At 45.2% G+C, this 140,000-nt stretch overlaps 1 protein-coding gene across 2 annotated transcripts; it reads left to right on the top strand.

Moving 5' to 3' along the window:
* The first annotated feature begins 18,528 nt into the window (after positions 1-18,528).
* On the top strand, positions 18,529-102,664 carry MRPS31 (mitochondrial ribosomal protein S31). Of its 2 annotated transcripts, XM_073583275.1 has the most exons (8): positions 18,529-18,726; positions 19,533-19,850; positions 23,551-23,709; positions 33,537-33,635; positions 64,791-64,861; positions 90,924-91,067; positions 91,451-91,530; positions 102,275-102,396. In XM_073583275.1, the coding sequence occupies exons 1-7, from the start codon at positions 18,659-18,661 to the stop codon at positions 91,513-91,515; spliced, it is 924 nt and encodes a 307-aa protein (XP_073439376.1). In that variant the 5' UTR covers positions 18,529-18,658; the 3' UTR covers positions 91,516-91,530; positions 102,275-102,396. The 2 variants fall into 2 exon arrangements, with proteins under 2 accessions (XP_073439376.1, XP_073439375.1); XM_073583274.1 differs by lacking the exon at positions 91,451-91,530 and having other exon boundaries at positions 18,537-18,726; positions 102,275-102,664.
* Positions 102,665-140,000: the final 37,336 nt, after the last annotated feature.

Here is a 140,000-nt window from a genome sequence, read left to right as displayed (position 1 = left end):
CTGGGTTCAAATTCCACTAAGGACAACGTCTGCAAGAAGTTTGTATGTTTTCACTGTGTTCTCCTGAGTTTCCTCCCACACTCCAAAGACATACTGATAGGGAATTTAGATTGTGAGCCACAGTGGGGACAGTAATGATGTCTGTAAAGCGCTGTGGAATATGATGGCGTTATATAAGAAAAGCATAATAGTAATAATAACACCTATGACCAGCATGATAACTACTAGAGCCATGCAAATATAGTGGATATCTGAATTTCCCCTAAAGTAATGTCATATAGTCTTCAGTAACGGAGAGAGGCGCACATTTACAGGGTAGAATGCAGTATCAAAAGAATATAAAAGGTGCAAGCAGTAAAGTGCAGAGTCATCCGGGTGACGTGGCTTATAGACAAAGCATCATCCGGAAATGAGGACACCACATGAATTCCTCAGTGATTGCATCCTTATGCCAGATTTTGGCCAAGCAAATAGGTTCTGGTGCAAGCTGGACAATTCTAAATGTTTGTATTTGTCCTGACTAGGCTTTTGTGTGAGCCATATAATAAAGATTTATATAGTTAAAATTTATGGAGAGATGATGAGTTCAGCTCTTATCAATGAACCCCTTAATAACAGCTAAAGCGCATTAAAATGGCGGTCATTAAGGGGCCTTATTCCTCATCGCCGTTTTAAAATGGAATAAGTGAATAATTTGGCCTGTTCCACCGGGGAATACAGGCACAGGCAGTGAATCATTGACAGATCTCAGACACTGCAGTACACGAGTACTGCAATGTATGAAATCAATGTAAAAATTATACATGTCCCACAGTGGGACTTAGTGAAAAGGTAAAAATAAAAAAAACCACAAAAAAAGCTCGCAAAAATCAGGAAAATCTGTTTTGTAACCAAACCAAAAACTCAGCTTTTGGGATAAAGCAAAGATAAACAACCAATAAAACTGTCATGTTATTTATGCCACATGGCGCACACCGTAAAATAAAAAAAAAGCATGCCAAAAATGTTTTTGTGACGCTAGTCATTGCTTTCGGACTAGCCGTGAAGCAGAGTTGTCATGAGGCCCAAAGTCAAAAGCCAGGAAGGTACGTCAAAGACAGAGGGATAAGACAAACGGATAGTCAGGGGCAAAGTCTTGGATCTAGTAACTAAAGTTAGAATATGTCAAAGGCAAAAGTGGTTAGAGAAACACATAGTTGACAGGCAAATCCAGGGTCCAGCAACAAATGATCAGAATATCAAAATATAGAGCACAGTAGCTCAATACCGGTATGTGACCTCATAGCTAAAGGGCTGCATGTTACCGCACCTCCATGGAAGTACGTGACGAATCAAGTGATGATCTCAATGAAGACGCCAGTCAATAGCGCTTGCTATAGAAATCAGACACTCTAGCTGATGGGTATGACTGAATGCCAATAACACGGGCCCCGAATCCTAAATGCTCACAGGGGTGTGTAAAGATAGGGCAATAGGGGGCATATGATGTAAATTCCGTGACAGCATAGGCTGGTTCTGCAATCGTCTCTGCATGTCTGAAACCCTGATCATGTGACCTTTCCTAGGATCCTGCACTGTCCAGTTCTGCAGTCGTTTCTGCATGTCTGAAACCCTGCTCATGTGACCTTTCCTAGGAGCCTGCTCTGTCCCTATTCCTGGCATGTCTGTCTACACGTGCAGGTCTCTGCTCTGTACCCTGTCTAGTCCCAAGGTTCTCCCTTGGCCCGGCTCTGGGCTTCAGCCTACGCTCCGCTGCTAGACTCTGTCCCTGTTCCTGGCGTGTCTCCCTACACGTGCAGGTCTCCGCTCTGTACCCTGTCTAGTCCCAAGGTTCTCCCTTGGCCCGGCTCTGGGCTTCGGCCTACGCTCCGCTGCTAGTCTCTGTCCCTGTCCCTGACGTGTCTGTCTATACGTGCAGGTGTCCGTTCTCTGTCTCTGTCCTTGACGTGTCTGTCTACACGTGCAGGCCTCCGTCTCTATCCCTGTCCCTGACATGTCTTTCTACACGTGTAGGCCTCCGTTCTGTCCCTGTTCCTGGCCTGTCTCCTACACGTGCAGGCTCCGCTCTGTACCCGTATACAAGGATGTTTGCCTTGTGGGAGATGTGTTGCGTGTCCGAATATTTGTAAATCTACATCTTTTACTACGTCTGATGGGAAAAAGACTTTCTCTATAAAGAGTTATATTACATGCAACACATCAAATGTGGCATATTATGCCACTTGTCCTTGTAACAAAATCTATATTGGTCTTACGTCCCGAGAGTTTAAAGTTCGGGTACGCGAACATGTTAGGGACATAATGGCATCTAGAGATATTCAGGATATTTCCGGTCTAAAAACCCTTCCGAAGCATTTTAAATTGTTTCACAGTGCTAATCCTAGGGGTTTAATAGTCCGTGGGATTGACAGGATTGATTGTGGCATTCGTGGGGGCAATGTTAAGAAGATTCTTGCACAACATGAGTGCAGGTGGATTGTGACGTTAGATACTTTAGCCCCTGTCGGCCTGAATGAAACCAATACCTTCGTTCCCTTCCTTAATTAGGGATTGGCCTATTAGACCTTAATTCGGGTTTCAAAATACCACTGCAATTCTCCAAGTTCTATTGGGATTATAGCAATTTTGGTGATGATTCAGTCTATCCTTTTTTCTGTCGTGGCCTGATTATTTATATGTCTGTGTCCATGTTGTGTTTTTAATTTGGTTTTAATTTTTTGTGTCTGTTTTTTCTAGTTTATTTCACAGTTGTATTGTTTCTGGCGCCCATGTCTGAATGCGGAAGAGTTGGTTCCACAGCATTTTTCACAACTATTTGGATCAGCAGTTGTCCTCTTTGGGAAATCATATTGCTTGTAATTTTGTGAAACATGGATGATTCAGATACCCAGAGGATAAACAAAGCTAAATGTCTTTTGACTTCTCCAATTTTCCATGTCTGAATGCGGAAGAGTTGGTTCCACAGCATTTTTCACAACTATTTGGATCAGCAGTTGTCCTCTTTGGGAAATCATATTGCTTGTAATTTTGTGAAACATGGATGATTCAGATACCCAGAGGATAAACAAAGCTAAATGTCTTTTGACTTCTCCAATTTTCCATGTTTTATTGAAGAGCTGCCATTATTAGGGGGGCTATGTGTGTGGGGGGGTATTTTTTCAGATATTGTTGATCCCAGTGTGTCCAGACATCAAAGAGAGATCTTTACTCTTGTATTACTATTCAATGGCGATTGCATGATGCTTTGTAGTATTATATATCATGATATCTATTGTATTTTAATTGTAATACTTAATTACATGTATCATAATGCCATTTATATTTATGATCTGGGGTATATTCTGTTTCTACTTTAGATATATTCAGAACGTTTTTCTCCCCTTAGAGTGTATTTTATGTTGGCGGAATTTCCCTGTGATCCATGCACAATACCACCTTTTTAGCGAGCTTACCCAGACTATTGTCCCTCTTTAACATGGCGTCATACTATGGTATTCAATATTTTTTTGATTGGTTGTATATTATTATAATTATATATTGGGGGCTTTTTTGGACCCTTTTGCTCTAGTAATTATGGATTTTTATCCTAATATGACGTTCCCCTCTCTCCCTCTTTTATCTTGCCCGTGAGTAGCCTGACGATTCGTTCAGACCCAACCATTATGGCCGCCTGCAGTGTGTCTCTGAGAATATGGCGCTGATCCTGTGCGCATGCGCGGTGTGCCGGTCACTGGTCACGATGCTCCGGCCATCATACTGTGGGCCGCGCGCGTGTTGATGACGTCTAGTGGTGTCCTTTCACCACACACGCGTGCTGCTCACTGATGGCGGCGGGTCATCGCGCGGTTACCATGCGGCTACACTGGGCATGCGCCGCCTCTGATTAGCAACACCTGGAACGCTGCATTTATATATGGGTGCTTGAGGATAGATAGGCACCTCCCCTTGAGAAAGCCGAGGCGAAACGCGCGTCGGGGTTGAGCGCGGTATCCTCCCTGCATTATTATTCCCCCATGGGTAAGTGGCATGAGCATTATGGATATTGGGTATGATCCCAGAACTGATTGATATGTTTCCTTGAGCCAGAAATTGCTTACATTATCTTGGCATTATGTTATATATAGCACCTGGATGTTTTTAGGCATATAGAGACATTGTCTCTGGATAAGTTGCACAGTACACTTTGGTGTCTAGATTAAGCCCTAATTATATTTGTAGCACATGGCTCTTCTGTTTGCTGCCACCTCATATGTAGGGATGTTTACCTTGCGTTACACTGGGATTATTCCTGTTATATCTACCTCTACTATGTGTTTATAAATGTCTGATATTGTTTTAATATGTGTTAATAAAGATTTATTTTTTATCTTTTCTACATTCTATTGTGGTTTATAGTTACTTCATTTTCTTCTTTAATTGTCCGCTCTGTACCCTGTCTAGTCCCAAGGTTCTCCCTTGGCCCGGCTCTGGGCTTCGGCCTATGCTCCGCTGCTAAACTGTCCCTGTCCCTGACGTGTCTGTCTACACGTGCAGGGCTCTGTTCTGTGCTCTGTCCCTGGCGTGCCCCTCGGTACGCGCAGGTCTCGCCCTGTACCTTGGCCCTGGCATGTCCTTTGCATGCGCAGGGTCCTGTCTTCTACTCTATGCCTTGTCTCTGATACTTCGTGCGCTCTTGCACTTTTCGTACTAGGCTTTGCCGTGCTGTCTGCACGCGTCTCTGTCCTGTATCTTTGCCTAGCCCTGCCTTGTGGCTCCGTGCCTCCATGCACGTGCCTGGTCGCCTGTGCATGTCTGTTGTGCCTCAATCGTGCCCGCCTGCAAATGCCGTCGTTGGTACCACCTGCCGGTGCCCCCAGTCGTGGTCTCCGTGCTCTCTTGCATGCACGCTGGTTCTCACACTGTGCCTTTTCGTGTTACTCTTGCACAAACTCTTTTGCTCTCTCTTTTGCTCTGCTCTGAACCCTAGTTTGTCTGCCGGATTCCGTAACCTGCCGACCGCTGCCAGAGGTCCGGACCTAGATGACTGCGGCCTGATGTCCGGAGCTGATGTCAGTAGCCTGATTCCTGGACCCTGTCGGTCGATGCCAGCACCCCGGATTCCGATGCCATTGAACCTGTCCCTGGCGTGCCCACGCACGCGCAGGCCTCCGTCCTTGTACCCATCCCTGGCATGCCCCTTGGCATGCGCAGGTCTCCGTTCTGTGAATCTGATCCTGGCGTGTCTCCTTCCATGCACCCTGTTTTGTCTCCTAGTTTGTTTGCCGGATTCCTGAAGCCAGCTGACTACTGCCGGAGGTCTGGAGTCAGATGTCTACACTCTGTTGCCTGGACCCTGTCAGCCCTTGCCAGCCTTTCGGAGTCCGATGCCTCGCACCTTGCCTTGGACTTTGGCGTGCCCTAGCACGCACCTCGTTATATGGATTCCGTGTGTTCACGTGTTGCACCTGTTTTGCCTAGAAGAGTTCCTCATGCCTTGGACCTCGGCGTGCCCTTACACGCATCTTGCTTTATGGTTTTTGTGTGTTCACCTTTGCACCTATTGTACCCTGAAGTGTTCCTGAATAAGTTTACTTGAACTAATGCCTTGTCTCGTCTTGTCTTGCTTCCTGAGCCGGCCGTCTGGTCCAGCAGCCGTGGTGGCTCACTCCCTTGGTCTTGCCCCTGACACTCCCTGTATAGGGGGTGGTTCCTCACTAGGTCAGCTCGCCCTAGGTGGGTGGGTGCCACGGCCCAGAGGGTCCACTCATTCAAAGAAAAACGACTCAGCGTAAGCTGACGCTCGTCACAAGCTTCATGAGTATAGGTCAGGGTGTCAAACTCAAATACACAGAGAGCCAAAAAGTAAAATCTCAGACAAAGTCGTGGGCCAACCTTGATATTTAGTAAAAAAATATCTCTACAATTGAGGAAGTATTGAACTTTTTCAAGTGGAAATAAGCTTAAAGGGGTTGTCCCATGAATAAAGTACATTTTAATTAATAGATCTTAGAATAAAATATGGGAATAATATAATGTTATGTAAGAGTAGTAAAGAACATATGGCCCAATGGCCTAATTTAAATATGTAATAACAATGAATAAAACCTTGAATAATACAGATAATAAAGTATGAAGTATAAAGTTTGTCCCCAAACAAAGTATGATATGGTACCTCCACAGTTACCTCCACATGCACGGTATGATGACCTACTGCACCCCTCTCAATCCCCCTGACAAAGAATGGTGACCCATCAAAGTATGATTCTCCAACTGTAATCCCCACACAGCCCTCTATAAAATAAAGTGTCCACAAAAAATGTTGCATACAGTATAATGGGCCCCACATAGTTCTCCATACAGTACAGTATAACGGGGCTCCGCATTGCTTTCCATGCAGTATAATGGCCATAAAAAGTGCTTCATACACTATAATGGCCACAAAAAGTGCTCCATACAATATAAGGGCCCCAATAGTGCTCCATACAGCATAATGGCCCTAAATAGTACTCCATACAGTATAATGGCCACACATAGTGCTCCATACAGTATATTTGTGGCGCCCCTGAGGCTCAGTCGCCACAGAGGTACTGCACCTTCTCCTGAGGTGTAGTGCCCCACCATCCAGGTAAGGTGGGAACTCCTTTCCACACTCCAACACCTGCATCCCACACACAGGATAGTTCAGCACTGATCACATTGCAGCTCATGCTTAGAGGGTAGCAGAGCACCTCTGGTGGTTCCTTGCTTCGTAACACGAGATGTGCTGGGAGGTTGGTGGAGTTAGATATAAAAGAGTGGGAAATTAGAGAATTGCAGGTCAGTTTCACAGGAGAATGAGAGGGAAGGAAGTCACTCCGGCAGGAGTGAGGATCCCTGGAAGAAGGGATGGAGGAAGGAGTGCTGCAGCTGCCTCAGTGACCTGAGCCAGCTGGCACAGGAAAGAGAACAGAAGGAGAGAGACGTAGAACTGTATCCTGCACTTCCATAAGAGAGAGAAAGACAAGTACGGAACGAAGGAGGAGTGAGAATAGAGAGGAGTTGTGGGTTGGAAGAGGAACCCTGCCTATAGGTTCTCAGAGCAAGGCCGGGGCCCGGTCCCCGAGGTTGTATGGACACTTATGGTTCTGCAGCAGACACCGGTGGAGTAGTTGGCTGTAAATGCACTACTCCCATCCAAGACTTGGGACACAACAGCAACACGGATAGAGAGCCGGGATCCAGGAGCATCCCCGAGCAGGCTACAGCTGTCTGTAATACAAGTAGAGTTCTAGGAACATCTGTAAGGAGGCATTCCAGGGTAACTAAGTACTGGAGTGCTTCACCATTAAAGGCACATTGGCAGAGTCGTTCAGAAAGGCACATGTTGGCGGGATGTTGGCAGGGAATGTCCTATCTTGCCTGGAGGTTGGCTGGGCCTCTGCCCCGGAGGACAAGGTACTGAAGCAGGCACCTGTGTGCACTACGAACTGTGAGTAAAGCTTTGAAACTGCAAGCCCTGGTGTCCTCCATTCATTCGTTGCTAGCACCTTCAGCACCGCTACTTCTGGGTACCAGCATCCCAACCATTCTGCGCCTTCCCGCTAATCCTACATCTACACTGCCCTGGGACTACAGCTCCACCTGTGGGGAGCTACACCATCTTAGCTGCACCACATCATCAGTCCCAGTGGATCTGCATGCAGTGTTGGCTTAACATCTTACTTGCTAAACACCACAGGTGGCGTCACAAACTATCCATATAAACGACATCACAAACCACCATTGATTTGGGCGCCCAAGGCCATGGACCGGGTCACCGCCGCCACGACTCATCCCCCTGACACCGGCCCGGTACCGAGTACCCCACAGCCCTGGGACAGGGCGACCCAACCTTGGCGTCACGAACAGGATGATGAGACCCGATGCCATCGGGTTCTGTGCGCCTGAGATTTATTGGACTTTGCATTTTTGAAAATGTGTAGAAGACCTGATTTGATAGACTGTGAAATGGACATTAGAAATGGCCGCTGGCGCGGAGAAGAAGGGCGTGAAGAGATGGGAGGTCCTAGGAAAAGACTGCGAAGAGTATTGGGCCTTTCCTGCCTGAATTACTATGTGACAGCGACACAGGGGTTCGTATACTGGCTTGGTATGGAGGCACGAGAAGAAGGCGCCGCCCCCCGGAAGGAGGGGCAGAAGAAGCCAGTGGAGGGAAAGGGGCCGAGGCAGGAGGAAGGACGCGAGAACGCCATTTTGGAAGGAGAGGGAAGGAGGCCTGGAGAGCGTGCGGAGGTGGAAACGGATCTCCCTGGCGCCATGGCTGAAGGCTCCAACCCGATCTCTGAGATGAACTGCCAGCAGCTGGAGGACGAGATTATCCAGCTGACGCGCCGCCTGCAACTGAGGCGAGAAGCGCTATGGACATTGAACCTGCAGCGCGCCCAGGAGGGGCCTACACCTGCGGTACCCGCAACACCGGTACCCGCTGCTGCTGCACCGGACCTCTTCCAGGCAAGCCTTGTGGAACCTGTGGCCGCTGCCATGTCACCGGCAGCGTGCTTTGTTTCCTTGCTGCCGCCACTACCGGAGGAGTTGTACACAGCCCAGGGACCTGAAGCGGAGGAAGAGAAGCTCCCGTCTGGACCTGACGTGGCTGCGCAGGTCCCGCCAGTGACCCCCGCAGATCCAGAGCCACCCTTAGCTCCACCGCCATCCCCGGTATTCCACCGAGCGGTGTCTGCAGCCATCTACCACCCAGCACCGGAGCAGGATCCGCGGCTGGCAACGTCAGGTACGATTACTGCCCCGGGGGAGACCCTAGGGTTGGGAGCGGAACCTACGGATGGGAATGGGCCCATTGACCTCGCCGGCAACCCCCGACTGTTACGTTGTTAGCTGAGGTCCCGATGGATACGGCGGAGTCAGACCCCGAGGAACCAGCGACAACACCGGTTGAGCCACCAGCAGCAGATGCGCCATCCCCGCAGGCAGTGGACATTTCAATGGCCCTTTCTATTACCCCGACCAGTCCCTATCTCACCCTGTGGGAGGCAGAATATATGCGGTTAGCAAGAAACCAGAATCAAGATGAAGACATTACATCTGGTAGCAGTTCCAGTTCAGCTTCCAGAACCCCAGGAGGGGACCATCAGCACTAAAAGAACATTTACAAATCTTGTACCCAGGAGGGTTAGTTGCACCAGTTGTGCCCCTATTTTTGTTTATCATGCTTTGTTTTCCTGGTAGCACTTTTTGTTGCCTAGTTTTGATTGGCAGCGTTGTTTTCTGATTGGAACTGAGGAGATCATGCACTCTGAGTGATCCAAAACTTTATTGTAAATAGTTTGCACCTCTTGGTTTTACATAAGGACACTTTGTGAAGATGATGTCTACCTCAAAGGACACTGCAAGAAATCCCGGCTGGGAACGGTGTCCAGCACTTACAAGAATCTTTGAAATGTTATAAAGTATTTGATAATGTGTTTTATAAGAATATTAGTAACTGAGAAATAGCTTTTATAGTGAGAATTAGGAATGTCTGATATAGAGATGAGCGAATTGAATAAAGAATTGAAAGAGACAGGTGACGGACTAGGTATATGCGGTCAACGTCTTCCGTCTAGAAGAGAAAATTGACAGAATAAGAGAAAACTGATAAAGAAAATGTGTTGCAGAGAATAGCACTTTGAATTGAGAATTGCACTTAGAATTAAAAATTTTAGATAGTTAAATAAGAATTGTTGGTAATGTTCAAGATGAGTACCTCCTATACTAGGAAGATTAGTATAAGAAAAGTTTGTCATGCATTACAAAATTTTTGTATGTTTCTTTGCTGTTTGCTTTGTTTACCTTGCAGCCCGCGGTCGTGCTGTGTTTAACAGGGGGGTATGTGGCGCCCCTGAGGCTCAGTCACCACAGAGGTACTGCACCTTCTCCTGAGGTGTAGTGCCCCACTATCCAGGTAAGGTGGGAACTCCTTGCCACACTCCAACACCTGCATCCCACACACAGGATAGTTCAGCATAGGACCAGATTGCGGCTTCATGCTTAGAGGGTAGCAGAGCACCTTTCGTGGGTCCTTGCTTCGTAACACGAGATGTGCTGGGAGGTGGGTGGAGTTAGATATAAAAGCATGGGAAAGTAGAGAATTACAGGTCAGTCTCACAGGAGAGTGAGAGGGATGGAAGTCACTCCGACAGGAGTGAGGATCCCTGGAAGAAGGGATGGAGGAAGGAGTGCTGCAGCTGCCTCAGTGACCTGAGCCAGCTGGCACGGGAAAGAGAACAGAAGGAGAGAGACGTAGAACTGTAACCTGCACTTCCATAAGAGAGAGAAAGACAAGTACGGAACGAAGGAGGAGTGAGAATAGAGAGGAGTTGTGGGTTGGAAGAGGAACCCTGCCTATAGGTTCTCAGCGCAAGGCCGGGGCCCGGTCCCCGAGGTTGTATGGACACTTATGGTTCTGCAGCAGACACCGGTGGAGTAGTTTAGTTGGCTGTAAATGCACTACTCCCATCCAAGACTTGGGACACAACAGCAACACGGATAGAGAGCCGGGATCCAGGAGCATCCCCGAGCAGGCTACAGCTGTCTGTCATACAAGTAGAGTTCTAGGAACATCTGTAAGGAGGCATTCCAGGGTAACTAAGTACTGGAGTGCTTCACCACTAAAGGCGCATTGGCAGAGTCGTTCAGAAAGGCACATGTTGGCGGGGTGTTGGCAGGGAAAGTCCTATCTTGCCTGGAGGTTGGCTGGGCCTCTGCCCCGGAGGACAAGGTACTGAAGCAGGCACCTGTGTGCACTACGAACTGTGAGTAAATCTTTGAAACTGCAAGCCCTGGTGTTCTCCATTCATTCGTCGCTAGCACCTTCAGCACCGCTACATCTGGGTACCAGCATCCCCACCATTCTGCGCCTCCCCGCTAATTCTACATCTACACTGCCCTGGGACTACAGCTCCACCTGTGGGGAGCTACAACATCTTAGCTGCACCACATCATCAGTCCCAGTGGATCTGTATGCAGCGTTGGCTTAACATCTTACTTGCCAAACACCACAGGTGGCGTCACGAACTATCCATATAAACTACATCACAAACCACCATTGATTTGGGCGCCCAGGGCCACGGACCGGGTCACCGCCGCTGCGACTCATCCCCCTGACACCGGCCCGGTACTGAGTACCCCACAGCCCTGGGACGGGGCAACCCGTATTGGTCACAAAAAGTGTTGCATTAAGAATAAGGTGCCCCGCATAGTGCTCCATACAGTATATTGGCCACAAAGTGTTCCATTAAGAATAAGGTGACCTACATAGTGCTCCATACAGTATAATGGCCCCCCATAGTGATTCATACAATACAATGAGCCCCAGATAGTGCTCCATACAGTAAAACGAGCCCTAGATAGTGCTCCATACATTATAATGGCCCCACATAGTGCTCCATACAATACAATGAGCCCCAGATAGTGCTCCATACTGTATAATGGCCCCACATAGTGCTCCATACAGTACAATGAGCCCCACATACGTACAGTATAATAGACCCCACATTTAAAAAAAAAAAAATACTCCCCTCTGTGTTAGGGCCTGCGGAACGCACCAAATAATATAAAAGGAGATATGAGGTGCGGTCGCAGCCTGGGGTCCACCGTGCAGAGATGGAACCTGCTGCTGAGTAATGGCGGAACAAGACGGTGGATCAACGCTTGCTCACACGTGGGTTAACTTCAGTGTGAATGGAAGTGAACTCTGTTGCTCCACAGAGCCGCTAAAACAAACGCTGGAGCCTGTTGAACTCACAGAGCTCGTCCCAGAGGCACAGGACTAGAGCTCCTCTAGACCATCAGCGCTCTGTGCCACAGCTGCGGTGCCAGCAAAAGTAGAGAATATATACAATCGCGCCAAGTGTGTACAGTCCCGCTTCGGCGGACGCCACTAACGGGGTGGGGAGGAAAGCGCTAGAGGTGTACTCGACGTCGCACTTGCGGTTACTGCTACCTGGCGCGGTACGACAGTGCCCTGAGCAGGGAGGCACAGTCAGACACTAGATAGTGCAGAGGACTGGGATGCACTGTGGCGTATAGCATAGCCACTGACAGGTGCTGACTCTAATCAATAAGCCCTAACAACAGTCACAACCAAGGGTAGGGGTTTCATAATGAGTCATTTGCAGTCACAAACATCCGTCATTATACACACCGTAAGCCACAAGAGTCTATGCTAGCACATGGCCGAGCAGCCATGCCACTCTTTTATAGCGTCGTCCTTCCGGGACCTTCCCAGTGGACCAATCAGAGCAGGAACGGGACCTGTGCATGTGACCTTCGACCTCCAATGAGAGGTCGTCCCACGGGCATGCACGGTAGGCAAAATACAGGACTTAGTCCCTGGAGCATTTGCTTGCTGCTGACTCAAACATGGTGTTACAGCAGAGCCTGAAGGAGCAACCAGACGCCTAGCATTGGCCTGGGCAAGATGCCTGGACCGACGTCTCTGCTGAGCAGGAATCTCTGCGGCTGCAGAGGAATGGGAGACCACAGAGGACATGGCTTGAGATTCCCCCTGTGCAGTGGGGGAAACTTGATGCCTAACATAGCCCCCCTCCCCCCTGAGCCTCATTATGCTCAAAGGCCGCAATGAGTAGTGGAGCATGGATGTTTTTCACTGGCTCCCAGGTCCAATCCTCTGGGCCATGAATCCACCAGATAATGCTTTTTTTCCACGTACCACCTTGCAGCCCACAATGGCATTCACCTCAAACTCATCCGAGGACAAGCTTGATGTCCCGGCAGATGACTCGGAGAACCGGGACATGTGAACGGGCTTAAGGAGAGAAACGTGGAAGCTATCAGTGATACCCAGGTGTGGGGGAAGGGCCAATCGGTAGACTACAGGATTGACCTGTTCGAGGACCTTGAAAGGACCAATGTAGTGAGGTGCGAACTTAGTGGACTTGACCCACAGCCTGATGTTACGGGCGGAGAGCCACACTAAGTCGCCAGGGGAGAAGGTCGGAGCAGTGTGCCGGTGTGCGTCGGCGGAGACCCTCATTCTCTCCTTGGAGGCCCGGATGGCATCCTGAGTGCGGTCCCAAATGTCACGTGCCTCCACCGCCCAGTCTGCCACCCTAGAATCGGTGGAAGACACGGGCATGGGAACAGGGACGTGAGGATGCTGGCCGTAATTGAGGAGAAATGGGGTCTGACCGATGGAATCGGCCACAGCGTTGATCAATGCAAACTACGCCCATAGTAGCAGGGATGCCCAGTCACCCTGCCTTGCTGAGACAAAGTGTTGTAGGTATGTGACCAGGGTCTGGCTGTCCCATTCTACCAACCCACTCGTCTCGGGATGATAGGCCGAGGAGAGATTTAGCTCAATGCTGAGCAGACTACATAGTTCTCTCCAGAACTGAGACGCAAACTGGGGACCCGGGTCACTGACTACCTTGTCTGGCATAGCATGCAGGCGAAAGACATGTTTAATGAAGAGCACTGCCAGGCCCCGAGCAGAAGGTAACCTCGAGAAAGGCACCAGATGCACCATTTTGGAGAAATGGTCAGTGACAACCCAGATAACCGTGCTGCCACTGGACTTGGGCAGTCCCACCACAAAATCCATGCCGACCATCTCCCAGGGCCTGTCCGCCACCGGCAGGGGGTAAAGTAGCCCAGCGGGCCGTTGCCGAGGATCTATTCTGGGCACTAGAGACGCATGCCAAAATGTAGTCTCCGACATCCTGGGACATATGTGGCCACCAATATGTTCTCGCCAGGAGGTCGATTGTCCGCTTCGTCCCAAAGTGTCCACCCACCCTGGACACGTGAGCCCAAGAGAGGACCTCCGCTCACAAACGGGCAGGGACAAAAATCTTGCCTGGGGGGAACTGAATCTAGAGCGACTGGAGATACAGTCTTCAGGCTCTCAGATGGGACGATCAATCGAGGCCCTGTCTCCTCCTCCTCCGATGACACCACGGAGCGAGAGAGAGCGACGGCCTGGATGTTCTTCTCACCGGACAAAAAATAAAGGGTAAAATGGAACCAGGAGAAAATGAGCGACCATCTGGCCTGGCGAGAATTTATCTGCTGGGCTGTCTGTAGGTAGACCAAGTTTTTGTGGTCAGTGAACACCTGGAAGGGAAAGCGAGCCCCCTCCAAGAGATGTCTCCACTCCGAGAAGGCCAACTTCATTGCCAGCAACTCCCTGTCCCCGATGGAATAGTTCCTCTCCGCCGGTGAGAAGGTCTTGGAGAATAAGACGCATGGATGCTTCTGACCTTGAGCGTCTTTCTGGAAAAGAACCACTCCGGCACCGACGGAAGAGGCATCCACCTCAAAGATAAAAGGCTTATCAACATCGGGGCGGTGGAGAATGGGAGCGCCGGCAAAATGAGTCTTGATGGAGACGAAGGCCTTGGAGACCTGTTCTGACCACAACTTGGGGTTGGCTCCCTTCTTGGTGAGGACGACCAAGAGAGCTACAAAGGTGGAGAAGTGGGGAATGAACTGGCGGTAGTAGTTTATGAACCCCAAAAAGCGCTGCATCGCTTTGAGGGATTGGGGATCCTGCCAGTCCATTACCGCCTGCAATTTGGCAGGATCCATAGCAAAACCCTGGGCTGAGATGATATAGCCAAGGAAAGGCAAGGACTCCTGCTCAAACAGGCACTTCTCCAACTTGGCATAGAGGGAGTTAGCACGTAAGCGGGTGAAGACCTTGAAAACGTCTCTCCGGTGGGACTCCATATCTGGAGAGAAGATGAGATCATCCAGATAGACCACCACCGAAGAAGAAAGCATATCTCGGAAGGTATCATTTACAAAGTCTTGGAAGATGGCCGGGGCATTAGAGAGGCCAAAGGGCATGACTAGATGCTCATAATGGCCATCCCTGGTATTAAAAGCTGTCTTTCACTCGTCCCCCTCACGGATGTGTATCAGGTTGTAAGCCCCCTGCAGATCGAGTTTGGTAAACACTCTCGCTCCTCGCAACTTATCAAACAGTTCTGATATCAGGGGCAGTGGGTACTTATTCTTAACGGTGATGGCATTAAGACCCCTGTAATCGAAGCAAGGCTGCAATTCTCTATTCTTCTTCTGGACAAAGAAGAATCCCGCCCCCGCTGGTGACACCAGCTTCCTAATAAATCCTCTTGCCAGAATCTCCCTGACATACTGTGACATGGCCTCCAACTCCGGGAGAAACAGGGGATACACACGACCCCGGGGAGGCTCGGCACCAGGCAAGAGGTCTATAGGACAGTCATATGGGCGGTGCAGCGGAAGAGTTTCTGCCGCTTTCTTGGAGAACACGTCTGCGTACTGCTGGTAGTGTTTAGGGAGCGAGGAAAGATCAGATCTGCGGGGACCTCAGTGAAGGCAACCTGTATGCACTCCCTCTGACATCTACCCTCACAGGACTTACTCAAACCAAGAATCCTCCCCGAGGACCACTCTATATGGGGAGAGTGATACCGCAACCAGGGGACCCCTAGAAGAACCTGGTAGATACCCTCGGGCATGACGAGGAGGGATATCATCTCCTGATGAGATGGAGACACCGAGAGTAACAAGGGGGGCGGTCTGGTGGGTAATCTGTGAGGGTAGAGTTGCGTCGTTCACCACTTTGACGGTGACTGGTTTAGGTATCATAACCATGGGTATTGCGTGCCATTGAGCGAAGGCAGATAACATAAAATTGCCCCCCGCTCTGGCATCCACGCAAACCTCCACCGCCAGAGTGGAAGAACCAAACTCAAGTGTCCCCTTAAATGACAGCTTGGAGGAAAACGCCGGTGATTCTAGTGAGCTGCCTCCTACGGCCACTAGGCACGAGCATTTTCCCAGCCGCTGTGGGCACCGGTTGGCAAGGTGACTGGATTGCCGGCAAGCATGATAGATCGCAGGAGCTCGAGCGGGCCGTGGCCTGGATCCCTCACGGGAAGCCCCCTGATACTCGGACGGCCGATCTGGAGATTCCAGAGGTTTAGCAAAACTGGGTGCCAACCTAAACCTCTGCCTACACTGGGACCGCTCCAACCCTCGCTTGGCAAAGCGAAGATCTATACGGGTGGACAAGGTGATAAGCTTCTCCAGTGTGGCAGGAATCTCCCTGGTGGCCAGGGCGTCCTTCACATGGTCAGCCAAACCTCTCCAAAATGCCGGAATGAGGACCTTATCTGGCCACTCCAACTCAGAGGCCAGAGTCTGGAACCGGATGGCAAAGTGGCTGACCATGGACAAGCCCTGTGACAATGCCAGCAGCCAGAGCGCGGTGTTATGGGTGACTCGCGGTCCCAGGAAGACCTGCTTCAGAGTGCCCAAGAACTGCGAGGTACTCTGTACCACATGATCACCACGCTCCCACAGCGGTGTGGCCCACTCCAAAGCCCTGCCCGACAAAAGGGAAATAATAAATCCCACCTTAGCCCGCTCGGAGGGGAATCGTGCTGCCAGCAGCTCCAGCTGTATAGAGCACTGGCTCACGAAACCCCTACAAGAAGCACTATCGCCCAAGAACTTCTCTGGCAGCGGGAGGTGGGACAAAGTCGGGGCAGGAATGGCAGTGGGCACACGGGAGACAGCCTCCGTGGCTGCCTGAACAGCGACTGCGGTAAGATCCACAGCTGAGGTTGAGCGCTCAAAAGCCGCCAACCTGCCCTCCAGCTGCTGGATGTACCTGTGGAGTCGCTGCTCATCCGCCATTACTAGTCAGACCCTGGCGCTAGTATAATGTTAGGGCCTGTGGAACGCACCAAATAATATAAAAGGAGATATGAGGTGCGTTCGCAGCCCGGGGTTCACCGTGCAGAGATGGAACCTGCTGCTGAGTAATGGCGGAACAAGAAGGTGGATGAACGCTTGCTCATACGTGGGTTAACTTCACCCAGTGTGAATCGAAGCGAACTCTGTCGCTCCACAGAGCTGCTAAAACAAACCCCAGAGCCTGCTGAACTCACAGAGGTCGGCTGAATGAGCGCTAATTACAGGTCACAGAGCTCTGTCCTAGAGGCACAGGACTAGAGCTCCTCTAGACCATCAGTGCTCGGCGCTGCGGCTGCTGTGCCAGCAAAAGGAGAGAATATATACAATCGCGTCAAGTGCGCACAGTACCGCCACTAACCACCCGGGGTGGGGAGGAAAGCGCTAGAGGTGCGCACGGTGTCGCACTGGCGGTTACTGCTACCTGGCACGGTACGACAGTGCCCTGAGCAGGGAGGCACATTTGGACGCTAGATAGTGCAGAGGACTGGGATGCACTGTGGGGTATAGCTTAGCCACTGACAGGCGCTGACTCTAACCACTAAGCCCTAACAACAGTCATAACCAAGGGTAGGGGTTTCATAATGAGTCATTTGCAGTCACAAACATCCGTCATCATACACACCATAAGCCAAAAGAGTCTATACTAGCGCATGGCCGAGCGGCCATGCGACTCTTTTATAGCGTCGTCCTTCCGGGACCTTCCCAGTGGACCAATCAGAGCAGGAACGGGACCTGTGCATGTGTCCTCCGACCTCCAATGAGAGGTCGTTCTACGGGCATGCTCAGTAGGCAAAATACAGGACTTAGTCCCTGGAGCGTCTGCTTGCTGCTGACTCAAACATGGAGTTACAGCAGAGCCTGAAGGAGCAACCAGACGCCTAGCATCAGCCTGGGCAAGATGCCTGGACCGCTGTCTCTGCTGAGCAGGAATCTCTGTGGCTGCAGAAGAATGGGAGACTGCAGAGGACATGGCTTGAGATTCCCCCTGTGCAGAGGGGGAAACTCAACACCTACCACTCTGCCTGTTCCCTTTCTCTGGTCTCTTTATGGTGTCTTCAGATCGTATGTACAGTGAGTGTGTTGTAACAACATCATAGTGCCTGCTATGCTGAGGTGTCAGATGCAGAGGGGGAATGATGGGAGCGCCTGCTGATGCTTCCTCCTCCATCACTGCTTTCACCTGTCTTGCCATCTATGATGCTGATATAGTTGAATGTGTGATGTTGGGTGGAGGACCTGTCCGGTGTCGTGGACCAAATATATTTGGGGGACCTGTCCGGCGATCAGGAACGTATGTACTATAATTTGACATATGTGGTACAGGGAAAAGAAGCGCGCAAGCAGTAAGTTGGCTGAATGAGCATGGTGGACTGCGGCCTGTACACGTCAAGAGTCACAGGTGTAACCCCGCAATGGGGGTGTGATGCTTCAATAATAACTTGGGGGCATTCACAAAGCGTTGTCAAGGCAACGTATGTATCCAGCAGGTACCAAGACCTGGCTGAGGGGCATTACTGGTGGAGCAATGAAAGTGGTGGACAGACACATGGGATAAAATGAGGTAAAGAAGGAGAATTCTCATGAGGGTGAATACTTTGGCAGCCAGTGTACATCATGTGCTGTGTCAGTGAGGCTCTGTGGGCAGCATCCTGCCTCCTACCAGGCTGTCTATGGGGTCATGCTGCAGGACTATCCTGTACTTCTATCATTAACCCTTTATAGACAATTATCGTGAAGGGCTTGTATGAGCCTTTTTGTCGCCATCCTGAATTGAGGCGTCACTCGCCTGTGCCGGGAAAGTGTACGACTACGGGGGAACCTTTCACCGAGCGCCTGTTTCCAGCCGGGGCATTGATAGTGCAGGACGCGTGCGCTCTTGCTTTGTGTTCCCCCAGGTCAGGGTCACGCTGGTCTGCAGTGCGGGCTGGAGATGTATCGGCGGGCTATGCTGTCACTGTACGGAGGCGGCATCTCCTGTCGACGCCTCACAGGCCACAGGTAGGAGCCTCCATGATAGCAGCCCCGTGTGAGGACGGCGGGAGGGGCAGTAATGGCGGCAGCCTGCAGGGGGCTCCTCTGAACCCAGGGCTATGGGTCCTTGACAATGATTGTGTTGCATTGAATTATTCCCGGTCACTCCGTTTTCACATTCTCCATTGGCCGTGTGTCTCAAATCATCAGGCCATGATGGCGCTGTACTATTGTACTGAGAGGAGTGCAGTACACAGAGGGTTAACCCTGTATCCCCTCTGTGACCCCCATAATTTTCAATGAGTCCGCACTAGGAGTAAATGCTGCCCGCGGGCCAGTGCGGCGTGGACGCTGATGTTGGTATTAGGGCGCTGTAGAAGCTGGTGCCACTGGGACCGTAGCCTGATGCTGACTCTGGTGGGCGCTTCCAGTGCCATGTGGACACTGATGAGCGTGCAGCACAGTGGGATGCTTGCACAGGTCGGACCGTAGCGTGGGGGTTGCAGACTCCATTGGGCCCGCAGCACAGCGTGGGGGGTGCAGGCGCCGGTGGGCCCACAGCACAGCGTAGGGGGGTGCAGGCACCGGTGTGCCTGCAGCGTGGGGGGTGTTTCTGGCACCAGTGGGCCCACAGCACAGTGTGGGGGGGTGCAGGCACCGGTGTGCCCGCAGCGTGGGGGGTGTTTCTGGCACCAGTGGGCCCACAGCACAGTGTGGGGGGGTGCAGGCACCGGTGTGCCCGCAGCGTGGGGGGTGTTTCTGGCAGCAGTGGTCCCGCAGTGCAGTGTGGGTGTCAGCATCTGTTTTGACATATTCTGGTTTTGTTCCTGTAGATTTGCCGATCTGGTCTGTAGACGACTCTCTGTTGGCAATGTCCTCTGGTCTGAGAACTCTCCACCTGAAGACAAAGGCACAGGAAAGCCATCTGATGAAGCCGAGGACAAGACACCACACAAGGATGATTCATCCAAACCACCGGAGCCCGATACCCTCGCTGCCCTGCTGAGTGGCATGAAAGTTGAAGTGACCTCAAAGAAGAAATTCCAGGCGATAAAGAAGAAAAATCCAAAACTCCAAAGTCAAGAGAATCCAGACAACATAGAAAGTGCCAGCAGAATGTTCCAGATGGCGGCAGAAGAAAGTCACCCAGAGTAAGAGATTTGTCCTGATAACGCTTCTGTTCTAGAACTATGAAGCTTAAAGGGGAATTCCCATTTTCTTAAATTTATGTCATATGCACAGGATTTGCCATCAACTTCTGATAGATGTGGGTCTCACCAACTGGATCCACTTCTATCTAGAAAGGGGCTTTATTGTTGTATGAAGTAGCCGCACATGGGGGCTCCGAACTTTGCTGAGTATAGAAATTAATGGAGAGTGCTTTCCTTGTTCGACCACCTCTGCTCTGACAGTGGTGTGTGACGGGCCTCAGTTCTCCAGGTAGTCCTAGATCCCAGCTGTAGAATGCTCATCTTTCATGTATTTCTGGCATATCCTTTGGATATCCATCAGTGTTAGCCCTTTAAAGGCCTGAATTACATTCTGTTTTAGGGTATGTTCACAAGTTCTGGAATTGCCCATCTAAAAATGTAATTTCTTTGTGTGCCATTGTAGAGCTCCTAGGCAGTAGTGGACCAACGATTTCGAGACTTACTGCAGTTTTTATTTCATAGTAGATTGACATAACTGGTTCCCCATATCATGTTCTCACGCTTTATGCATTTAATAGCCCTCTGTGTCTGTACTGTTACATACTTAGGCTGAAAACTGGTTTATGCAGCATTACATGAACACCCGACTTCTTTCGTTATGGCTGGTCAGAACAATGAAAGCAATTGTTACCATCCACCTTTCGTGTTTCCCCTATTTCCTCATAGATTGTAAGCTTGCGAGCAGGGCCCTCATTCCTCTTGGTATCTGTTGATCTATGTGTTTATTGTTATGCTGTAATGTCTTTTCTCTGTTGCTTCATTGGCTAACACAGGAAAACATGGAGTGTATGCTGCTGCCTCTAGGAGGCTGACACTATGCAAATAAAAAAAAAGTCAGCTCCTCCTCTGCAGTGTACACCCCACCAACCGGAACTAGGATATTCAGTTTAGCTTAGTGTCAGTAGGAGGTGGACACGGGTCTTTCATTAGACCCATATCTACCTAAGTGTGCGTCGTTTCTTTTCAGATGGACCCCTTCCTTGGGAGGGATACAGTGTGAACAGTCACAACTGTACTCCCACATAGAGACTATGAGTATGGCGTGTACTGCCACCCTGTATCCTCATATGTCTAGTCGGCAGGACCCCAACCCCTAACACGGAAGAGTGTTCAGGTGATCCCACCCACTCGCCCACCACAGCCTATGGGTTTGAGGAGGCGTGGATGTCCCACAACAGGATTTTCGGACGTCTGATCATTCCGGATGGGAAGGTACTTCTCTCTTTTCCCCCAGGTCCCTTTCTATGATGAGGTGAAGATCCAAGCAAAGAAGAAGATAGCAAGACAGAAGTTAGAAGATAGAAAGAAGATGAGCTATAGAGTAATTCCTTCCTCTTATTTCGGGGTTTTTTGGTGTACTGTTCTTTCTAGGATCCCTTTATTTTCCTCTGGTTTGGGGCACCTCAGTTACCTTTTGCTGTGTTTTTGTGTTTATTTATTCCGGCTAATTCTTACTGAGCCTGATTAGAGTTATACCAGGACTCTCATGACTAGTCACCGTACGTTCCTAGAGGCCTTTGGGCTATCTCTATACCCGAGCTATCTGTTTGTCAGTACTTAATTCTTCTTTCTTACAGATACCGGATAAAACCTTGAGTAAAGGAGTCTATCAACTCTGGGATTTGATTTCCGAACATTGCGGGAACAAGTTCTCCCCCTCTGACAGGAATGGGATCTTACTCTGCGCAAGCTTCGACCAGTGTACGAAGACTACTCCAGGCCTGGATCCAATGAAGAGCATGGCGACAGCAGGTTTTTCTTCCTTTGGCAGGAAATCCTATCCTTTTCAGTATCTTCACAGTTACCTTTTTCCCATTATCTGCAGTTGTGTTGTGACTCATACCTTGGTAAATGGGTCCACACAGGAGAATCCTCGCCCCGTTGCAGATAGTCCAGAATCGACAAGGTCACTCAGGACGTCATAGTGATGTTTGTTCCTTTCGTCAGTCAAGTTTTCTTCTGGCTGCTTTGCATTCCTCCCCTTGGCCAACCTTCCAGGGATTGGTCTGGTCTCTCCCTACGTGTGCCATGGTATGCTTTAGTTTAGCCTTTTCATTGATCCGAGTCTGTAGAGTCGCTACGGCAGTCTACATTCTACCTACGTGGACATGCAAGGAGTTCTCTATTCAGATGGTTCTTGTTTTCAGAGCCGATTGTTGATGAAACAGAACCTGTGTCACTCGGAAGAGATCCTGAGTACTCCACGAGGTCTCCTTCAATACGGTCTCAGTGTTTGGCTCTCCCGTAGGTTCTCAGTAGTCTACTTTAAGTTTATCAAGTTTTTTCCTTGTTACATCATTTAACTGCCCCTGTTCTGTTTGTAATCTGCTAGAGAACCGCAACATCCAAACTTCAGTTCCTACAGTCAAGGTGTAAAGACGGTCTATGCAGGGAATCTCCCCTTTTTATATGCCTTTTCTTTCCTCCCTTGGTCGGTTCTGGAGTCTAGTTGTCAATCCACTCCCTTAGGGTTGTTTCCCCTTTTCCCTTGCAGGGAAACCAGTTTCTTCTTTTTGCTTCTTCCTGTGGTAAGTGCGCGGTTCCCAGCGGCTTCCTGGGTGTCTTTGGGATAGCACGCCTCTGGCGGTAATTTTTTTTCCCATGTTCCTTTTTGTTTTTTTCTAGCAATTTTCCCGGATCCTTAGTAATCGGACAAAGGACGTCTCAGCGTTCCTTCTGCCGGGAACAGCTTCTGCGGACTGTCAGGTTCTCTGTCATATTTTGTTTGCTTTTCCTTCTGCCTTGCTGTTGTATTTTGCCTGGGTAGTAAGGTCTTCGATGTATTACAGAGGCCGGTCTCCATCTTTCGATTCTCGGCTCTGCTCATTTTTTTTTTGACTGGTTCTTGTAGTCTTCCCACCCTTGGGTACTGCTTTGGGACTTCTCATGGTTTTCTGTGTCCCCCCAATGAAGTGATAGAGAAAAGTAGATTTTTAGTTCTTACTGTAAAATCTCTTTCTCTGAGCCTTCGTTGGGGGACACAGCACCCACCTAATCTTAATAGTTCTGTTTACTATATTGCTACAGTTTGAGTTTCTGTGTTTTTCTTTCTCTTTTACATGTTGCTTCTCCTACTGCTTTCTCACTAACTGAACATCCTAGTTCCTGTCGGAGGGGTGTACACTACGGAGGAGGAGCTAACGTTCTTTCTGCATAGTGTCAGCCTCCTAGTGGCAGCAGCGTACACCCCATGGTTTCCTGTGTCTCCCAATGAAGGCTCAGAGAAAGAGATTTTACAGTAAGAAATAAAAATCTACTTTTACTGTCTGTACAAGTCCCCTCTAAAATGTAAAGTGCTGCGGAATATGTTGGCGCTGTAGAAGTAAAGTTATTATTATTAATCATTGGCTTTTCTGTACAAAATTCAAAGTATTGAGGATCATGCTACTTATTTCTGCAGCATTTTTTTTTGTATCGGTGCACTCAAAAATCTATGTGGGAATTTTCAGAAATGTGTAAACGGGGATGCTGAAACCCCATCTACATGTGATGCAGACCGATGAGTGTGGACGCTGCACTGAAATCCATATTGTAAAGTCCTTTTGTTTTTACAAAAATTAGAACTTTACTTTTCTTTTTTTTCCATTTATATTTGTACAGACTTCAGTATGACCCCATGCTATTTACCTCTTTCTTGTAGGGAGAAGCCAGTGAACAAAGAACTGTTGGATGCAGCATCTGCAGTGGCATCAACCTATCCATCCCAGCAAAAACAAGTCGAGTCTGAACTACTGCAGCAGCTGCGCCTGCACAAGCAAATGGCTGAGGAAATCAGAAGGAAAGGAAGTGATAACATCAGGTTAGAAATTGATGTCTTTCTGACCTATGCACATTTTATGTGGGGTCATATGCAATGACGCAAAGCTGACATATGTAGATATGTTTGATAGTGAGCTGGTGATCATTGGTGACCTTGTCAGCTTCACACACCATTGTAGATGTGACACAGGGTTTGGGAATAATCGTATCTTGTGGATAACTTCAGTGAATGTAAGTCACCGATCCCAAATCATTCTTTGTGTTCCTTTTGTTGGTGTAAAAGTTTGCAGGCATTTTTATTTTTTGTTCTAATTTCATTATGGCTTTTGTGACATTTGTTTTTCCTAGCTTTCTTTCTGTTCTTGTAATTTTTGGGGTTTGCTTGACAATGTGAATATCTTTTTATTTGTGCCATTTTCCTCAAACATCAATGAAGATCTATGAATTTGGTGCAAATTTCACCAGCAAAAACAGAAAAGCTAGATAGAAAAACAACCTATGAAAAACAGCCCCCCCCCTGCTGATGAATTGGGGTCACAGTTTATACAAATCATATACTGTTGTAACCATTTAGTTATAGGGGTTCTCTTGTGCCACTCCCTTCCCTGCTGATCATTAGGTGAATGGCGCATACTATTATTAATTTATTGCACGCACAATCCCTTGAGATAAAGCCTCACCGCGAAACGCTCGTCAGGGGTGCCTCGGCCATCCAGGTACGATATCTGCCCAGCAGCAGCAACTCTTAACTCTTCCCTCTCCCTCTTTGGTTTACCTTATACTATACCGTTTGTAAGCCGCTTCTGGGCTTCTATGACTGCACTATGCCTTATCTTTTAGCCTGCTTGGTTACTGCATTATGCCCATGATTTAATGTTCTTACTTATTAGGGATTGAGGATCTGTTTTGTTGCTGTATGCCATTATTTTTGTAGGCAATTTAAATATAATCTTATTTTTTGATACACTCTATTTGTACTGTGTATTATATATTTTTTGAATAGTGTATATATATTATTGCCACTCTATGATTATGGCTTCTGCGGGCCTTTTATGTAAAGCTTTTCGGATATAGTCTTTGTGTCATTTGTACATTTATTTCGGAGTCATATTCCCTGGAAGCCTTTTTCTTAAAGCTCCATATATGGACTATTAGATTTGTATTCATGTATATATTCGCTTTATGAAATTCATTGTACCTGGTTTATAGGCCTTTCTCTTTTTGCATTAACTGCTCCCACATGTATTGCATTGCACTTCAATGCTTTTTAATAGTGTTTTATTATAAATCAATTGATTTAATGACATATGGTTTCCACTCCTTTTTTTTTTTTTGTATGATTTATGTATTATTAATTTATATAGCATCATTGATTCCATGGTGCTGTACACGAGAAGTGGTTACATGTAAAATACAAATATCACTTACAGTAGACAAAGTAACAATGATAGACTGAGGGGAGAGGACCCTGCCCTTGCCAGCTTACATTCTACAGGATGGTGGGGAAGGAGACAGTAGGTCGGGGGTGCAGCAGCTCCGATGGTGTTGAGGAGGCAGCGTGGTCATTGCAGGCTGTAAGCTTTCTTGAAGAGATGGGTTTTCAGATTCCATCTAAAGGATACGAGGGTGGTGGATAATTGGACGTATTGGGGCACAGAATTCCAAAGGATGGGTGATATTTATGAAAAGTCTTGGAGGTGATTGGGTAAGGGACGAATAAGTGTGGAGGAGAGAAGGAGATTATGTGAGGGCAGATGCCAGGATATGTGCAAAATCGGCAGGTATCATACAAATCTTTAATTCTAATGAAGAGGACGAGACTGATGCCTTGATACTGATGTCCTGAGAATGCAATGTCATCAGGGCTGCTGAATGCCGTGCAAGCCTAATAAAAGTCCATCAGAACTCCTGCTGAGGCTGGACTGCTCTCCCGCTCCTTTCTCTGTGTTAAGGCTCATTCACAAAACCGTATTTTCAGTCTGAGTGCTGTGTGTGAAAAATACAGATACTACTTGGATCAACTTTATGCAATGGGACAGTGCAGATGAGCCATTTATCTTTTTTTGCTTCCCCAAGCAGCATGTGATAAAAAATTGCAGCATGCACTAGTCTCTTTCGTAAATCGGATAATGTTCGTCTTTTCAATTCTATGGGTGTGCAAAAAAAAAAAAATTGTTATACATTTTAAACAGATGGTGTCATACTATGTCAGAAAATATCATCTTCATTTACAGTTAGTTTTGGGCAATGATCATGATATTTAATAGTTGGACATCCCTGTTGTGAGTTCATTTTTCCCTTCACCATTGAGGTCTGATGAATTCCCTCCTCTAGTGAAGGAAGGTAGTGAGACTGATTACCAAACACCTGGGCAGCTAGATGATGACTGGGTGGCTGGAATTGAGGACTGGATATAAGGCTGCCGACGCCCTTCTTCCTGGCTGGTGATTTTCCTGCTGGATTCTTGGAGACCAGTCTGATTCCTGCATCTCAAAGCTAAGTTTTTCTGCTCTGCTTTGTACTCTTCTGTTTTGTTTTTGTTTTGCCTTGTTTTTTGGGAGTTCTGCCATCCCCGGCCGGGGGTGAGCTGAATTCCATTTTTGTCTCTGATCTGTTGATATTTTGCTCTGTCTTCAGAATTTACCTGAGTGCTGTTATAGTCTTTTGAAGCCTAGCGACTTCAGGGTCTGTTTTTCCTATCAGTCGGTTGGCTCATTTTGATAGGGTTTTTGCGGATGGCAGACAGCAGCTTTCCTATCCTGTCCTATGTAGTTAGCTTGGGCCCCATCATTTGCTCAACCTATCTTTCTATCTGTGTTAGTGCTTTCATCTTGCTTCACTGTCATTATATGTTGGGGGCTGCCTATTGCTTTGGGGTCTGCTCTGGGGCAGTTTAGTTTTTCCCCTTTCTGTCTTTAGGCTATATAGTTCTCCGGCTGTGATCGAGGGGTCTAGGGCACCGTAGGAACCCCCCACGGCTACTGCTAGTTGTGGTGGATAGGTTCAGGCGTCTGCAATCCGATAGCTGCCAACCTCTCTGGTTTTCCTGGACTTAACTGGTATTTTGTTTTTTCCTCCTTCGGTGACTCATCATAACACATCCCCTTTAAACATGCTCATAAGGTAGCCATCAGCTTGATATGAGGCATATCCCCCAGGCTCCCAAACCTGCATATTCATTTAGTAAAGTTTGTCTGGGAATTTGTGCCTGGAGTAAATGGAGTTTGGTAGATCTGTATGGAGTGCACCTGCAGGACAATACACAGAGGTCATTAATCTGTAGGTGGTGCAATCGCCCCCATAATGCTTCTGGTATTGGTTACCACTCTGTGTTTGGGGATATAATACATTTTATGCTTCAGTTTCTTTGTGACTTTTTGTAGAAAGATGTGAACTAGCCCTAATCCATGTTAGAGACTAAATAATTCAGAGAATGGCCATCAGTAGGGATGAGCAAACATGCACGGTGATGCTCAGATATCACTCGAGTATCTGGGTGCTAGGGTGTGCTTGGCTATCATTAGCCAGAGTTCAAATTTGAAACTTGTGTCCTTGCCCCGCATGTTTGGCGCCTGTTACACAGCCAATAGGCAGGCAGAAATTGCCTGCGTGTCACTATAATGCCGTAGCCATCTTGGTTGTGGCAATACTGTGATTGGCTGGCATGTGATATCATCAGGGGTTATAAGAAGACAGACGTCGGCACACTGACACTATTGCACAGTTCTGATTGGAGGAAGAGAGTGCTTGTCTAGGTCTCTTTGTGCCCAGTATAACAAATCAGAGGCCTGCAGTGTTGATACTGAGGCTGAGCCATCATACTAACAGCTCTTCTAAGGGATAATCGTTTTGCTTTGCTGTTTGTATCAGAAACATTCTGCATTTAGCCTAGAGAGGGAAAGAGTTGCAGGAGCAGGGAGAGTAGCTGAATACAGTCGCTATTCAGGGATTAGGGCTTTGCAGGCTGTCGCTAAATATATAGCTGTGTCAGTTGACCACATTTTTATTTTTTAGGTGATAAATTTTACTCTATTGTCCTCCATAGATTATGCTTTGCTTTGTGGAACATTTCTGTGTTATATAACACTCCAAAAAAGCGTTGAAGATTTGTGGATTCTTTTACTCATCCATAGAGTAATACGTGATTTCTGTTAAACTATAGTGGTATTAAACTCCAAACAACCACTTTGACAGCTGCATGTGACCAATTTTTTTTAATTAAAAATAAACTTGGTTTCCAGAGACCTAGCAAGTAGAAAATGCTTGCAGTAAGGGATTGGGAAGTGGAAATGCTGATGATGGACACCGAGAACGTGTGGCTATGCCTGTTGCTTGAGTACAAGCAACACACCCATCCATAACACATAGTTCCCTGTCCCACTTTTCAGTGAGGCACGGCACACCACTTCTGAAGCCACACCAGTGCGAACAGGTGGTCGACTGGAAAGCAGATAATGCTTGCAACATGCTTGGCAGCACCACCCAGTCTTCCACGCCGTTCATTCTCACCTGCCAACAGTCTGGATCACTTAATCTTCACCCTGATCCTTCTTCATCCCACCATGTTGAGTCCCAGTAGACCAGTGATCCCACACTTGGACACTCCGAGGAGCTCTTTACAACATCAATTCTTGATTTTGGCCTCTCTCCCTGCATGTTTCAAGAGGGACAGGGAACATGCTGTTTAGAGATGCACAAAACTTAGAGCAGCCACAGCCACAGGAAAATGTTGGTGAGGAACGGCAAATTTTGTCTAAGGCGGTAGATAATGATGAGACACAGTTGCTGGTAAGTCAGGTTGTTAAGTCACCAAGTCAAGAGGACCGCGGTACGGCAGTGGAAGACGAGGTGGTGGATGACGAAGTCACCGGCCCAACCTGGAAATCTGGCATGCAGAGTGAGGCCAGCAGCACTAAGGGGGAGAGATCAGCAACACCAAAACAGGCAGGAATAGACAGTGGGCAACCAGAGAGAGAAGGTGGGCAACTGTTCCACAGAGCTCCGACACTCATGAATTACTCCGTCAAAGAGTTAAGTGTCCCCAGTCTGGGACTTTTTTTAAAGAGCTTTATTAGACAAAAAAAATGGTCATTTGCAACCTGTGCCATGCCACGGTCAGCAGGGACCTGACCACTAAGAACCTAAGCACCATCAGCATGATCAGGGGGCATGTCATCTGAGCACTGACTCTGTGGTACAAACGCTTGAGTCCATGATTGGTGTCAGAACTGCTAGCGGGTGGCACCACTGCCTCTTCCCCTGTGCTAGGTGCTTCTTCCCAGTCCCCTGTCTATGAAATTGGCCCAGATACCTCCTGCCCTGCACCTATCCTTGCATATTTTGACGCACCATCATCAGACACTTCCAAATCCTTGCCCCAGCACAGCTTTCAGCTGTCCCTACCACCAGGCCTTGGAGCAAAAGAGCAAGTTTCCAGCCACTGTCCTATAGGTCCAAAGCCGTTTAGGTTTGTTGACACTGAGAACTTCTGCCCACTCATGGTGGCAGCCATCCCCAGGTACTCAATCCCCCCCCCCCCACCCCGCTATCATTTTTTCTCCCAGTGTGGCGTCGCTGCCTTGTACCACCACGTGTCCAGGAACATCACCTTTGCCCTTACCAATGCAGTTACTGGCATTGCCCACTTAATGACCGACACGTGGACAAGCGCTTGTGGCCAGGCACGCTACAGGTCCCTGACGACACACTGGGTGAACATTGTGAAGGCTGGCGTTCATCCTTCCGTGGCACAGCACGTGCTACCGACGCTGAGGATTGCCTGCGCTACTTCTATCAGGGTTTCCTCCATCTCCAGCAGTAGTTCCTGTACCTCCTCCTGCTCCTCTTTACCCTCCATCTGCGGTTTGGTACCTCTGAGCACGTCGTCCACATCAGCTGGAAGCTCTGCAGCACTGTCTCAGCAAAGTGGCAGCAGGTTCTGCTGAAGCTCATTTGCCTAGGAGACAAACCTCACACCATGGCAGAGTTATTGAAAGGAATAACAGCAGACAGGTTTGTGGGTCGCTCCTCTGATCCTACAACCAGGCATGTCGTGTGTGATAATGGCCATAACCTGTTGGCAGCTGTGAAGCGATCAAGCTTCAAGCTCACTCACGTACCATTCTTGGCACACGTCCTTTATTTGGTAGGCTAGTGGCTTCTGAAAAATACCTAGATTTGCCAGAGCTTCTGGTCAAGGGACGTCGAATCAGCGCCCATTTCCGCAAGTCGTCTACAGCTGCTCCCCTTTTATGAGTGTAGGAGTACCACGGCTACACTATCTTCACAATAATTGAATGAGTCTCTACAGTTGGTGCCTTCAAGGCTGTATGGATGACCCTGCTTGTAATGTTTGGTAGGATTTGCACATAGTGCATAGCCTTTATGAGCCTTGGAGTACCTCTACATGACAATTTGAACAGACTGTGTATGAGGCCCCTCCTGTAGCTGAGTCCCTAATTTTTGGCAGCTCTTTTGCTTCCTTAAAATACACTATTTCCAATTTTTTAATAAAATGCAATTTTTGTTTACTTAAAATATATTTTTAAAATCCTTTTACAATTTTGCCTTCTATGCAAGTCATTATGTAGGAAAAATGTTTCTTAAAATTTTTTTTTCCTGTAAACTCAAATTTTTGAATGATTTATTGTCAGTCCTTAAAGTGGAGTGAAAGTGTGACCCCATTGTTCTCAGCAGCGATCTGGGAGTCAGAGATGCTTCCAGGAGTCTTCCTCATGCTGTTGTCCTTGCATTCTGCACGTTTTCCTTCCATTTCAACATTTTCACTGTTTCACAACGGTTTGAGTAGCGAGCAGCCAAGCGTTCTAGTGCTCGCTCATCTGTAGCGAGCAGAAAATGTATAGTCTTGTTTTCACCACTTGGGGGCAGTAGTGCTTCATAGCTATAAATATTTTTATTACTTTGAATTTTTGATATTGCCATTACTGGAGGTTTTGTGCTTGTAAATTATATATCAAGCTATTTCATGGCAGATTTCAGCGTTCAGTAACATTTTGTGTGGGTTTTGTGGTACCTTGCCATATAAGCGAATCCATATGGATGGCAAATAAGAAAAATGAGGAAAAAAAAAGTACTTGCAATATTGTCCAGATCTTTTCTATATGCTGCTCCCCGTAGACTGGTATATGTGTAAGCAGGTTGTGGTCTGTTCAAATAGATTTTTACCATTTTTCTTAATGATATTTTATTTAAATATCATCCAGTCTTCAATCAGCGGCTGAGTACACGTTACATGGCTCGTTTATATTATGTGGTGGTTCCTGGCAAAAAAAAAAAAAAAAATGTAGCAAGAAATTGAGCAATATTGTAGCAGTGTACTTATCTCTCACTCCCCACTTTTAGTCATACCCACCATCAGCCAATGCATCCAACAGCTGCAGCAACCCTTTGCAGAAAAATGTTCTTTCCAAGTAGGAGACAAACCCCCTCAGATTCTGCAGTCAGTATTGACTGTGGCACTTAAGTGGGTTAATAGATGAAGACGTTGCCTTATGTAATTCTCAATGTTTCTGTGAGGTGGTTGTGGTAATCATGGGTTGCCATCATAGCTGAGGGTCTAACACTGGTCCTTAGGTCACTGCAATACAGAAGTAAAGCAGTGTATTATCTAAGCCATCATAGTCCCATAGTGAGGAAAAATATCTACAGTCATGTTACTCGCCACAGGTGAGTTTGTACGAGCATCACATGCTTGAAACAAAGTTGTTTACACACAATTTAAGAAAGGTGCTAAAAAAAATTTCTGGACCGTTTTTGTATGAAATTCTGTCCAATTTGCCTTTTTTTCCCTCTTTTTTTTTTTTTTTCGTGTTGTTCCAGTACACCAGAGCTGTGGAGTCGGTAAGCCAAACCTGCGACTCCGACTCCTCAATTTCCCTTCCACCGACTCCCCACGACTCCGTCTCCCACATATATTGCTTATATTTAAGTGAAAAATTTATTGTAGTACAATGTGAATATCAGACATTTAATCATTTTTATGATACAATAATCAAGACATTTAGATAGAACATAATATCTATTTATTGGAATACAACTTTAGAACAAAAAAAACTGTAATAAATTGTAAATATGTAATACCCAATGTAATATCGATTACATATATATATATATATCACTATTTAATAACCTATGTAAGTGGCAAAAAACAGTTTTCAACAAAAACATACTAAATAACATTTGTGCAGTCTATGAATTTGTTCTAAGAAATAGAATTGCCTCCATCAGATCCTCCTTCATAGATGACCTACAATCTGACCTAATAATTTTAAGGCCAGAGAACAATCTCTCTACACTAACTTGGGTTGGAGGCAAAGCCGTAACCACATGGGCACAGTCAGTTTTGATGAACGGTTGAATTTTTCTTTTTCTTTGAGAGCAAGTGAAAACATTTTGCTGAAATCTGGTCAATCTGCTTGCTATAGGAGACGGAGTGAAATCTTTTTCCTTGCTGCACCGCTTTGCCTGCTCCATATCATCCAAATACTTGTCAAAGTCAAACTCCTCATCTGTTTAGGATGAAGATATGGCAGCAGTAGCACTGTCAGGACCCAAGTCCTCTTGCGCCTGGCAGTCCTCCTGTAGGCCACTCATCCTAACTGCTACCTCAGTCAGAGCTTCTTTTCCTTTAGTAATCTGTTGATCATCAAGCAGTACAAGATGACTTGGATCCACATAAACAGCTGCCAGAAAATTTTTATTTTCCAATAGCTGTGTCTCTCTCCGTTTCATTGAAGCAGAAATGCCATCTGCGATTAAATCTCCTCTTTGGGACAGGCAAAATAGCAAGTTCTTCCACTCCCTTATGAAAATGCCAGGAGTTAAATCCTCAGCTTGTAATTTTTTAGTCACGGTAAATAGGTGATTAAGCAATTCCTTCAATTCCAGCCACCTGTGTCCATTGACCTTCATTTAGGGTTACCTGAGGGTTTGCCATCGCCATATCTATAAGAAACGGTTTTAGCCAGGATCAAAACTGGGGGGGGGGGGCAGAACCTCATACTGTTCCGCAGAATCTCATACTGCACACCTCAGCTGCTGCAGAACCTTATACTGCACACCCCTACACTTGAAAATAAAGCCTGCACCTTAAGATGTGGTGAATGCAGTCTATTTATTCCAACTATCAATTGATGTTGATGTTACTGAAGACGAGCAATGCCTCTCCTGGGTGTCCTTTTGGGCAGCTATGAGGTGTACCTGACTGGTGCTAAAAAAAGGAGTGTTAGTCTGTGTGCTACCCGGCTTTCATTCTTTCTGGTACAGATAAGATATGGATAGAGCAGATTTCTAATCTGCTTTTGCTATTGAAAACATTAACTATGAGCTCAAAAACCTTTCAGGTGATGCGGTTTTTTAAAAAGCTGATCGGCTTTTGCAGCTGAAAAACGTATCCTCAAAAAACGCAGCAAAAGCGCTGTGTGTGAATGTAGCCTTAGATCAGGAATAGAACAGCCATTTATAGGACATTTCATAATTTTCCCAAATTCCTATGAAAAAATATTCAGCATATTCTGCATTGAACTACTGTACCCAATTTATTATCTATTTTAGGAGTAGGACCATTTTATACTGACTCCGACTCCACCAAAATGAGCTATGACTCCGACTCCACAGCCCTGCAGTACACACAAATGAAATAAACATGTCTATTACAAAGCATGTAATTACATTAATTTTCTGGAACAAATACTTTATTTTCTGGAACAATTTCAAGGAGTCCAAAACTTCTCAGCCTTTCAACGGTGGGGCAGATTCTGTAGGGGTAGTCATACTGGTATGTTTCATGGACGTTGTTGTCTGATTGTTCACTGTTGCTTATCGTCCGATTTATTATTTGTCTTGCAGTAAAGTCATCTCCGGGATGAAGGTGAAAAAACAATCGCTCAAAACCAGTAAACAAATGTCAGCTGAAGAGAGAGAGTTCATGAGGGATGCCTCCAAAAAGTAAGTGAGCCTTTATTGTCATCTGCCTTTCACGACGTTGTGGATTGCAACGACAAGGAACAAGTTATACATTTATTTATTTTACTCTTATACAGCACCATTCGCTCCACAGCACTTTTCAGGCATTATCATCTCTGACCCCCATTGGGGCTCACAAAACCTCTAGAAATTAAATTGTGCTCACACATTGAGTAGTTGGTCAGGATATACTGATGTACAGTACTGAACGTGTGAACATGGCCTTGTGTTGGTTTAAAAACGATGTTAAATCCTCCCTGCCTGTGGGTAACAGACTAGCCCGGGAACATGGGCGCTGGTATCGCCCACAGTGGAGTGATTAACATCCAAGGGTTGAGGGCAGAGGGACTTCTGTCTCTGGATATTCTGGAGGGTCAGGAACGCTGCTGCGGACAAGATCCCAGCAACCTGTAGCAATGATTGACTGCGGTTCCTGACTACACAAGGCAGGGAGGGGTTAATATCACTTTTCAGCACATATATGTAGCATTTCGGGTATAGCACAGTGATTATTAATAAAAGGTATGAGGAGGCTGATGGTTGTCTGCTCAATGGGTAAAATACGCTAGGGGCAGCCAAGGCGGTAAAGCAATATAAGATGGCATAGTCACCCTTGCATTTGGGTCCCGTGCTGTCAGCCTGGCTGGGAAGTGGTGACGTTGCCCACCACCAGTGAATAGAGCGCTGCCTCCACTGATTATCTGCAGGTTTGGAAATACTGCTATTTTCCCGTCTCCCATGACGGCACACATGATATACAGGTGCTATCATGGGCTCCGGAAAAAACGGCTACTGGTAAGTAACCTTGGTGTTTTCCCGTCTCCCATGACGGCACCTGTTTATCATGCATGCCGTCATGGGCTCCGGAAAAACCGGCTTCCGATAAGTAGCCTTGGTGTATTTCATGGATTTAACCCCATGACTGCCCATAGGGAAGTAGGAAGTATACGTATTGAGCGGAGAACAAATTTATACACATTTCCTCATTAATAATATTTATTCCCTTAAGGGATAGGTAAAACTGTTAGACACCTGAGGACTCTCCTATCTGCTATTACAGTGTATATTTGGTAGACGATCCCAGTGCATAAACCTGGGCCATTGTATATTTACGATGCTGCCGGTGCCATCAGGTCATTTAATGGGAAGTCTTGGTTGTCTGACAAACGAGTACACAGGAGAGAAGGCAGAAGAGTTGCTTTTTGATAACACGTCTGTCTTGTCTGATTCTTATAAGCGGCGCTCATCAGCTCTTCGTTATGAATGTAGCCAGTGTCTCTGAATCTGCAGTGCTGCCCCTGACCTGTTGGTGGCAGTCACACACCACACACCAGGGTAGGATCTGCCCGCGGCGGCGGCGTCTGTGGACTGAGACTAATTATTTACTCACGTTAAATGGAGATGACAGGATTCTCAGTGGAGGGTATGGTCTAATTTTTGGGTTTTCTCCCTTCTAACCTGTCGCAGCTAATTATAAGACACAGACAGCCTTGTCCTTCAGGCTCTTCTGTAGTGTGAGGCGCGAGATAGAGACAGAGATTACTGTGTTCACACGAGTTAGGAAAGTAAATAATTGCTAATGTGGCACAATAATACTCAAGGCTGATATGTAAGTCGCTGCAAAACTTCTCTGTCTGGATAAACAAAGAGGATCTGTGGCAGTGATAAGCGCGAAGCCTCCGTCGCTCCAGGATTATGGCCGCCGGACGATCAGCATAGTGTCGCTGTGCAGAGCCGAGTCTGCTCTTATGTAACACACAACAGGGATCTTAGTGCCGTCATTTGCATGAAAATTCATTTAACCTCTAATAATAAGAGGACGTCAATCCTATTTTATGCAGTCGGACATGTTGGTTTTAGTTCAAAGAGAAATCCGGTGATGCTTCTCCAGATACGGGGATTTACAGAATCTGGGTTTTATACGAAGCGTTCACCAATAATCTGATATGTGAATTTGCTTTTTCGCCATCTCTGAGAGAGAGGGATATCTAGTAACGTCTCCGTTACAGGTAGCGGCTCCATAGTGATGCCTTTACACTAACCGACCACAGGCATTAAAAGGCCGCCGGTTGGCTACATGCCAGCCTGTCAGCCGTCATTTAATAGCCCATGTGCGCATAGAGTATCGTTATTCTCTGCAGCACATCATGTTTACAACAGCACAATGTGCTGCCGAGAACAATGGTTTTTAACTCCTTTACATGGCCATTTTCCATCTTTTTTTCTTCCCCTTCCTCCAAGAGCCATAACTTTTTTTTTTTGCGTCCTTCCACCAAAATAGCCGTATTACGGCTTGTTATATTGCAGGATGGATTGTACTTTTGAATGACACCAATATTAAAGATGCCGCATGAATTACTGACAAGTACTGGTTGTATACTGCATGTGACACCCGTCTCCCATATTCTTCATATGTCTGGCCTGTGGGGAAGGGGGGGGCGACGTGGAATTTTTTTCTAAGACATTAGATACCATGGGAGACTGTGAAGACCTCATCATGAAGTGGCTTAAATGTGGCAGAATAATGGCTTTACCTAGAACTGAATGTCCCTCAAAGACCTGATGAAAAGATAAGAATATCTCACATTTACCTCAATGGCACCAAATAAAGCGGTATTCCTCACAAATCTCTATGAAGAAAGTGAAACAGTCACTGGTCTCAGAATATAATTGTCATGATCTCAGTGCGGGTTTGACTTGCACACGTGGGGTTAATGTCTGGAACTAGTGCTGATGACTGGCATTTCTGGGGTTAAAGGTTGTGATCCCAGTGCAGGCTTACCTGCACACCTGGGGCTTATGATTGTGGTCTCTCCCTGATTTTGGGAGAGGCTTCTTATAGCCTCAGGACGCTCCCATCCCCGTCAGTTATACTTTCGCCCTTGGCATAGTGTGGTGACCCCTGAGTGTGTTTGTGCTGTGTTCTTGTTTATCTGATACTCTGTGTATGACTCGGTCTGTTCTCTGGTTACTGCTTGTTGGATTCTGCTTGGTACCTTCTATGTCTGTTTGGCTTTGACCCCTGCTTGGCCCCGACTATCCGTTCTGTCTCATCCCTGGTACTTTATTGCTATCTCTGTGTATGACCTCCATTTTGCCTGACTGAATATTTCTGTATAGTGTCCTGCTGATCTCTGGAAGCAGGACGCTAAGCCCTGCCCCTTGCAGTCACATGACCGTAGGTCCTGCTCTGCTTGCTAAACTTCAGCGTCCCCAGGTCCTGTTTGTCAGTACTTTCCGGCCGTACCTGACCCCGGGCCCCCCTACAGTGCAGGTGAGTCCCTGCTCAGCGGAGACTGCATGCCGGCGCTGACAGAACCCTGAAAATAATGACTCCCGCCCCTTTCCCCCAACCCAGAAATTTGTTTTGAAAATTGATTTTCTTGTGCAAAATTTGTAAAAAGTACCACAAAATGCCACTAGTCAATACGACAGGCTGTCCTGCAAGAAAGAGAAGCCCTCACACTGATCCGTGTAGAAAAGTTATCAATCTCGTAATATGGGGATGACATGCACAAAAAAAAAATTATATTTGGTATTGTCGTATTAACGCGACACCATGGCCATTATACTGAATTGTGAACTTTGTTTTTAAGAAAATAGATATAATCCAGAATTGCGGATTTATTTTTTTTTTGTTTAGTACATTTTCTCTAAAAATGTTCAATTAAGAATGATGCAAAACAATTTTGCGCCACACAGTTTTACCATTGAAAAAAGTTAGAGTAACCATCAGTTTAATTTTTATTTAATAAATCAATAGTAGACATGAAAATAAGCAACTTTGTAATAAATCTGATTAGAGAATTCTGCTTCTATCTCTGCCAGAATTGATCAGTCATTATCAAAATTCTCAGCTCAGAGGTAGAATCTGTGTTCAGTGCAGAAAGTTTTCCATTACTGAAATAGGAGATGGCGGCTGGTGCTGATGAGATTCTATGTAGACGGGAGGAGGAGGAGCTCTGCCTCTAGCTTCTCCCTCTTCTCCGCTCTCCAGGGAGAGTATTATTAATCCGGAAATCCTATTGCTGGATATATAATAATACTTGTAGACCGTTTTCTCACTGCACAGACCTGTACAGATAAGTAGGAAGAAAGGAATTCAGTAGTCTGTCTATATAGAGGTCGAAAAAGCTTTGAAATGTTCCAAATGTTTGCACAGCGTGATGTTACACAAAAAATGTAGTAACTTTTTAAAGCTCTTACAGCAATTTTTGCCAATGTCTAAGATTCCACAAATGATACTCCAGTTTCAGACTTTTTGGCAGTTTGCCAAAGAAGAAAGACCTCATCAGGCTGTGTGCACACGTTGCAGATTTCATTGCGGATCCACAGCGTTTTTGGACACGCGAATTCGCATCAAATCCACAATGTAGTGCACAGCCAATGTTAATGGGAAATTAAGTTTTGTTGTGCACATGCTGTGGAAAAACGCACGGATTCGCATCGTTTTATTTTCCGCAGCATGTCAATTCTTTGTGCAGATCTGCAGCGTTTCTGCATCCATTGACTTGCATTGAGTCAGGCACATCCGCAGCAAAACCGCAGATGTAAAAAAGATCTGCGGTTTTGCTGCTGATGTGGGTGTGAGAAACGCTGCGGATCGGGAGGAGGGAAGTGTGTGGCCGGAGTTTGGGCAGAACTATGTGCGTGTCTGTGTGCGGGCTCTGCGTGTATGTGTGTGCGCGCCAGTGTTTGCCTGAATCTGTGTGTGTGGATCTGCGGGGCTGTGTGCGGTATCGACGGGGCTGTGTCAGTGTGTGTATATGTGTCGGTGTGTATGCAGGCATCGTCCGATGGGACTACTAGTCCCATCCGGCTATGCCTGCTACAGTGACACCATTAGCCAATGATAGAACAGTAGTTGTCCCATCATCCGGCTAATGTGTTGAATGTAAAAAAAACAAAACAAAACCACATACACACATACAGTTAAGTCCATATATATTTGGACAGAGACAACATTTTTCTAATTTTGGTTCTAGACATTAACACAATGAATTTTAAACAAAACAATTCAGATGCAGTTGAAGTTCAGACTTTCAGCTTTTAGTTGAGGGTATCCACATTAATATTGGATGAAGGGTTTAGGAGTTTCAGCTCCTTAACTTTTATTATACATGCTGCTCTGTGCGGCCTGGGCATCCATCAGATGCTCCTTTACTGTGGTCCGTACTGCTGCCATTCATTCTTGCGTGCTTGCCACATGCTCAATGACACTCTTATGTGGAGTGGGCTCCAGTTTCCACGTCTCCTTGGCTACATCCAGCAACCCCCTCGGATGCCTGCCATACAATAGCTCAAATGGAGAGAACCCTGTGGATGCATGCGGTACCTGGGCAGATAGCGAACATTAGATAGGGCAGTAACATGTCCCAATCCCTCCCATCCTTGGCGACCACCATTTTTAGCATGGACTTAAGGATCTTATTAAATCTCTCCACCAACCCGTCAGTTTGTGGATGGTACACCGACGTGCGTAGTTGTTTGATCTGAAGCAGCTTGCCTAGCTCCCTGGTCACCTTGGACATAAAAGGAGTCCCCTGATCGGTAAGGATCTCCTTTGGCAGCCCAAGGTGACAAAACATTGCAAACAGCTCGTGGGCGATTAGTTTTGCCGAGGTGTGGAAAAGTGGTATTACTTCTGGGTACCGCATGGTGTAATCCACTACGACCAGAATATGTTGGTGGCCCCGGGTGGATTTTACTATGTGGCCTACCAGATCCATTGCTATCCACTCAAACGATACCTCTATGATGGCCAGAGGTACCAATGGACTCTGGTAATTTGCGGTGGGTGAGGATAGTTAGCACCCCGGACTCGTGTCACAGTACCTCTGTACCTCCGCGTAGACACCAGGCCAAAGGCCAAAAAAACGCACTGCTCCTGCGTCTTTTTGGCCCCCAAATACTCTCCTAGCATGTGGGTGTGAGCCATGTTGAGCACCGCCCGACGCAGGATTGGGGCACGACCAGCTGTTCCACCACATCATCCCGGACTTTATCCACCCAGTACATCAACTCCTGGTGGTTAGCCATGCAGGGAAAAATGTTCTTAGCATCGGTTGGGTACTCTCAGATTTCCCCATGGGGATATATACCGCTCCCACTTTACGTCCATTGGGGTTGACACCAGCAACAAAGGAACCATGGACTAGAGTCGCTAAGCTCCCTGAGTCCGAGAGCCTTTGTCTGGTACCTGTTGACGAGTACCTGGCACAGTTGGGGCTCGCTGCTGGCGGTGCCTGTAGTTGCGATGCAGACAGGCTGGGCGTACATAGACACTCGGCAAGTATACCTGCAGTCCATGCGTTCAGTTGTTAGGGGGCAGTTGGCAGCCACATACCTGGGCCCTTGGCACCGCCAACACTTAACAGCTGCGGCACGAGTGGACTTTGGGGCCAATTTAGGGGACACGGGTCTGTTGTCATTCTCCCTTCGGGATACCCTCTCGGTACGGGCTCGGTCTGGATTGGCCCCATTGGAGGGTCGTAGACTTTTCCCCGGCTCCTGGGCTGGCGGGGCCTTACGCGACAGCCGAAGTGGAGCAGTGTCCCATATAAATTCCTGAATCGCTATATACCGCTCATACAGTCCAACCACCTGGTACAGAGTGCCCATGTCCCCTTTTCCCATCTAACGCTGTATGGCTGCTGGCAGAGCCCTCACCAGCCGGTCGACCACCACCTGTCACGGGGCAGTAGTGGAAAAACAGGGGATGAGAAACCTGGGCCCCTGAACTGCCCCTAAGGCTAAGGGAGTGCCCTGACTTTCCTTAGCTTGGAGGTACACTTAATGGTAGTGAGGCCCAAGTCCCCGACCTGTCCCCATCTCCTGTTTAGCCCTGAGCTAAACCCCCTCCCCAGGAGGTGAGACAGGGAATAAGTGCGCTGCACAAAAAGCAAAGGAAAGATCCGACAGACAGCGTAAAACAAAACCACACTTAACTTGATCTGCTGCAATGTTCCAGGACAGCAGAGTTAGCCACTTGAAAACAGCATACAACTGAAGCACTGCACACGTAAATTATGCTAAAGTGAGCTTTTTATTATTTAATTGACGGTGATGAAGCGACAGCTGACGTTTCAGCCTAACAACGGCCTTTATCACATAGTCGCCCTTTTGAAGTAGAGTTTTGGAAGTCACCGGTTGATTATCACTGCTAGGCAATATTTAAAAAGAATGCGGATTATCCAATATAGCCAATAGTCCAGGTGCTAGAGGAGCAGAGATCCTGTTGGTATGGCAAAAAAACATTGGTGGCGCAGTGGGGGATGCAGGCATCGCTGAGGCACGGTGACTTCCAAAACTCTACTTCAAAAGCACGACTATGTGATAAAGGCCGTTGTTAGGCCGAAACGTCAGCTGTCGCTTCATCACCGTCAATTAGATAATAAAAAGCTCACTTTAGCATAATTTACGTGTGCAGTGATTCTATATTGACTTCACATTTACGGGACCAGAGGCTCCCTTTCACTAGCACCGTTTATTCATTACACTAGTCGAGTACTAGCCATCTGCCATATCTACAACTGAAGCACCACAGAACTCTGCCAGCTCCTGCACTCCAGCTTGGTTGGTCTCCAAAGAGGAATAATATCACCAACGGTTAGCTGGGGTACCTGGTGAGCTTATATAGGAAGGTGGGAGTGGTTTCCACCTGCATAGATAATTAATCACAATGCAGTAACACCAGTGGCCACCGGGGGGGGGGACACCAGCAGACTAAAGTGGTAGTGACACTAGCGGCCAACGGGGGCAAAAACTGACATTAACCCCCGATGGCCTGAAAGTAAAAAAAGGTTATATATGAGGATCCAGATCTGACATTGATCCAAAAATGGATCGTGACAGTACCCCCCTTACAATGAGGGGCCTCTGGACCCTTAACACCGGACCTCACCAGAAAACCTACAGTGAGGATGCCTAGATCCCCCAGAGTTCACCTCAGCAACCACCTGACTCACAGGTTTATGGCGAACGCGGAGATATATATATATATATATATAATATACACCCCGGAGGCGACACACATCTCCAGAGCGCCGACCTGGGGAGCAAATTGTGTATGAGCCGAGAATTGCAGACACCGGATAAGGACCGAGAACTCCAGACCCCAGCAGCACACTTCCACTGGATGTGATTGGTGGACACCCATAGATACTCGTTCACACACAGGTCCGGACCTGAACGTTTATTGCCACTCACGTGTTTGCCACAAAATGGTGAACTCTTTATAGGACTGACATCAGAGGCATCCCACTGCGTCACCACACTCGCACCCCTACGATTTTCAGAGGAAACCACCACCCTCTGCCGACCCCTCCTTTACAAGGACTCCGCCTCTCAGGGTTGGCAAATGGTGAGAGTTGAGACTTGCCCCTACTCCCTGGCAGCACCTCTGCTGCCCCCACTGGAAAAGAAGGGGATGGTTGTAGAATGACGGCAGAGACAATAGCCCCCGGGCAGCTGCCCTCACGACTGACCCCAGCGGACTACTTCCCTGGACCGCCAATCTATCACCGGATTGTGTTTTTCCAACCAAGGGAGGCCTAAAACGATAGGTGATGGCATACCCCACAAGACGTAGCATGACAGGGACTCTTCATGCTGAGTCCCTATACAGAGATGTATATTTTCAACGACTTGAGTCAACCTCCCCTGGCTCAGTAGGACAGAGTCAATAGCCTGGACGCTTAGGAATTTGGCCAGCGTCCTACCCTTCAGGCCATGAGTCTGGACAAAGTGAGCGTCCACCAAATTGACTCCCGCTCCACTGTCCACAAACACCGGTATGCCCTCAGGTACCCCGCCAACCACCACTTCAGCTGATAAAGTACACTGCGAGGGCAAAATGGAGGAAACATACACTCCCTGGTCGTCTCCCTCCACATGACCAGGGGGACGCAGCTTCTTAGGTGGTACCAAAGATTTGGCGCGCGATGGGCAGACTCCTATAAAATGGCCAGTCTGCCCACAGGAAAAACATGCCCTCACACCATGGCGAACTGCAGGCAACCCCTTTTTGGCATCAACTACTCTGAGCTGCATGGATTCCTCTGACTGTTCAGGTGTGTCCTCCTCCCTAGCAATAGGGGGCACATATGGTGTATGTCTCTCCCTGAGGCGTCTATCCACCCGGATGGCAAGGGACATGGCGGCCTCCAGCGACCTGGGGGTGGCGTACTGCACAAGAGTATCCTGCAACCTTGGGGACAGACCCTGCACAAAATGACTCCTAAGGGCAGGGTCATTCCACTGTGTCAGTGGCCCACCTCCTAATCTCTGAGCAGTACTCCTCAGCAGGCCGGCCCCCTTGCTTGATCTAACGGAGTCGGGTTTCCGCCAGGGAGACGCCATTAGGATCTCCATACACCAGCGCCAATGCCGCAAAAAACTCGTCCACTGATCGTAGAGAAGGTGAATCGACAGGCAGGGTGAAGGCCCAGGATTGGGGATCACCTTTAAGAAGGGACATAATGATTCCCACCCATTGTTCCTCATTCCCTGATGAACGAGGGCGGAGCCTGAAGTATAACTTGCAGGCCTCCCGAAAAAACAAAAATGTATCTCTCCCTCCAGAAAACCTGTCATGGAGAGATGTCTTGGGTTCTGGTTGAGCCTGTACCTGAACCAAGGCCCCAAACCCCACCAACTGCTGCAGCTGCTGTCCAACCTCACCACGGAGCACCCTAAGCTCATCAGTGAGGGTCTGAAGTAGTTGGGCAAAGGCCGGCATTTGGGCCATGGCTCACCTGACAAAATGGGAAGGTTAGTGATAATGTCACGGGGCAGTAGTGTGAAAACAGGGGACAAGGAACCTGGGCCCCTGAACTGCCCCTAAGGCTAAGGGGGTGCCCTGACTTTCCTTAACTTGGGGGTACACTTAATGGTAGTGAGGCCCAAGTCCCCGACCTGTCCCTATCTCCTGTTTAGCCCTGAGCTAAACCCCCAACCCCCTCCCCAGGAGGTGAGACAGGGAATAAGTACGCTGTACAAAAAGCAAAGGAAAGATCCAGGACAGCAGAGTTAGCCACTTGAAAACAGCATACAACTGAAGCACCACAGAACTCTGCCAGCTCCTGCACTCCAGCTTGGTTGGTCTCCAAAGAGGAATAATATCACCAACAGTTAGCTGGTGCACCTGGTGAACTTATATAGGAAGGTGGGAGTGGTTTCCACCTGCATAGATTATTAATCACAATGCAGTAAGACCAGCGGCCACTGGGGGGGAAAACCCACCAGCAGACTAACTAAAGTTGTAGTAACAATAGCGGCCACCGGGGGCAAAAACTGACATTAACCCCCGATGGCCTGAAAGGAAAAAAGGTTATATATGAGGATCCAGATCTGACATCGATCCAAAAATGGATCGTGACACCACCCTCTCTAACATGTGGAAAAGGAGATAAGGTCTCAGGCTGGAGCCATTTTTTTACCATCTCCAGCAAGTCATATGCCTGAGACCTGGCAGGATGAGACTCCACAAAGGACCACTGGAATACCCGTTGAGCCTGCACATACAGTTAGATCCATATATATTTGGACAGAGACATTTTTCTAATTTTGGTTCTAGACATTACCACAATGAATTTTAAACAAAACAATTCAGATGCAGTTGAAGTTCAGACTTTCAGCTTTCATTTGAGGGTATCCACATTAAAATTGGATGACGGGTTTAGGAGTTTCAGCTCCTTAACATGTGCCACCCTGTTTTTAAAGGGACCAAAAGTAATTGGACAGATTAAATAATTGTAAATAAAATGATCATTTCTAGTACTTGGTTGAAAACCCTTTATTGGCAATGACTGCCTGAAGTCTTGAACTCATAGACATCACCAGACGCTGTGTTTCCTCCTTTTTGATGTTCTGCCAGGCCTTCACTGCGGTGGTTTTCAGTTGCTGTTTGTTTGTGGACCTGTCTGAAGTTTAGTCTTTAACAAGTGAAATGCATGCTCAATTGGGTTGAGATCAGGTGACTGCCTTGGCCATTCAAGAATATTCCACTTCTTTGCTTTAATAAACTCCTGGGTTGCTTTGGTCGTCGTTTCATACCAACCATGGACAATGACCCAAAACATAAACCCAATCAGTTTGGCTGCATTTGGCTGGATCTGAGCACACAGTATGGCTCTGAATACCTCAGAATTAATTCGGCTGCTTCTGTCCTCTGTCACATCAACAATAAACACTAGTGACCCAGTGCCACTGGCAGCCATGCATGCCCAAGCCACCACACTGCCTCTGCCGTTTTTTACAGATTATGTGGTTTTCTTTGGATCATAAGCTGTACCACGCCTTCGCCATACTTTTCTCTTTCCATCATTCTGGTAGAGGTTGATCTTGGTTTCATCTGTCCAAAGAATGTTCTTCCAGAACTGTGCTGGCTTCTTTAGATGTTTTTTAGCAAAGTCCAGTCTAGCCTTTTTATTCTTGATGCTTATGAGTGGCTTGCACCGTGCAGTGAACCCTCTGTATTTACTTTCATGCAGTCTTCTCTTTATGGTACATTTGGATATTGATACGCCTACCTCCTGGAGAGTGTTGTTCACTTGGTTGGCTGTTGTGAAGGGGTTTCTCTTCACCATGGAGATTATTCTGCGATCATCCACCACTGAGAATTGAGAATGACATAACGAAGGGATTGCCCACACCTGTCCATGAAATAGCCTAGGAGTCAATTGTCCAATTACTTTTGGTCCCTATAAAAACAGGGTGGCACATGTTAAGGAGCTGAAACTCCTAAACCCTTCATCCAATTTTAATGTGGATACCCTCAAATGAAAGCTGAAAGTCTGAACTTCAACTGCATCTGAATTGTTTTGTTTAAAATTCATTGTGGTAATGTCTAGAACCAAAATTAGAAAAATGTTGTCTCTGTCCAATTATATATGGACCTAATTGTATGTATTCACCCCCAGTCGGGCAAGGAGCTCACCTCTCAGCTTTTCATAGTCCAGGGCGTTGTCCCGGCTAAGGTCCAGGTAGGCCTTCTGGGCATCTCCTGTCAGGAAGGTGGTCACCACTTCAGCCCACTGGGTCATCGGCAAGCTCTCCCGCTCTGCTGTGCGTTCAAACATGGTGAAGAAAGCCTTCATGTCGTCCTCAGGACTCATCTTCCTCAAGGCTGACCGAACTTTATACCAATCCTCCAAACGGATTGAGGTCACTGGTTGGGCCGCCTCTCACATTGCCGCAATCTGCTGCATCAACATGTTATTTGTCTGCTGCAATTGGTGCTGCTCCTGCTCCCGTCGTTGCCGCTCCTGCTGCCGTCGCCGCTGCTCCTGCTGCCGTTGCTGCTGCTCCTGTTGACATCCCTTGTTTCCGCTGCTGAGTGAGAACCAACTGCTTCAAAAGCTCCTCCACCTTGTCAGCAGGCTTGAGCTGTAGCATTGCAGGCTTAATTACTGACATGCAGCTCTCTTTGGGGTATGCCTCAGTTCACACTGCCTGCATTCTCCAATCATATGTAGTGCAGTGGGGTTGGTGCAGCGTGACAGACAGGCAGGTACCCAGGAAAAGTTCAAAGCAAACGTACCGTATATACTCGAGTATAAGTCGATCCGAGTATAAGTCGACCCCCCTAATTTTGCCACAAAAAACTGGGAGAACTTATTGACTCGAGTATAAGTCTAGGGTGGGAAATGCTCCATAGATTATTCCCCCATATGGTGTCCCCAGATGAAGCTCCATAGATTATTCCCCCATATGCCGCCCCCATAAGAAGCTCCTTAGATTATGCTGCCCCCATAAGAAGCTCCTTAGATTATGCCCCCCATATGCTGCCCCCATAAGAAGCTCCTTAGATTATGCCCCCCATATGCTGCCCCCATAAGAAGCTCCATAGATGATTCCCCCATATGCTGCCCCCATGCTGCTGCTGCATGTAAAAATAAAAAAATGACATACTCACCTCTCCGTCGCTGGGTGTCAGATTCTCACCTGTCCTGCGTCCATGGCTGCTCACCGCTATCTGCCACGTCATCAGTCAGTGACGTTCAGACTGCAGGGGGCGCGGCGCGCACTAACCACGTCACCGCGCCCTCTGCTGTCTGAAGTCACTGACTGATGACAGACACAGACAGCAGCAAGCAGCCATGGACGCAGGACAGGTGAGTATCGCTATACTTACCCGTCCTGACGCTGTGTCTTGAGCCCCCAGCTTCTCCGCGCTCTCTCTTCCTGCCTTCAGCGGTCGTGTGGTACCGCTCATTAAAACTCATGAATATGCGCATATTCATGAGTTTTAATGAGCGGCACCACGTGACCGCTGAAGGCAGGAAGAGAGAGCACGGGGAGAAGCTGGGGGCTCAAGACACAGCGTCAGGACGGGTAAGTATGACCTGACACCCCCGCTCCCCCTCCCCCTCCGACCCCCCGGTGTATATGACTCGAATATAAGACGAGAGGGGGAATTTCAGCCCAATTTTTTGGGCTGAAAATCTCGACTTATATTCGAGTATATACGGTAGTTTAATGTAGTTAAATGTCCAAAACTCACAACATTAAATAGCATACGGTATCCTCTGGATTGCAGCCGGGAAACAAGATAGTCTAGGATTGTTGCAACTGCACCGCTGTGCACGCTGAGGGATGCCAGGCCTTTAGGCTCCGCTTGGCTGTGTTGCTTCACACAGGTGGAGCTTTGCAGAGCCTTCTGCACTGCATGTTTACAAAACCAAACTGACACACCCAACCCTCTGCTGCAGGGGTCTTTACAAGGAACCTGTGGTCGTAGGCCACATATAAAGCCCGGACGGGAAGGAAACAAACCTCCCCACTACCATCCTGTAGTCCATTTCAAAATTAAAAGCCCATGGCTGGTTTCTTAAATCTGCCTTGGACAAATAGCTTGCCCAAGACCAACACTTACTTTTATTTTGCATTGCAATTACAGCTATACCTGTGACGGTAATGCACTCCCGCGGCCTCAATATACTACTGTGCGCATTGTGGGGGATACATAGCGACCCTCACATATGACACCGGTTGCTGCCTCACAGTGTGTAGATCTAGAATTTCGATGAAATCGCCCTAGACATTGAGCGGTTAAATCAAGGTTTAGAGGGGAAAACCGTGTCCTGGATGCATGGTTTAATCCGGGCAGTTAATTTGGGCTGTAGGTGTGAGCGCAGACAGTGACACAGCATTATTTCATCCGTCTCGCTACTAGCCGTGTATTTTCCTGCCATCCTCCACTTGAGTTAAGATGTAAACTGAATTAAAATAGGTCAGAGATGCTGGCATGTTCGCCGATATTTGAAATGGCAGCTGCAACCTTTGTGCCAAGTCAGAATTCAAAACAGCGGGGGAAGCAGCGCTCCGGGCAGGGAGGGGACGGGTTACTGTGGCAACGACAGAATATCTTATAATGAAAAGTTTTCAGTGGAAATGTACAATGACTGAGGAGAGGCCGGACAGGATGTGTGCGGCTCAGGATATTTGCTTGGGCTTCAAAAGAGAATTCTTAAACTTTATTTTCCCCTCTGTCATTGGTGCTGTTCCATTGCCGAAGTGTTAAGGTGGCCCTAGCAAAATAACATTTCCAAACTACGTAATGCATTTCTCTTCTGTGGGCAAAGTCATGGGTTATGTTACTGTCCACTGGGTTACTAACATCCTGCGTGAACTTTTAAAGGACCAGAAAAGAGTAAATTTTTTTTTTTTTTTTTTCTTGGGAGCGGGGACATTTTTCAGCCAAGCAAGCATTTGTCCATATCCCTATAATCATTCATTGCTTAAAGTGTAATGTATGAGTAAGCATAAGCATGCAGATATGTTTGTGTGTGTATGTATATATGTATGGACAGGTCTGTAATTTTTATCGTAGGTATACTTCAACTATGAGTGACAGAATCTTAAAATAAAAAACAGAAATCACATTGTATGATTTTTAAATAATTAATTTGCATTTTATTGCATGAAATAAGTACCGTATATACTCGTGTATAAGCCGACCAAAACCCCACCCCCCCATAATTTTGCCACAAAAAACTGGGAAAACATATTGACTCATGCATAAGCCGAGGGTGGTGCTGCACAAGGGTTAATGGTGGCCCAAGTAGATGCTCCATACATAAATACCCCCCATATATTGCTGCACAAGGGTTAATGGTGGCCCAAGTAGATGCTCCATACATAAATACCCCCCATATATTGCTGCACAAGGGTTAATGGTGGCCCAAGTACATGCTCCATACATAAATACCCCCCATATATTGTTGCACAAGGGTTAATGGTGGCCCAAGAAGAAGCTCCATACATAAAATACCCCCCCATATGCTGCTGCACAAGGGTTAAGGCTAAGTGCACACGTACCGGAACTCTCGCGGAAATTACCGCGAGAATTCCGGAATTCCAGTCCGCGGGAAAATCGCATTTTAAATTCCCGCGATTTTCCTGGGGAAAAACTAGCATTTTGCAAGCGTATTTAGCTTGAAAAATGCTAGCGTTTTCCAAGCGATCTGTAGCATCGCTTGGAGAACTGATTGACAGGTTGGTCACACTCGTCAAACATAGTGTTTGACAAGTGTGACCAACTTTTTACTACTGAGGCCGCCTATGCGGCATCAGTAGTAAAAGATAGAATGTAAAAAAAAAATAAAAAATACTGTTATTCTTACCTTCCGACGTCCCGCGCATCCGTTCCCAGTAATCCTTTGCGAAAATGCCCGCGATGACGACGTCTCGCGGTAATTCGCGATGACCGCGAGACTTCGCGATCCCGCGAGATCGGACGCCAGGATTTTCGCAAAGGATTACTGGGACCGGAGCGTGGAGAGAAGCGAGAAGGCTGCGCGGGACGTCGGAGGGTGAGAATAACAATATTTTTTATTTTTAATTCTATTTTTTACAGGGATATGGTACCCAAAGCCCGGAGGACAGTCTCCTCTCCTCCGGACCGTGGGTACCATCCGCAAATGTTCTGCTTACTTTCCGCATGTTGTGCACAGCCACATGCGGGAAGTAAACGGAACAATGCATTCCTATGGGTGCGGGATCGCCGCGATTCCGCAAAATAATGAGCATGCTGCGTTTTTTACCGCGAAGCGATTCCGCCGCGGTAAAAACCGCAGCATTAGCACAGCATTAGCACAGCATTGCGGAATCCCATAGGAATGCATGGGATGCTTATTTTTCACGTTTTCGCGGCAAAATCGCGCGGTTAAAACCGCCACGGAAACGCGAAAAAAACGCCACGTGTGAACTCAGCCTAATGGTGGCCCATAAACGAATTTAAAAAAAAAAAAAAAAATGTTCTTTTAGTCTATAAACTTCTGACAAGATGTCTCCGAATTTCGAAGCAATACATTTTTTTTTTCTTTACAAAAATGGTCAAGATAAAAAACCCAGTGCTTTCAGACCTCAAATAATGCAAAGAAAACAAGTTCATAATCATTTAGAAACAACAATACTAATGTTTTAACTCAGGAAGAGTTCAGAAATCAATATTTTGTGGAATAAAAATGATTTTTAATCACAGCTTTCTTTCCACCAGTCTTTCACACTGCTTCTGGTGCAAAAATGTAAGCAGTTCTTCTTTGTTTGATGGCTTGTGGCTATCCATCATCCTCTTGATTACATTCCAGAGGTTTTCAATGGGGTTCAGGTCTGGAGAATGGGCTGCCCATGACAGGGTTTCGATGTGGTGGTCTCTTAATTTTTGCTATATATATATATATATATATATATATATATATATATATATATTAGCTCTGGCAAAAATTAAGAGACCACCCCATCAAAAGCCTGTCATGTGAATGCTGAGCTCTGTATAACCCCAGCCACACCCCTGTTTGGCCGCTTTCTGTTTACACTGTGCATAGGCAGAAAGCTGCCTATCTGTGTGTGTGGGGGGGTTATACAGAACTCATGAATATAGGAGCATAAGATTGCTCTGTTGATGCAACTAAATGTAAAAAATCTTTCCTAAGCTGAGTTATATCCATGTTAAAGAAAATAAACCATCAATATATAATTTACACCTAGAATTGTCATCCTTTGTCGCTTCATTACCAATTCTATTATTAACCTCATCTTTATTACATCTATTTTTTCCCTCGGTCTTCCAAATGCAAAATTAGTAAATGGCTTCTGCTGGGCTTATCGCAAAATTCTCCTAGTTTTTCTGCTGTATAGCAGTAGGCAGGACTGTGGAGTCGGTAAGCTAAACCTCCGACTCTTCAATTTCCCTGACCCAACAGCACTGGTCACTACTGAGCATGTACATAAAGTGCAGCACAGATTCATCTCCACTACTGCTCTACAGCACTGGTCACTATAGAGCATGTGCATAAAGTGCACCACAGATTCATCTCCACTACTACTCCACAGACCTGGTCACTACTGAGCATGTACATAAAGTGCAGCACTGATTCATCTCCGCTACTACTCCACAGCACTGGTCACTTTTGAGCATGTACATAAAGTGCAGCACAGATTCATCTCCACTACTACTCCACAGCCCTGGGCACTACTGAGCATGTACATAAAGTGCAGCACTGATTCATCTCCACTACTACTCCACAGCACTGGTCACTACTGAGCATGTACATGAAGTGCAGCACAGATTCATCTCCACTACTACTCCACAGCCCTGGGCACTACTGAGCATGTACATAAAGTGCAGCACTGATTCATCTCCACTACTACTCCACAGCACTGGTCACTACTGAGCATGTACATAAAGTGCAGCACAGATACATCTCCACTACTACTCCACAGCCCTGGGCACTACTGAGCATGTGCATAAAGTGCAGCACTGATTCATCTCCGCTACTACTCCACAGCACTGGTCACTTTTGAGCATGTACATAAAGTGCAGCACAGATACATCACTACTACTCCACAGCACTGGTCACTACTGAGCATGTACATAAAGTGCAGCACAGATTCATCTCCACTACTACTCCACAGCACTGGTCACTACTGAGTATGTACATAAAGTGCAGCACAGATTCATCTCCACTACTACTCCACAGCACTGGTCACTACTGAGCATGTACATAAAGTGCAGCACAGATTCATCTCCACTACTACTCCACAGCACTGGTCACTACTGAGCATGTACATAAAGTGCAGCACAGATTCATCTCCACTACTACTCCACAGCACTGGTCACTACTGAGCATGTACATAAAGTGCAGCACAGATTCATCTCCACTAACAGCTGAGATCAGGAACAGAACAGACATTTATGGGACATTTCATAACTTTCCCAAATTCTTATGAAAACATTTACAGCACGTCCTGCATTGTACTACTGTACACAATGTATTATATATTTTAGGAGTCAGTCCATTTTATACCGAATCCACCAAAATTGACTCCGACTCCACAGCCCTGGGAGTAGGTGATGTTACTTATTTGGCTAGGTTCATACTTCGTTGTTTTTTTTTTTGTTTTCAGGAGTTTGGTTTGGATCTGGTTCAAAATACTTCTTGAAATACAGTGAAAAATCCACTTTGCTGCATACTAGTTTTTGGAGCTCTTTTTTTTCCAAAGAAGTTTTGCAAGCATTACCTTGGAAAAAAAAAGTTTTTTATAGGCTGATTTTTCATGCAGTCGGCTCCGAACTTGACATTAAAGCTCATCAGATTTTTTCCGCCACTAAAAAAAACTTTGTGAAAAAAAAGCTGATCATAAAGAGATAATCTTTATTATGCAATGCCACCACAGGGGAAACTGAAAATTCAGCCTCATTGAGATGTCCGTGTTAGGCCTCTTTCACACTAGCGTCGTGCGACGCACGTCGCAGTGCGTCGTTTTGAAGAAAAAACGCATGCTGCAAAGTTGCCCGCAGGATGCGTTTTTTCTCCATTGACTTACATTAGCGACGCATTGCCACACGTCGTGCGACGGATGCGTCGTGTTTTGGCGGCTGCGAACGCCAAAAATGTAACGTTTTTGTGTGCGTCGTCTCCGCCATTTTCGACCGCGCATGCGCGGCCGAAACTCCGCCCCCTCCTCCCCGGACATGACAATGGGGCAGCGGATGCGATGAAAAACTGCATCCGCTGCCCCCGTTGTGCACGCCTTTCACAGCGTGCGACGGTACGTCGCCCCGACGCAGGGCGACGGCCGTCGCACAATGCTAGTGTGAAAGTAGCCTTACACGTACGTGTTGTATACATTTTTTTCACAGATAGATCATACTTTATTTTGCTGACCGCAGGCTCCATGTTCATGCAAAACTCACGGAGACATGTCTGTTTTTTTTTTTTTTTTTTTACTGTGGCACGGATGAAAAGGGCTAATACAAGTGCATTGCTCCGTGAAAAAAACCACGTGCAGCACAAGGATGGCGTCCATGTACCATCCATCCGTGTGCTGCCCGTGTTTAACCCCTTCCCGGCCAGTGACACAGCATATGCGTCATTAAAGTCGGTGCCAATCCAACCAATGACGCATATGCTGTTTCATGATTCCAAAGCCCCCTGTGGATCCGGTGACCGGGGTCAATGAAAGGTCACCCGACCCGCAGGTATATGGGGCTTTGTACTTCACCCCGGGGGGGGGTGGCTTCGCCCCCACGTGGCTACAATCGCTCTGATTGGCTGTTTCACTTTTAACAGCCAATCAGAGCGATAGTAATATTTCATCAATGAAATTTGATGAAATATTACAATCCAGCCATGGCTGATGCTGCAATAGCATCGGACATGGCTGGAGACACCGAGATCCTACCCTCCCCCCACACCGGCTAAAGGGGGCAGCGGCGATCTGCCGCCGCTGTCATGATCTGCTCCCCCCGCCTTCCCTCCGCACCCCCCCAGGTACCTAGTATGTCCCTCTGGCCGTCCCGGTGTCCCGCTGTCCTGGATCATGGGCGCCGCCATCTTGGAAAATGGCTGGCGCATGCGCAGTGCGCCCACCGGAATCTGCAACGCTGCAGATTCATTCATTCATTTTGATCACTGTGATAAACTTTCACAGTGATCAAAATAAAAAAAAGTAAATAAATCCCCCCTTTATCACCCCCATAGGTAGGCACAAATAATAAAATAAAGAAATTATTTTTATTTTTCCATTAGGGTTAGAATTAGGGTTAGGATTGGAATTAGAGTTAGGGTTGGAATTAGGGCTAGAATTAGGGTTGGAATTAGAGTTAGGGCTGGAATTAGTGTTAAGAATGGGGTTAGGGGTGGGTTGGGGTTGGGATTAGGGTTAGGCTTGTGGTTAGGGTTAGAGTTGGGATTAGGATTAGGGATGTGTTGGGGTTAGGGTTGTGGTTAGGGATGTGTTGAGGTTAGGGTTGGAGTTAGAATTGAGGATTTTCCACTGTTTAGGCACATCACGGGGTCTCCAAAGGTAACATGGCACCACCATTTATTCCAGCCAATTTTGCGTTCAAAAAGTCAAACAGTGCTCCCTCCATTCCGAGCCCCGACGTGTGCCCAAACAGTGGTTTACTCCCACATATGGGGTATCAGCTTACTCAGGACAAACTGGACAACAACTTTGGGGGTCTAATTTCTCCTGTTACCCTTGTAAAAATAAATTGTGGGCTAAAAAAATTATTTTTGTGGAAAAAAATGATTATTTTCACGGCTCTGCGTTATAAACTTCTGTGAAGCACTTGGGGGTTCAAAGTGCTCACCACACATCTAGATAAATTCCTTGGGGGGTCTAGTTTCCAAGGACAAGGACAGAAATATTCTTCATGACTTTATTGTGCCAACGCGTTTCGTGGCAGAACTGCCACTTAGGGCCAAAGAACGCGTCGGCACAATAAAGTCATGAAGAATATTTCTGTCCTTGTGTGGTCAGCGCGGATGCATTGAAAAACCCGGTCTTTTTCTTCCTTTGTGACCTTGTGAAAATAAAAAATTCCAGGCTAAAAAATAATTTTTGCGGAAAAAAATGATTTTTTATTTTCACGGCTCTGCGTTATAAACTTCTGTGAAGCACTTGGGGGTTCAAAGTGCTCACCACACATCTAGATACTGTAAGTTCCTTGGAGGGTCTAGTTTCCAAAATGGGGTCACTTGTTTGGGAGCTCCAATGTTTAGGCACACAGGGGCTCTCCAAACATGACATGGTGTCCGCTAACGATTGGAGCCAATTTTCCATTCAAAAAGTCAAATGGTGCTCCTTCCCTTCCGGGCCCTGCCGTGCGCCCAAACAGTGGTTTATGACCACATATGAGGTATAGGTGTACTCAGGAGAAATTACCCAACAAATTTTAGGATCCATTTTATCCTGTTGCTCATGTGAAAATGAAGAAACTGTGGCTAAAAGAAAATTTTTGTGAAAAAAAAGTACTTTTTTTTTTTTTTTTACGGATCAATTTGTGAAGCACCTGGCGGTTCAAAGTGCGCACTATGCATCTAGATAAGTTCCTTGGAGGGACTAGTTTCCAAAATGGGGTCACTTGTGGGGGAGCTCCAATGTTTAGGCACACAGGGACTCTCCAAACGTGACATGGCAACTGCTAAGTATTCCAGCACATTTTCCATTCAAAAAGTCAAATGGCGCTCCTTCCCTTCCGAGCCCTGCTGTGCACCCAAACAGTGGTTTATGACCACATATGAGGTATCGGTGTACTCAGGAGAAATTGCCCAAGAAATCTTAGGATCCATTTTATCCTGTTGCCAATGTGAAAATGAAAAAATTGATGCTAAAAAAATTTTTTGTTGGAAAAATTAAAATGTCCATTTTTTCCTTCCACGTTGCTTTAGTTCCTGTGAAGCACCTGAAGGGTTAATAAACTTCTTGAATGTAGTTTTGAGTAGCTTGAGGGGTGCAGTTTTTAGAATGGTGTCATTTTTTTGGTATTTTCTGCCATATAGACCCCTCAAAGTGACTTCAAATATGAGGTGGTCACTAAAAAAAATGGTTTTGTAAATTTTGTTGTAAAAATGAGAAATCGCTGGTCAACTTTTAACCCTTATAACTTCCTAACAAAAAAAATAATTTTGTTTCCAAAATTGTGCTGATGTAAAGTAGACATGTGGGAAATGTTATTTATTAACTATTTTGTGTCACATAACTCTCTGGTTTAGCAGAATAAAAATTCAAAATTTGAAATTTGCAAACTTTTCAAAATTTTCGCCAAATTTCCGATTTTTTCACAAATAAATGCAAAAATTATCGACCTAAAATTACCACAAACATGAAGCCCAGTATGTCACGAAAAAACGTTCTCAGAATCGCTAGGATCTGTTGAAGCGTTCATTACCTCATGAAGGGACACTGGTCAGAATTGCAAAAAATGGCCTGGTCATTAAGGTTAAAATAGGCTGGGTCATGAAGGGTTAGTTTTGCCAAGTACAGGAGAAACACTGGTGAAAATATTTCCGGAAAAAGCCAGCGGTGTTTTTACGCAAGTGTTGTCTTATGGTTTTTTTTTTAACTATGTAAAGTAGTGAATGGCTACTGAACAGTAGGCAGGTCTTTATTTAAAAAAAAAAAAAACAAGCAAAAGAAAAGCTGAAAAAGGCTGACCAATCTTCTTATCATTTACTGAGCAAGCTGCAGGTCGTATCCACCTGAAGAAGACATTATGTCCACATACCCTCGAGTAGGACGTGAGGGATCCTCCAGAACAAAGGACGCTCCTTTTACCTGTATGTCTGGCCAAAAGGATCCTGAACAGATGACGCTGCCCCTCCCCTCTGTTAACTCTTAATTTTCCAATGAATCAAAGAAAATGTTTTTGGTTTTTCAAAAACTGCTCACTCTCTTTATGAAGGCAGTTCTGTCATTTCGCAGCCTTGGATAGCATTAGATAAAAGAAAACTGTGAGAGTACGTGCAGACGATCCGTAAACTCTGCCGGTTGGACCCTGCGCACTTGTGCAGTGTCCAGATGTTACAGCATAGTGGATGGGATTTTAAGAAACCCCATGCCCCCTTTGAGTGCACAGACACCCCTGGAGACGGACATGTGGCGCGTCTCTCCTGGCCGCAGCATGTCTATTTCTCTTGCAGAGGAGCAAGTCTCCGCAAGATAGTTTTCACCCGTACAATGTATTGGACGCGGTGATTCCGCACGGTTCAGTGATGACATGTGGAATCACCTGCGTTCAATAGACGGCAGCGCTTTGGACGCAGCGGACATGTGCATCGTGGGCACGTACCCTAATGCTTACGATTTCCTTTTATCACTTTTGAACGACTGAGGGAAGGAAAAGATTATATTAATATCTGTAATTCAACTTTTTTTTTGTTCTGCTGAGGAACAATTACACTCTTTATCTGATGCCAGGGTTTCGTCTTGTCAGTCAGTCGCATTCACTTTCATAAGGTGCAGTACCAGACCCTACCCATGGACAAGAGTGGCAGTGTTTCTGGGGGCAAAAGGCAGACCGAATTTCTAATCTCGAATAAAAGCTTTTGTTAAAAACATGACACTAACATGAAATGATGATAGCTATGCTCTGTGCATACAGTGGGGCAAAAAAGTATTTAGTCAGTCAGCAATAGTGCAAGTTCCACCACTTAAAAAGATGAGAGGCGTCTGTAATTTACATCATAGGTAGACCTCAACTATGGGAGACAAACTGAGAAAAAAAAATCCAGAAAATCACATTGTCTGTTTTTTTTTCATTTTATTTGCATATTATGGTGGAAAATAAGTATTTGGTCAGAAACAAGCAATCAAGATTTCTGGCTCTCACAGACCTGTAACTTCTTCTTTAAGAGTCTCCTCTTTCCTCCACTCATTACCTGTAGTAATGGCACCTGTTTAAACTTGTTATCAGTATAAAAAGACACCTGTGCACACCCTCAAACAGTCTGACTCCAAACTCCACTATGGTGAAGACCAAAGAGCTGTCAAAGGACACCAGAAACAAAATTGTAGCCCTGCACCAGGCTGGGAAGACTGAATCTGCAATAGCCAACCAGCTTGGAGTGAAGAAATCAACTGTGGGAGCAATAATTAGAAAATGGAAGACATACAAGACCACTGATAATCTCCCTCGATCTGGTGCTCCACGCAAAATCCCACCCCGTGAGGTCAGAATGATCACAAGAACGGTGAGCAAAAATCCCAGAACCACGCGGGGGGACCTAGTGAATGAACTGCAGAGAGCTGGGACCAATGTAACAAGGCCTACCATAAGTAACACACTACGCCACCATGGACTCAGATCTTGCAGTGCCAGACGTGTCCCACTGCTTAAGCCTGTACATGTCCGGGCCCGTCTGAAGTTTGCTAGAGAGCATTTGGATGATCCAGAGGAGTTTTGGGAGAATGTCCTATGGTCTGATGAAACCAAACTGGAACTGTTTGGTAGAAACACAACTTGTCGTTTTTGGAGGAAAAAGAATACTGAGTTGCATCCATCAAACACCATACCTACTGTAAAGCATGGTGGTGGAAACATCATGCTTTGGGGCTGTTTCTCTGCAAAGGGGCCAGGACGACTGATCCGGGTACATGAAAGAATGAATGGGGCCATGTATCGTGAGATTTTGAGTGCAAACCTCCTTCCATCAGCAAGGGCATTGATGATGAAACGTGGCTGGGTCTTTCAACATGACAATGATCCAAAGCACACCACCAGGGCAACGAAGGAGTGGCTTCGTAAGAAGCATTTCAAGGTCCTGGAGTGGCCTAGCCAGTCTCCAGATCTCAACCCTATAGAAAACCTTTGGAGGGAGTTGAAAGTCCGTGTTGCCAAGCGAAAAGCCAAAAACATCACTGCTCTAGAGGAGATCTGCATGGAGGAATGGGCCAACATACCAACAACAGTGTGTGGCAACCTTGTGAAGACTTACAGAAAACGTTTGACCTCTGTCATTGCCAACAAAGGATATATCACAAAGTATTGAGATGAAATTTTGTTTCTGACCAAATACTTATTTTCCACCATAATATGCAAATAAAATGAAAAAAAAACAGACAATGTGATTTTCAGGAATTTTTTTTTCTCAGTTTGTCTCCCATAGTTGAGGTCTACCTATGATGTAAATTACAGACGCCTCTCATCTTTTTAATCTTTTAATTTAATCACTATTGCTGACTGACTAAATACTTTTTTGCCCCACTGTATGTGATATGTTTTGCGTGTTTCACAGGTTTTCTGTGTACAATATATATATATATATATATATATATATATAATGTCCAGTGTTGTAGCACTTCTCCTGGTCTCTCTTCGTCCATCTTCACCCTTTAAACAGAGAACCTGTTGAAGTGGGCAGTTTTCTTCTCTTACTTTATTCTCTTTTGTCCTCAGAGTATTCCGCGTTCTATTCTTTCTGTTTCTTTTCTTTTCTTCTTTCTTTTTTTTAAATCCACCATATAGTTAGAGATACAGGCCTTCCTATTTTATGCATATTTTTATTTTCATGAAGGCATTGATAAAACAAAAAAACAGGCCCCCCAGATAATTCTTTAGGCCACACCCACTTGTTAAAAAACATGTTATCACCATATAAAAAGGTCTATGTCTCTAGAACCGTATGGTGGATTAAAAAATAAATAAAAACAGGAGCAGCGTGAGTTAAATAAGAGCAAAGAACGGACACTTGTGACCTGGTTACAGGACCTCTTTTAAATATAAAATTGCCGCTGCATGTGAAGTGGTCACACTTGTTACTGCTGTACGTCGCAGCGTGATCCATTTTGGAGGAGACTAATCTGGAGTCTTGGTAATTCAAAAAGCATCTGTGTGTGTTTTTTTGATGGGAATTGAAACAAAAGTTGTATTCACGGGCAGCGGGGAGAAAATGAAAACCCTGCTTTGTAATCGGCTTATCCCAAACTGGAAGAGTTCAGGCTCTCTGCAGCGACTTGTTACACAGAATCCAGCAAGTGCTTCCAATGGCTCCTTTAAGCTCTCTGTGGAGAGGACCACTTAACCCCTCCCAGCCCTGTCCGTACGGTGGTGGCGTTGGCTGTAATTTTACATTTTAGTTATCCAGACATAAATCACTTATGTCTTCCATAAGTACAATGTACCTTTGAATGAGAATTGATGAAAGGGGCCCGTACAACGTTTTTAAACATTATCCCAATCTGCTGGATCCTTTATGGTTAATATCTGTTTCCAACCACTACCATAAGTGTGGCACTGTGCCTGGTAAACCGTGGAGGGTGCAAACCCTTCAATCAGATAATTGACAGTGGGGCGCTCATCAATCTAATATTAATTGTCCATACTAAGGATAGGCTGTCAGCTTTGTAGTACTAGGTAACCCCTTTAATTTACACCTTTAAATTGCCTCCTGCTCTGGTAGCTAAAAGCCATTTTAATACCCCCATGTAATGCTACACTTCCAGAGGTTTAGTGGGAAAATCTGCAGATTGAAGCTCCCTTTTTAATTTTTATTTTATAAATCAATAGTACAAATGAAAGTTTGCAACTTTTGTTATATACCTTATCAGAGAAATGTGCTTTCTACTCCTGGATTGAGCTTTCATTCTCAGTTTATGGGTAAACTCTATTTCCGAGATAGTTGACAGTTGGTGCTTGTAAAATTCTATGGAATGGGAGGAGGAGCTAGACACAAAGACCTTTCGCTCGCTGCAAGTTCTCCTGAAGCGACTACACTTCTCCATATGAGCACCAACTGTCATCTTCTATCTCCGTAATGGGGGAAGTCTACATTCTTGGAAGACAGCCATGACACATGCAACTGCAGGGTTTTGAACATATTTTTGAGCACACCGAAGACACTCGGTTAGCACTCGAGCATGCTCAGATAACACCTTATCTAAGCACACTCGCTTATCACTAGAAAATAACTCTTTGCAAGGCTGCTAGCCCAAGATGCATGTGTGAACATAGCCTTAGTGTTATGACTATATTTTGCTGTGTTTATTGTAAGATAATATTGATACGATGGCCACAATTTGATGGTAATGACAGCAAAAAAAGTTAATTATTCTAGTGTTTGTCTTCTTTTTGATGAGTCTTTTTATTTTTTTGTTATTGTTTGTGGAATTTTTCAGAACTTGTTTTCTCTGGCTAAAAACTAAAAAGTAGGTGCCTATGTAAAGATGTTTTAATACCGTATGAAGAGCTGATGATCCGTATGGTGGGCGAGAAAGGTGCAGGTGTTATAGGGGCTCCATCAAGGACCTACTTCACCAATGAGAAGGTTGCAAAAAAAATATGGATAATTGTCTTTTTAACGTCTCCCTGTAAATCAGGGTTTTTCGGCTGTGCTTTTTATGATGCTAATAGCTTGTTCCTGAGCATCTTTAATTCCCACATGTAAACTAGCAATGAAATGAATCGCCTGCATTTACTAACCATGAGGCACTAGCAGAGCCAGGAGTGGGCGGACGGGTGAACACACGCCAAGGAAACTTGTTCTTCACTCTTTTTTTTTTTTTTTCCTCCTTCCCCTTTCTGTACACGGACTGGCTTATTCCCCAGCTATAGGACAAGTCTGGGTTAACTCGCGTGTGACTCACCCCTCATACCCAATTAGCAGCTGCCCCATTAAAAAGATTTTCTCCTCTGAGCATTTCAATTACAGGCAATCCTATCTAAAGTAATGAGAGCTGCTCGGAGCTATTTTACGAGACGTATGCTGGGAATCGGCCTGCGAAGCCTAATTGCCGATATTATATATGAAGGATTTAATTCGGGAACATTTTATATTGCTTTGATTTTGCTTTGTAATAATGCAGCAAAACTTGCTCATCTTCTATACCTGGTATCATGGGTTAATATTCCCAGAGGTCTGCAGCCAGACCTATGTAGGCTTGCCTTAGCTGAAAATCCACCCTCACCCTTAATTCTACATGCATTTCTGACCATGTACAGACATAATTGTAGGTATTTAACCAACTACGGTACCTGTTAAATTGGTGTCCATTTTTTTTTTTTTTTTTTTAACCATAATAGGTAAATATTTTGTGTTGCTCCAATGGCAATTTATGGGAAATTACAAGGTATTGCCTATAAATGTAGCTCAGCCCTGTTCACTTGAATGGGATTAACCTGCAGCATCAGGCACGGCCACTACCTAATGTATTGTGCTCTGCCTGGTAGACAATGAAGGGGGATGCCCTTTCAGTCTGCTGGGGGGCCGGACCCATACTAACAGTCTTTGAAAACCCCTTATTCCACAGCGCTTTACAGGCATCATCATCATCGCTGTCCCCATTGGGACTTACAATCTAGATTCCCTAGTAGTATGTCTTTGGAGTGTGGGAGGAAACCCCACGAAAACACGGGGAGAACATACAAACTCCTTGCAGATGTTGAACCCAGGACCCTAGCACTATAAAACACCAGTGCAAGCCACAGAGCCACCGTGCTGCCCCAAATTCTCGTGGCTCTATTACTGATGCAAAACACCAAGAGTTAAGTGGTAAAACTGTCTACTTGCAGCCACTACCAGATGGTGCTTACTGCTTACAGACCGTGGTCTCATCAAATTAATTTCTAAATTAGCCTATGGTACATGAAAAAAATAAAAAGATAGAAGAATTTTAAGTGGCACCTGAGCGCACCTTGGTGCAGTGGAAGAGACCCCGATTACAGAGATGTGTCACCTAATAGGCCGTGTTTTACTGTTTCAACACAGAATTTCATGCTGATGAAACAATCACTAGATGACTAGGTGTCTCGTGCCTCTTGGTCCAACCACACCCTTCACTGATCAGTAGCTGGAATAAAGGTCTCTGCTCCTACATGATGCTACTGTCAGATTACATAGAAAACCCTGGAGACATATTCCCTTAAAGGGAATCTGTTACCAAGATTTGCTGTCCCATATGAGAACAACCTGACTCCATTGATTTGTCACTTTCTGGGCTACTTGGTGCAGTTTTGATTAAAAACTGTTTTCTGTGCAGTTCTGCCAGTTCTCTGAGCCTTGTATAACTCTGCCCACACCTCTGATTGGCCACTTTTTGTCTACACTGTGCATAGGCAGAACATTGGCAATCAGTAGTGGAGGTGGGGTTATACAGAGCACATGAATATGAAGGGCTATATAGCAGCAGGTTTACTAGTCCTTTAGTAATAATCTCATGTTGATAAAACAGCTGAGAAAGTGACACATTGCTGGAATCAGTGTCTTTGTTTCTACCAGGGCTGTGGAGTCGGTAAGCCAAACCTCCGATTTCTTAATTTCCCTGACCCAACAGCACTGGTCACTACTGAGCATGCATATAAAGTGCAGCACAGATTCATCTCCACTACTACTCCACAGCACTGGTCACTACTGAGCATGTGCATAAAGTGCAGCACAGATTCATCTCCACTACTACTCCACAGCACTGGTCACTACTGAGCATGTGCATAAAGTGCAGCACAGATTCATCTCCACTACTACTCCACAGCACTGGTCACTACTGAGCATGTGCATAAAGTGCAGCACAGATTCATCTCCACTACTACTCCACAGCACTGGTCACTACTGAGCATGTGCATAAAGTGCAGCACAGATTCATCTCCACTACTACTCCACAGCACTGGTCACTACTGAGCATGTGCATAAAGTGCAGCACAGATTCATCTCCACTACTACTCCACAGCACTGGTCACTACTGAGCATGTGCATAAAGTGCAACACAGATTCATCTCCACTACTACTTCACAGCACTGGTCACTACTGAGCATGTACATAAAATGTAGCACAGATTAATCTCCACTACTACTCCACAGCACTGGTCACTACTGAGCATGTACGCAGCACAGATTCATCTCCACTACTACTCCACAGCACTGGTCACTACTGAGCATGTACATAAACTGCAGCACAGACTCATCTCCACTACTACTCCACAGCACTGGTCACTACTGAGCATGTGCATAAAATGTAGCACAGATTAATCTCCACTACTACTCCATAGCACTGGTCACTACTGAGCATGTACGCAGCACAGATTCATCTCCACTACTACTCCACAGCACTGGTCACTACTGAGCATATACATAAAGTGCAGCACAGATTCATCTCCACTACTACTCCACAGCACTGGTCACTACTGAGCATGTACATAAAGTGCAGCACAGATTCATCTCCACTACTACTCCTGAGCACTGGTCACTACTGAGCATGTACATAAAGTGCAGCACAGATTCATCTCCACTACTACTCCACAGCACTGGTTACTACTGAGCATGTATATAAAGTGCAGCACAGATTCATCTCCACTACTACTCCACAGCACTGGTCACTACTGAGCATGTACGCAGCACAGATTCATCTCCACTACTACTCCACAGCACTGGTCACTACTGAGCATGTACATAAACTGCAGCACAGACTCATCTCCACTACTACTCCACAGCACTGGTCACTACTGAGCATGTACATAAAGTGCAGCACAGATTCATCTCCACTACTACTCCACAGCACTGGTTACTACTGAGCATGTATATAAAGTGCAGCACAGATTCATCTCCACTACTACTCCACAGCACTGGTCACTACTGAGCATGTGCATAAAGTGCAGCACAGATTCATCTCCACTACTACTCCACAGCACTGGCCACCACTGAGCATGTACATATGGTGCAGCACAGATTCATCTCCACTACTACTCCACAGCACTGGTCACTACTGAGCACGTATATAAAGTGCAGCACAGATTCATCTCCACTACTACTCCACAGCACTGGTCACTACTGAGCATGTGCATAAAGTGCAGCACAGATTCATCTCCACTACTACTCAACAGCACTGGTCACTACTGAGCATGTACATAAAGGGCAGCACAGATTCATCTCCACTACTACTCCACAGCACTGGTCACTACTGAGCATGTGCATAAAGTGCAGCACAGATTCATGTCCACTAACAGCCGAGATCCTGAGATCAGGAACAGAACAGACATTTATAAGACATTTCATATCTTTCCAAAATTCTTATGAAAACATTTACAGCACGTCCTGCATTGTACTACTCTACCCAATGTATTATATATTTTAGAAGTCTGTCCATTTCTTACCGACTCCACAAAAATGGATTCCGACTCCACATCCCTGGTCTCTACATCATGCTGATCTCCTGTTAGGTTGCAAAATCCTAGTGACCAAATCTTTTTTTTATGGCATTTCAGCACATGGGAATCCCGATGAGAAGACTGCTTTAGTCAGGGATTTGCATTAGTCGCTATAACCAGGAGTCGGTCCTCTATTTGGTCTGCTTTTCGTATATGTGAAGCAGGATGAATAAATATGTTTTCAGTTTTGCTAACAATTGTGTGTTTTTACAGATCACTACACACTGGAAAACGTCTCCGGATATTCCCTGTTATTGCTCCCACGGAGGCCCCAGTTGTCACAGGTCAGTTATCAATACTTGGGCTGTTTCATTTAGGACCACCTTTATCTATGTGTCCTATGCTTGTCATAGAGGGGGGCACCCGCTGGGTCAGACCCCATAGCAGGCCTGTCCGTTTCCTACATGGGTTATGGGGAAATGCATAGCTGCAGCTTTCTACTTACTAGAATGCCTAATCTCTCGGGGTTTCTGAAGCTGGACCCACGGTGACAATGTTGTATTTTATGTGCTGCTTTTTATTCCTCCCCCTGCCCTTTTCTGTCAATTCAGATTTTCTCTGTCCTTTGCAGAATGGGTGTATTCTTTCTAGTGTGTCTCTAAAGCAGCAGTATGTGCTCTGTGCCCATCGGATCACTGCTATTCGTCCCTCCGTTGCCATTCCACTCACACACTAAGGCCCGATTCATTGCACGTCTGCATGCCAGGCATCATGAAAGGGGCACTGGAATGAGATTCACCTCATTCATTAAAATGTACTCACCTCTTAATGAATCAGATGCATCTTACAACTGCTGTGCTCCTCAGCTGCAAATGTTACTCCAGCCAGGACCTGGCGTACATTTCTGGCAAAATTTACGCCACTAATGTGGCATACATTTTGGTTAATTTACAAGGTGTGCTTTGTCTTGCTCCTCCTACCCCAGCTGTACCCAATTTGCCACTATAACCCAAAAGAAAATCACATATTTTAGCATTTCAGAATTCTGGAGAAAACACTTTGATGAATTGGGCACGAAGTGAAACCCTGCAGCTGCATACCCTTCCTCCCCTCCTCTTTTTTTTTTTTTTGTTTTCTTTTTATTGTTTTACACTAGATAGATTTTTTTTTCCGAGCTTTAAACAAAGCACAGGTCAGGCAGGTTTAATACAGCACGGTCTACACTACTTTGCTCCTCCAATATTGTGATTTTTAAACCCTACACACAGGTATGAATCATATATAGGTTATGCGTTATAGGGACAGTGGCTCTTTAAATATATTGTCTGCCCTTGGTAATAAATCCAGGTTATCTGGGAGTGCTGAGCATTAGGAGTTAGTGTCAGGCTTCCTATAATCCACCCGGGATATATAGCAGAAAGGTGAGAAAACGCAAGGTGATTTGTCAATTAGTAAGACGGGATCTAGCTTTTATTGGGCTACATGCCCATCAAGTTAACCAGCGTTTCACCTCGTAAAACCAAGCCTTCGTGCATGAACCTGTATGATCCCAATGAACACATTGTTTTATGGCTGTATCTGATCAGGCAGGTAGCGGCAGAAAACAGGATCAGCTTTGCTAAATTCTCATTTTTCACACATTCTTATTAAACACCTCTCTGCTTTGTGAAGAGCATCATTCAATATTGTGACACCCAATATACGTTTCTTCACGTCAATCATGCTCGTCTCATCTTCTGGGAGGGTTGTGGGAACAAGTTACAACACTTATGACTGTAGAAGACTGACACTTCTTAGTTTGTTTATTTTCTTTAGGTTCGGAACTCGCGTAAATTTACGAGATCACCGTATTCTAATAATGTCGTGCTCGATCGCCAACACTCGAGCCCCAGCTGACGAATGCAAATCACTAAGACCTTACAGTGATGATTGTTCGTCTTGGTTCTGCAATCGTCACTGGTGGGATATAACTTTACATGGCAGATTTAATGCCATTTGTTTCCTGTGTAAAGCTGGGTGACCGCCTTTGTTAGTGCTAAGTCCATCTTCTATCTGACATTTCGTTTGTGGCAATCATTGCTGCCGGCTGTAACTACCATATACAGTGGGGCAAAAAAGTATTTAGTCAGTCAGCAATAGTGCAAGTTCCACCATTTAAAAAGATGAGAGGCGTCTGTAATTTACATCATAGGTAGACCTCAAATATGGGAGACAAACTGAGAAAAAAAAATCCAGAAAATCACACTGTCTGTTTGTTTTTTTTTTCATTTTATTTGCATATTATGGTGGAAAATAAGTATTTGGTCAGAAACAAAATTTCATCTCAATACTTTGTGATATATCCTTTGTTGGCAATGACAGAGGTCAAACGTTTTCTGTAAGTCTTCACAAGGTTGCCACACACTGTGGGTGGTATGTTGGCCCATTCCTCCATGCAGATCTCCTCTAGAGCAGTGATGTTTTTGGCTTTTCGCTTGGCAACACGGACTTTCAACTCCCTCCAAAGGTTTTCTATAGGGTTGAGATCTGGAGACTGGCTAGGCCACTCCAGGACCTTGAAATGCTTCTTACGAAGCCACTCCTTCGTTGCCCTGGCAGTGTGCTTTGGATCATTGTCATGTTGAAAGACCCAGCCACGTTTCATCATCAATGCCCTTGCTGATGGAAGGAGGTTTGCACTCAAAATCTCACGATACATGGCCCCATTCATTCTTTCATGTACCTGGATCAGTCGTCCTGGCCCCTTTGCAGAGAAACAGCCCCAAAGCATGATGTTTCCACCACCATGCTTTACAGTAGGTATGGTGTTTGATGGATGCAACTCAGTATTCTTTTTCCTCCAAACACGACAAGTTGTGTTTCTACCAAACAGTTCCAGTTTGGTTTCATCAGACCATAGGACATTCTCCCAAAACTCCTCTGGATCATCCAAATGCTCTCTAGCAAACTTCAGACGGGCCCGGACATGTACAGGCTTAAGCAGTGGGACACGTCTGGCACTGCAGGATCTGAGTCCATGGTGGCGTAGTGTGTTACTTATGGTAGGCCTTGTTACATTGGTCCCAGCTCTCTGCAGTTCATTCACTAGGTCCCCCCGCGTGGTTCTGGGATTTTTGCTCACCGTTCTTGTGATCATTCTGACCCCACGGGGTGGGATTTTGCGTGGAGCACCAGATCGAGGGAGATTATCAGTGGTCTTGTATGTCTTCCATTTTCTAATTATTGCTCCCACAGTTGATTTCTTCACTCCAAGCTGGTTGGCTATTGCAGATTCAGTCTTCCCAGCCTGGTGCAGGGCTACAATTTTGTTTCTGGTGTCCTTTGACAGCTCTTTGGTCTTCACCATAGTTGAGTTTGGAGTCAGACTGTTTGAGGGTGTGCACAGGTGTCTTTTTATACTGATAACAAGTTTAAACAGGTGCCATTACTACAGGTAATGAGTGGAGGAAAGAGGAGACTCTTAAAGAAGAAGTTACAGGTCTGTGAGAGCCAGAAATCTTGATTGCTTGTTTCTGACCAAATACTTATTTTCCACCATAATATGCAAATAAAATGAAAAAAAAACAGACAATGTGATTTTCTGGATTTTTTTTTCTCAGTTTATCTCCCATAGTTGAGGTCTACCTATGATGTAAATTACAGACGCCTCTCATCTTTTTAAGTGGTGGAACTTGCACTATTGCTGACTGACTAAATACTTTTTTGCCCCACTGTATGTCCCACCATTCATTGCATAGACTGAAAGTAATTATGGCCAGATCACACATGCATATGCTAAGGGGCAGGCTGGTGGCCATTTTCACAGGTGTTGAGTGCCAAAAAACTTTCTCCCCTGTTAATAGGGTATTACAATGCTAGCAAGAGATTATCTATCATGTGTATGCTATTGGTTTGAATTGCACTACTAGGACTCCGGTAATCGCCAGAATAGGAGCTCTTGCATCGCCTGTTCTGCCCTGGATGCAGGTGTAGGAGGCGTTGAATGGTGTGGCAGGTTGTGCATGCACTTGTCTATATTTGCATTCTCAGCACTGTAAACTTATGGATCTGCAAGGCACATGTCACTCTGTACTCCTCCTAGCCACAATCCATTGGGTGATCGGTGTGGGTCCTATGTTATGATTGGGTCACCGAGGAGGAAAACAAGACCAAGCTAAGCTACAGAAAACTAGAGAGGTTGGTAACTAAGCGGATTGCAGACCCCTGATCCTATCCACACAACTAGCAGTAGCCGTGGAGCGTCCCTACAATGATTCTAGACGCCTCGACACAGCCGGAGAACTAAATAAGCCTAAAGCAAGAAAAGGGGAAATCTAAACTGCCCCAGAGCAGACCCCCAAAGGAATAGAAAGCCCCCAAACATATATTGTCGCTGAGACAAGCTGAAAACACAAACACAGGTAGGAAAATAGGCTGAGCAAACGATGGGGCCCACACTAACTAGGAAGGACAGGAAAGGAAAGACACTGTCTGCAATCACGCAAAAAACCCTGCAAAAATGTCCAACTCTTCTGATGGCAAAAACTCTGAAGTCACTAGACTTCTCCCACTATATCAGCACTCTGTCATATTCTGAAAGCAGAGCAAAAAGAGGCCAATCTAATAAGGGACAAAAAACAAACTGACACAAACCGTAACATAAGGATGGAAATTCAGCGCAGCCCCAGCCGGGGCTGGCTGACCACACAAAACTGAATAGACAAAGCCAAATCAAATGTGAACAATAGCAAAGAACACTTTGCTTGAGCATGCAGGGACTGAACTGGAAACTAAGACCTTAGGAGGCAGGAAAAATCACCAGCAGGGATAGAGGGAGTTGGCTGTCTTAAATCCAGTCAGAGACTCCAGATGTCCAATCGTCGTCCTGATTATCAGGTGGCAGGCCTCTGTTAATTAGATCAGCTCCATTACCTCCTGTATCCACCAGAGGGAACCCGGAAAGAGAACTCGCGACTCCTCTGTCAATACAACCAGCTCCACTACCTTCATTAGCAACCAGAGGCAGGCCAGAAAGTGAATTCACAACAGTCCTAGCAGTGGCTAGTCAATAGCGGATACCTTGCATAGACCAAAATACTAATTTGAGGGAAATCTGTCAGCAGGATCGATCATCCCTCCTATGCTGTCTATATGGACATGTAGGTCATAGGAAGCTGAATAAAATGCTGCTTAGATATGAGGGATCCGATGTCATATGCCAGAAAAATTTGTGTTTATGTAAATAAACTTTTAAGCTCTATGGGCTGGGCATAGATCTCCCTGAGAATCTGCCTCCAGTGATTATTATAAATCAAATGGGGCAGTACCAGTGTGATACATGTAATAGTTACCAGTATGATGTGTGATGGTTACCAGTATGATATATAATGGCCGCTCTCTGATCTCACTGCAGAGCTGTGTGTGATTATAACTGACACATCTGGAGGTTCCTGTCAGCTTCAGCTTCCATATCAGAGGCAGCTGGTGTGGCAATACAGCAGAGCTGTAAGAGCTGCAATTCAGCAGAGCTGTGAGAGCTACGATTCTGCAGAGCTGCAATTCAGCAGCGCTGTGAGAGCTGCAGCTCTTTTATTATGAGACAAAGTTGTATTAGTTACATGTCTCATGCGATGATGGGTTCAGATTAGTCTTACAGGAAGCTGCTGAGGAATATTCAGTGACAGTGGGATACACATGACTAAAGTGATTTTCAGTTTCCCCCCCACTACATTCTTGGATTCTTATGAGAAGTGGAATGCATTGGCTGAAGCAGTGTCTGTGGTACATTTTTTTATATTGTATTTGTAGGCCACTTGTCTTTCTTGTGGCTATACTAATGGAGATGTTTGTCATTGCTAAATAATTTTATCCTATTACTATCCGAATAATCACATTTTTGTAGAATTCACTTATTTTCTGTTCTCCAGTGTTATAGCTGTTTAGGATTTCTGGTGATAAGATGATGAGATGATCCTTGTAAGTATACAAAATACCTTGGATAAAATATTTTGTAGATATAAAGATTAAACAGCAGAAAAAAAAGGTAGCATCGCTTAATTCCCCAGATCTTAGAACAAAAGCACTACAGGATGCAGCCAGCCCATATAGCAAGATGTTAGGCTACTTTCACACTTGCTTTGTTTTGCAGCGCGTTTTTCCCACGAAAAAACGCATACAAACGCTGCGTTTTTTTCTAGCATTTTTATGAGCATGCATGAAAAAAACGCAGCGTTTTAATGCGTTTGTATGCGTTTGTATGCGTTTTTAGTGCGTTTTTACCGCGTTTGCGTTTTTTCCAACATTAGTTGGCCCCTCACACTAACCCAAACCATGACTTTACTAACCCTAACCCTTAACCAAACCATACCCTAACCCTTAACCAAACCATACTAACCCTAACCCTTAACCAAACCCTACTAACCCTAACCCAAACCCTAACTAACCCTAAACCCTAACCCTTAACCAAACCATACTAACCCTAACCCCCCTTAACTAACCCTAACTCTAACCCAAACCCATAATTTCCATTGTCTAACCAATGGTCAACAAAAAAACGCATGCGCAAAAAAACGCATACATGAGCATGCCAATGCGCACATATGCGCACCCATAGACTTATAGTGGGTGTCTTGCTGTAAAAAAACACATTGCGCGCTCATGCATTTTTTTGAGGCAAGTCAGACGCCCAAAAAATGCAACAGGATGCATTTTGTGCGCCCGAGCGCACACCACAAAAAAAAGCATGCGCGTAAAAACGCATACAAACGCATGTGTATGCGCACATAAGCGCATCCCATGCAAAATATAGGAAAAAAAAGCGCATGCGTTTTTTAGCGCTAAGGCTGGTGTGAAACCAGCCTTAGCAACACAGGTGCAAAATACCAGATCAACAGCCACTCTCCACCTTCCCATTCCTGGAGGGGGTGACTGCCCAGTATACAATTGCACAATAAAGGCCCACATAGGGCGTTGTTCACACAAGGGTACTGCATAGTGTCTGATTCACAACCTATTAGTCACGCCCCTACTTTTTGATTAGTTATTAGTTATGACATACTTTTTGATTAGGCGGGCTGGCCAGCACAGCCTAAATGCATCCCAGTGTGAACACCCCTCATGCGAGACCAGACATGTTTGGGCTTGGCTGTACCCCAAAAACATAGAGCAAAAAATACATAAATAGTGGGGAATAGGTTGATTGACTAGCCACTGCTAGGACCCTCACCATAAGCTCGTAACCCTCGTCAAGGGTCCCCTCGCTTACGAGTCCCTAACACTAAACTAATTGCAAAGCCACAAAAGAAGGCTAAAAACCTCCAAAAATTCAGATTAAACAGCAGAAAAAAGGCAGCACCGCTTACCTGCCCAGATCTTAGAACAAATGCACTACAGGGTGCAGCCAGCCCATATAGCAAGATGTTGGCAACACAGAGTGCAAAATACTGGACTAATATCAACAAATACCCCACTATTTATGTATTTTTTGCACTGTTTTTTTTCGGGGTGCAGCCATGCCCAAACACGTCTGGTCTCGCATGAGGGCCGTTCACACTGGGATGTATTGAGGGTGTACTGGCCAGCCCGCCTAATCGAAAAGTAGGGGTGTGACTAATAGGCTGTGAACCTATGCAGTACCCATATGTGAACAGCGCTCTATGCGGGCCTTTATTGTGCAATTGTATACTGGGCAGTCGCCCCCTCCAGGAATGGAGTGGCTATTGATCTGGTATTTTGCACCTGTGTTGCTAACATCTTGCTGGCTGGACCCTGTAATGCATTTGTTCTAAGATCTGGGCAGGTAAGCGGTGCTGCATTTTTTTCTGCTGTTTAATCTGAATTTTTGGAGGTTTTTAGCCTTCTTTTGTGGCTTTGCTATTAGTTTACATATAAAGCCATACACTTTAGATGGCCGTCTGCTGCACTGCCAACTCTCCCATTCTGCCGAGCGCTCCTTCTTTATCCATGAAAAAGCCGTCAACTTACACCTCAACTGGCGGCTTATCTCACGAAGAACAGTGATATTGGCAGTCCGAAATAGAGCATGTGCGATCGATACATCTTCCGTCTCTTCCATCAACTGGCTGGTGCCCCCACACACATTAGACCGTTGGCGAACCCGTAAATATTGGTGGTTTTGGTGGTTAGTATCATGTGTATGAGGCCTTAACTTGCTGTACATACGAAATTGGTGAGATCCCCTGCTAACGATAACCTGACCCTCTCCTGTCAGGGGGTCATAGTGATCCCCCAGGTTGTAATTCTGCTCATGTATACCCTCACTTATAGGGGGTATAAATAATGGGAGGCAGAAGACCGGGATAAAGCAGAATATACAGAACAGAATAAGTATTTTGGCCGCTTTATTGTCTCTTTGCACCTTTATCGCCGGTTCTCACCGTTTGTGATGAAATCTGAGATCGGGATCTGACTTGGATGCACTTATTGGGTGTGAGGAGATGTCCGGGATATAGAATTTCCTATGGAATGTCTTTGGATGGTAACTGGCTGCGTCTGCTGCTGTGTTTCTGCAGCAGGAAATACCAAGAGATATTTGATCCCTGACGTCTCTTACTTGATCTCTGCTTTGCTCTCCGTCCCAAAATTAAAAATGAGCGTGACATTTTGACAATGAAGTCGTCTAACTTGTGTCACAATTATCTGGAGGCTGAAAAGGGGTTTAGTTGGCACCAATATCGTAGAGTAAAATGTAAAATATGTGTTCACACAGCGCCAGCACTATGACTGAATGACTGCAAGAATGAATGTCATAATTTGTATAAATCCACTGGGTACCATAGTAAATTCACAGCTAATCTGTATATAAATGTCGGCTGAACTTGAGAATCCAAAGATGATCAGCCGCACTCACAAATATTTTTCAAATGATGTTTATTTTTATTAAAAAATTAATTCACCGGTGTTGACATATAGTCATGGGTATAGCGGTAGATTACTTTTCAGCCTAATCCGGGTCTTTTTCAAACTTCGCTACATCCAGAGAGCCAAGTGATGTGGTACATCGCACTCTTAGAGCTGTCAATAATCACGTGGCTTCTGTAGGGTCATGATCAATGGCTCCAGGAGGAAGTTGTGTTCAAGCACAGCCACCATTCCTGATAGCGCTGGCTGCGCTTGTGCACAACTTCCTCCTTTTATTTTTGTTTTCCTCCTTCTAAATTATCAGCCTGTTATTTTTGGATTTCATGGGCAGCTCAGAAATCCAATTTGACGCTACAGGGCTCACTGAAATTGACTTTTTCAAATTATTTTTCAGCGAGGAAATAATAAATTTTTTGGAGGCCCAGACAAATTTATATGGCCATCAGTTTTTCACCCAAAACCCAGATGCATTCCTGTAAATGCAGCAGAAATTTTGACATTTTGGGACATTGTGCTGCATATGGGCATAGTCCTAAAACCAGATCTTTGTCAATACTGGAGAACTGATATTCTCTACAGCACACTGGTATTCTGTTTGGACATGACAAGGACATGATTTGAAGCGATCCAAAATTTTTTGCATTATAGTGATGATGCGCAGTGTCCTCACCGAGACGATCCAAACTTTGATTGTCGATATAAAATTCAGCCAGTGGCTGAACACTTCAGCAGAAAATTTGTTGAGGCGTAGAACCCCCAAAGGGACATCGCTGTAGATCTCTGGTTTATTTCAAGGGAAGCTAAACTTCCGACGATATCTGCCCAGTAAGAGGGCCAGGTATGGAATTCAACTGTACAAGCCGTGCAAGAGTATGTCAGGGTACCCCCACAGATTTAGGGTCTAATAAGAGGACACCCAGATTGACCCCCAGGAATGCCCCCCCACCCTGTTCTGGGGGTGAGTGGGAAAAATTGTGTAGGAATTTCTGCACCCACTACTAAATAAAGGTTGCAATCTCCACATAAGTTTTACACCAGCATCCCACGCTTCAAGACCCTCTCTGTCAGAGGTATGTCGCACTTTGCGAAAAAATCAGAGAGGCTTCCCTAAGCTGCTAATTGGGCAACTGCTAAGATAGAGAAAGCAGAGCCAAAGCAGCGACAACATGCTGGTTGTCAAATCGAAGGACAAGATGGATGTCCTTATCCTGACCACAATACAACGTGACAGCAGCTCCCTTGTCACTGTCCGAGGCACCACAACACAAGTCCCATAGACAAATTGTATCCTGGATTATAATAAGTACGGGGGCGGGGGGGGTATAGATCTCTCAGATCAGGTCCTCGAACTATACAGTACCATGTGAAAAGCTAAAGTATAGTACAAAAAAGTGCCCACACAGATTGTACAGATGGCATTGTACAATTTTTTGTGCTGTTTCGATCTGCAGGTGATACTTGGACCTTCCTTCATTTTCAGGAAGTAGTCATCAAGGTCCTAATGTTTGACACTCAGACTGTGAGGGTCCCATTACTTCTTAAACTGATGGTGCCCGTATCATCCCAGGTCAACATTTTCCTGTAGAGGTTCTACAAACAGGGAAAATCACAAAAATGGTGCAGAGTATGCTCCAAGAGGGGAATCCGAAAACATACAATTTACCATTGTGAAACCTGCCCTGAGAAACCTGGTCTTTTGCATTAAAGGGAATCTCTCATTTTCTCTTCGCCACGACAGCACCCACTGAGAGAGGGGATCCGCCCCTAGGAACAGGAAACCTACAGAGAGATGAATGGGGCGGTCCCCCTCGCTCCCGCAGTTGGTTTCCTGTTCCTAGAGGGAACCCATAGAGAGAAGCTCGCAAGAGGATGCCTGGCCTGGGCGCCGCCTGTGCAGCGTCCGTGGGAGCGGCAGGGGCCCCAGAGCCGGAAGCAGCGTTGGGGGAGATTTGATATTCAGCTTCCCCCTCAGCTTGTAATGCACGTGGAGCAGGTAATAATGTGCCTTGCGCACGATTGTGGTGCAGAAGAACGGCAGGAGCCGGCACCTAGCTCCCTCGGGGATTCGGATTTACGAGCCAAGCAGGGCTCATGTGACAGCGCGGCACGGTGTCGGGACTACTATTGTAGTGTCCCCCACCAAGGTATTGTGAGGCCAGGACCGGAGATGACCGCCGAGCTCGCAGGGATGCCTAAGGTGCCGAAGCGCGGGGAGAGAAGAATTTCATACCTGACTCCGGTGGTGTCAGTGGTATGATCAAATCCGGCGGTGCGGGGGCAGCGATGGCCGATAGGCGCTCGGTGGACATAATGCCGGCGCTCCCATGCAGCAGCGAGGTGACCCGGAAGTGGATGCCTCTGAACTTCCGGGTGAGAGGCTAACATCACGGTATCGCCCACAGGTAGCGGCCGCGCATGCACAGACGAGGGGAAGGAAAGAAAAAAAAAAAGGGGGGGGAAAAAAAAAGAAGGGGCGAAACAGGAAGCTGCATAAAAGTACCGGCCAGAGGAGCATCGGTGCGCAGCAATGTCGTCCACAAACGACCCTGTTTCGCTACAACGAGAATTGCCAGGGGAGTCCCCGCATGGTAGTACAAGAAAGAGATAGCAACGCTAGAAGAAGTGACAGCACCAGGAGGACGGGCAGTACCAGAAGAAGTAGCAGTGGACGCTCCAAGCAGAGCGAGTCCATGGAAAAAAAGCGGAAGGAGAAGAAGCCAAGCCACTCCATGCCTGAGCCTGAGCCTCCACCCCCGCAGCCGGTTGGATGCTGACAAAATTCACGGGTGAGTGTTTTTTAGTCACACTTATGTAGCTGATGGCGCAAAATTTTTTCTATGTACCCGTAGGCAAAAAGGACGGATAAGTCCAAACACAAACAGTGTGCCCTATGTTCCCAACCTCTTCCGGATAGCTACCCAAAGAGGTTATGTCAGACCTGTATTGTACAGACCCTACAGGAGGAATCTTCGGGAAGAACTGAAGATATCCGTTTGATAATAAGGCAGGAACTACAGGCCTTAGGGGGCTCTGATAGTTTCGGAGGTCAATCCTCCAGCAGAGGGATCTCCGCACTGGGATCCAGGTCGCCTTCTGAGGCTGGGGAGCTCGATTCAGAGATTTCCCAGGAGTACTTATCCTCAGAAGAAGAGGAACAGTCTTGCTTCCCCACTGACAGTATTAATAATCTTGTGAAGTCAGTGCGTAATACAATGGGGCTACCAGACACTAAGGACCCCAAAACCCCTCAGGAAATAATGTTTGCTGGAATCTCCCAGGGGAAGGTTCAAGCTTTTCCAGTGATCCCAGCAATAAAGGAGCTGGTGAGAAAGGAGTGGGAAAAGCAGGGGCAAAAATGCTATCTCCTGTTAACTTCCAAGCGGAGATACCCGTTTGATGATGAGGAATTGGCCTCTTGGACAAAAGTCCCCAAGGTGGATGCGGCCGTAGCCTCCACTTCTCACCGATCTTCCTTGCCTGTGGAAGATTCGGGTATGCTGTCTGACCCCCTTGATCGTAAAGCAGATACCCTCCTCAAGAGGTCTTGGGTGGTGTGCACGGGGGCCTTCAAGCCGGCAATATCAGCAACATGTACGGGGAGATCCATGTTAATTTTGGTTAGACGAGTTGGAGGAGAAAATAAAAAACGGAACATCTAGCGATAAGCTTCGTTCCTCGATTCCGCTTATAAGAGGTGCAGCAGCCTTTTTATCAGACGCCTCAGCTGACTCCCTCCAACTAGCTGCCAAATCGGCAGGTTTGACCAACGCAGCCCAGCGGGCCCTGTGATTGAAAGGATGGAGAGGTGATACACAGACAAAAGCCAAGCTCTGTGCTATGCCCTGTCAGGGTAAATACCTGTTTGGTACGGTACTAGATGAGATCCTGACCAAAGTGGGAGAAAGGAAAAAGGGATTCCCTTCCACAGGAGGGCCTTCAGGAAGACCCCATTCGGCAAAAAAAAGGAGTACAGACCCCAATACCGCTGGGGCAACAAGGATCCCAAACAAAAGGGTAACCTATTTGGGAAACACCCCTTCAAATCATGGGACAAGTTCCGGTAACACCAATCCACCGGTAGGTGGCAGGTTACTATATTTTAGCCACCAATGGGAAGTAATAACGGCTATTCCCTGGGCTATTCCGTTACAGAGGGCCTTAGATTACAATTCGTCCGATACCCTCCGGACTCCTTCCTATTGACTTCTCCGAAATCCCCGGTTCAGCAGGAAGCATTGGAATAAGAAATTACAGGCCTCTTAGCCAAGCACGTTCTTGTGGACGTTCCGACAGATGGAAAGGATTCTACTCTCCCTTGTTCCTTGTCCCTAAGCCTGATGGATCATTTAGAACCATAATCAATTTGAAGAGGCTTAATACTTTTTTAAGGCAACGATCCTTTAAGATGGAATCTATACGATCTGCGATAAAACTCTTGTTTCCTAGGTGCTACATTGCAGTCTTGGACCTCAAAGATGCCTACTATCATCTTCCAATATTCAAGGGGCATCAAAGATTCCTCCGAGTGGCAGTCTTGCTAGAAGGCCGAATACGACATCTCCAGTTTACGGCAATGCCATTCGGGCTGTCCATGGCACCTCGCGTATTTACCAAGTTAATGTTGGAGGTGATGTCACATTTAAGATTAAAGGATACCCTATTAGTCCCGTACCTGGACGATCTACTAATAGTGGGGAATTCTAGTTCTCAATGCAGATGTAGATTAGCTGATATTATCTCATCCTTGCAGGCGCTTGGCTGGCTAGTCAACTGGGAAAAATCCAGGCTACAACTGGTCACCTGCCAGACGTTCCTGGGCCTTCATCTAGACTCAGTAAAAGGTACTGTCACACTTAGTGATGCACCAGCAATCCCTACCAGCGATATGACGCGGTCAGGATCGCTGGTGCATCGCTAAGTGGTCGCTAGTGAGCTGCCACACAGGCAGATCTCACCAGCGACATTGCAGGGGTCGGGGGTCGCTACTTACCTGTCACACTAGGCGATCCTGACGTCCTCCCGCCCGCCTCCACGCTCGTCGCACGTCTCTCCACAGGAAGCGCCGCAGGAAGTGGCCGACGAGAAACGGTCCTGGACGTTCTGTGAACAAAAATGGAGGGCACCACTGGAAAGAGGGGTTCACCAGAGACTAGTCAAAAATATGTGACAGAAAAAAGAACAAAGCGACCAGCCTATGAATAGGGAACACCACATGTATGAGTAAAAAATGTATGAAGTTTATTGAATACATCCAACACAGACATGGAATAACACAGACTCCATAAAAACATTTAAAAACATGTGGAAAAGTGGTAAGTCAAATCATGAAATAATGATATGATAAACCTCCCACATCAACAGACCCCACAGACAATGTATGAATGAGCACTATAAAGTGTCTAATGAGGAACAGTCTCTAAAACAAACAAATGAAAAAAGGCATTAAACATGAAAAATCAAAATGCCTGACTGGTTTGGAAAGAGAACTATTCACAGCACCATGAATATATTAAGCACATATGAAACCCCTGAACTGGCATCTATGTACTCACTGATGTAGTTAATGAGCACACACTCCTGTGGACTGCATATAACAAAAAAAAAAAAGTTGAGCAGATGGAAAAATATCAAAAGCCCATATGGGACAGCAGTACTAATGCCCTTGCACCTCTAATAAGGTCGTTGCAGACATACAGACCACAAATGGCAGAGACAATGAAGGCAGAAAAGGTCAAATAAACCAAAGCTCCATAATATGCCAGTGCATATGAAAAATAAAGTGCCTGGTGCTTCTGTGGGATGAGTGTGCGGGGGGAGCAAACCCCACGCGTATCGCCACCAGAAAGTGGCTTTCTCAAGGGAGAAATAAAGCGGTCCTGGACGTTCTCGCGCGATCAGCGATAACCAGCGGGGGCGGGTCGTAGGTAAGTATCAGACACAGCGATATCGCTAGCAATATCGCTATAACGTCACAAGTTATAGCGATATTGCTAGCGATATCGCTAAGTGTGACAGTACCTTAAGTCTAAAATGCCTCCTACCAGATACAAAGAAACGGGCCATAATTAATAAAGTACGAAAGGCAGTCAGTAGACCAACAATGTCCCTAAGGGAAGGCATGTCCTTGTTAGGATCCTTAACATCATTTATTCCAGCAGTTCAGTGGGCCCAATTCCATACTAGGAAGTTGCAGTGGGCCGTTTTGCAGGAGGTGGGTAGATTACAGGGGCAGTTGGAAGGCAAAATGTTCCTATCATCAGAGGTGACCAGCTCCCTCAGTTGGTGGCTAGACCCGATTAATCTCTCGGGAGGGGTTCCATGGCTGATTATTCCCTCATAGGTAGTCACTACGGATGCTAGTCCCTTGGGGTGGGGAGCCCACCTAGATAAAGATATAATTCAGGGACGGTGGTCCAAAGCCGAAGCAGAGGATTCATCCAATTTGAGGGAACTAAGGGCGATATATTATGCCATATCTGAATTTCTCCCACAGCTTCAAGGAACCCATGCAAGAATTCAATCAGACAACACCACCGCAGTGACTTATCTAAACCGGCAAGGAGGCACGCGATCAGGGCCGCTCATGTCTATTGCGGAGAAAACTTTAAATATGGCCGAAGTACACCTCCACTCCTTTTTGGCACTCCATATCAGAGAGTTGGACAATTCCAGAGCGGAGTTTCTCAGTCGCCACACCCTGCATCAGGGGGAATGGGTGCTCAGCCAGCGCATCTTCGAGATGATAGCGGCCAGGTGGGGCAGACCGGAAATAGACCTGTTCGCCACAAGAAGCCAACAGGTGAGTAGGAAAGTTCGCTTCGCTATACAGGGCAGACAACCCAGACTTGCTCGATGCCCTCCAAGCACCCTGGGAGTTCCATCAGGCCTACGCCTTCCCTCCAATGATACTACTGCCAACGGTCATCAGAAAATAAGGGAAGAAGGGGCAAGGGTCATCTTAATAGCCCCCTTCTGGCCCAAGAGGCCGTGGTTTTCATGGCTGAGAGCCATGTCAATCACAGACCCATGGATTCTCCCACTACATTGGGACCTCCTGTCACAAGGACCCTGTTACCACCCTCGGGTCAAGGGGCTGAGTCTCACGGCATGGAATTTGAAAGGGAGTTATTAAGGCTAAGAGGATTCTCGGAAGGTCTAATAGACACCCTCCTACAGAGTAGGAAGGAATCCACAACAAGGATCTATACTAGAGTATGGCAGAAATTCTTAGCCTTCCATTCAGCGAAGCGTTCTAGTGAAATGCCTATCTCGGCTATTTTAGAATTCCTACAAAAGGGACGGCAGTTGAATCTTTCAGTCAATACTCACTCTAAAGGTCCAAGTGTCGGCCCTGGGGGCCTTATATAACTTTGATGTGGCAGGTAACAGATGGGTGGCTAGATTTATTTCAGTTTGTCAGCGAACGAACCCAGTCCACATTCCCTGACTACCATCATGGGACCTTAGTCTAGTCTTGGATGCCTTCACACAGGCCCCTTTCGAGCCCATACACTCGGTATCAATAAAATACGTTACATTGAAAACTGCACTACTGGTAGCTCTAGTGTCAGCGAGAAGATTGAGTGATCTCCAAGCCCTGTCGGGAGATCCACCCTTCCTGTCAATAGGCCAGGAGAGGCTAGTATTAAAGACGGACCTGTCCATCTGCCTAAGAGAGCCACTAAATTCCACAGATCCCAAGAAATCTACCTGCCCTCCTTCTATGATAACCCCGTAACACCAGAGGAGAATAGATACCACACCTTAGACGTAAAGAGAGCAGTCCTAGCCTACTTAGAGAGGACCAGTCCCTGGAGGCAGAGCAGGGCTCTTTGTCTCCTTCCAGGGTAACAAGAAGGGGTGTGGAGTTACGAGAGGCACGCTGTCCCGGTGGATCAGGGATGCGATCTCGGTGGCATATTCAGCAAAAGGAGAAGACCCACCGCAGGGTATAAGGGCACATTCTACACGAGCCATGTCCTTCTCCTGGGCCGAAAGGGCGAATGTCCCGATTGAGCTAATATGTAAGGCCGCAACCTGGTCTTCTCCTTCTACCTTTTATAGTCACTATAGGCTAGATTTAGCCTCTTCTGAGGACTTAGCATTTGGTAGATCTGTCTTTGACACGGTGGGCCCTCCCAGGTGATTGTCTCTGGAAATCTCTCAGTGGGTGCTGTCGTGGCGAAGAGAAAAAAACGGATTACTTACCGGTAATACTCTTTTATAGAGCCACGACAGCACCCACTCACTTCCCTCCCGTAATATATAGTATTCACGAGGCTCTCTGGTGGTGGAGAATTTTTAATAGTATATAAGTATGTAAATAAATGTAGTAAGCATATAGTGACTATAGATTAGAATCGCTTACCAAGGAAAAATTGACTAAAACGTGTATGGCGGTTCCTCTTGTTCTCTGTAACCCAACTGCGGGAGCGAGGGGGACCACCGCCCCATTTCTCTCTCTGTAGGTTTCCTGTTCCTAGGGGCGGATCCCCTCTCTCAGTGGGTGCTGTCGTGGCTCTATAAAAGAGTATTACCGGTAAGTAATCCGTTTTTTTTCTCCTCCTTCGCCTCATTGGGGGACACAGGACTGTGGGTGTATGCTACTGCCGCCAGGAGGCTGACACTAAGTGAATGAAAAAAAGGTTAGCTCCTCCTCCGCAGTATACACCCTCGCCTCGATTGCAGGCGAAACCAGTTCATGCTTAATGTCCTAGGAGGCACACACGTCTGGTCTTTTTCCAGACTCTTTTTTTTTTTTTCTGTTTTTCCACGAAGATGAGACAGGAGCGACGGACCCTATTGAAAGGGTCCGATCTCCCCAAACCAATAACGGGCGAGCACGTGGAGTGTCACCTCCAAATATCCTGTCCCGCAACGTGGGAAATGATGCCGGACTCAGCCCTAACCACCCTAAGGTGTTGAAACCCTAGGCTGTAGAGAGGCACAGGTACAGTCCGTGCGGCCCCCACTGCACCACCAATGCAAAGACTGCGGTGGTGGAAGGAGGCGGACGGTCCCTCTCCTCGTCCCTTGGAGGGAGGAAGTAGTTAGGGTGCCTGCACCGTCCTTGATTTTTCAATGCAGCCCCCTTCCCCCCCAACCTGAGGATCAGCTGGAGCTTCCAGGGGTGAGGCGCGGAAGGAGGTGGGCTGGGAGGGCTCCTGTAGATCCCCAGGGTCGACATAGCTGGTGGCCCCATTTTTTCTTGCATCCCCGGGCTGCAGCATGAGTACGGGCGCCAACATGTGCCCCTACAGCTGTAGTGGTCGGCAGCGCCATTTCCTGCCCAGGCCCCTGCTTCTGGCGGTCCCGCCCCGTGTCCAGGCGGGCGCCGAAAATTTAGGCCCCGGCTTCTGCCGGCACAAGGCCGCGGGCGGAAGTCCCGCCCCCGCGATGCGTCTACTTCCGGCGGACCCGCCCCCGGAGCCTCGGGCGAACGCCGAAAATTTAGTCCCCGGGTTCAGCCGGCGCTAGGCCGTGGGCAGAAGCTCCGCCCACATGACGTCACCGGCGGCGCCTCTTCCGGCGGGCCCACCCACACGCTGAGGCGCACTTTGTGAAAAAGCGAGCAGCTGTTCGGCAGGCTCGACACCTAAGGGGATCCAGGACTGGGGACACAGGACTAGGGGTAAGTGCTACCCCCGAAGGAGGAAGGCCACCCTCTGTTTTTGCCAGAGGCTAAGCATTTTTGCAAACCCTGCAGACATATCACCTAGCCGGACCACCATGCTTAGAAAGGCTAAGACGCACACGTTTCTGTATACTGCGTGCACCTCCTGTCGGTCCGCCTTCCCACATGCACAAAGTAAGCAAATCTGTGAAACCTGCGATTCCGAACATGGAGCCCTCCCCTGCGACCGATCCCAGTGTACCTAGTCCCCCGGAATGGACTCTGTCTCTGTCGCAGTCCATGGCATCGCTTACGAGAGCAATCGAGTCCCTTTGAGCCCCAGATAGGGGCAGGGATAGTGGCTCACCTGTCTTAGTGGGTTCCTCCACCTCACAGGAGCCTCCGGCCTGCAGAGGCCCCTCTCACACTAGGCAAACGCAGGGGAAACGAACCCGCACAGCGTCTCCCGATCTGTCCGGTGCCTCAGCATCCGTGAGCTCTGCCTCGCTCGCCCCCGCCAGTAATCGATAACGAGCAAAGCTCAGATTATGACTCGGCCTAGCCCCTTGACTTAGTTACTCCGGGTTACCAGGAAACAGTGGACAGCCTCATCGAGGCCATCAACCAGACCCTGGGGATTGACAATGAATCCACCCTGGCCTCAGGGCACAAGGTTGCATTTAAGCGGGTCAAGCGGCCTCATAGATTATTTTCTACTCAACCAGAGTTTGACGACATAGTACAACGACACAGGGAATGGCCAGACAAGCGTTTTTCAGGCCAGAAAGTGCTCGAGGCAAGATACCTGTTTGCTCTTGATCTCCGTAAAAAGTGGGCAGAATCCCTGACTGTAGATCCACCCGTGTTGCGCTTGGCCTCTAAGACCCTGTTGTCCATACCTAATGGTTTCTCTATCAAGGATCCCACTGACCGTCTCATAGAGAGCCTGGCTCGCTCAGTATTTGAGGTGTCAGGTTCAGCACTCTCTCCCTTGTTCGCAGCAACTTGGGTAGCCAAGGCCATGGTTTTTTGGTCAGAATCATTAAACAGAGCCTTGCAGGGTATGGACCTGCCTGCGGAGGTAGCAGAGATTGCTAATCAGATTGGGTTGGCCGCAGACTATTTGATTAATGCATCTTTGGATGCGGCTAGCGGCGCAGCACTCTCTGCCGCATATGCAATTTCTATTAGGAGGGCTATGTGGTTGAGAACTTGGCGTGCAGATTCAACCTCCAAGAAGTCCTTAACTTCTTTACCTTATCAGAGTGGCCGCCTATTCGGTGAGAATTTGGACCAGCTTATCTCTGACTCCACAGGGGGCAAGAGCAGTTTTCTCCCTCAGCAAAGGGTTAAGCAGCCTTTTTGTCACCAGCTTCAGACACGGTTTCGGTCCTTTCGCAACTCCAGGTGGGCTGCAGTAACCAACCCTGCCGTTTCAGGTCGCCCCAACCAGGGCAGGGATCGTCAAGTCTCATATAGAGTCAACCCATTTGGGAGGATGCGATCCCAACAGCCCAGATCAAGGGGACCTAGGTCCCAAAGATCTTCAGCCAAATGACTCGAGGCAAGTTCTGGGCGACACCAGCAGAGTAGGCGGTCGCCTACTCTGGTTTCGCCATGCCTGGCTCTCCGTCGTGCATGACACATGGGTAAGGGAGCTGGTATCCTCGTGGTACAAGTTAGACTTTGTCAAGCACCCCCCAAGACGGTTTTTTTCTTTCTCATCCTCCCAAAATGGAAACCCGGGCACAGGCCTTGTTCAAGGCCATCAAATTGCTCCGGCAAAACGGTGTTGTCATCCGCGTACCGAAAAACGAAAGATTTCAGGGTTTCTATTCCAACCTGTTCACGGTCCCCAAAAAGGATGGGACTGTCAGACCTATTCTGGACCTAAAGCTTCTGAACAGATTTGTCAGGGTCAGACATTTCCGGATGGAGTCTCTCTGCTCGGTCAATACTGCCATAGGACAGGGAGAATATTTGGTCTCTATCGACATCCAAGACGCGTACCTGCACATCCCCATTTTCACTCCACATCCAAAATTTTTACGCTTCGCTATCAACGGCCTACACTTTCAGTCCACAGCCCTCCCCTTCGGGCTATATACCGCCCCCAGAGTGTTCACAAAGGTCATGGCTGTCGTCATGGCCATTCTGCACTCTCGGGGCATAGTTGTCTTGCCTTACTTAGACGACCTCTTGATCAAAGGCCCATCATATCGAGCATTCGAGGAGAGCGTCAACATCACGCTAGATACTCTTTTCCCGCTTAGGGTGATTGGTCAACCTGAAGAAACCATCCCTTGTTCCAGCTCAGAGGACTTCCTTACTAGGGATGATCTTCAACACCTTGAGGGTTGGTAATTCTCCCTCGGGACAAGGCCCTAGCTCTTCGGCAGGGAGTCCAGGTACTTTGCCATCCAGTCCCTCCTACCATTCGTTTTTGCAAGATGGTGGCAGCAATGGAAGCAATTCCATTTGCCCAACTCCATCTTCGCCCCCTGCAGCATGCCCTCTTGGCATCGTGGGACAAGAACCCATTTACACTCGACCACTGGTGCCGGTTGTCCGTGCAGGTCAGACAGGCACTTGGGTGGTGGACAGTCAGTTCCTCCCTTCTTCAGGTAAAACCTTTTCCCCGTGACCATTGGTTGGTGGTCACAACCGACACCAGTCTCCTTGGCTGGGGAGCGTTTTTTCGCCATCACACGACCCAGGGACGGTGGTCGCCGCAGGAGGCACGCCTCCCGATCAACTTGTTAGAGATACGAGCAATCTGGCTGGCTCTGCAACATTTTCATCATCTTCTAGCAAGCCGCCCCATCCGGATTCAATCAATTCAATCAATGCCACGGCCGTGGCTTACAGAAATCATCAGGGGGGCACCCGCAGCAGGGCAGCCATGCACGAGGTGGGGCACGTCCTTCAATGGGCCGAGAGGAACCACTAGGTGATATCGGCAGTCCACATCCCGGATGTAGAGAACTGGGCCGCAGACTTCCTCAGCCAGCAGGGTCTTGCGTCCGGGGAATGGTCACTACACCCTGAGGTCTTCCGGCAAATTTGCCAACTTTGGGGAATGCCAGATGTGGACCTGATGGCCTCCAGGGTGAACGCCAAGGTGCCCACATTTGTCGCTCAGTCCCGGGACCCGCAGGCAATCGCCGTGGATGCGTTGGTTCTGCCACGGAACCAGTTTCGCCTCCCATACCTATTTCCCCCGCTGCCACTACTTCCGAGGGTCATCAAGAAAATCAAGGCAGAAGGGGTTCCAGTGATTCTGCTGGCCCCAGATTGGCCTCGTCGGGCGTGATACGCAGACCTGGTGCAGCTACTCACCGACTTTTCCCTGGCAGCTGTCAGAGCGCCCAGACCTACTTTCCCAGGGCCCGATCTACCACCCGAACTCAGGGGCCCTGTGTTTGACGGCTTGGCCTTTGAGTCTTGGATTCTGACCCAGGCTGGGTTCGGACGCAAGGTGGTTGCTACAATGGTTAGCGCCCGGAAGCCCGCCTCAGCACGTATTTACCACCACACATGGAAGGTTTTCTTCACATGGTGTCGGGACCACGGTTGTTGTCCACTGAGATTCTCTATTTCCAACATCTTGGCTTTTCTCCAGTCTGGCTTAGACTCAGGTTTAGCTCCAAGTTCCCTCAGATATCCTTATCCATCCTGTTCCAGCGCAGGATTGCTACCAATCTGCAGGTGAAGACCTTCATCCAGAGGGTCTCACACTTGGTACTCCCCTATAGGACCCATCTGGACGCCTGAGACCTTAACCTGGTCCTAGGTGATCTCCAGAAAGCTCCATTTGAACCACTACAAGATGTCTCTTTGACATACCTTTCCTGGAAGGTGGTGTTCCTCGTGGCAATAACATCAATCAGGCGGGTCCGGGAGCTGGCAGCTCTATCTTGCCGAGCTCCATTCCTGATATTTCACAGGGATAAGGTGGTTCTCAGGCTGTCCCCTCCTTTTCTGCCAAAGGTTGTTTCCTCCTTTCACATTAATGAGGATATTGTCTTGCCCTCATTTTGCCCAGCACCGGTGCACCGTGTGGAAAGGGCTCTTCATACGTTGGATCTGGTGGGAGCTCACAGGAAGTACGTGTCATCCTTTCATCAGACAGACACACTGTTCGTGCTCCCCGAGGGTCGCAGGAAGGGACTTGCTGCCTCAGGATCGACCATAGCCAGGTGGATTCGGCTGACGATCCAGGAATCCTACCGCATCAGAGGCGCAGCTGTTCCAGCAGGGATCAGAGCGCGCTCAACTCGAGCAGTGGGCGCCTCTTGGGCTCTTCGGCACCAGGCATCGGCGAAACAGGTATGCAAGGCGGGCACCTGGGCCAGCCTGCACACATTTTCCAAACATTACAATGTCCATACTCAGACTTCAGCAGATGAAAGCCTGGGTAGAAGGATTCTCCAAGCAGCGGTGGCGCACCTTTAGACAGGAGGTGCGTGTAGCATGGACCGGTGAGTCGACTTCCCACCCAGAGACTGCTTTAGGACGTACCACAGTCCTGTTTCCCCCAATGAGGCGAAGCAGAAACATGGATTTTTGTGATACTCACCTTAAAATCCTTTTCTCCGAGACCCTCATTGGGGGACACAGCACCCACCCTGCTAGCCATTTGGCTCTTTTTGCTTATTAATATGTATTTGTGATACCAGGTGGGATTTCTAGACATGTTGTTACCTGCATTGAGGTTGATTTTATCTTTTTGTGATCTACTGCTTTTGCACCAAACTGGTTTTGCCTGCAATCGAGGTGAGGGTGTATACTGTGGAGGAGGAGCTAACCTTTTTTTTTTTTAAATTCACTAAGGCTAAGTTCACATGTAGCGGAACTCTCGCGGAAATTACCGCGAGAGTTCCGGAATTCCATTCCACGGGAAAATCGCATTTTAAATTCCCGCGATTTTCCCACGGAAAAACTAGCATTTTGCAAGCGTAATTAGCTTGCAAAAATGCTAGCGTTTTCCAAGCGATCTGTAGCATCGCTTGGAGAACTGATTGACAGGTTGGTCACACTCGTCAAACAGTCGCAAGACTTCGCAATCCCGTGAGAACGGACGCCATCGCGGGCATTTTCGCAAAGGATTACAGGGGACGAGAGAGTGGAGAGAGGCGGGAAGGCTGCGCGGGACGTCGGAAGGTAGGAATAACACCATTTTTTATTTTAAATTCCATTTTTTACAGGGATATGATACCCAAAGCCCGGAGGACAGTCTCCTCTCCTCCGGACCGTGGGTACCATCCGCAATTGTTCTGCTTACTTTTCGCATGGTGTGCACAGCCACATGCGGGAAGTAAGCGGAACAATGCATTCCTATGGGTGCGGGATCGCCGCGATTCCGCAAAATTTATGAGCATGCTGCGTTTTTTACCGCGAAGCGATTCCGCCGCGGTAAAACCGCAGCATTAGCATAGCATTGCGGAATCCCATAGGAATGCATGGGATGCTTATTTTTCGCATTTTCGCGGCAAAATCGCATGGTTAAAACCGGCGCGGAAACGCGAAAAAAACTCCACGTGTGAACTCAGCCTTAGTGTCAGCCTCCTGGTGGCAGTAGCATACACCCACAGTCCTGTGTCCCCCTATGGGCGTCTCGGAGAAAAGGATTTTACGGTGAGTATCACAAAAATCCATGTTTCCGATATGAGATGCGGCCATCGCCATCAGGGGCTTATCTACAGCATTCTGTAATGCTGTAGATAAGCCCCCGATGTAACCTGAAAGATAAGAAAAACGAGTTAGATTATACTCACCCAGGGGTCCGGTCCGATGGGTGTCACGGTCCGGTGCCTCCCATCTTCTATCAATGACATCCTCCTCCTTACTTCTGCCGCAGTTCTTGCGCAGGCGTACTATATCTGCCCTATTAAAGGCAGAGTAAAGTACTGCAGTGCGCAGGCGCCGGACCTCTCTGACCTTTCCCGGCACCTGCGCACTGCAGTACTCTGTTAAAATTTCCTAAAAAAAAAAAAAATTGTTTCCAAAATTGTTCTGATGTGAAGAAGACACGAAGGAAATGTTATTTATTTACTATTTTGTGTGACATCTCTCTCTGGTTTAAGGGCAAAATTTTTTCCAAAATTTTCATCAATTTTCCGATATTTTCACAAATAATCGTATCGAACAGATTTTACCATCATCATACAGTATGTCACTAGAAAACCGTCTCGAAATCGGTGGGATTTGTTGAAGCGTTCCAGAGTTATTACCTGATAAAGTGACAGTGGTCAGAATTGAAAATATTGGAAGGTGAAACCAGGCTACGGGTCCAGAGGTTAATATAGGCTACATTTTCAAACAATTAAAAAAATAAAAATAAAAAAATAAGCTAAAAACCTGATTTAAGCAATAGTGTCTGGAGGTGAGGCTGTACTGTCTTGCTTGTCTGGAGGTGAGACTGGACTGTCTTGCTTATAGCAATTCTGGAACTTTACAAAGACACAGATTACCAATGGAATATAAAAGAGTAGCGACAATGTAAAGAGTGTGCACCTTACCACTGAGGAAAAGCATCATTTTTTTAGAGTGTCTTTTGATTCACAATTATGCACCATTGATACTAAGGACTAGAGGTCACTTCACTGGTCTACTGTAGATGAAAAGCTCAGCATTTCTTGTCTGGCTGTAGCATCCTTCAGACTGCTGGTAAAGGGCATGGAAGGCTTTTTGTAATTTCAGGAAAACACAAGGAAGACAGTCATTATAAAATGGAAATATAATTTGACCAAGTTTAAATGCCAAAGTCTAGACACGTAATTTCTCAGACTGTTCTCTTGCGGAATCTCATGGATCAAAACCTTCTTGCACCTTGTTCTCCTGTGTTCTCGCTGTAATTCTAGAACCATGTGCAATTTACATGATTTTCCCCGAATTGGTAGGTTATTCCAGTAATTGCAACATCATATGTCTATTAGTGTCACCTATACTGTATAGGAGTAATTCTAAATAAGCTTGGCTTCTACCTGATGGATACAGAATCTTAACTTCATCTCTGACAAGATCTTCTGCTTTCAGACTCCACTTCCAAACCCAGAGCCTTACCCGACCCTACAATAGTAGTGTAAATACAGCTCAGTCCTTGGGTGTATGTGTATATATATATATATATATATATATATATATATATATATATATATATATATATAAAATTTGTACTCGCTTACTATTTTCTGTACATGACTAAACCAAACAATCTCCTGAGCATTTCTATTTTTGGTTGGTGAAGCTCTGGCCCCCTAAAAAGATGGGCTTAGTAATGTTTTGTCCTACTGGAGACAGGTCAGAGGAAGAGGCTCCTGCTGCAGTTACTTGTCTTACAGCCATACGCTGGGCATTGATGAAGAGCAAGGGTGACAAGATGAGCTTCAGAAGCAGACTGAAGATTGCAGTATAAACAAAAAAAAAAGGAGATTAAAAGAGGAATTACTAAAAGTGGCAGAATAACTTTGCCTAGTGCTGCTCACCCTGGAGATGTAAGATGGACTATTGAGACTTTCCATTGACCTTGTCATTAGTCTCGGAGGAGAGCAGCGCTTAGCTGAACGCCTCTACATTTTAACCATCACTTTGGGTTTTGGCAACCAGACTCCCTAATGAAAACTTCAGATGTGTCTGAAGTTTTCTGAGTGCAGTGACCAACAGATATGCAGAATATTTTGGAGGAATATATATAAGGCTGCGACACCCTTGCCCCAATAGATTACATTTTCCTATCCAGTTCCATTTCTTTCATCAGAGTGTTATGTGAATATTAGTGGAGGAATCTTTTCATTTGAATATGGTGAGATATATATAGTATTGAATGTGTATAGTATTGAATCCTTGTATGATTTATGGCTGTTTTTTCCACTTTTCCTTGTGATTTCTTGATTAGATAGCTAAAATGCTTCTATCTCATTTACTGTTGTCAGACATGCCACCTACTCTATGGGATCTAGAGCTGGCGAAGGAGATTGCGTACATCTTTGAGCATCCTCCGAGGAATGGATTTGAAGAGATGATACAATGGACAAAAGAAGGAAAACTCTGGAGTTTTCCCATTGACAATGAAGCCGGTAAGCTAACATCAGTGCATGATTATAATTGCTGTCAGCATTACCATATCAGCTGTCTACAGGTCAATAAAAAAGGCCCCCGGCTGCTGAATCCGGTGCCCCTGCTCCGATGTTTCCAGCTATGATGTCACATTGACACGCAAGACTTTTGCCCCAAGTACTTACCTAGGTGATTCTCTACAGCAATCGTGCGTGACGATGTGATGGGGTGTATTGTAAGGGTTCCAATGGATTGTAATGAATAAGAAAATGCTCGCACAAGAATTGAATTTACTAAATTGATTTACTTAATAAATGATAAGATCAAATAATAAACAGTATAAAACTATATATACATATGCATTAATCAGAAACAAGCATTATTCATACGTTACATTATTCAGATAGACGTCGACCACTCATCCTCCAGGAGACAAGAGAGCGAGCACATGTGTCCTATTTCTTTTAAATGTTCAGCTAAAAGGTGTGTCCAGCCCCACCATATGGGGAATGATGTCACAAGTCTATTGTCCATTGGCTATAAACACATCCCCTCAATACCTGTTTTAACCAGTATATAATACAGGAAGCTAGAGGAGGGGGCCTCATGTGTGCCACATGGCATAAATACAGCAAGCTGGAGGAGGGGCTTCAGAGCACAAGATAACATCCCTGGGAACGTTTACACACCCAATCTAATTAGGGTAGTTGCCTTGAAATATCAATGGTCCTTTGTTGATGGATAAATAAATGACCAGTAATTTACATTCCTTTATCTTAAGTAAGTTTCAGTGACCTTTTGCTTACCTCATCTCAGTGTATATTATATTAAACTGATTGAAACCATATAAAAATAACTCATAGTATACATTCCACCCCTTGGTTTCAATCACTTTAATTAACCTGCCACTAAACTATACCATTTATCATTATTTGCATTGCTTCTATATATATTTATTTATTTGCTACCAATAGAAAACCGTTTTGGTAAAAAACAACATCCTGGGCTTAAAACGGAAAAAATCAAAACAAAAACACCATTGGACCAGCAGGTGCTAAAATATCAAATGTCTGTAGAAATCTTCTTTCTTTGGATTTTCTTGACCGCAATTTTTAAATGGGTCTCTGTTGCAGGGAAGCACGAGGAGTATTATGCCCTCATCACTTGGCCTAAGTGACTTCACTACATTCCCTGGTTAGCAAAAAAACAGACTCTAAAGAGCAATCTGTCTCTGCCCTTCATGACATTAACCCCTCAGTGCAGGTGTCCAATGACTGAGCATAAGAGTCCTTTCATCTTCTATTGCTGCAGCTGTTCATGGCCTCACTTTATATGCCCTTTGGTTTCCGGCAGAAGCTTCTAGGGTTAGATGTCCCCTCCTTGTCATCAGCTGACAGTCATGAGGATTCGCCCTGGTGACGGTTCAGCATCATCTGGGCTCAGTCTCAGCGCTCAATTGGACATCTTCAGTCTACACACAAGACACAGCCTGCACTGAGGGAAAGTGAAATTCACAATCATACTTGAAAGTTCCAAAGTCTTTTCAGAGCTAACTCAGTCCAAAGCAACAGTCCAAAATAACTCAGTCCATGATATATTCACAGTCCAAGATAGAATAACTTGTTCAATATAACTCAGTCCTGGTGGCTTGTTTTCCACCCCTTGATCAAATGAATCAAACAAAATTACCGTAGGTTTGTTGGTCCAAATTAATTGTGCCCAGAATGACCTTTGAAATTTTCTACTGTAGCAAATATTTCTACTCTAGATAATAACTACTACATAAAATATATAATATGTGTATGGACTTATACACTGAAATAAATCATAATATCAAAATATCAGATACCAGTTATCAAACACATCAAATTCATGTCAATCACATTTGCATAATAACAATGATCATAATTACCAGTACAATCATGTTCATGGAGATCACAAAATAATGTTACTACTAGTCAGAATCAGTACAATTACATGTTAAGGAAAACAGAACCCAAACCAATTTGCTATTAACCCAATTCTAGCAAATTATTATTTTTACATCATAATATACACATTACATCAACACACACTCTGGATTCACCTAATGCATTCATTCAGTAAGCAGGAGAGATTCTCATTTACATATAGACAAGCACACACTTTGGGTACCCACACATTTGCATTGCATGACTCAGGTGTAGGTGAACAAAACTATATCGAGAACAAAAGACTGACATTAACAAACTAGCATTCATTGAAATCATTTAACATATATGTTCTTCAAAACCCAATTTGCACTGGAGCTCCCAAAAAATAAAAAATGTTAAAACTCAAAAATAAGTCATAAAATATTAGGCAGATGGACTCCTTTTTCCCTACTGCAGGAATGAACTATTTACTGTGCACTGTATTTACATTTTAATTATATGGCCAAGGTTTCTTCTTTTACTCCTGCAAACAAAAGGTTAATTACACACCCCACCCTCCAATCCAACATGTAGTGGACTGAAAAGAGAAAAAAAACAATTCCTTTAAAAACCAAGAACGCTAAACACAGTACAATTAAAATTCAGAAAATGAGCTCATAAAAAATAAAAATATACCAAATAAAAAGGAAAAATAAAAATACCATGTGGACAAATACACAAAGCACATACAGTGACAAAGACAACACTTAGTACAAATAAGACATCTATTATCTTGTCAACCCCCCAGTATATTATCAGTCATCTAACTTTAGGTCAGTCTTAAATTCATTGTCTGTAATGTCACTCCCTCTTTGCCTTGTATGTTTCTCTCACATGGCTCCCACCTACAGAATCATCTTATATCTGTTGTGGTCTTTTGTCTCTTAAAACATCAAGGTGTATTACAAACCCTCAGGTGAGGAATGCACATTTATGCATCACCAAGACCAAACCCAATTCATCATATATCAGCCAGCGCATACGTCACAGTATGCTCACAGGAGTATTTCTCTTCATATATCAGCCAGCACATACATCACAGTATGCTCACAGGAGTATTTCTCTTCATATATCAGCCAGCACATACGTCACAGTATGCTCACAGGAGTATTTCTCTAAGAAACTCTAGAGCAAAAACAAACATCATTAGACATCAAAAATGGCAAAACTGTACAGACAACAATTTTCAGGGATATTCCACAACTTTTATCTAAAATCTGAATTTAAAATTAGTCCATGAGGGAATCCTGGCAGGGGGTGTAGTATGCCATGGTATTGGAAGAGTGCAAGGGGTGGTTACAGTGGGGGCTTTGCATGCCTCCATCAGGTGTCCCACCTCTATCTTTCCAACCCCCTATCTCATTTGTCGCCACCCTCTTGGGTCTGGCGAGTTGCAATTTACCTTTTCTCCTCAGATCTTGCCATCTTCTCAACAGGTCACTTGTAGAGATCCCAACTATCTCCTGGAATGGAACCCCACTAGCTATCAGGTCACAAAACAACTCCTTCCTGCTCTTTCTAATTTGGGTATCATCCTCTTTTCTCCTTTCTTGATCTACTCTCTCTACTGTACTATTTTTTGACACTTTTGCTCTTTCTAGAGCAGATAGCTGGGAGATTAAATTGCATGCTGTGTAGACAGTAGTGGAACTTCCCATAAGTGCAATGAACATAGTGAACAATGGGGCTTTGTATGACGCTGGGGCACCTTCTATGATACTTATTCTTCATCAATACTGTCAATATTGCAGCATCTGGTCCCTTCCAATCCTCAACAACAGCAAAATGATCATTCAGATCTGGCAAAGGATTGCGAGTTATGCCACCTATACCTGCGATTTCTCTCAATCTCTGAACTCCATCTACAAGAGTCTCCCATCGTGTCTGTGGTATTAATTCCATGGGACAGTCATACACTTGTGCCACAGAATCCCTCACCAAATGCAGCAAAGAGAAAGTCTCTGCAGTGTCCCTTGCACGTCTCATTTTTAGACGCACCATAGGATCAATACAAATACTACAAAGTCCTACTGCCTCAAGACGGTTCAAGATTATAGTATCGGCTCCCTGATCCCATAATCTGAGAATCCATGCTAACAAAGGTTCTCCTGCTTGCTGCCTGTACCTGGTAGCTAATTCTGTTAATTCTCCTGCTGTATAATTCCTAGTTTCCTCTGTAATTGAAGCTTCTGCTCCTGTAGCTGCGTTTCCTGCATCCATCCTATCTCCACTACGCTGTGTGACTTCTCTCCTAGTTTTAGTAGTCACAATCGGTCTGGCTTGCTTTTCTTCCTCATCTGTCTCACTGTCACAGCCATCCCATTCTAGCAAATCTGACCATTTCTCACGTGCAATCATGGTGCTAATCTATGCAGTATGACTATCTGACACTGGCTGCTGTCTCCTCCTGCGCCTATTCTTATTCACATTTTTCATTACATAAGCTTCAAAATTCCTTTGCATATTGCTGTTTCATTTGGTCTCTCAAGGCTGATTGCAAGCTAATCCTTTGCTCATTAGCTGTATGCAGCTCTAAACGCTAGTTATCTATCTCCTCCTGTAAGTTTTGAGACGCTTGCACACAAATCCATCCAACGGCTGCTGCAGCTTTCTGCTCTTTTGCATCATACCTTGAGAGATCAAATTTGGGAGCCAAATCCTGGGGATTTGATAACCGCTGTCCCTCCATATATTTGTTACATTCCTGTGCCATTGGGGTCCACTTTCCTGGTAACACCCATTCTGGCAAAGATATGACACTACTCTCAACTGCTTTCCTACTCTTAACAAACTTATTCAATTTTGCAAACATTTTTATTCAAAACAATCCCACTTCTGACACCAATTTGTATTGTAAGGGATTGTAATGAAAAAGAAAATGCTCACACAAGAATTGAATTTACTAAATTGATTTACTTAATAAGTGATAAGATCAAATAATAAACAGTATAAAACTATAAGTACATATGCATTAATCAGAAACGAGCATTATTCATACGTTAGATTATTCAGATAGACGTCGACCACTCATCCTCCAGGAGACCAGAGAGTGAGCACATGTGTCCTAGTTCTTTTAAATGTTCAGCTAAAAGGTGTGTCCAGCCCCACCATATGGGGAATGATGTCACAAGTCTATTGTCCATTGGCTATAAACACATCCCCTCAATACCTGTTTTAACCAGTATATAATACAGGAAGCTAGAGGAGGGGGCCTCATGTGTGCCACATGGCAGAAATACAGCAAGCTGGAGGAGGGGCTTCGGAGCACAAGATAACATCCCTGGGAATGTTTACACCCAATCTAATTAGGGTAGTTGCCTTGAATATCAATGGTCTTTTGTTGATGGATAAATAAATGACCAGTAATTTACATTCCTTTATCTTAAGTAAAGGCCCCGCCTCACTAAGCGATCTCGGTAGCGAGATCGCTGCTGAGTCACAACTTTTGTCACGTAACAGCGATCTCACCAGCGAGATCGCTGTGTGTGACAGCGATCAGCGAGCGGCCCCCCTGCCGGTATCACTGATCGCTGGAAGAAACCTCTGGACATTTTTTTGGTCGCTGGTCTCCCGCTGGTCAGCACGCATCGCTGTGTGTGACAGCGGGAGACCAGCGATCAGCTGTAAAAAATAATAAAAAAAATAAAAAATATAGTTATTCTCACCTTCCGATGTCCCGCGCAGTCTTCCGGCCTCTCTCCACGCTCCGGTCTCAGTGATCCTTTGCACGAATGACCGCGAGACTTTGTTATCCCTCGAGACCGTGACATCTCGCGGTCATTCGTGCAAAGGATCACTGGGACCGGAGCGTGGAGAGAGGCAGGATGGCTGAACGGGACGTCGGAAGGTGAGAATAACTATGTTTTTTATTTTGATTCTATTTTTTACAGCGATGGCAAGCGATACCGGGCGCTCGGCATCGCTGTGCTGATCGCTGGTGAAGCTGTCTGTGTGACAGCTCACCAGCGATCACATAGCGACTTACTAGCGATCCTGACACCTTGATATTGGTGTCGGGATCGCTGGTAAGTCGCTTAGTGTGACGGGGCCTTAAGTTTCAGTGACCTTTTGCATACCTCATCTCAGTGTATATTATATTAAACTGATTGAAACCATATAAAAATAACTCATAGTATACATCGGGATGTAACCCCTTCATGACAGTCACTGTATATGTATGCCGGATGTCAAGCATGTCTGGAGCTTCAACTTAACACTGCCGGCACCTCCTCCAGCATTTAAACAGCATTTAAATGTTGTGATCTGGCGTCCATTCTATTGTTCATGACTCCCTCATCTGATGCTATGTGATCGTGAGCTGCCCATAGATTGCAGTGGAAGCCGGGGTCACCGCTGTAGGCAACCATTGGCGCAATCTTTGTACTCTTAATTTCACCATTTACTGCAGTACTGACATTTTGTAACACATAATACTAAAAAGATAAACGAATAGGAAAAATTTTTAAAGGTATTCAAAAATCAGACAAGAAAACTCTAAAAGGAACCTGTCATGTACCAAAGTGCTATTAACCTGCTTATATGGGGTTCATTTGCAGGTTAATAGCATTCTAAAGCCATGCAGCCGCCACGCTAAAAGCTCAACTTCTGGGAGGTAATCAACTTTATTCCTCCCGGCCGTCTCGGCTTTTGGTCATAGAGGAGCGGCCGTCGCAGCATTAGTCACCGATCAGTACATAGTGAGTGGCGGCTGTAACCGCGCCCCAGCACTGACTGTCGGCTCAGCATTGATGCTTTATTCACTCTCCCCTGGGCCCATTGCTGTATGAGTCTCGGCCGCTGCTCCCGGTGGCTGGTATCTGGAGTTCTGATGGCACGTCAACATAATGCAGCCAATCGGTGAGCTAGGAGTCTCGTGTCATCAACTTGGACAGAACTGCTGAGCTCAGTGATTGGCTGCCGCGATGGCGACATGACTTCAGCGCTGCAGACAATAACTGACATCGGGAACAGCGTGTGAGACTCAGCGACGGACCGGTGTAGGGTGAGTAAGAGGCAATTTATTTACAAACTAGAAAAAATGTTACTGGGAAACAGGGTTTTTTCCAAAACCAGAAAAGCCCTTTAAGGGGTTAAACAAAGGTGAAACCACAGATTCGATCTATGAAATCTGATCTGCGCAAATAATCGATTCATGCAACATCAGTAAATAGCATTGACCCAAGCTCACGTGTAAAAGTGTAAGTATTTATTAATGCAGCGGCCTCGGTGATTAAGCTCGGCCTTGAGATAGTAGAAATTGGCTTTCTCGCTTGTTGCAACTGATGGAGTGAGTCATAATGTGCGAGGCTGGCTGTCCGCGCATTCCCAGGCTGCTACCATACACCATTGCCCTGCACCCCATTACGCTGCTGTGCAGACGGTCAGTGAAGAAAAGATCTGTACGGCTACAAATTATAAAGGAGCCAACAATCATCAGGAATGTGTGTGGCTGTTTATTACATCCATTCTCTTGGAGCAGCAGGGATCGTTCGGGGTATAAAGCTGGTTCTAGGTCAGTGGTCCACATCCAATTACCAACATGTCAGAAGGCTCATTTGCAGGCTGTACCAATTGGTTCTCGAGGGCTCGGAGAAAGGCAGAGCCTGGGGAGCCTCTTAGCAGGAGACAGCGTGGCAAACAAGAGAGGATAATATGACGTGAAAGTTCCCGGCAAGTGACAACAATGCGATAAATTACAGTAACAAGAATTATTTGTGGAAGGAAAAGCTTTGAAAGCCAATGAATGCTCTCTTACCTTCTATGGGAAAGGAAAATCTGTCCACTACCGGAGCCGTCGTCTATCCCTGTCTGACTGCGAATTTACCACCGTACCAGCCGTGTACACAGAAGTGTTGGGAAAGCCACTACAACTTACTGCCTGACCAAACCCATTACCCTTCTGTCATTACATTACTGTAATCCTGGTATGGGGTTACTATTTATTGTACATATAAACCAACATTTTTTTCATGGTGGGTGATAAATGTGGTCCTAGATTCTTTGTGCCGTTTTAATCCCTTTATTTACCTTTTTTTTTTTTTGCCCGTTTGCTTTTTCCTTTCTTTTTTCCAAGTGCCATAACCTTTTTTTTCTTCCATTGACATAACCGTATGAGATCTTGTTTTTTTGCAGGAGAATCCGTAGTTTTGAGTGATGCTATTAATTTTTACCATATAATGTACTGGAAAAAAAAATAAAACAGGAGCGTTATGGGGGGTAAAAAAGCAATTCTGCCATTGCTTTTAGGGTATTGTCTTTACGGCTCGCATTTTGCAGTAAAAATGAAATGGCGACATGATTCAGGTCCGTAGTGTTACAGCTACATTCGTAGGATCCTTTTATATGTTTTAGTAGTTAAAATATTCATAGTTACATAGGTTGAAAAAAGACCTAGGTAGGTCAAGTTCAACCTTTCTCCACCAATTGTGCATTTTTTTTTCCACTAAATTAACTATAACACTCAATGTTATGTGTATTGAAACCCTTTTTAACCCCTTCCCAACACGCGCCTTATATATACTGCTTTGCGTGAGCTGCGTTATAGCAAAGCGAAGTGTATATACAGCGCCGCTGTTTCCCGTTACCACATTGCATCGTGCAGTGACTGAGTTAAGATGGCAGCTATCTCTGACAGCAGGCACATCGCCCCGGGGGGATGTGTCCCTCCCTCCCGCATCGGTGATCGGCCGATCAGTTCTGACAAGCCAATCACAGCAATTTCACAATGAAGTTAAAAAAAAAAAAATAAATAAATCATGTGACATGCTGTGATTGGTGCCGTCTCAGACAGCACCAATCACAGCAGTCAGAATGGATAGTGATAGCCACGTCACCTCTCCTAATTAACTATTTTGGCGCTGGTTGACTGAACAAGTTACTGACCAATGAGCGCCAAAGAAGTTAATCTAAAACAGCGATCACCACTCTGCACAGCATTTTTACCCTCCGAGTTGGCATGCAAAGTAGGGAGGTAGCATTTTTCATTTGCAAAAAAAAAAAAAAAAGAATTGTTCTCGTCGGCTAACTTCTTAGCTAGTGCATTAGGGGCGCTTACGTCACAATATTAGTGGCAGCTGTTTCTCTTTTGCAAAAAAATAAAAAGACTCATTTCCGGGTAATTTCTTTTCTAGTGCACTGAGTGAGCGTAAGTCACACTGTTAGTGACATCCATTTTTCTTTTGCAAGAAAAAAAGAATTGTTAGCACCAAGTAACTTTATAGGTAGGGCTTTAGTTTTTATTATTCAACTTTTTTTTATTTTTTATTTTATATCTACTGATTTGTCTTTTCATTTTCTTTCTTCTAAGTGTTTCTGCAAAATGTTTCCTTTTTAATTTTTTCCTCTACTTTTTATAATAATTAGTACCCTTTACACAAGCCCCACACAATATACAATTAAATGCACCACTTAGGGCTCATTCTCACTTGTGATGAAATCTGACGTTTTCAATCCGGCTGTTAAGTGGTACATTATCAATGCCTTTGCAAAGTCCAGATAAATAACATCTGCTGCATTATCTACATCTAGATTTCCACTAACCTCCTCATAGAAACCCCACATTTTAGTTAGACAAGACTTATATTGCAGAGACTAATATAATAACTGACAACCAGCACGGATTCATGAACGATATCTCTGCAGGTCATCTCTAATAATTCCTTCAATACTTTGCACACTACTAAAGTCAGGCTTCCCGGACGGTAGTTGCCTGGTGAACGTGGATGAAATGTGCCTTTTTTAATAGCTCAGCCTTTTTGTCCTCTATAATTATGTTATCGTCTCTTAAAGTGAACGTGTCACCAGGTTTGACCGATATGAGATGCAACCACCATCTTTCAGGGCTGATGTACAACATTCTATAATGCATATATCTGACCCCAGCCCAACCTGGTCCATGGGGAGTCGCTCTTCTTGGTCTGACGCCTTCCTTCTTTTTGCGATGCCGTCACCCTTCTTGTTTCGTCTGGATGACGCTTCCCTACATCATCCACACAGTCTCCCCGACGTCTCGCTCCTGCGCAGGCGTACTTCTCTGCCCTGTTCAGGGCAGAGCAAAGTACTGCAATGAGCAGGTTCAGGGCAGAGCAAAGTACTGCAATGAGCAGGCGCCGGGAAAGGTCAAAGAGCCCTGGCACCTGGCCACTGCAGGACTTTATTCTGCCCTAGTCAGAGGTATGTGCTCCCCCTTATCCTGGCATATGCTCCCCCCATACTGGTATATGTCCCTACAACCTGGTAGATGCTCCATCATCCTGCCTGCGCTGCTGTTGTTCAATACATAGGGAAAAAAAATAAACCCTTCTACTCGCCTTTTCCCCGCTTCACTGCAGTGTGTCGTCATATTCTGAAGTCATCAGTTGGCGGCTTCAGCGTCCAAGCGACAGGGTTGCATGATGTCGTGGCCATGCGCCCAGTCACGCGCATGCCAATGGTGTCCGCAGTACAGCGACATTTTATTGATGTTTGGTTTTTTTGTCTTTAAAAAAGGACTTCAAATTTTTTTTTAGCTGTGAATGGTCTTATCCTTAATGTTGTTCTGTTTCATAACAAGAGATGTAAAAAAGGCACCATGGCCGACGTCACTACTTTGTTTCAGGATTTTCTTTAAAAGATGGCTTTTCTGAATGTTCCAGTAATCCCCTTAGTCTTGGCAAGTGATCCATCAGAGCAAATCAGGGGAGCAGAAGTGTTTGTTGTACTGACCCGAAGTGACCCAAAATCGCTTTTACTTTTGACTTTGGGTGGAGTTACCTATTAATTCCTCTAACAATATTGTGAATTGTTTGGTGGAAGTACAGAAGAGAATAAAGGTGCTATTGAGGATGCAGCAGATCTCATGCTGCTTGTGAGAAGCAGGTGATCCTCCTCCTTCATGTAAAGGCCCTCAAGGCACAACTCATGATTGGGATTCTGTAAAAGCGGAATGAGAAACCTTATTACTTGTGAATATAGAAGCCTCAATAGATGCTAAACAGCTTGGTTATAACTTAGAAATGTTGTTTCTTCTCAGTCAGGATCATTACTCATTTGTGCTTTATTATATATAGATATATATATGCACGTATATGTTTTATAAGCACAAATGAGCTGGAAAATCTTGTATTTTACAGCAGGTCCTTGTTTGATGTGCAGATTTGTTGTCACAGTTCTCCAGCTATTTATTGGTTGTGTATTTTGCTTTCTTGCCTTAAAAATGTAGCAATAAGCATCATATCGCTTTACTGTTCTTGAAATGTAATTTTTAGACACTCACGGTGATATAATTTATCTGGCAGGTCTTGACGAGGAGCAGAAGGTAGAGTTCCACGAGCACATATTCCTTGAAAAGTATTTGGAAGACTTCCCAAAGCATGGTCCAATCAGACATTTTATGGAGCTGGTAATTTGTGGCCTTTCCAAAAATCCGTACCTTACTGTCCAACAGAAGAAAGATCACATAGACTGGTTTCATGATTACTTTCATAAAAAAGAGGATCTTCTCAGAGAATGTGACGTTTACATCAACTGAAGTGGTGGCGCAGTTCCTGCTCTCCGATAGCAGTCCTTTTTTTTTCACTCCTAGTTCTGCAGAACTGTATATACTTGTGCCCCAAGAAAATTTCCATCTCCAGCTAAATGGCAAATGAAAAACATTGCTTGTTTCATTAATAAAATATATGCTAGAATTTGTTTGTATGTGTATCTTCAGAATAGAGTATTTCCACGCTTTCCAGGTTAGTTGGATGTCATACTGTTCTACAAGGTGAATACTACATACGTGGTTCAAGCTTGTTATAGAGCAACCTTATTTTGTTTCAATGCAGCTTATTGTTCCTTTGATCAGCTTACACTGTGCACACAAGTCACCATGAACTGGAGAGAAACTCTGCTTATAAAGCTTACAATCTATAAGGAATCTAAGAGATTGGGAATTGAGTAAAGCCCCCGTTACACACTGCGATATCGCTAGCAATATCGCTGTAAAGTCACCGATTCTGTGACGTTGCAGTGATATTGTTAGCGATATCGCTGTGTCTGATACTTACCTCCGACCGGCCCCCCCGCTGCTCATGGCTGGTCGCGCGAGAAGCTGCTGGATCATTTCTCGTCGGTCACTTCCTGCTGGGCTTCCTGTGGCGCCGACGAGCGACGAGTGGACGCGGGCGGGAGGACGCAGGATCGCCGCGTCTGACAGGTAAGTAGCGATCCCCGTCCCCAGCGATGTCGCTAGTGAGATCTGCCTGTGTGGCAGCTCACTAGCGACCACCTAGTGATGCACCAGCGATCCTGACCGCGTCATATCGCTGGTCGGGATCGCTGGTGCATCGCTAGGTGTAACGGTACCCTAAATCAATCGGTGCGTGCTGTTGGAAAAGCTGTTTAGGTAGATGAAGGCCAGGCGTGTTGCAAATAGCAAAATAGGCAATACACATTAAGTAGGATATTAGTTGAACTTGTGTTCAGTTGCTCCCATGATGCCCCAACATACATGGACACTTGGTCGAGCATTCATGTGTTCTTAACATGAAGAGAGGAGCAAATATTTGCCAGTCACTTACAGTTGTGGCCAAAAGTATTGACACCCCTGCAATTCTGTCAGATAATGCTCAGATTCTTCCTGAAAATGATTGCAAACACAAATTCTTTGGTATTATTATCTTCATTTAATTTGTCTTAAATGAAAAAACACAAAAGAGAATGAAGCAAAAAGCAAAACATTGATCATTTCACACAAAACTCCAAAAATGGGCCAGACAAAAGTATTAGCACCCTCAGCATAATACTTGGTTGCAAAACCTTTAGCAAAAATAACTGCGACCAACCGCTTCCGGTAACCATCAATGAGTTTCTTACAATGCTCTGCTGGAATTTTAGACCATTCTTCTTTGGCAAACTGCTCCAGGTCCCTGATATTTGAAGGGTGCCTTCTCCAAACTGCCATTTTTAGATCTCTCCACAGGTGTTCTATGGGATTCAGGTCTGCACTCATTGCTGGCCACCTTAGAAGTCTCCAGTGCTTTCTCTCAAACCATTTTCTAGTGCTTTTTGAAGTGTGTTTTGGGTCATTGTCCTGCTGGAAGACCCATGACCTCTGAGGGAGACCCAGCTTTCTCACACTGGGCCCTACATTATGCTGCAACATTTGTTGGTAGTCTTCTGACTTCATAATGCCATGCACACGGTCAAGCAGTCCAGTACCAGAGGCAGCAAAGCTACCCCAAAACATGAGGGAACCTCCGCCATGTTTCACTGTAGGGACCGTGTTCTTTTCTTTGAATGCCTCTTTTTTTCTCCTGTAAACTCTTATGTTGATGCCTTTGCCCAAAAAGCTCTACTTTTGTCTCATCTGACCAGTGAACATTCTTCCAAAACGTTTTAGGCTTTTTCAGGTAAGTTTTGGCAAACTCCAGCCTGGCTTTTTTATGTCTCGGGGTAAGAAGTGGAGTCTTCCTGGGTCTCCTACCATACAGTCCCTTTTCATTCAGACGCCAACGGATAGTACGGGTTGACACTGTTGTACCCTCGGACTGCAGGGCAGCTTGAACTTGTTTGGATGTTAGTCGTGGTTCTTTATTCAACATCCGCACAATCTTGCGCTGAAATCTCTTGTCAATTTTTCTTTTCCGTCCACATCTAGGGAGGTTAGCCACAGTGCCATGGGCTTTAAACTTCTTGATGACACTGCGCACGGTAGACACAGGAACATTCAGGTCTTTGGAGATGGACTTGTAGCCTTGAGATTGCTCATGCTTCCTCACAATTTGGTTTCTCAAGTCCTCAGACAGTTCTTTGGTCTTCTTTCTTTTCTCCATGCTCAATGTGGTACACACAAGGACACAGGACAGAGGTTGAGTCAACTTTAATCCATGTCAACTGGCTGCAAGTGTGATTTAGTTATTGCCAACCCCTGTTAGGTGCCACAGGTAAGTTACAGGTGCTGTTAATTACACAAATTAGAGAAGTATCACATGATTTTTTGAAGAGTGCCAATACTTTTGTCCACCCTCTTTTTTATGTTTGGTGTGGAATTATATCCAATTTGGCTTTAGGACAATTCTTTTTGTGTTTTTTTCATTTAAGACAAATTAAATGAAGATAATAATACCAAAGAATTTGTGTTTGCAATCATTTTCAGGAAGAAACTGAGTATTATCTGACAGAATTGCAGAGGTGTCAATACTTTTGGCCACAACTGCACATGTGCATATGTTTGCTATCGATGAAGTATATCCACGGTTCAGCCCTGTGAAACTCGGTTCACTGCTGTACAAGAAATTTTTTTGGGAGGAGTGGAGGGTGCTGTATTGCAAGGGTCTCAAATTCTACCAGATAAATGGCTACACATAAAGTCATGACTTGTTTAATTCCTTTGTTTGAATCATAGAATGGTAGAGTTGGAAGGGACCTCCTGGGTCATCTGGTCCAACCCCCTGCTCAAAGCAGGATTCGCTAAATCATCCCAGACAGATGTCTGTCCAGCCTCTGAAAACTTCCATTGAAGGAAAACTCACCACTTCTCGTGGCAGCCTGTTCCACTCATCGATCACTCTGTCAAAATGTTTTTTTCTAATATCTAATCTGTCTCCTCCCTTTCAGTTTCATCCCATTGCTTCTAGTCTTTCCTTGTGCAAATGAGAATAAGGATGATCCTTCTACAATGTGACAGCCCTTGAGATATTTGTAGACAGCTATTAAGTCTCCTCTCAGTCTTCTTTTTTGCAAGCTAAACATTCCCAAATCCTGTAACCGTTCCTTATAAGACAGGGTTTGCAGACCGGTCACCATTCTTGTCGCTCTTCTCTGAACTTGCTCATTTGTTGGTCTTTTTTTTTAAAATGTGGCGCCCAAAACTGGACACGGTATTGCAGATGAGATCTGACCAAAGAGGAGTAGAGGGAAATAATGACTTCACGTGATCTAGACTGTATGCTTCTGTTAATACATCCTAGAATTTCATTTGCCTTTTTTGCTGCTGCATCACAGTGTGTGTATTGGAACGACACAAAAAGAACTGAGGAAAAAAGGCAAATTGGACATAATTATACACACAACCCTTGTCATTCAAAGGTGTTTTTTTTGCAGCCCCTGTCACTGGATACCTAGACTGTGTTCAAATCTGAAGATCACCAAAGGATTTTGGGTAGGAATGTACTGCTCATGATCAGAAAACTGGGTTTGCGCCCTAGGTCATGGGTCTTCCAGCAGGACAGGGACTCCAAACATTCTTCAAGAAACCCCCACAAATAGATGGGAAAATAAAGCGCTGGAGAGTTCTGAACTAGTCAGCAATGAGTCCATATCTGAATCCCATTAAAACCTGTGGAGAGATCTTAAAATTGCAGTTGGGAGGAAGCACCCTTCAAATATGAAAGACCTGGAGCAGTTTGCAACTGAAGAGCTGTCCAAAATTCCTTCCAGTTGTGAGGTGTAAGAACTTGTTAATGGTTATAGGAAGTGACTGCAAATATTAAGAGTGCCAACAATTTTGCCTGACCTTTTTGGGGGGTTTTGTGTGAACTGATGTCCAATTTGTCTTTTTTTCTCCTCTTTTCTTTATATGGTGGTCCAATGCACACAAAGGAAATAAACGTGTAATTGCAATAATTTTCTGGGAGAAATACTGCATTTTCTGGAACAATTTCAAGGGTGCCAACATTTTCAGCCATGACTAGTAAAAAAAAAAAAATAATAATTTGATGGAACTTATTCCTTGCAGGACAAGATGAAGTATTCAGCAATATATTTTTTCTACTCCGCTTTTTGATCACCATATATACTCATGCATAAGCTGAGTTTTTCAGCACATGCCTTTGTGCTGAAAACGCCCCATTTAGCTTATTCACGAGTCATTGTCCCAGAAAAACAGTGGAGGGAGAGCAACGGAGCAGCGGGTCACAGAGGTAGGAGCCTGTGACTGTGGATGTAACTGTGCCCGCTGCTAAATAGAAATGAATATTCACCTCACTGGCAATGAATATTCATTTCTCTTATAGCATGCACAGTTGCAGCCGCCGGCTTCAAGCATCTGTAAAAAAAAAACCCACAAAAAAACCCCTACTTACCTTCCCTGTGCACCCTCACAGCTTCCTGTTCCAGCGCCAGCAGCTCCTGTGACCGAGCGATCACGTGTCCCCGGTGTGTGGAGAGGTGAATATTCATTACCTTAATGTGCCGGGACACATGATTGCTCGGCCGCAAGAGCTGCTGGCACCGGAACAGGATGCTGCGAGGGCATGCAGGGAAGGTAAGTAGGAGTTGTTGCTTTTAATGCTTTTCTCGGGGGGGGCTATGCATTCAAGGATAGGGTTGAGGAACCAAGCATACAAGGGTAGGGAATGAGGATCCATGCATGCCAGGACAGGAATGAGGAACCATGCAGAAAAGCATGGGGATAAGGAGCCAAGCAGACAAGGACAGGGATGAGGAGCCATGCATACCCATACCAGGACAGGGACGGGGGAGCCATGTATACAAAGATAGGGATGAGGGGACAATGAATACCCAGCTTATACTCGGGTCGACTTATACTCGAGTATATACAATACTTTTTTATATTCATTTTTTGTGCTTCAGTATAATGAGAAAACTATATTTCTGCGTTTTTTTTATTTTATTATTTGATTGGTGTTCTCATGGATTATGGTAGTTTTATGACTTGGATCGTTCCGGATATGACAATATTAAATGTGTGCTTATTTTGTTTATCTTAGTTTGTACATAAAACAACATTTTTAGTGCAAATTTTTTTTCCATTATTCTTTCATACTTTATTTGATTTAGATTTATACATTTTTTGTCCCTAATAAGCCCCATACAGTAATATTTTATTTAGATTGGCATGTACGGTATGTAACAATTGCCTCAATTCTTTAGGAATGGCTCCTATCCAGTAATAATGTCACTTTTCCTGTAATAATGTCCACCGTACTGTAATAATGGCCCTCTTTCTGTAAAGGACAACATCTGCAAGGAGTTAGTATGTTCTACCAGTGTTTGCGTGGGTTTCCTCCAGGTTCTCTGGTTTCCTCCCACACTCCAAAGTCATACTGCTAGGGAATCTAGATTCTGAGCCCCATCAGGGACAGTGATAATAATGTCTGTAAAGAGCTGTGGAATTAATGGTGCTATAGAAGCAAAGCATAATAAAGTCCCCATCCTGTTATAATGTACACCATACTGTAATAATGTCCTCAGTCCTTTAAGATTCTGTAAATAATGTCCTTCTGTCCTGTAATAATTGTCCCTATCTTGCCCGCTTTTCCTGTAATAATGTCCTCCTTCATGTAGTAATGCCCCATCCTGTAATAATGTCCCCTGGCATGTAATTGTCCCCCTTCATGTAATTGTATCTTAATAATATCTCTCCATCCTGTCATAATGTCCCCAGTCCTGTAATAATTGCCCCTTTAGTGGCCCCCATCCTGCAATAATGTCCCCCATCCTGCAAATAATTGCCCTCTTCTTGTAATAATATCACCCCTTCTATGATAATGTCCCCCATTTTATAATGTTCCCCATCCTGGCCCCCATCTTGTAATAATGCCCCCATATTGTAGTGCTGTCCTCCATCCTGTAATAATATCCTCCATCCAGCCACTCTTCACATACATTAAAAAAAAAATTCTTCTTGCCTTTCCCCACTCCTACAGTAGAGCATCCTTGCCCTACTTCACAGCCGGTGTAGGAGACGGCGCTTAGCAGTGACTTCATGTGCCATCTGTTGCCGTCATTAGCTACCGGCCTCTGATTGTGTTGCAGGGAGAGGGTAGCTCTCTGTTCTGCAATACATTTTGGCTGAATGTACCTCTGAGGAGGCACATTCAGCTGAAAAGAAGCATTGGTGCCCCCAACTCCCTGAACAGGCACATGATCATCTCACAATCCAGTGCCCATGGGCTGCAGGATGCAGCCTTGAAGGCCTCATGTAGTCAGTTGGCTGTGTGTGTAATCTCTATTGTAATCTATATCATTGAGATGTTACAGTTTCAATTTATTGGCACACACTCCTCAATCCACTGCCACCCCTCCATTCTTCTGACCCCAACCCTGCTGCTTTTTTCTCCTCATCACATGAAGCTTCTGCTACCATTCATTGCCGTAGGAGTCAGGCATCAATAAGACTGGAGGAGATGGAGAGAAGCAAAGACCCGGCTAGTTGGATGAAGGGGTGGCAGTGGATGCATCTGTGAATGCGGTGTTCTATAACGTTACTTTTCTCCTACGCCTCATTGGGGGACACAGAGACAGTGGGTGTTATGCTGCTTGCCACAAGGAGGACACTAAGTAAACCAGAAAAAAAGTTAACTCCTCCCCTGCAGTATACACCCTCTTGCTGGCTGAGATTTCTCCAGTTCTTTGCTTAGTGTCTGTAGGAGGCACTTGGGTCTGGTTTCAGACCCCACTGTTTTTATTTTATTTTTGAATTTTCTGTAAATTTTATTTTTTAATTAACGGAGTGAAGGGGGTGACGGTTCCTTTCTACGGCCCGCTCTCTCCCGAACCATCAACAGGCAAGCACGTGGAGTATACCTCCCAGTACACTTTCCTGCAGCGACTGGGGCTGATTCTTCTGGCGATGGTTCCTTTACGGTCCCGGTACCCCACACGGACGAGGGCAAGCACATGGAACGCACGGAGAAGACTTGACCAGCGCTTTCGGATGCCCTGAATCAGCCCCATAGCTCTCTGTCCCCCTGCCCATAGGGTGGACTGGTTGAGCAATACCCCTGTAACAACCTCTCCGGCTCTGCTACATCACCCGGGAGCTTTTTTACCTCAGAATCTGAGATGGGATGAAACCTGCAGGCACCTGGACAGCGCAGACAGCGCGAGCACCGGATTGAAGGTATGGGGTCGGGTCCTGGTCCCTGGGAGAAGCGCTGACTGAGTCTCAGCGGCGGCATACCAGCGCCCCCCCCCACTCCCCCTTTCACCCGGTGCTCGCCGCGGGCAGGCCCAAAAATTTAGTCCCCGGCTTTTCGGCCTGCTAAGCTACAATTTACATAGCGCCGCCCACCCGGCGCTCGCCGCGGGCAGGCCCAAAAATTTAGTCCCCGCTTTTTGGCCTACTAGGCCGCAATTTACATAGCGTCGCCCACGTTAGCACTGCTGCCCACGTCTTTGGCACCTTTCCCTCTGTAGGAGACGCGCCCTACTACCGTGTTTCCCTGAAAGTAGGACCCCCCCGAAAGTAAGACAGGGTGGGGGTTACGGGGGGGTCCTTCAATGTAAGGCCTCCCCCGAATGTAAGGCAGGGTTGGGGGCCGCTGTGAAATGTAAGGCCCTTACCTTTGGGCCGCCGCTGTCCCCCATTGGGTCCCCAGGCTCCAGAGGTGTCCTCAGGTGCAGCTGGGCGGGTCCAGCGCTCATGGGGTTAACTCGCCGTGTTAACCCCGCAATCCGCCCAGCTCAACAGCTCATTGGCCGCCCCTGTTCCCCACGTCACCGCCGGCCCCCGGCTCGAGCACTGATTGGTCCAGCAGCTCGGGCTGTAATTGGCCGCCCCAGCCCCACGTCACCGCTGTTTCCCTGCTGATTGGCACAGCGTTCCCTGCAGCACAGGCCTTCCGCACCCACAGCCGCACCGCAGAGGAAAACGTCCAGCATTTAAAAACCAAGTAGGGAAACATGTACTGTATAGGGTATGGGGCTGTGTGCAGTGGGATACGGCACTGTTATGGGGTGTGGGGCTGTGTGCAGTGGGATACGGCACTGTTATGGGGTGTGGGGCTGTGTGCAGTGGGATACGGCACTGTTATGGGGTGTGGGGCTGTGTGCAGTGGGATACGGCACTGTTATGGGGTATAACAGCATGTTAATAAATGTTAATTTATTGGTTAAAAAGAAATTGTCATTTTTTTTTGGCTAATGTAAGACCTCCCCCGAAAGTAAGACAGGGTGGGACTTTTTGGGGTAAAATTAATGTAAGACAGGGTCTTACTTTCGGGGAAACACGGTAGTCTCGGGGGCCATATCCTTAACCCCTTCTCTGCCCCTCGGGCTCTGGGACGGCTGCGGGGGGTGTGCGTATGGATGACAACACCTGGTGACGCTACAGGGCCTCCGATATTCCTCCCACGGACACAGCATCAGGACCGCGGGTAAGCTGCATCTGCTCTCAGAGGAAAGCTTAACTCTTCACTGCACATTCCCTGCAGCTGCAGCCCAGGCTCTGCTTGTAACCTTTTCACGGGCACTATGTATCAGTCTAAGGAAGCAAAAAGGGGGCTAATGAGAAGCGAACTGCTTTCTTTGCCGCTGGTACCTCTTGCAAGACTGCCTTGCCTAGTACCCAAACTAATCCGCTATGCACGGATTGCGACCTGGCTTGTGCTAAAACGCCATCCGCCGCTGCAAGCTGCTCCCTGCGTTTAGTCCCTCTGTGTGGGCCGCGTCCTTGTCACGGTCTGTGGAGTCACTGACCAAGGCTATAGACTCCTCTGGGAATCCTCTTTAAGTCAGAACGCGTCTTTACCGCCTGAGGAGGGCTTTGGCGACGGCCGGGAACCGTCTGCCTCCAGGGACCGTCCTCGTTCGAGGGATCCTCAGGTCTCTAGAAAGCGGACCAATCACGCGTCCCCTAGTCACGCTCGCTATTCAGCATCTGCGAGTTCTGTCTCTCGTTCTCCCTCTCCTAATGTTTGCAGAGAACCTGTCTCTGAATTTGAGTCTGACACGTCAGTCCCTCAGATTTCCCCAAATGTCCATGAATCGCTTCATTCTCTGACTAAGTCAGTCAACAAGTTTCTGATGTTGGACAAGGAGAATATTCCTGCTCCGGAACACGTTATCTCCTTTAAGAGGGCTAAACGTGAACGTAAGGTATTTGCCAGCCATCCGGAGTTGATGGACATTGTCTATAAACGTAGGAACCAACCACATATGCGGTTCACAGGGCACAAGCCTATCAAGGCTGAATACCCCCTTTACTCCATATCTGCTGAAGAATTGGTTACAGTCCCCCTCGGTGGATTCTTCTGTATGGTGCCTTGCTCCTAAAACGCTTCGATCCGTTTCTGAGGGCTCTTCAGTCAGAAACCCCTCCGATCGTCAAATTGGCTACCTCGCCAGTTCAGTTTTTTGGAGCTTCAGGAGCGGCTTTTTTCCCATCTTTCGCAGCAACTTCAGTGGCTAAGACATGGCCACTTGGGCAGAAGTCTTAATTACTGCCTTCCAAGCAGATAATTCACGCAGGGGATTTTGCAGTAGACGCCTCTTTCGATACCGTTAATTGCGCTGCTAAGGCAACCGCTAATGCAGTCTTCATCAGAGAGCCCTATGACTACGCGACTGGCGGGCAGATTCCACCTCCAAGAGATTAAAGACTTCTCTGCCGTATCAAACTGGTCGCCTGTTTGGTAAAGAAACTTGACCAGCTCATTTCTGACACTTATGGGGGGGAAAGTAGGTTTCTTCTCCAACAAGGGGCTGCCCGGCTGTTTTCAGAATCAACAGCCGACTAGTTTTTCGACCTTTTCTCGCAACAGCTCCAGCTGATCCTCCACAACCTTCTCTTCTGGATCAGTCCCCGCGTGGAGACAGAGGTTCCCAGGTCTCTCACAAACCTAACCGCTCTTGGAAACCCAGGCCGACAGCATGTGGATCTAAGGAAGCAGATCTCATAGATCCTCTACTCAATGACTTGTGGTATCCGGCCGACTCCGTCATTCAGAATGGTTCAGAGGTTTTTATTCAAGCCTTTCTTTGTGGTTCCAAAGAAAGAAGGAACGATGAGGTCCCTACTGGTCCTCAGGCTGTTAAATCAGTTTGTCAAAGTACGGCGATTCAAAATGGAATTCCTCCGGTCGGTGTCGCTCCCATGCAAAAGGGGAGAGCCCCTATCATCCAGCAGTTCCTGCGTTTTGCATTTCGAGAAGAACACTTCTAGTTCGTTGTTTTGCCCTTCGGTCTCGCCACCGCCCCCAGGGTCTATACCAAGGACATGGTGGATGTCATGGCCATTCTCAATGCTCGGGGAGTGGTGGTCCTGCCGTATCTGGACAACCTGTTAATCAAGGGTCCATCCTTCCCAGCCTGCGAGAAATCCGTGGATATCACAGTAAATACACTTTCTCACCTGGGTCTGAAGATAAACTTCGAAATGTCTTCCCCAACACCGGTCCAGCAGATTTCCCTTTTGGGAATGGTCTTGGATACTTCCCGCGGATTGGTCATTCTCCCTCCAGAAAAGGTCTGAGCTTTGCAATAGGCAGACTCTTTCCGTCCGGTCTCTCATTCTATTCGTTTCAGCATGAGAGTTCTCGGAAAGGTGGTGTCAGCAATGGAAGCGGTGCCATTCGCACAATTCCATCTCCGCCTTTTGCAACAAGCCTTGCTGTTGACTTGGGACAAGAACTCATCTTCCCTGGGCATCGGTGTCTTCTATCTCTGCGGATCAGACAAGCCTTCAAGTGGTAGACATTGAAATCCTCCCTGAGTCAAGGGAGGTCTTTTCTCCAAGTATGATGGTTGGTGGTGACCACCGATGCAAGTCTTCTGGGGTGCGGTGTTTCGTCACCACACGGCACAGGGTCGTTGGTCAATTCGGGAGTCACGTTTCCCCATCAACGTCTTGGAGATACGAGCGATCAAATTAGCCCTATTGAGTTTCCACCTTCTCCTCGCAGGTCCCCCATCAGGATCCAATCCGACAACACCACAGCTGTAGCGTCAACCGTCAAGGGGGTACTTGGAGCAGGATGGCCATGCACGAAGTGAGTCACATCTTTCATTGGGTCTAGACCAACCGTTTGCCCATCTCAGCGATCTTCATCCCGGACATAGTGAATTGGGTGGCAGACTTTCTCAGTCGCCAAGCCCTTGCCTTGGGAGAGTGGTCTCATCATCCGGAAGGTTTTCAGCAGATTTGCCGTCATTGGGGCACTCCGGATGTGGATCTCATGGCTTCAAGGCTAAGCAACAAGATTCCTCGATTCGTTGCCCGATCGTGCGATACAGGCGCCATCGGAGCGGACACCCCAGTTCTGCCGTGGCACCAGTTCCGTCTCCCGTACATCTTTCCCCCTCTCCCTTTGCTCCCGAGGGTCATCAAGAAGATCAGAGCAGAGGAAGTATCAGTGATCCTAGTTCGAATCATTAGTAGGGACAAAATTCAGACCAAGACTCAAAACCTCAAGTTGGTTCTTAGTTAAAGAGTGGGTGGAAAGGTTAATTACCTCTAAGGCATTTTTTGGTTTTGGATTTTTTCTCCAATGATTGGGGTGGAGTCATCGTCCGTTTATTAGAAGATTTACCCTTAAAGGGCCCATGTCTCCCCATACCAAATCTTTCCTGATGAACATTATTGAGATGACCACTGCTCTGTGGTTCCTCATCCGTCGATGAAGCCGAAGAAAAGGAGTTACGGTGGGTCTTGGTCATATTCTGAACCAAACCTTGTTTTTTCCTTCACCAATATACCTGATTATTTTTATAATCCAATTGATCTCGCTGATGTTTCTTAGTTTTTGAAGCAACTATCTCCTTTTCCCACTTAGAAAAATCTCTAGTTCTATCACCTTACGTATGAGGGTTTTCCCCTGTTATGTCAGAATAAGCTTTGTGTCTTTCAGGCTTTAATATATATTTTTTGTGTCTTTATTTTATTTTTTCTTGTTTTTAATTATTACTGTTTTTATCATTCTTTTCAGTGTACAATTAGAATGACATGTTCAGATGTATATTGCGGGGTGGATATCTACAATTCGGGTACACTATGCCTGTTGAGATCTGTGGAATATGAGGCGGAGAAGCACATTTGAACTACTTTACCATGATCAGATCCACTTCTACTTTCCATGCAGACGTTGGAGTGATCTGAACTTTGGAGTGACCACTTTTTTCTGTGCTGTTTTTTCAATATACATATTTATATATTTTTATTATTGTGGTTTGATATTTGGTTTATATGAGATCCTTCTGGTATAGTAATAAGCGAAGAGGGTGAATGCAATTTTTCTCATGTTATGTGTCTCTTATATAGCATGCATGTGTATAATGACCCTATATGTTTATGCTATTTAGTGGGTTATGAACCGAACGAGGCATGCTTACTATATTTTGTAGATCCTAGTATGACGCCATGTCCCCCCTCTTGATCGTAATTAAAAATGGTGGCTGCGGTTATTCCACCAATAAGGGGGGGTTTTTTGAGAGGCGTCATGTGTATTTGTGGGTTGATTGCAATATTTCTCTCATGTCATAAAGCCTAAGGGGTTTCTATGTAAGCCTTTTACTAGGGAGGTTATACAGTGCATTTACAACTCCGCTGTTTCTCTCCACGTTTGTTTTTCCCTTACTTGGGCCAGTAGTCAAGATGGCCGCTGTGGCGTGCGCATGCGCGGTGGTTCTCGTGTTTGATAGGTGCTCCGGAAGGCGTCATGTGAGCCTGGGGCGGGACAGTGACATCAGGAGAACACTGATTCTCCTTGTCCCTCCTGTAGGCTTTGACGGCCGGACGTGACGCGCCAGTGACCGGGTTCTGCCTCCCATGCGCCTCTGTATGCAGCGGCGTGAATTGGCATCAGCTGTGCCCTGTATATTTAAACCCCGCATATGAAGCAGTATCACACAAGCCCCCCGACGAAGCCCAGCGCAAAACGTGCGTTGGGGCTTGGGACCAGACATTCAGCAGTTGTACGCCCCATATGGGTAAGCATGGTTTATTTGGGTATTCTTCCCTCACATAATTCCTTTGCACAATAGCAGTTATTTTTGGCCTATGTTCGGCTTTCTATGTAGTATGTGAGGGATTCCATTCCATTAACCCTGGTGATTATTGGGCTAAGTATATGGCGCAACTTTTTGCGTCTGCCCTATCAGTGTAGGGTTTGGTTTGACTTTGATTATAGACCATTGCATTTTATACCAGATATGCTGACGTCTCTTCCCTTTTTGTGTCATTTCTGATACCTGACTATACTGTTGTATTGTCATATAAAAAAACTTTTTATCCATTTGTATCCATTGTGTATCAATAAAGATTATACTTTTGTATTACAATTGCCATTTTTTGAAAATGTATTACCTTGGGCGTTATACTCTGGTGTTTCTATGTAGGTATATATACCTTTACAAACATTGCCTAATTTCATTCTCAGGCCTCTGCGGATGCAGCTCTCGGCAGACGCATCCTGCAATCGGCAGTACCTCAGTGTTGACTCAGTGGTACATGGGGTATTAGTAGATGTATGCTCCCCACCCAGGGACTGCTTTAGGATGACTCACTGTCTGTGTCCCCCAATGAGGCGTAGGAGTAATAGGGATTTTAGTGTACTCACCGTAAAATCCTTTTCTCCGAGCCAATCATAGGGGGACACAGCACCCACCCTGTTTAGCCTATTGGCTCACTGTAGCATTCTTAGGTTTTGACATAGTTATGGTTATTGTTGACTGTTTTTGCTCCTGCTGCTTTTTTCACCGAACTGGAGAAATCTCAGCCAGCGAGAGGGTGTATACTGCAGGGGAGGAGCTAACTTTTTTCTGGTTTACTTAGAGTCCTCCTAGTGGCAAGCAGCATAACACCTACTGTCCCTGTGTCCCCCAATGATTGGCTCAGAGAAAATGATTTTACGTGAGTACACAAAAATCCCTATTTTTGTTTTCCAAATGTTTTATTTGAGTTTCAATAAATGGGGAGAATGAAAATCCCTATTTTAATAGCATACTCAGGCCATCTGTTTATTATAAGAAGCAGTGAAAATTGACTATTGCAGAGGATTGAAACTGATGTGACTAGAGAAGAGCGAATCAAATCACAGGACCCGGGTCCAAGTGCCTGGTCGGTATTCTATGGCCGCTAGACTGGAACCCTGCAAATCACGTCCTACTTGACGGTATCCATGGCTCCTCTCTTGAATAGCTGGCAAACACAACAGCCTGGCAATTCAAAAGAGGAGCCTCAGATTCCTGATAGGTAGGACATGGCTCCCCTCCAGCTGCCGCAGAATACTGACCTGGCTGCTGGACCAGGTCCTACAAATTGATTTGCTTCTCTATATGTGACCTATGCAGAATAACTGTGATCATGTGAATAAGAACACACAAACTGGGTAGATCTTCTCAGGTCCCTCCTGTCAGCAAAAAACCAGAAGATGCAATTTTATTTATTTTTAATTATTAGAAATAAAAAACATTTTATGGCTTTATGAAGGAAAGCTGATTGGCTGCAAACATTGGAAGGAGAGCAGAGATATATCTTTTCTTTAATTCTGCTCTTAGAGTTCCTTAGCAGTGATGCGACATTTCACTTTTAAAGGGAATCTGTCACCCCTTTTTTGAGATATCATATAATGATATTATTCAATTGTGTGTCACATAAGGATTCTTTTAGTACTTTTGCTTCCCCCTGACCCTGCACCTTTCGAGCATAAATACCTTTTTTATATCGGTTCAGATGTATGTAAACTGCCGCGGTCCGGTCCGCTGGGCGGGGCTTATTCACCTGCTCCGCCCCTGTCTTGCTCTACGCATTTCTTCTTGTGTAGAGCAAGACAGGGAGGGGGGGAGCAGTTGAATAAGCCCCGCCTATCGGACCAGACCGTGACAGTTTACATTCATCTGAAGCAAAACACAACAAGAAAACACAAAATGACAAATTTGCAAAAATACTCTGCAGTAAAAAACCCCACCCCTCTCTTGTGTGACATGCACATAAATGATGTAATCTGTATAGATGAAAGGTCGCACTCAATGGGATAGTGAAATGCTGCTTTATTGTAACATGTTAATACATGACCTTTCATCTATACAGATTACAAGATTGACTACTGCGAGGTCAAGCACCCGGGAGTTTCGGTGTAACTTTCCTGCCAGCCACGGACCACTAGCACAAGCATGGTAACAGCGGTACCGTCCGCTTTTTCTTTTGTTGAGAAAATGCACATAAATGAGCTGCCTTACACCACAAGCCCATACTAGGAGGCGCCTGTCTGCATCCTGTTCATTTAGACACTGTTCACATGTTCAGGTTTTAAATACATTAGATAGGGACTGCTCCGTGAAGGGTTACCGTGACGTGGTGGAGCAGCTTGGGGTATACACTTTTTGCAAAAAACGTATCGACTAAATACCCTGTATTTGTTATCCAGCACTTGCTGATTACTGTCATATTTTTTACTGCAGAGTATTTTTGCAAATTTGTCATTTTGTGTTTTCTTGTTGTGTTTCAGCCAGTGGGTGGTGTGAGCACTGTCTGACTGACTTGTTCACATTTGTGCATGTCACATATGTTTTTAATACATCTGAACTGATATAAAAAAGGTATTTATGCATGAAAGGTGCGGGGTCAGGGGGAAGCAAAAGTACTAAGAGAATCCTTATGTGACACACAATTAAATGATATCATTATATGATATCTCAAAAAAGGGGTGACAGATTCCCTTTAATGCCTAACTGGCTTACAATCAATTAAATGATGGTTCCTTTTGGTCTTCCAGAACTTTCCTGACTCCCAACGATTGCCTGTAATTCCCCCTTTTTTTTTTTACGTACAGTGGTAAACCGAATCTCTTTACAAGAGTTGGCACTCGGACTCGGCGTTTTTTGAAGACCAGGCTTTTTTGCCCAACCTTTATTTTCTATGATCCTTCACCTACCTTGCACTTTAAGTGCTTTTCTGATGATTAACTTTTTCATGGAGGAAACCATTTAAATGAGACCTTGAACATAGCTACTTTATTTTGGCATTGCAGTTTTCTTACATCAGGTCGTATTTATGTGGACTAATGTACACTTGTCTAATGACAACATTACCAGCGTATATAAAACTTGGGTGTCTATTATAATTGTGCTTGGTCTATAACATTATCGTTATTTTTTAACTGGGTTGTAATTGTTAAAAAAATTAAGGCACAACTTTGGCCATACAATACATCACTCAATGTGTACAGAAATTATGGTACAGGAGAAAAAAACTGGCACGCTCTTATTGGACTGGAGTAAGATTTCTGGCATATGGAACGCCACTGTCATGAATTAGTGGAACCGGGGATGCCAAGAGATCCCATCCAGATCATAGAGTACTCACCTTGCTGATGGACCGGAGTCCTGTAAATCAATTCTACGAAGTCTCGTCCCTGACGCTATAGGCAAAGAAAAACCAATAAAGAAACCACCAAAAAAAATGCTTGAAATTCAAGTGATTTTTTTTTTTTTTTACAACTCTTAATACTAAAAAAATTTGCAAAAAATGCTGCCCGAAGGAGACCCAGTACAGGTTGTCTTACTATGTCAACTTCTTTCCTGAATGTCACAGATGATGAAGGTGTCGAGAGTTCACAACAATACCAACAGATGAGCAAAAAGATTCATACAGTAGTGTCCAAAATGATAGCAGTGTGTTCAAAAACATGAGTTTATCACAAAATCTTTATACTAGCTTTTTATTTCCAGCACTGGGAACATTGCACACTGTTTTCTAATTCAAAACATAAAGAGAGAAATGTATATAATGTTTAACTACTTTACAGAAAATAACAAAAAATAGCAGTGTCTGCATTTGTCTTAAAAACTCACAATATGTACTTTTTTTTGACGACTTAGCATTCCTGTGAATCATTAACCTAATATTTAGTTGTTGCCCACAGTGTTTTAGAACTGCTTCACATCTATGCCGCATAGAGTCACCCAACTTCTGGCCCCTGTCACCTGTTATTCCTGCCCAGGATGCTTGGTCAACATCCCACAATTTTTTTGGCATTTTTTGGCTTTTCCTCAGAAACTGAATTTTTAATGTCACCCTACAAGTGACAAGATTTTGCTTGTTTACTGGTGTTTAGGGTCGTTGTTTTGTTGAAGCACCCATTTCAAGGGCATTTCCTCTTCAGCGTAAGGCAACATGACCTCTTCAAGTATTTTAACCCCTTCATGACCCAGCCTATTTTGACCTTAATGACCTGGCCATTTTTTGCAATTCTGACCAGTGTCCCTTTATGAGGTAATAACTCAGGAATGCTTAAACGGATCCTAGCGATTCTGAGAGTGTTTTTTCTTGACATATTGGGCTTCAAGACTTCAAGAAGTTTATTAACCCTTCAGGTGTTTCACAGCAGCCGAAGCAACATGAAGGGAAAAAATGAACATTTAACTTTTTAGTCACAAAAATGATTTTTAGCAACAATTTTTGTATTTTCCCAAGGGTAAAAGGAGAAAGTGGACCCAAAAAGTTGTCCAATTTGTCCTGAGTACGCTGAAACCCCATATGTGTGGGGGGAACCACTGTTTGGACGCACGGCAGGACTCGGAAGGGAAGGAGCGCTATGTGACTTTTTGAATGGAAAATTAGCGGCAATCGTTAGCGGACACCATGTTGTGTTTGGAGAGCCCCTATGTAACTAAACTTTGGAGCTCCCCCACAAATGACCACATTTTGGAAACTATACCCCCGAAGGATCTTATCTAGATACATAGTGAGCACTTTGAACCCCAAGGTCCTTCACAAATTGATCCGTAAAAATGAAAAAGTACTTTTTTTCACAAAAAATTTCATTTAGCCTCAGTTTTTTATTTTTCACATGGGCAACAGGATAAAATGAATCCTAAAGTTTGTTGGGCAATTCTCCTGAGTACACCGATACCTCATATGTAGTCATAAATCACTGTTTAGGCGCACAGCAGGGCTCGGAAGGGAAGGAGCGCCATTTGATAGCGGACACCATGTTGCGTATGGAGAGCCCCTGTGTGGAGCTCCCCCACATGTGACCCCATTTTGGAAACTAGTCCCCCCAAGGAACTTATCTAGGTGTGGTGAGCATTCTGAACCCCCAAGTGCTTCACGGACGTTTAAAACGCCGAGCTGTGAAAAAAATGATTTTTTAGCCCACAATGTTTTATTTTCACAAGGACAACAGGAGAAATTGGACACCAAAAGTTGTTGCCCAGTTTGTCCTGAGTACGCTGGTACCCCATATGTGGGGGGAACCACTGTTTGGGCACACGTCGGGGCTCGGAAGGGAAGTAGTGTTATTTTGAAATGCCGACTTGATGGAATGGTCTGCGGGCGTCATGTTACGTTTGCAGAGCCCCTGATGTGCCTAAACAGTAGAAACCCCCCACAAGTGACCCCATTTTGGAAACTAGACCCCCCAAGGAACGTATCTAGATGTGTGGTGAGCACTTTAAACCCCCAAGTGCTTCACAGAAGTTTATAACGCAGAGCCGTGAAAATAAAAAATAAATTTTTACTCAAAAAATGATATTTAGCCTGCAATTTTTTATTTTCACAAGAGTAACAGGAGAAATTTGACCCCAAAAGTTGTTGTCCAGTTTGTGCTGAGTACACTGGTACCCCATATGTGGGGGGGGCCACTGTTTGGGCACACATCGGGGCTCAGAAGGGAAGTAGTGACGTTTTGAAATGCCGACTTGATGGAATGGTCTGCGGTTGTCATGTTACGTTTGCAGAGCCCCTGATTAGAGTTGAGCGATACCGTCCGATACTTCAAAATATCGGATCGGAATGGATCGGCCGATCTTTAAAAAAAGTATCGGTATCGCCGATGCCGATACCGGAAGTCCCATTCAAGTCTATGAGACTTCCGGTATCGGAATTGGAAAAACCCTTTCCTGCCCTTGTACAGCCTCTAGGGGGTCTGTACGGGCCTTCCGGGGGTCTCTGCCGGCCTGCCGGTGGGCTGTGTGGACTGCCCAGGGTCTGTACCGGCCTGCCGGGGGGCTGTGCCGGCCTGCCGGGGGGCTGTGCACCCTGTGGGGGTCTGTACCGGCCTGCCGGGGGGCTGTGCCGGCCTGCCGGGGGGCTGCGCTGATGTCCGGGGGTCCGTGCAGGCATCGTCCGATGGGACTACAAGTCCCATCGGGCGATGCCTGCTACCATGACAGTGATTGACACATTAGCCAATGATGGGACAGTAGTAGTCCCATTATCCGGCTAATGTGTTAAATGTAAAAAAAAAAAAAAAACATACTACATACATACATACTACATGCATGCTACATACATAGTACATATATACTACATGCATGCTACATACATACTACATACATACTACATATATACTACATGCATGCTACATACATACTGCATGCTACATACATAGTACATATATACTACATGCATGCTACATACATACTGCATGCTACATACATAGTACATATATACTACATGCATGCTACATACATACTACATATATACTACATGCATGCTACATACATACTACATGCTACATATATACTACATGCATGCTACATACATGCTACATACATACTACATGCATGCTACATACATACTACATGCTACATATATACTACATGCTACATATATACTACATACATACTACATACATACTACATGCATGCTACATACATACCACATATATACTACATACATACTACATGCATGCTACATACATACTACATGCTACATACATACTACATACATGCTACATACTACATGCATGCTACATACATACTACATGCATGCTACATACATACTACATGCTACATACATACTACATATATACTACATGCATGCTACATACATACTACATGCTACATACATACTACATATATACTACATGCATGCTACATACATACTACATGCTACATACATACTACATATATACTACATGCATGCTACATACATACTACATGCTACATACATACTACATATATACTACATGCATGCTACATACATACTACATGCTACATACATACTACATACATACTACATATATACTACATGCATGCTACATACATACTACATGCTACATACATACTACATACATACTACATGCATGCTACATACAATACATTCATACAATACATACATAGACATACAGTACATATAACATAGAGTAACATACTTACCAATACTTGTCACATTGTTCCCCGAAGCCATTGTCTTTTACGGAATAAATATTAACATAACAAACCACAAAAATACTCACCCATGATCCGAAGCAGTCCACGAGTGTGTCCCACGACGATCTTGGGTAGAGAACTGCAGCATCAGCTGATGCTGCCGCTCTCTACGGGCTGCAGGAATCCAATGACGGAAGGTAGGAAAATGACGGAAATTCCCACACAGCTTTTACCATAAAGTGAGACTAGGGACTTTTTTTTTTTTAAGTGGCGGAGGAATACAGTGCGGAAGGATACCTACCTTCCGTCATTGGATTCCTGCAGCCCGTAGAGAGCAGCAGCATCAGCTGATGCTGCAGTTCTCTACCCAAGATCGTCGTGGGACACACTCGTGGACTGCTTCGGATCATGGGTGAGTATTTTTGTGGTTTGTTATGTTAATATTTATTCCGTAAAAGACAATGGCTTCGGGGAACAATGTGACAAGTATTGGTAAGTATGTTACTCTATGTTATATGTACTGTATGTCTATGTATGTATTGTATGAATGTATTGTATGTAGCATGCATGTAGTATGTATGTAGTATGTATGTAGCATGTAGTATGTATGTAGCATGCATGTAGTATATATGTAGTATATATGTAGTATGTATGTAGCATGTATTATTTATGTAGCATGCATGTAGTATATATGTAGTATGTATGTAGCATGTAGTATGTATGTAGCATGCATGTAGTATATATGTAGTATGTATGTAGTATGTATGTAGCATGTAGTATGTATGTAGCATGCATGTAGTATATATGTAGTATGTATGTAGCATGTAGTATGTATGTAGCATGCATGTAGTATATATGTAGTATGTATGTAGCATGTAGTATGTACACTCACTGGCCACTTTATTAGGTACACCATGCTAGTAACGGGTTGGACCCCCTTTTGCCTTCAGAACTGCCTCAATTCTTCGTGGCAGAGATTCAACAAGGAGCTGGAAGCATTCCTCAGAGATTTTGGACCATATTGACATGATGGCATCACACAGTTGGCGCAGATTTGTCGGCTGCACATCCCTGATGCGAATCTCCCGTTCCACCACATCCCAAAGATGCTCTATTGGATTGAGATCTGGTGACTGAGGAGGCCATTTGAGTACAGTGAACTCATTGTCATGTTCAAGAAACCAATCTGAGATGAATCGAGCTTTATGACATGGCGCATTATCCTGCTGAAAGTAGCCATCAGATGCCTGTTCTTAGCTGAGAGGAGTGGTACCCAGTGTGGTCTTCTGCTGCTGTAGCCCATCTGCCTCAAAGTTCGACGCACTGTGCGTTCAGAGATGCTCTTCTGCCTACCTTGGTTGTAACGGGTGGCAATTTGAGTCACTGTTGCCTTTCTATCAGCTCGAACCAGTATGCCCATTCTCCTCTGACCTCTGGCATCAACAAGGCATTTCCGGCCACAGAACTGCCGCTCACTGGATTTTTTTTCTTTTTCGGACCATTCTCTGTAAACCCTAGAGATGGTTGTGCGTGAAAATCCCAGTAGATCAGCAGTTTCTGAAATACTCAGACCAGCCCTTCTGGCACCAACAATCATGCCACGTTCAAAGGCACTCAAATCACCTTTCTTCCCCATACTGATGCTCGGTTTGAACTGCAGGAGATTGTCTTGACCATGTCTACATGCCTAAATGCACTGAGTTGCCGCCATGTGATTGGCTGATTAGAAATTAAGTCTTAACACACAGTTGGACAGGTGTACCTAATAAAGTGGCCAGTGAGTGTATGTAGCATGCATGTAGTATGTATGTAGTATGTATGTAGCATGCATGTAGTATGTATGTAGTATGTATGTAGCATGCATGTAGTATATATGTAGTATGTATGTAGCATGTAGTATGTATGTAGCATGCATGTAGTATATATGTAGTATGTATGTAGCATGTAGTATGTATGTAGCATGTAGTATGTATGTAGCATGCATGTAGTATGTATGTAGTATGTATGTAGCATGCATGTAGTATGTATGTAGTATGTATGTAGCATGCATGTAGTATATATGTAGTATGTATGTAGCATGTAGTATGTATGTAGCATGTAGTATGTATGTAGCATGCATGTAGTATATATGTAGTATGTATGTAGCATGTAGTATGTATGTAGCATGCATGTAGTATGTATGTAGCATGCATGTAGTATATATGTAGTATGTATGTAGCATGTAGTATGTATGTAGCATGCATGTAGTATGTATGTAGCATGTATGTAGCATGTAGTATGTATGTAGCATACATGTAGCATGTAGTATGTATGTAGCATGCATGTAGTATATATGTAGTATGTATGTAGCATGTAGTATGTATGTAGCATGCATGTAGTATGTATGTAGTATGTATGTAGCATGTAGTATGTATGTAGCATGCATGTAGTATATATGTAGTATGTATGTAGCATGTAGTATGTATGTAGCATGCATGTAGTATATATGTAGTATGTATGTAGCATGTAGTATGTATGTAGCATGCATGTAGTATGTATGTAGTATGTATGTAGCATGTAGTATGTATGTAGCATGCATGTAGCATGTAGTATGTATGTAGCATGCATGTAGTATATATGTAGTATGTATGTAGCATGTAGTATGTATGTAGCATGCATGTAGTATGTATGTAGCATGTAGTATGTATGTAGCATGCATGTAGTATATATGTAGTATGTATGTAGCATGTAGTATGTATGTAGCATGCATGTAGTATGTAGTATGTATGTAGCATGTAGTATGTATGTAGCATGCATGTAGTATATATGTAGTATGTATGTAGCATGTAGTATGTATGTAGCATGCATGTAGTATGTATGTAGTATTTTTTTTTTTTTAACATTTAACACATTAGCCGGATGATGGGACTACTACTGTCCCATCATTGGCTAATGTGTCAATCACTGTCATGGTAGCAGGCATCGCCCGATGGGCCTTGTAGTCCCATCGGACGATGCCTGCATAGAGCCCCGGACATCAGCACAGCCCCCCGGCAGGCCGGCACAGCCCCCCGGCAGGCCGGTACAGACCCCCACAGGGTGCACAGCCCCCCGGCAGGCCGGCACAGCCCCCCGGCAGGCCGGTACAGACCCCCACAGGGTGCACAGCCCCCCGGCAGGCCGCTACAGACCCCCCGGAAGGCCCGAAATGACGGCGCATCATGATGCGCACACACCGCGCATCATGATGACGTCATTTTGGCTGTCAATCAACTTTGAACTTCCGATTCCGATTCCGGAATCCGATATGACAAAAGTATCGGAAGTCAGTATTGGAATTCCGATACCGCTAATATTGGCCGATACCCGATACTTGCGGTATCGGAATGCTCAACACTACCCCTGATATGTCTAAACAGTAGAAACCCCCCACAAGTGATCCCATTTTGGAAAGTAGACCCCCCAAGGAACTCATCTAGATGTGTAGTGAGCACTTTGAATCCCCAAGTGCTTCACAGAATATTATAACGCAGAGACGTGAAAATAAAAAATCTTTTTTTCCACAAAAATAATTTTTTTAGCCCCCAATTTTTAATTTTTCCAAGGGTAACAGAAGAAATTAGACCCCCAAAGATGTGCAATTTTGTTGGGGTAAACCACTGTTTGGGAACATGTCGGTGCTCGGAATGGAGGGAGCACTGTTTGACTTTTTGAATGCAAAATTAGCTGGAATCAGTGGTGGCGCCATGTCGCATTTGGAGACCCCCCTGATGTGCCTAAATAGTGGAAACCCCTCAATTCTCACTCAACCCAAACCCCAACACACCCCTAACCCTAACTACAACCCTAACCCCAACACACCCCTAACCCTAATCCCAACTCTAACTCTAGCCACAAGCCTAACCCTAATCCCAACCCCGACCCACCCCTAACACTAATCTTAACCCTAATTCCAACCCTAACCCTAATTCCAATCCTAACCCTAATTCCAACCCTAATTCTAACCCTAATTCCAACCGTAACCCTAATTTCAACCCTAATTCTAACCCTAACCCTAATTCCAACCCTAACCCTAATTCTAACCCTAATGGAAAAATAATAATAAATATATTTTCTTTTTTTTATTAGTTTTCCCTACCTATAAATGGGGGGTTTATTTACTTTTTTTATTTTGATCACAGTCATAGGGTTTATCACAGTGAGCAAAATGTACCTGTAGTGAATGAATGAATCTGTGGCCGGCAGATTTGGTGGGCGCACTGTGCATGCGCCCACCATTTTGGAAGATGGCGGCGCCCATGAAGAATCCGAGAGGGACACTGGGAGGGACACAGGGACAAAAGAGGTACTGGGGGGGTGAGGGGGGATCAGAAGGTGGGGGGAATGGAGGGCAGGGAAGGGGGAGCAAATACTGATGGCGGCAGGTCGCCGCCGTCAGTCAGTGGGGGCCGATCGCCCCAGTCAGTCGGTTGGAGGGGTAAGGGTGGGGTAAGATCGAGGTCTCCAGCCATGGCTGATGATATTGCAGCATCGGCCATGGCTGGATTGTAATATTTCATTGGTGAAATATTACAATCGCTCTGATTGGCTGCTTCACTTTTAACAGCCAATCAGAGCGATCGTAGCCATGGGGGGGCTAAGCCACCCCCCGGGATGAAGTACAAAGGGTCCTGTACCTGCAGGTCAGATGACCTTTCAGTGACCCCGGTCACCCGACCCGCAGGAATGCGATCAACTCATGACGACACATAGGCGTCATAGGTCGGATTGGCACCGACTTTCATGACGCCTACATGGCGTCAAAGGACGGGAAGGGGTTTTAATATATGCAAAACGGTCCATGATCTCTGGTATGCGGTAAATAGGTCCGGCATCATAGTAAGAGAACCATGCCCATATCATGATGCTGGCGCCACCATTCTTCACTGACTTCAGAGTGTACTGTGACTTGAATGCAGAGTTTGGGGGTCGTCTGACAAACTTTCTGCGGCCTTTGGATCCAAAAAGAACAAGTTTACTTTAATCAGTCCACAAAATGTTTTTCCATTTCTCTTTAGGTCAGATGATGTGTTCTTTAGCAAATTGCATCCGCTTCAATACATGTCTTTTTTTTTTTTTAACAATGGGACTTTACAGGAACTTCTTGCTAAGGGATTAGCTTCACACAGGCGTCTTCTAACTGTCACAGGACTCACAGGTAACTTGAGACTGTCTTTGGTCATCCTGGAGCTGATCATTGGCTGAGCCTTTGCCATTCTAGCTATTTTTCCATCCATTCCAATGGTAGTCTTCTGTTTTCTCCCATGTCTTTCTGGTTTGGCTTTCCATTCTAAAGCACTGGAGATCATTTTAACTGAACAGCCTATCATTGTCTGCACTTCTCTATAAGTTTTACCCTCTCCAATCAACTTTTTAATGAAAGTATGCTGTTCTTCTGAACAATGTCTAGAACGACCCATATTTCTCAGGCTTTCAAGGAGAAATACATATACAACGTGTCCTGGCTTCACCCGTAGATAAGGGCCCCCTGATTCACACCGGTTTTTTCACAGAATAACTCCACACTGCTATTATTTTGAACACACACCCTTAATTAATTATTATACACAGACTCAAAAAAAATGCAGATCATGAATGCCGAGTCTATTGGTTTTCTTAGAATCTACTGCACCAACTGGTAGTTTGTCATGTGGTAATATAATTTATTTTAGAAACAGTGATTAATCTGGTTAGTCATATTGAACTGCTATTATTTTGAACACTACTGTAGAATTGATAAATATACGATAGAATAGATAGAAAGATGTCCGTGAAATGCATAATTAGTGGAGTGCGTGTGTAGTTTACTGTACATGTATTTAGCTAATAAATGAAAACAATGTTGTGGAGTCCCCCCTATCTTTAATAACATGCTAAGAGAAAGCAGGCAGCTGTGAGCTGGTATTATTATGCTGGAAAAGGCTCAATAACCATGAAGTTCCCCAGCCTATTAATATCAGCTCACAGCTGTCTGCTTAGCCTTTACTGGTTATTAAAAAACAGGAGACTCTAAAAAAAGAAAACCTTTTTTTTAGTAACGAGCAAAGGCTAAGCAGACAGCTGTGGGCTGATATTAATAGGCTGGCAAGGTCCATGGATATTGGCCCTTTCCTAGCCTAATAAGGCCAGTCCTTAGCTGTCCCAGCATCCAATAGATATGATTATTTATTTTAAAATAAATGGTTAAAAGAGGGAAATTGTCAGGGACTGATTTTTACAAATAAAGGACTTTTTTGGGTGTGTGTGTGTTTATTTCTTTGGGCTACGGATTTAGTAATGGGGATATCTGACAGACACCTCTCCATTACTAACCACAGGGTTTGATATTAGCAAAGGTTCTCACATCAACCCCACAAACCCATAACCCTGATTGCCAATGCACCAGGATAATCAGGAAGAGCTTTTGACATCAACCCCACAAACTCATTACCCTGATTGCCAACACACCAGGATAATCAGGAGGAGCTGAGGCAAAGCACCAGCGCTGACGCATCTAATGGATGCACCAATTCTGTAGCGGCTGCAGGCTGGTATTTTTAAGCTGAGAAGGGCCACATAACCATATCAGCCAACAGATGTCTGCGATGGCTTTGCTGGTTATCAAAAATGGAGGGGACTTCACATAATTTTTTAGGGTACCCCCAATTTTTGTTAACCAGCAAAGGCAATGCAGACAGCTGTAGGCTCATATTAATAGGCTTGGAAGGCTCATAGTTATCTCATCCTTCCCAATCTGTAAATAAAGGCATGCAGCTGTCTGCTTTCCCTTAGCTGGTTTTGAAAAATAGGGGGACCCCACATCATTTTTAAAAAATATTTATTTAATAGGTGAAATAAGGCTAAACAACCTTTAGTGCTGCATGAAAAACACTAAAGGATGTCAATTTATTACAGTTAGGTCCATATATATTTGGACAGAGACAACGTTTTTCTAATTTTGGTTCTAGACATTACCACAATGAATTTTAAACAAAACAATTCAGATGCAGTTGAATTTCAGACTTTCAGCTTTCATTTGAGAGTATCCACATTAAAATTGGATGAAGGATTTAGGAGTTTCAGCTCCTTAACATGTGCCACCCTGTTTTTAAAGGGACCAAAAGTAATTGGACAGATTAAATAATTGTAAATAAAATGTTCATTTCTAGTACTTGGTTGAAAACCCTTTGTTGGCAATGACTGCCTGAAGTCTTGAACTCATCAGATGCTGTGTTTCCTCCTTTTTGATGTTCTGACAGGCCTTCACTACGGTGGTTTTCAGTTGCTGTTTGTTTGTGGGCCTTTCTATCTGAAGTTTAGTCTTTAATAAGTGAAATGCATTCTCAACTGGGTTGAGATCAGGTGACTGACTTGGCCATTCAAGAATATTCCACTTCTTTGCTTTAATAAACTCCTGGGTTGCTTTGGCTTTATGTTTTGGGTCATTGTCCATCTGTAGTATGAAACGACAACCAATCAGTTTGGCGGCATTTGGCTGGATCTGAGCACACAGTATGGCTCTGAATACCTCAGAATTCATTCGGCTGCTTCTGTCCTGTGTCACATCATCAATAAACACTAGTGACCTAGTGCCACTGGCAGCCATGCATGCCCAAGCCATCACACTGCCTCCGCCGTGTTTTACAGATGATGTGGTATGCTTTGAATCATGAGCTGTACCACGCCTTCGCCATACTTTTCTCTTTCCATAATTCTGGTAGAGGTTGATCTTGGTTTCATCTGTCCAAAGAATGTTCTTCCAGAACTGTGCTGGCTTTGTTAGATGTTTTTTTTTTTAGCAAAGTCCAGTCTAGCCTTTTGATTCATGATGCTTATGAGTGGCTTGCATCGTGGAGTGAACCCTCTGTATTTACTTTCATGCAGTCTTCTCTTTATGGTAGATTTGGATATTGATACGCCTACCTCCTGGAGAGTGTTGTTCTCTTGGTTGGCTGTTGTGAAGGGGTTTCTCTTCACCATGGAGACTATTCTGCGATCATCCACCACTGTTGTCTTCCGTGCACGCCCAGGTCTTTTTGCATTGATGAGTTCACCAGTGCTTTCTTTCTTTCTCAGGATGTACCAAACTGTAGATTTTGCCACTCCTAATGTTGTAGCAATTTCTCGGATGGGTTTTTTTCTGTTTTTGCAGCTTAAGGATGGCATGTTTCACCTGCATGGAGAGCTCCTTTGACTGAATGTTTCCTTCCAGCAAAACCTTTCAAATGCAAGCTCCACCCCTCAAATCAACTCCAGGCCTTTTATCTGCTTAATTGAGAATGACATAACGAAGGGATTGCCTACACCTGTCCATGAAATAGCCTTGGAGTCAATTGTCCAATTACTTTTGGTCCCTTTAAAAACAGGGTGGCACATGTTAAGGAGCTGAAACTCCTAAACCCTTCATCCAATTTTAATGTGGATACCCTCAAATGAAAGCTGAAAGTCTGAACTTCAACTGCATCTGAATTGTTTTGTTTAAAATTCATTGTGGTAATGTCTAGAACCAAAATTAGAAAAATGTTGCCTCTGTCCAAATATATATGGACCTAACTGTATATGTAGGGGGTTTGTGACATTAGATTAAAACTAATGTATATACTGTATCTATTCAAACTTTCTATTCTGATGATTCAAGCTGTGAATTTACTGTACTTGGCTGATGAAATGTCCGATTTCCTTTAAGATGGGTGCATAAAAATTGGATGGCTCATGCATGGTCCCTGTGCTGTGGGAATTTTTTTTTCTTGCACCCATTGACTTGCATTGGCGAGTGGGATACGATTCTCGCAGACAATTGCAGCATGCTGCGATTTTTTTTCTCAGTTCAATCCGAGCTGAGAAAAAACTGTCCAATGTTATTAAGTGAATTAGTGCTCACCTGCAGAGTGCAATACAATGTTTTCTCGCATTGCACTACTCCATATTAAATGCCAATGATACCGAGCCCTTATAATGACTTGACAGGTAATTAAGCAAATAAAGGTAATGTTAACCCCTTCACAACATACAGGTACGTCATAGGTCATGTATTCCCCTTTGATGTGGTCTCTGGCACTGAACCCGCATCTTTTCCAGTACGACACCTGATTTGATTAGCTGTCATGTGCCCCTAACAGCTGTTGGCGGAATCGTGAGACACCGATGGGTTTGCATGACATGGCTCTGGGAAAAAGGGGAGCAAAAACCGAAAACGCAAAAATGGAAAATCCCAAGGTCGTGAAGAGTTAAGTCAATTTATTATCTGCAATGATTTTGTATTGTCATTTCAGTTAGGAAAGCACTGTAAAAATTATTTAAGGATTGCTAATTTTATACATCATTCCTAATAATTAACCCCTTCACAATCTAAGGATTTTCTGTTTGCATTTTTGTTTTTTTGCTCCCCTTCTTCCCAGAGTCAAAACTTTTATTTTTCTGTCAATATGTCCTTGTGAGGGATTGTTTGTTGCGGGACGAGTTGTACCTTTGAACAATACTATTGATTTTACCACATAGTGTACTGGAAAGCGGGAAAAAAATTCCAAAGGCAGTGAAATTGCAAAAAAGTGTAATTCCACAATTTTTATTATTAGTTTTTTTAACCATGTTCACTAAATGCTAAAACTGACTTGTCATTATGATTCTCCAGGTCATTATGACCAAGCATGGGGAGGAACAATGATGTGTTGGGGCTCCTCCTCCTGGTCGGAAGACTGGAAGGATCTAGAGAGAGTGTCCTCCTTGACGTTTTTATCTGCTGGCTGAAAATCTTGGAAGCTGACTAATTGCAGATAGCCAAGATTCTTGTGGTTTGTGTATATAACCATCAGGTGCTTAGGTCCTTCCAGCAAGAAATGCCACTCCTCCAGAGCCAGATTACTCACCAATAGTTCTCAATATCATATAGAGTATTGCATTCCAGAGCAGAGAAGATCTTGGAAAAGAAGCCGCAGGTTACCATGCGACCAGAAGAAGACTTCTGAAGAAGGAAGGCTCCGGTCCCTGAAGAAGTAGCATACACCTCCAGAAAGAACTGCTTGTTCTTATCTCAATGATGAAACAGAAGAGCTGAGCAGAAGGCCTGTTTTAAAGGCACAAAGGTGTCCTCTGTCTCTGGAGTCAATTTCTTAGGAGTGGTACCATTGCGGATCATGGCAGAAATAGGAGCAGTCCAAGAGGAGTTATGTGGAATAAACTGGCGGTAATAATTTTGTAAATCCAAGAAACTGCTTGATGGCTTTCAGACCATCTGGATGGGGCCACTTTACGATGGCAAAAACCTTCTCAGGATCCATTTTCACGTCGGTCTCAGAGATGATGTACCCAAGATATGGAAGAAAGGTCTGCTCGAAGACGTGTTTTTCATATTTGGCATGCAGTCGGCTCTTCCTTAACCTCTGCAGGACCTGGCAAACATTCCTTTGGTGTGAAGGCAGATCGGCAGAGAACACCAAGATGTTGTCTAGGTATACAGTACTACCACACACGTTTAGAGAAGGTCCTGGAAGATGTCATTCACCAGTTCCTAAAAGACAGTGGGGGCATTACAGAGTCCAAAGGGCATTACCCGATACTCATAATGCCATCTCAGGTATTAAAGGTCATCTTCCATTTATCTCCATGACAAATACGGATCAGGTTGTATGCCCTGCAAAGGTTGAGCTTTGTGAAAACTCAAAAACCCTTAAGTTGATCGAACAACTCGGAGATGAGAGGCAGTGTACTTATTCTTGATAGTAATTTGGTTGAGATCCCTGTAATCGATACAGAGTCGCAGAGAATTGTCCTTTTTCTTCACGAAAAAGAAACCGTCTCAGCCAGGGAGAAAGATTTCTGAATTAATCCCCTGGCAAAGTTCTCTTCAATATACTCGGACATGGCATGGGTTTCTTCCTGCAAAAGGGGATAGATTTGGCCTCGAGGGGAGAAGCGCCAGGCAGGTGGTCAATAGGATAGTCATATGACCTATGAGGTGTTAGAGTCTCAGCCTCCTTTTTATTAAAGACGTCAGCATACATTCAGTATGCAACAATCAAACCGGGTAAAGTAGATGGAAAAGCCGGAGGTCGAGCAGGATGAATGGGAACTAAACATCTCTCGTGGCACTCTTGGCCCCAACGGAGTACTTCTCTGTATCTCCAATCCAAGACTGGTTCATGTTTTTGCAGCCATGGCAGACCTAGGAGCAGAGTGTGGGACAGGCCTGACAGCATATAGAGATTAACTTTCTCCGAGTGCAGCATTAATACTTAGAGTTCTACAGGCTGGTCATGAATAGGATGGTTTTGGAAAGGGGTTTTCCATTCACGGAAGAAACCTTAAACAAATTGGGAAGACGTTGGATCTGAATCTGATATCTTTCCACTACAGCTTGTTAAATGAGGTTACTGGATGAACCGAAGTCGAGGTAGGCCGACTCAACAAAATGGATTTTGCCACAGCACACGAATACTGACAGAGTCAGTGACAAAGCCTCATTATTCCAGTGAGTTCAGACAACAGGATTCGGAAATGTACAGTGTAATGACCCGCTGAGAGGTTTCCCTGGTGCAGTCGGAGAAGAGAAGATGCTACTGAGAATGCTCGGCCTAGTTCGTTGAAGACCTTATGGAAGGCCTCTAGAAAGAATTGAAGGTTTGACTAAAGATGATCTCCTCTCTTCCATAGAAGTTCAAGCCACGCAAAAGGCTCACCAGTGAGGTGGGACATAATGAATCATAGAATCGTAGAGTTGGAAGGGACCTTCTGGGCCATCTGGTCCAACCCCCTGCTCAAAGCAGGATTCGCTAAATCATCCCAGTCAGATGTCTGTCCAGCGTCTGTTTGAAGACTTCCATTGAAGGAGAATTCACCACTTCTCGTGGCAGCCTGTTCCATTCATTGATCACTCTAACTGTCAAAAAATTTTTTCTAATATCTAATCTGTGTCTCCTCCCATTCAGTTTCATCCCATTGCTTCTAGTCTTTATTGTGCTAATGAGAATAAAGATGATCCTTCTACAATGTGACAACCCTTTAGATATTTGTAGACAGCTATTAAGTCTCCTCTCAGTCTTCTCTTTTGCAAACTAAACATTCCCAAATCCTGCAACCTTTCCTCATAAGACAGGGTTTGCAGACCGGTTACCATTCTGGTCGCTCTTTTCTGAACTTGCTCCAGTTTGTTGATGTCTTTTTTAAAATGTGGTGCCCAAAACTGGACACAATTTTCCAGATGAGGTCTGACTAAAGAGGAGTAGAGGGCAATAATGACTTCACGTGATCTAGACTGTATGCTTCTGTTAATACATCCTAGAATTGCATTTGCCTTTTTTGCTGCTGCATCACACTGTTGACTCATATTCAGTCTGTGATCTATTAGTATACCCAAGTCTTTTTCACATGTGCTGTTGCTTAGCCCTATTCCTCCCATTCTGTATATGTTTTTTTCATTTTTATTCCCCATATGTAGTACTTTGCATTTTTCCCTGTTAAAAACCATTCTGTTAGTTGCTGCCCACTGCTCCAGTTTATTTATATCTTTTTGAATTCTCTCTCTCTCTCTTCTCTAGTATTAGCTATCCCTCCTAGCTTTGTGTCACCAGCAAATTTAATCAGTTTACCCTCAATTCCTTCATCTAAATCTTTGATAAAGATGTTGAACAATACAGGGCCCAGGACAGAGCCCTGTGGTACCCCACTTGAGACATTCTTCCAACTGGATGTGCAGCCATTTACGACCACTCTTTGGGTCCGATCACTAAGCCAGTTATGAATCCACCTAACAGTTGCCTTGTCCATTCCATACTTAGTGAAATGAAGACCACCTTGGTCCAATCTGAGATGAATTGATGAGCCAAGAATTCGAAGTGTAGCATGCACTGATTAATGAACCTACGACATAAAGCAGGGTCACCGCTATAGCGTGGTGGAGCAGATATAAGGAGTCCGAAGCCTGGTACATAGTTGGCAGACTGTTGGAGCACATCTGACGCTGTTGCAGCTTGGGTAGATGCGGATGCGGCCAGAGTTGTCAGCGTGTCTAGACAGATGTTAACTGTCCGCAGGTAGGATAGGATATTGTCCTGTTAGTCCTTCTGGCGGGAGACCTCCAGGTACAAGTCTGAAATGGAGGAAGCCAGCGGATTTTATGACCTGTGCAAACTTTAATGGACTGGATGGTGGAACCACTATGCCATGATCTGAGGAGAGCCTGGATGGGGTTCAATCAGACCAGTGTTATATATCTCATTCCCATGGACGTGGAATGCGGTGAATTGTAATTTCTCTTAAGCAGCGGCACACGTAATCACGGGCAGCTGCAGGAAGGCTCCTGCTGACACTGTGCTCTCTATTAAAGTGCAATGAATACTCACTACTCTCCATGAATATAGTCCCAACATATGTACAGAGCAGTGAGTATTCTGGCAGCTGCCCTCCAGCTTGCAAACAGCGCATTACGTTACTGCCATGCAATGATTACAAGCATAAGTCAGCTGCTGGCATCGGAGCAAGATACTGCGAGGGAGCGCCAGGAAAATAAGTGTAATTTTTTTTTAATGTTTTCTGATGGGGCCATGTATACCAGGATGGGGGTGGGAGCCAATCATACCAGAATATGGATAAGGCCATGCATACCAGGATGGGGATGGGGTGCAATCATACCAGGATGCTATTAAAGAGAAATTAATATTCATTGCCCTCCACGCCAATGGGCATGGAATGCATTGAATGTTCATTAATCTTTAGCAGCCGGCACAAAAGTTAGCCGCAGCAGCTGTCTCCTGCCTCTGTGACCCGCTGCTCTGCCGATACCGCTCCCCAACTTCCCCACCACAGCCAGAGCCGGTACATCTGGACTATAAGACACACTACATTTTTGGAGGAAAAAAGTGCATTTTATAGTTCGAAAAATATGGTAATACTCTAGGGATGACAAATTCAATGAAAAAAAACTTTTGAACTCTTTTTGTGACTGTTATATACCACTAAAATGTAAATCAAAGCAGTTAATACTCTATGGATGACTAATTAAATCCAGAAAAATGTTTGAACTCTATTTTTGGAGTGTTATGTAACATTGAAATAGAAAACAAAGCACATAATACTCTATAGATGACAAATTAAATTTCTAAACATTTTTGAAGTCTTTTTTTGGAGTGTTATATAACACCAATATGTAAAATAAAGCTTGTAATACTCTATGGATGACAAATTGAATCCAAAAACATTTTTGAACTTGTTTTTGAAGTGTTTTGTTCCACTGAAATGTAAAACATAGCACATAATACTCTATGGTTGACTAATTGAATCAAGAAAAAATTTTAAACACATTTTTGGAGTGTTATATACATCACCGAAATGTAAAACAAAGCATGTAGTATTCTATAGATAACAAATTCAGTCCAGAAAAAAATTTGAACCCTTTTTTTTAGTTTTATATCCTCTCGAATTGTAAAAGAAAGCGTATAATACTGTATGGATGACTAATTGGATCCAGAACATTTTTGAAAGCTTTTTTTAGAGTGTTATATACTGCCAAAATGTAAAATAAAGCACTCAAAACTCTATAGGTGACAAATTCAATCCAAAAACTTTTTGGACGCTTTGCTGGAGTGTTATATATTATCAAAATGTAAAACAAAGCACGTAATACTCTATGGATGACTAATTGATTATGGAAAGAAATTTTAAACTAATTTTCGGAGTGTTATATGATACTGAAATGGAAAACTGAGATGGCTGTGGTGTACACTTGGCTGAACTACTGTATTTAATAGCCTTGTTATCCCTTACTTTTTTCCCAGCACATCACTCCTTCCACCGTCTCCTCTAAGCAATACTTATTTAACCTATTTATCCAAGTGGATGAAAGAGTAATAGACAAGGGGAGAAGAAGTGGCCAAAAAATGGGAACGGAAGTTTATTTCTCTGATAAAATGTATTAAGAAGTTTTTTTTAAAGATAAATATTAGCCTTGTATGAAAACACTAGATCCTGCTATTACTTTAAAGCCAAGACCAACCACAGAGCATTTCAATTGTAAAATCTCTTTTATTAATTCACGTATAAAAAGTAAAAAGACTTTTATGTTTACAAAAGAAATACAAGAAAGGGAAGAACACACGACTCCCATTAACATAATTTTTGCTGCATGGCTCTGGGCCCTATGACTGCAAAACATGAACAGTATTGCCTAAGACAAAACTAATTAAACAAGCAGGTGTGTACTGGTAACCCTAATAAATAATTATGGCTATTACTGCCAGATAAATGTACTAAAAGGGCACCCGACACTGCTACTGTTATATAGGCTGAGAGCACCTGTCAAATCCTAGCAGCCAAAAGTATTTAACCATAGCCCACAGCAAAGGTCATAAAAGCTGCATATTTATAAGGATTGCTAGAACCAACAGCCCACATAAGAAGAATCTAATAGATCTAATTCATGATTGGAGCCACAGGGGCCACTTCCTGGATCCCAGCAGCATTCAATGTGTATGCAGTGGGAGCCCCGTCCTTCTGCCCCGACGCGCACGTTTCGCCCTGCTTCCTCCTTTTTATTCGTGAATTAATAAAAGAGATTTTACCATTGAAATGCTATGTGGTTGGTCTTTGCTTTAAAGTAATACCAGGCTCTAGTGTTTTCATTGTTGCTTTTAGGAGCTTAGTATATTGTTATTTTGTGGCATATTTGGGAGTGATAAATATTAGCCTGTAGTATTGATTTATGCAAAATATATTGAAGGTAAAGGAGCATTGGCTCCTGGTAATATACTGTATTCACACACCAGAGGATTCTTCTCAGGCTGCACTCACTCTGGCTAAGCAAGTTCTGTTGGTCATCACAAACTAAAGCAACAATTTATGCTAATTCAGGGGGTGGAACTATGCACCAAATCTTTGCAATACTTTGCATATGAAACTTAATGCTTTTTTTTCCACCTCCTCACCCAAAAAAGTAAAGGTTTTTCAATAAGTTATATTATATGGGTTTTGTAAGAATTATTTTCCTTGATTTTCGGTATACACAGCAGGTTTATTATTCTAGGTGACTAGTGCTACCTTTATATAGTCAGATTATTGTACAGTTGTTTTGCACAATGTTATGATTGGTATTTTGGTAGAATTTATCTTTTATGCTATTAATTCATACTGCAATAATTTATTCTTAAATCTTATATAATTATTATATTTTTGTGTTCAATTTCCTTTATTATGCCTCCACTGCATTATATATATAATTGTTGTGGTTGCTGATTTTATTTTTTGCCATTGAGGGACTAATCAATGTGATTACACAGCCTTTATGGGTTCTTAATGGGGTGTTTTTAATAGGTTTTTCTATACTTAATGAAGTTTACATATTTGTATGAAAATATAGTATGGTTATTTATGATACATTGGATTTAGAGCTTTAGACTAGATTGCAGGTATCAAGTTATTATAGGTAGTCTTTAACCCCTTTCTGTCATAGGACATACATTACCGTTCAAAAGTTTGGGGTCACCCAGACAATTTTGTGTTTTCCATGAAAACGCATACTTTTATTAATCAAATGAGTTGCCAAATGAGTTTAAAATCTAGTCCAGACATTGACAAGGTTCGAAAAAAAGATTTCTATTTGAAAAAATAATTTTCTCCTTTAAACTTTGCTTTCGTCACAGAATGCTCCCTTTGCAGCAATTCCAGCATTGCAGACCTTTGGCATTCTAGCAGTTAATTTGCTGAGGTAATCTGGAGAAATTCCACCCCATGCTTCCAGAAGCCCCTCCCACAAGTTGTTTGGCTTGATGGGCACTTTTTGCGTACCATACGGTCAAGCTGCTCCCACAACAGCTCAATGGGGTTGAGATCTGGTGACTGCGCTGGCCACTCCATTACAGATAGAATACCAGCTGCCTGCTTCTTCCCTAAATAGTTCTTACATAATTTGGAGGTGTGCTTTGGGTCATTGTCCTGTTGTAGGAAGAAATTGGCTCCAATCAAGCGCTGTCCACAGGGTATGGCATGGCATTGGTAAATGGAGTGATCGCCTTCCTTATTCAAAATCCCTTTTACCTTGTACAAATCTCCCCCTTTACCAGCACCAAAGCTACCCCAGACCATCACATTACCTCCACCATGCTTGACAGATGGTGTCAGGCACTCTTCCAGCATCTTTTCAGTTGTTCTGCATCTCACAAATGTTCTTCTGTGTGATCCAAACACTTCAAACTTGGATTCGTTTGTCCATAACACTTTTTT

Source organism: Dendrobates tinctorius, unplaced genomic scaffold, assembly GCF_039654945.1.
Source record: "Dendrobates tinctorius isolate UK_male_01 unplaced genomic scaffold, ASM3965494v1 ptg000075l, whole genome shotgun sequence".
Taxonomy (NCBI): domain Eukaryota; kingdom Metazoa; phylum Chordata; class Amphibia; order Anura; family Dendrobatidae; genus Dendrobates; species Dendrobates tinctorius.
This window is presented reverse-complemented; position numbering and strand designations above follow the sequence as displayed.

Coding starts and splice junctions, on each gene's coding strand:
- MRPS31 (XM_073583274.1), top strand. CDS start 18,659: ATGTATCGGCGGGCTATGCTGTCACTGTACGGAGGCGGCATCTCCTGT. Junction 19,851..23,550: donor GCAGAAGAAAGTCACCCAGA/GTAAGAGATTTG, acceptor TCTTTCTTGTAG/GGAGAAGCCAGTGAACAAAG. Junction 33,636..64,790: donor ATGAGGGATGCCTCCAAAAA/GTAAGTGAGCCT, acceptor GTGTTTTTACAG/ATCACTACACACTGGAAAAC.